We start from the raw sequence: 144,179 nt of genomic DNA, 5'->3' as shown, positions 1-144,179 counted from the left end.
ATCGCCTAAGGCCGCACTGATTGCGAGACGAAAGATCTAGCCCCATGACACTAGTACACGGTCGTGTGGCGTCAACAATCCAATTTTAGCTTTCACCAGTCGCTGTTTTCTCAGGATTTCGTTATACACCTAGTTAGTTCTGATGCTAACACCAGAGATGTAAATCCAACACCTAAAAATGACATTCAACTTAACAAATTAACAGACAAAATAAAAAATGCCCTTCTCTTTCCAAATCATTCAACCTAAAGTCACAAAACATTCGATCTTTGCAACCTAAGTTATCACATACTAGCCCCTATTTTGGGTGTTCGACAACTTACCCTTAACGGCAAAGTATTAAACACACTTACAAAGCTGGAGGAGTATTCATCTCATGATTCACACCTAACCAAACCCTAATTCAATTAAGCAAAAATCCTCACAACGAACCCACACTTACTTCACATAAAACATTTAAGGAAATTAAACAAGGAATACTTACAATTCGAGCATTGAACTAAACTGAAACATTTAATCATGCACAATCCACACGAAAGTAAAATGAAGTGAATTGTCAGCAAAAACAACCCAAAGTCAAAATGGCAGTAAAGTGATAGAACAATAGTTGTTAACCAAACGAGAATAATAGAGACTTACAAAAGTGAACATGAAGGAATTTTGTAGGGAAAATAATTTTAATAATAATATTTTTTAAAGCCACCCATCCCCACTAACTCCCATTAAATCTGATTAGTTATCCTTCTCATATTTTCCCTAGAGTTTAAAACACGAATAATTTACACTTGTGCACAACAAAATTTGAACTTAAGACCCTTGGATAAGCTGAAGCCTTACCACTAAACTAGTAAGCTCATTCTTAATATCACTTGAGCAAAAATAATATATAAGATATAAGTTCAAAAATAGGGATTTAAGCAAAAATTTAAAAGAAAGGATTTGAACCCAGAACCTCGCACACACTACTCACATCTCTCAACCACTAAACTAAATTAATTCACTTGATAAATTTTTTACAATCTTAACTCAAAAATCAGGGCGTGACCAATCTTGATTTCACAAACCCAATTTCTTCTGACCTGATGTTTAGGATGTGATAGATAGTGACTATTATAAAACTTTTGAAAGTTGAGTGACCGAAATGTAATTTTAAACAAGATTTAAGACATTTAATATAGTTTATCCTATTATTTATCCCCAAATGTTGAGAAACCTATGACATTATTACAATTGAAAAAGTCCCTAAATCTAATAATACAATCTCCAAAATAAAAACTCAAAATTTGATTTGGAAAATTTAAATAATATTTGGCTAAAATTTCCAAATTTGTGAAAAAAAAATCAAGAGATAGAGTTGGGGAAGAAATTAAAGACCCGGAAAGCAAAGTCACGACTATTAGATATTTGCAAAATTAGGGTTTTGTGTTGGCCTTACTTAGATTCGAAGGAGAAACAAAACATATGGATGATCGTGATACTTAAATTATATCATTTTTTTAAGTTGATGTTCAAATTTTTTTTGGTCATAACTGGTATTTAAACTATTTTTTAAGTTGGTACTTAAATTATGTCATTTTTCTATTTTAATACCTATATTTTTTTGTCATAAATGGTACTTAAACTATTTTTCTCAAGTTGGTTAGTCAAATTGTTAAGTCTATTTTTTAAAAAAGATAACCAATTAAAATTTACCATGTAGCAAAAAGAAAAACAAAAAAAAATATTTTCTTTATATATATTTAAAATTATTAAAAATCATAAAAATTAAAATAGGAAATCGACTCAACAGGTTCAACCGATTTTTTAGCTTGGCTCAATTGATTTGTATTGGTTCGTGAGTCAACCTGTTCAAGCCCTATCTCTTGACTGATTCTTGGTCTCACCAGTCAATCTGGTCTGGTTTTGAAAACACTGGCTTTGATTGATGAAAGAACTTTTTCGATCCCATTAGGCCGAGCAAGTAGATAGCGAAGTTTGAAAACATAATTAATCACCAGAGTCTCAACATCTGGAGGGCCAATTTCGAGCATTATTGGCATTACCAAATATTATAAAGGAAGAAGAAATTAAATAAATAGGAAATAAAGTGAGAAATAATGTAAAATAAAAGAACAAAAAATAATTAAAAATATTTTTTAAAATATAACATTTTGGTGTAAAATAGGTAGCGAAAGAATAGTTTAGGTACCACTTATGACCAAAAGAAGTTTAGGCACAAACTTGAGAAAGTGAATATTTTTTAGGTACTAATTTGTAGGTTAAGCATTTTTTTAAAATAGAGTTAATGGTTTGAATAATGATACAAACTAGAGAAAAATTAGTTTAGGTACCACTTGTGATAAAAAAAGTTTAAATACTAATATCGGAAGAATAACATAATTTAGATACCAATTTATATGTTAAGCATAATTCAAATGTTAAAATTTCAATTTATCTTTGCTTTGCAAGAACAAATTATTGACAATATTCTGTTCTCATAACCCGAATGTTGTGGGTTTCTCAACATTATTAGATTTATGTGTGGCATATACAATTTCCAAAGTGGATTTTGGGTTTCTTAATCATTTTATAAAAACTAGGATGAAATTGAAATAATTTGTAAATATTGAGGGTTTATTTTTTAAAATTATAACCAAATTGATATAATATGTAAATGTTGAGAGTTAACCATTCTATTATAACAACTTTAAAAATGTTAGTTCATCTCTCCTGAATAGCAATTAAGGAATTAGACCACAAAAATATAAACACGATTAGTTACATGACCAATTTAATTTTTTTATAATTAAATGACAAAAATAAAATTTAAGCATAATTATGTGTACCCATAAATTAAAAGCTACTTTGATACGGGTATTTGGAGTCTCAATATTACAACAAAATCATATCCTTATCAAAGATTCTTTTCTTTTCTTTTCTTTTCTCTTTTGGATACTATCTCTATGAACTTTTTCTTTTTCTTTTTTTGGGATATTCTCTATCAAAGATTTCTTTTTCTTTTGATTAATCTTTATTTTATTTTTGAAGAACTCTATCGAAGAATTGAAACAGTAAAAATGGGAGTAAAATTATGGAGGATAATTGATGAAACAGGACTCCACTAATTTTTAATTAGGTAAAAGACAAAATAATGTTGGTTAAAAACGAAAAACAAAAAAAAAAATTAGATGCTAGTTTTGAAGAGATTGCAAGAAGAAAAGAACCAATGAGGTTGGAAAGAAACATATCGAAAATTGAATTAATTGAGATGGAATTATCTTCATAGCAATTTAACACAACATTCATTCCATCAACTATTCTACACAACACCCCCTCTCTTTTCACCTTCAATCAAGTAGAAAAGCTCATCACAATCAAGTGTACAACTACATAGACTAATAAGACCGGCCAATTGGTAAATTCAAATATCTAAATTCATAAGATAATGTTTGCAAAGTAACTTAATAATTGGATTTGGGTGCAATTGTTTGTAATTATACAATGACATATTTGGGTAACCATTGTAATTGGTAGGTTCCCTTGAATTGGGTATAATTGAAGCATCCCAATTACACTTTCCAATTCTTAGGGGGAGTGTGAGAATTATAGTAACTACACAGTTAATTACACTCAAATCTATTTTTTTTTAAATTAACAAGTTATAAAATTATATTATAAGCATGAACACATATGAGTGGTTGGGATGATTATGGTCAAAATTTTAGAAATCCTAAAAGAATTATATTATAAACTAATTGTGTAATATATGAAGTTATAAAAATTATATTATTTAAATCCTCAAAATTTCAAAATTATGGTCAAAAAGCTTATTATAAAAAATAATTTACATGTTATAAAAGTGTTATAATATATTTATTTATAAAAAGTTAGATTGCGTTTGCTATTCTATTATGTACTAATTTGGTTGATAATCAACGTTTTCATTTTATTGCATATCATAAAAATAATTTACATGTTATAAAAGTGTTATAATATACATATTTATAAAAATTACGGTCAAGTATGGATATAAATTATTTATGTGCCAATGCTATATATTATAAAATATTATACTTATTCATAAAAAATTGTTATAGTTTTTTAATCATAACTTATTTATAAAAAAATAACTTTCTAAAATTATGGCAAAATTTTATATCATTTATAAAAATGTTATGAAAGTTTTGGACAATTTATAAAAATTTTGGCTAAATAAGGTGAATATGTCATTTTTTAAATTTAATTGGTCTTTTCAGCCTTTTTTTTAATTAGGAAAATAGATCGATTTTGGAGAGAGTGTGTGAAAGCGCGCCTAGCTAAACATGCTTTCACACACTTTCTCTCCTCGGATTTTTTAAAGGTTATGGTTTTAGGAATGAAACTGCAAAAGTTTATAGGTAGATTTGAGGGGTTGAGGATACAATAACTCGCCTCAAAACACATACATTTCATATGTCATGCCGGGATAGGACCATTACCTCAGAAACTCATCATATGGAAGTCAAGTTTTGGGGTAACAATGATTGATACGATCACGGGTCGAAGCCTAATCGGAGATCCCAGTCGGTGGTCGTGATTCGGTCACGAGTTCTAGTATAACTTGGGTCGAGTTGACGGTAGTTATGCGGTCACAAGTTCAAGCTTTTTGGATACCTGCAAACGATGCCTTATATATAACATACACAAGATTGAGGCCATAATCATAGGGAAAAACATAGGGCTTTCCGGTGCAATCAACGTAATTTTTTTCTCTATATCAAGGTAGTTGGTATCTTTAACATTTCATTCTTATCCGAAGGCTGACATCAAGGTGGACACAAGAGGCTTTTAAGCAGAGAGCGGATGTTCCAACATAGTCGAGGTTAATGGGTTATGTAATAACTACAATCGTTATCACCTTAAAAAAGGCATCACTTTTACATCACCACAACAATCATTGTCTGCCTGAGAGTCCTTTTGCATCCACAATGGAGAAAAAAATTCCACCGACTATAGTGGGGAGCCCATAATTTTTCCATATGATTATGCCCTCAAACTTTTGTATGGTATTTATAAGGCAACATTTCTAGGTATCCGAAAAGTTTGACATCGTGCATGCGTAACAACCATCAACTAGCTCCCCCGTTATACTCCGATCCATAACCGCAAAATGACCGTCGATTGAGACCTTTACGCGGGCTTCCACCCGTGACCGTACAAAGTAAAATAATCTCGAAACCCGACATCTACAAGATAAGTTTCGGAGGTAATGATACCATCTCGACAGAATATATGAAATGCGTGCGTCTTGGAGCAGTACCGCATCACCAACAACTCAAGAATTCCTCGAACCAAAAATTTTATTAGCGATGGAAATTTTTAACATTGAAATAGGAAAGAAATTGAAGAGAGAGAAATATTGTAAAGTGGAGGGGTGAAGGTTATGATATTTCAGCGATGATGAAGTATGAAGAGGGAGCCCTCTTTTATAGACACGGGGGAAAGGTGAGATTGCAAAGGAAAAAATCTTTGTGGTTGAAAATGCATCGCATGACCAGTGTTTTCATTGAATATCTTCAAAAAATGAGTCAAATCTACAAAAAAAAAATCCCAAGGTCAAGTATTCTTTTTTGTGGACTTTATGAAAATGTTACTGAAAACTCATCCACCTAGGCAAGCTTTCCTGCAAACATGGTAGGAAAACGCACCTAGCTGGACACACTTTTGAATGTGTGCCACAGGATGGTGGCTAACGGTTGCATGTAGGATTTCTATGCACAAATAGTGGTGTCAGCTCATTTTCATCTCTACCGTCATCTTTATCTTCACCTTCATCTTCATCTCCACCCTCGATTTTGTCTTTATCTTCATCTCCATTGCCTTCCTTCGTGCTTGAGTGTGGTGTCGTCCTAACCTTCCATTGTGTGTCCTCCAATCCACGAGAAGGTAGTTTTGCTAATGACCCACCCCGATAAAATAATGATGTGATGAATGTTTGTAACACTATCGACGAATAATTGTACGATGTCGCAAAACCTAAATACATCTATATTAACTCGGGCATCAATACTGACATCGATGACGATATCGGTGACAATATAGCATTGGTATTTGGCTCAACATTTTCATAGAATACTAGGGACAGAGGTACCTTGAAATATTTACTTGTGGGAGAGGTAAAAGTAGGGTGCTGTGGTGGTGCATAATGTGGTGCTTGTGAAAAAAACACAGGGTTAGTGAAATGAATAGCAATAAGTGGAGTGAACCAAGGCATGTCGATGACTCTGAACTAGGGCATGTACACCAAACAGACCGTCGTGTCCAATGAGAAAAAAGGTTCGCAAATAAGTAAGAATTTCATCCTACGATCTCAAATCTCGATGAACTTCTTGTGGTAATCTTGTCAATTCTAGTCATTTTTCCCCCGCATATCCAGCTTGTGCAATGCTTTTATGTCTCACAGTGGCGACAGAGTTTGTTACCTCCACCCTACCTGTTGCATCACTTAATCTGATTCGTACATCTCCATCATCGCGTACACTATCAACACCTTCACATCCCATATACTCCAATTGGCCAAAGATTTTGGCGAAACGCATTCTATGATATCCACCTCGGCGTATTACATCCAATCAAACTGCAGTTCACAATTGTAAATTTTGTTCATTTATTTTACGAATCATTGCGTAATTATTATAGGTTTGAAAAAATAAGTAACTAACATCGGCTTCTGAGCGTTAATCTAACAACAATTGGATCTTTTCGAGCTGCTCGGGAAGTCCTACGTAACTCTACCAATGGTTCCACCTATACAAATGATATGTTAATTAGAATATATAATAAATAAACAACATTTACTATTAGAGGTGTTCATGGGCCGGGCCGGGCCGGGCCGGGTTCGGATTGGGCTTAACTAAAAAATCATGCCCATTTATTGGGCTTGGGCAGGGCCGAGCCCAAAAATGGGCCTAACATTTTGCCCAAGCCCGACCCGGATAAAAATACTAAAACGAGAGCTCGCCCAAATTACCAGTATTAATTTTTATATTATTTTAAATATATATAATACATCAAAATACTAAAAATATCAAAATAAATATTTCCCAACAAATTGAAAATAAATTTTGAAAAATATGTAGACTTAAAAACACTAAGATAATGCAACTTAACAAGAAAATGCTTCTAAAATAATAATAAAAATTAACAAATGCCTTTAAAATGATAAGAAAATTAACAATAAAATAAATTTTATACAATATCCAAACAATAACAACAAAATAATAGCAACATAATAGTAAAATGGTAGCAAAATAGAGAGAAAACAACAAGAAAATAACATTCAAAAATAAAAAAAAAATGCAGATTTTTTTGTCCTTTAGTGAATTCAGGCCGGCCCAAGCCCGGGATAAAAATACCTTACCCGAGGCCCGGCCTATTTTTTAAACGGGCCTTATTTTTTTGTCCAAGCCCATTTTTCGGGCCTATATTTTTTCCCAAACCCTCCCACATTTCGGGCAGGTATTCGGGCCGGGCCGGGCCGGGCTACATGCACACCTCTATTTACTATACAAATTATATATTTATTAACAAATGATTTTTACCTTGTCACAAATGGGAAAATATATAGATTGTTCACTCCAGGACATAGAAATGGTAGTCGCCACCAGGCCCGTGACTGCAGTAAGAGCAGGCAACCGATTAACATCTTGTCCAGTTCTATTGCCCGACATAACTCTCAGCAAACACGGCTAATCCCCAACTTAGCCTTTTGTTTTATTTGAAATCGATTAGGTGTAGTAGCCACCTTATGTGTACCGAATTTTAAGAATTATCGGGCATTGGAATGCCTCCGATTAACCTTAAGATGAATGCTTGAATGTATTGTTCTTTGACGACGTTGGACGCGTCCTTAGGAAGATATTTGAATTGGTTTCCAACCACTTCATATCTATCCGACCACCATAAAATTTATTTGACACCTTCCCCAAAAATACCTCGCAAAGGTCCTCTTTACCGGGAACGACCGCTAACCCCATGGCGACTGATCTATCCACCGATAAACCGAGTTGTAAAGTTATGTCCTTGTGTGTGATTGTACACTTTTCACATGGAAGATGGAAAGTGGGTTTCCATCTTTCCACCAATGCACTGATGAGTGTAGGATCTAGTTTGCAGCCCCTGAACATACACGACACATGCAAGAATCTCGTGTCTTGCAAGTAACCACGAATTTTGGTATCTGTGCTCTTTGACAAGTTATGTATAAAACCCCTTCAAAACACGACCATTCGCCTATGTATATCGACAAAAAAATTAATTTAAAATTTTTAAAAACTAAAATCACTTTAAATTTAACTTAATTGAAAATAACGAAATTTAAAATTTCGTCTTACCATTATTGCTTGAGAGGTGGAAATGTGCTTGTCATCGAAACGAATCAGAGAGGTTTCCACTCATGAAAATTTAATCGAAATGAATAATATATGAAATAATTAAATAAAACTATAATATTTTTAAACAAGCGTATCAGGAAATTTAGAACAAAACTTGAGAGAATTGAGAAAGTTGAGAGTTTAGAAAGAATTAAGAAATTTGGATATGAGTGAAAATAATGAAAAATGGCCTGGTATTTATAGGGAAAAAAATTATTGTTGGGGCCCTTAAAAATTTTTACCGTTGCCAATGTTAAAAAAAATAACCATTAATGGAAAGCGCGCCCAATTGGACACACTTTCACAACTCTCTCCAAAATCGGCTTATTTCCCTATTTTTTTAAAAAAAAAATGGCATATCTTATTTATCCAAACTTTTTCATAAAGGTTATATATTATAAATTTTATGTTATTTTGATTTATTTTACCTATTATAAAATGGGATATAATCTAGTAAAAGTTTTTCTCCAATTTAAGTTTATATAAGTTTTTATAATTAAAACTACGAACTATTTGGACGTTGATGGTCGCTAAACTAATAAAAAAATTCGACTAAGGCAAGTGCACCTATTGAACAGTAGTATAGTTGTGGTGAGACTGGAAATATCGTATTCACAAGGACTAAAAGTACTAGTAATTACTATCTTTTTATTATCTAGCCTAAGAATTAAAGGGAAGTTTTTAAACTAAGACTAATCACTTAATTACGATAGAGGTAAAAGTTAGAAAATACTATTGGAAAACCGATGGAGAAAACAATACGCAAGGAACCTAGACTTCATTTGCTACTTCCAAATTAGACGATTTATTCACTTGACTTAGTCTGTAGAAATCCCTGATTTATGTTAATATCTCTTTTAAGACTAAAAACAACTGACTCTAAGTTGATTAATTGAAATCTCTTTCTAATTAAAACCCCTATTATCGCATTAACTCAATCTATGGATTCCCTTATTAGATTTGACTCTAATCCGGCAGATTTATGTCTTCTTATGTCTAGGATTTCATTCAACTCCACTTAATTACTCTAGATCTACTCTTAAACAGGAATTTTTGCTCCACTGAATAAGCACATTAGACTTGAGTTAATATCCTGAAATATTAAAACAAGAATTAAGAACACATAATTAAGAATAAGAACAAGTATTTATCATATAATTCAAATAGTAATAAGATCTGTCTTAGGTTTCATCTCCCTTAGGTATTTAGGGAGTTTAGTTCATAACAGTAGGGGAAAACATCTCAAAATTGGGAAAACAAAAAAACATGAAGAAACATAAAGAACTTCTAAGGAAATTGAATGGAGATCTTCAATCTTGAAGTAGATCCTACTTCTGAGCTGATTCTAATGGCTGTCTTCGAGTATTCTCTGTGTTCTACTCTATGTCCTTCTTTTGATCCTCTTCTAGGGTGTTTATATAGATTTTGGAATGCCCAAAATAGCCCAAAATTAGCCTTTTCTGAATAGAATTAGACTTGGGCTAAACAGGGACACGACCGTGTGCCACGCCCGTGTGAAGGTGTTCAGGCCGTGAGCAATTCTGACGTGGTTTAATGTCGACATGACCAAGCCACATGGGCGTGTGGCTAGCCCGTGTGTCACACATGGGTTTGTGGATTACCCGTGTGGAAGTGTCCAAGCCGTGTGAAGCACTAAAATAAACCCATTCTGTCCGTTTTTGGCATTTTTCTTGTACTTTTCACTTCCCTATGCTCATCTGGATATAAAACATGAAATTAAAGGATTAGGAGCATCAAATCCACTAAATCTTATAATAAATTATCCAAAATATATCAAGCAGGGGATTAAAATATGTTACTTTTGAGGTTTATCATATGTGAACCTAAATATTATAAGATTGGTGCTAATTATGCAAATAGTAAGAGTTTTCTAGCACCAAATCCTGGGGTATGATACCATTTGAGAGAATGGTGCCAGACACAAGCACATAGATAGCTCACGAACTCTTTAGTTTGAGATATTCAAGGCTTCAAAATGCAATTGAGAATGCTTTTTTTATCTAAAAAAATATTTCCCATATTAGCAATATCAACTTAGTATAGCATAAGAAAAGGTTGAATCGTACTAACATGTTGCATATTTCATAACTTTAATCATAGATGGAATTAAGATGGTCCATACTTCGTAGAGTACATGGAAGAAGGAAATCTTGATAATCTTAATGATGTAAATTCAAATTCGGATGATGATGACCTTGATCAAAGACCAACAAATGATGACAAGGAACATATGTTAAATATTACAAAGGTAATAACCTAACAAATATGCAGTAGAATAATTAGATGAAATTGCATATTATATTTATTTTTCTTGTTATTTTTATTTGTAATCATGTTATCAACTACTTTTTTTAGAATAACATAAGAGATATGATAATTTGATTTAACTTTTTTTACTTAGAAATCATTTTTATTATATTGATATTTTTAAAAATATAGATTATGTAACTTTGTAATTACAATTTGTACTACCAGACATGACTGTACCCTCCTCAATCCGGCCTAGACATTAAGCTCGAATTCGAAATATTACATTGGCCACTAAAATGGCCTAACAGAACTATCGGAGTTTAAAAACAGTTGTTTTAATTTCTGAAGAAAACTTAGCATGTTTCTAAAAAGATTACAATTTAATTTCAAAAGCAAGTTGATCTTAATGATTGATTTATAAAAGTTGGATTCTAGATTTATATATATGTGTATTTTTTCAAACCTCATTTACATAGTCATGTAACAAAAAGGTGATATCTAATCACACTTTTAATAAAAACTAGATTTCATGCATATTTAATTAAAATCCATATTTCAACATCACATAATCGCATGCAGTATAAACTAAAACCTAAGTCCCATGCCACAGTTTAAAATTAAAACAATACAACCTCTAAATAACAAACATTGCAAATAATAAATCTAAAATACTTTTATAAAAAGACAATCTGAGTCGAGACCATCCGAATGCCGAGTCAGTGCCCTAACCTTGCGGGTTATCTAAAAAGATGGAAATTGAAGTAAGGTGAGTTATTGAAGCTCAGCGTAAGTCTTATCACAAGAAAATCAGTGCAAATAGTAGATGTCGCATACAAAATAACAATTCTTAGAACAAATACACCATATAGTGATCCAGAGTATTAGTTTATTAAATCAACACATCAATGTAATAATATCTCAGCATTCACAATTTATGTATGTACATATTCATGAATGACGATGTAGTTTCAAATTATTAAAATAGATCCTATCCAACTCCGCTACACACTATAGTAGTTCCTCAAAACTCCTCCATCCTTACTCCATGTTGTGGATAAACCACTCATCATTGTGGATGAACTACTTATTGTTGTAGATGAACCACTCATCGATGTAGATAAATTGCCATTGGGTTGTAGATGCACAACATATTTGTAGATAAAATTACCACTAGGTTGTGGGTGCACAACATATTTGTAGATAAAACTGTCAGTAAGTTGTGTATGCATAATATATTTGTAGATAAATTGTCACTGGTTTGTGGACAAGCCACCATTAGTTTGTAGATTATTAAACTGTCATTCTGTTTGTAAAAATTATGGGTAAACCATCAATATTTTTAGATAAAAATGTTTGCAGATGAATTGCTAGTACAGTATGGGTAAACCACTCATCGATGTAGATAAACCACTCATCTGTGCAAATAAACTGCTCTTACTTTCTCTATTCATATCATCCCACCCATGCAATGCAATATGGCATGCTTATAACAGATCAATACGGTAGCAATAAACATGCTTATAACAGATCAATACAGTAGCAAAAGTCGTGCTTATCATGTATTCGGTTTAACGATATCAAAAGGCCTAATGAACATTTAATGAGTAATACAAAGGCAGTAAGCATGTATTGTTCACATATCATGCATATAACAATAATAATTTAGTCACTCATATCATAGATTCTAAATATACATATTATCAAGGATTCAATTGAAAGTAATAAAACTATAAAGACAGTTTGGGGACTACACAGGGACTAAACAAAATAATTTACAAATTTCTGGGCAAAATTGTAAAACAAAGGTCACACGGCCGTGTGAGATGCTAAAAGTCGTGTGGCTAAGCCGTGTAACAGACAATGGCCATATGGTAAATGTTAAAATTAATCTACAAGAGAGAGCGCCGTGTGGCAGGCCGTGTGTAAAACAAAGTACCCTAACGTAACAGTGGGAGACCGTGTGACCCTAAACTTACACATGATTTGCCCCAATTCACTTGGTAAAGAACACACACCTTTCACCAAGGGTCCGATCAATATTCCTCACGCCTGATTTTGATCCAATTCACCTATATCCAATCTTTCAAACAACATTTACACACGAATTAATGGTTGATTTCAAGATTTGTCAAGGTCAACAAAAGATTTGACATTATTTAATCGAACGTAAGATTAGCATCGGATAGAAATATTACAAAAACTCAACATCTAAACATCAGAAATGAGATGTACTTACCGATTCTTGGCAAGAACAAGGATGCTATTTGAAGATAACTCTAACACCGTTAAGAAATCAAAGAAATGGGAATTGATCTGAAACGGGAAAGAAAATAATTAATGTTTCAAATGTGAAAAGCTGATGTAAGAATGAGAGAAAAGAGAAGAAAAGATAAAAGAGAAAGAAAAGAAATAGGAGATGAAAATGAGTTTTACTAGGATTTGAAAAAAAGGTAATCCTAGTCAAAATAGGAAAAGATGGAATAAATAGCTAGGGCTTGTAAATCTTAAGGGCATTGTTGAAATTAAAAAGAAATGCATTTAGGGAAAAAATGGTTCAAACTTAAGATCACAAAGGGGGAAAGCTAACTCTTAACCATTATGCCTATGCCTGAAGCCTATCTCTTGTCTAATCTTTATATTTTACTGTATATATTTTACGTGTAGTTTTTACCCTAAGTTGTTGAAAATTAAAGGAAAAGAAATGGAATGGAGGTAGCTCAAACCTAGGACTTCTAGGATAGGGGAGCAACACTTAACCATTGAGGCTTTAGCTAATTTCTTGTCTATCCATTATAATTAACCCCCTATATTTCCGGGCATGACAATGACATATGAAATTACAATGTAATTACACTTTATCAGTCAAACATGTCTAGGGATTACAATTCTTTGTAATTACAACCCTAGTAATTATACTTTTATTTAATTACTCGTGTTGTCCAAACAAACACTAAATAAAAAATTAAAAGATAAAAATTATAAGATTAAACCCAAAAATATCTAAATTCATTATTCATGCTAAAAATTTATTACATGCGTATACGTGTGGAAACCACGTATTTAGAACGCATTGATGCATTTATTAATTATATATAATAAATAATTGAATGTAAGATTTTAAACTAATAATAATAACAACACATATGCAATATGTATTAAATGTTATGTTAGTTGATATGACAAAGTTGGGAAAGAGCATGTTTGGTATTTTGGGTTCAAATCTCATTATAAGCATGGTTATTTTTTGTAGATGTTATGGAAAAAAGATAAAAATACCCTTAAATTAATATTTATTACTTTGTTAAAATGAAAGCGTTTTGGTACTTTAATAACTGAGTTGGGACCTGATTATGGGTGACACCAACTCGGTCACAGTGTTTATATATAGGATAGAAGTAAAATTATATAATTGATAGAGGTAGTAAAGTATGCATAATAAAATTAATATGTATAAATAAATTAAAATAAGACTTTGGTTTAGTGATAAATTTAATGTTTTACTAAAGCGATTGGCGTGGGTTTAAATCTCTCCATATGCATGTAATTTTATTGTCTTTTTTAAATAAAAAGACAAAAATACCTTGAAATAAAATAATTTATTTTAACTACAAAAAGATAATTTCGTGATTTATCTAATTGAATTGGTGTCCTATTAACCTGTGGCACCAACTCAATCATGATCTTATATAATAGTATAGATTAATAAATAAAATTTTAATAATGTAATTAAATTATTTGTACCAATATCAAAACAAGTTTGGATATCAAATATCTAAAGTTTTCAATATGTGAATCCAAAATTAAACTAAATATAGATTAAGTAGTGCTTGATATTATCATCCAAGACTTGAAGGGCAGAAGTTCACATAAATGATCGGACATATGGACGCCAATCTCCTTATCTCTTTATCTTCAACACCATCCACCCTTCTCTCCCTTCCTCTCTTTTATTACTATTATTATTATTATCTTGTAAGAAAGGAACTTGATAGTTCCATCTTTCCTTGTCATGGTGTTTTCATTTTCCTTTCAAAATGTATTCTCTCAACTTAAAGTAGGATAATTCATAAGCGTTAAGAATCAAACCTCACCATTCTCAGACTATCTACTTTCCTAAAAAAGTTTACTAAACTGAGATATATTCTTCATATGTAATAATGTGGAGATGAGTATTAGTCTTTGTAGTTAAACTTCAGATTGGATAATTCAGTAAAGAGGCAATTTAAAATATCTTAGAGTTTGATGGGTCATTTTGGGGGCTCACTTTTGCTGACTATATGTGTCAACCTCAGTTGTTTTCCATATATACTTTCACTAATCAGTGCTACTCTATCTACTACCTTCGCCCAATCAACTCCATACAAATTTCAAAATATAAACCCTTGTCTTTTTATCAATAATTAGAATATCCTTTTTATTACTACATTAAGATTATGCAAATAAACTAAAACATGACACATAAAATATTTATAATAAATTTAAACATTTAATTTTTTTTATATAAATTATACCATAATTGCAAATTATGTACAATATGCCATAATATAAAATACAATATGAATATGGTGAATAATCTTTTAGTTAAGTGAAAAAAGTATTAGGGTGTAAGTATAAAATATTGAGTTCAATCCCAAATAAATTTATTCTCCTTTTTAATTATTGAAAAGAATACAATACCAACATGACATGAACAAATAAATTTCTAAATTAAATTATGACGAAAAATATATAAAACATATCATAAAATCACAAGTCCATAAACATCTCTAAATTCGCATAGAAGGAATGATATAAAAAACACAATATTAACAGGCTGAGAAAAATATCAAAAACAATTTTTATCCATAAAAAAAAAAAAAAAAATTGGCGTGTAAGCCAAAGGAGATAACGATTCCCTTAATTTTTTTTTATTAAGCTGGGCTTTTCATAAAAGAAACAAAGCACAACAAAAGTAACAGAAAAAGTCCCAAAATAAAACGAACCAAGCCCAAACAGAAAGGAAACCTAAAAAAGCCTAAAAGAAAGTCCAATGAAAACAGCTCCCAAACACGCAACAACCAGGATAGCACCGAACAAGAACAAGGAGCTGTTCAGAAAATCCTTTGGAAAGCACTACCCATAGCCAAAGAGTTGCTCCCAAAACCAAACAAAATCATCTATGATAGTGGCTCAAACCCTATTGAAGGAGGCACCATCACTGGAAAAACAAAGATCCCGACACACATAGAGATCCAGAATCCTGTCCGAGAGTCAACGAAAACACCTGCAAACATCAAGAAACCATCGAGACTCCCAAGCTTCCCCCAATAAAACCAGATCCCGACCGCCGCGAAGCTAACCAGCATGAGGTCTCAGGGAGGAGGTCGGCTCCCCCAAACACATACCGCGTCGATCCGTCTCCACGGCCAGAAGAGCGAACTCTGGGATCCCCCCCTTCTTTGAATAACACGGCCCTCACCCCGAAGGCCCTTAGTAGCCAACAGGTGGGCCACAGAGTTTCCCTCATGGGGAACATGCAGGAACCGACACAAATGGAACTGCCCGATCAAGCCCTTGATATAACTGATGTAATAACCGATTCGTCATGATGATGAGAATAAAGTTTACGAGTCACAGTCAGAGAGTCTCCTACAAAGATTACCTCTTGTAAGCCCAATTCGAGACCCAATCGTATAGCATGGTAGCAGGCCAGAGCTTCCGCAGCAAAAGCAGAAGGTATGTGCGTGGTTACTACTGATGTGTAGCCAACTACGGAACCAAGATTATCCCTAATAACAATCCCCGCACAGGTCATCAACGTAGGCGCGTGGAAAGCATCATCAAAGTTCACTTTTAAGCAAGAACCTTCAGGATCAATGCTCAGGTCCAATCAGACGTCCAGGTAGCTTCGCATGCACCGCGTCAAACTCCAACAGGTAAGACCGCACTCTACAGATAATCCCCTGAATTTGAACAATTGCATTTTCATGCACTCGCCTATTCCTGACATGCCAAATTAACCACAGAGTACACACCACTGATCTGGAAACAGAAATGCTATGCACAATAAAATCATATAGCAACCAATCCTGAAAGGAAACATCAGTCAATTCACTAGGCCATGTAACATGCAGCTCTGCCCAAACACGCGATGTCGAAATGTAGTCCCGAAAAATATGTTCCAACGTTTTAGCCGAGGCCATGCACCAAGGGCATAGTGGTGATGCGCGAATCCGCTTGTTGTAAGATTGTAATAGCTAGGAATAAAATTATGAAAAATACGTCACGCTGTTATTTTTATTCTTGCCGAAAGTTGCATCTTCCACAGTTTGTTGTAAATGTCTAATGTTGTAAAGAGCCGTAGCCATTGCACACTGAATAGTCCCACGAAACTCAGTGCCCTACACCATAAAGTCTGCATGAGCAACCCGAGATAGGGGTATACACAACACCTAGTCTGCTAAAGTCCTGCCCAACACACTGGTAAGCCTTTGCGTATCCCACTGTCTCGTAGTTTGATCGATAAAGTCTAAAACAAAGAGGGCCGAGAAAATAACTCCCATGTGTTTTAAATGGCGACCAGGTAAACCCGGGATCCACACATCGTCCAAGACCAAAATACTTGTTCCTACACCCACACACCAATTGAGACCCAATCGCAACAACCCCTTAACAGCCCAAATGCTTTTTCAAAGGTAAGAAAGGTAAGTTTCGAGAGATGCGTTCATAAAATCACAATTGGGATGGTATTTAGCTTTTAGAGCTTGCGCCAATAGTGTGTGAGGGTGTTTAATCAATTGCCAACCCTACATTAATTTTTGCCAAAACATGAAAACCCAAATCACTAGTAGACTTTTGTTAACATAACTTTGACCAGGTACACCAAGAGATCCCTCCTGGCCCAGAACATTTCCAACAAAATCAATTAATAATGCTTTCCAAATCAGAGCAAAAAGAAGCTGGTAACAAATAACAAGACATGACAAATGTAAGGATAGATTATAAGACACTTTTAATGAAGACTTTCTTTCCATTTTGTGACAATGGCCGAATGCACCAACTATCCATTTGGGATCGCAAACAATCCTTCACAACCTAAAAAACCCTCTTCTTATCATGCCCCACCATGTTAAGGAGTCCCAAGTAACGCTCAAGCTCTGTAGAGATCTAACCCCCCCCCCCCAAAAAAAAGTGGCAATTGAATCCATAATAGATCCATCAATGTTTGAACTAAATAGCATAGAAGGCTTTTCGAAATTTACAAACTGTCCTGAAGACCTTTCATACTCCACCAAAATCTATTTCAGAATCAGAGTATCCCCCAACCATGGCCTCTCCAAAAAGAATACAGTTATCTACTAACAATAAATGCGACACCTGAGGTCCACGCTAGCTAATCCGCGCCCCACAGACCAAGTGATCTTGGGTTGTTTGTCGCATCAAAGAAAAGAGTCTCACAAAAAATAAGAAAAAGATATGGACTAAGAGGATCACCCTATCTAAGATCCCGCCTTAGAGAAAACACACGACCCACTTCACCATTCAAAATAACCAAGTATGAAACAGAATGAACACAGTGAAGAAAAAGAACCACTTAACGTCAGCAAAACCCCATTCGCAACATCATGAGTTCCAAAAAGTCCCACTCAACCCGATCGTAAGCCTTGCTCATGTCTAACTTCAAAGCAAAGTGTCATTTCCTCCCTCTCCTCTTTTGATGAAAAGAATTAATAATCTCATAAGCCAGAATAATGTTGTCCGTAATCAGGCAATTGGGAACGAAGGTACTTTAAGCCTTATCTACACACAAATACAAAACTGCTTAAAACCTATTAACCAACACCTTTGAAATGACCTTATACAAGACAACACATAAGCTAATAGGTGGAACTATTGCATGCGAGTAGGAGTGTTAACCTTTAGTATGAGCACTAAGTTTGTGTGGTTGATAACATCTAGGGGCAAACCTTCATTCAAGCATTCCAGACAAAACGCACCAACATCGAGACCAATTATATGCCAATATCACTGATAAAACAAAGTAGGAAACCCATTAGGTCTAATACGTCGTTGAGAGCACCAAAAATATCCTATTCCCTACAAAATAATGAAAAATAACAGTAAAGGGGAAGTAGGGTCGAATCCTCAGGAACCAGATTATACGAGTGCTTGTTTCTCGAATCCTGGGCGGAATCGTGCCCAAGAAAACCTGCGTGATAGAAAAAAATAAAAATAACAGAATTAAAGATTTGATTTGGAAAAAAAAAATCTAAACTTGACTGAAATTGTGATTACAAAAATAATAAAAATAATAAAGAGAGTTAAAGGAAAAGAAATTCTTATTGGTAGATTCCAGCCTCCAGTTGTCTCATTCCTCCTTGGGTTTAATCCTCGGCTTTTAAATAACCCTTCTCAACTCAAGTAAGCCAGTTATAGTGGAAGAGGACGCCTATGACCACCAGCTCCAAAGATTAGACTTACGATTTTTAGGGAACCTGACTCTAGCCAGTAAATCTATGCTAGATCAACGCTTCTCAATGGCGAATCTCACGTCATTTTGTCTCTTTGGCTCACCAACCTCTGATGCAGTAAGTTAACGAACCGACTATGCAATCCTTCCAAAACATACAAAGCGGCCGCCTTTGCATATGCTGAAAAGCTTACTTCTTAAAGGCCATGGATGAGGCGTCGGCCGTAGTGAGAAACGATGAATACTTGGCGAAAAGGCTAAGTACGGATTCTAGGCCTCAAGAACCCTTTCTGGGGAATATTGACAACTTTCGGCTAGATAGGGTTTAGTGGCTCATGATAATGGTGGAAAAGAAAATAAATATAAAGATGGAAAAAGAAATTTTATTGAAAGAAAATATGAAGAAACAAAAGCCTAGACTTTCAGGGGGAGAGTGTTTACAGAAAAAGATGAACACCCCAATAGAGTCACTTTACCCCCTATTTATAGTGCTAGGGAGATAGTCTATTTTAACTTAAATTCTAAAAAGATAAATACATTTAATTAAAGATAATTAAAGATAATTAAAATAAAATCCTAAAATTTAAATAATCCTAATAATTATCTTAATATTAATTATCCTAATAAAATGGAGTCTTATAAAATAAAATCTCTTCTTTTTGCGTTTTTAGTCCTTGTGTCTTCCATGCTCGCACTTTTGGCACAATCTTTTTCCTGTGTCGCATATCAGCCCATTGTGTCTCCAAATTCACACTTTTGTCTCTTAATTTTGCTTTTGCCTCCAAATCAGTCCCTAAAAGATAAAAAGACATAAATAGCTCAAATTAGTAGGACCAAGCCCAGAATAAACACATGTTTAATACATAAAAATACGTTATTCTAGAGCATTATCAAATTCTCCCTACTTAGCCCATGCTTGCCCTCAAGTATGGTTCCTGTCCATTGTGAAAATTAGGTCCTGCCATGAAAGAAATACTACTCCACAGTTTTATAAAAATTAGTCAAAATGCATACGAAAAATAAAGGGAACCCTTAGCTTGATTTAAGTAAAATTTGAAAAAGTGTTCTAATTTTCACACAAAAATTAAAATCGATTTTAGATTATTTCATGAAAAATTAGGTAAATTACCAAACCTATCGAGACACCTTATTTTTTCCTTTTGGTCTCCAAATTTTATTAATGCATCTTTTTTTTTAATATAATGTAATTTCAATTTTATTTATTTACTTTCACTTAGGAATATACTGTACCGTTTGACACGAAGAGAGATGACAACCTAAGCACCCCACCCCGGTTACTCAGCCCAGCACATTCCTAATTTTTATTATTCCTAGGAACATATCAAACCTTTTGACGCGAAGAGAGATGACAACCCAACCACCTCACCCCGGTTACTCAGCCCAACACATTCTTAGAAATTAATTCTGGTTAGCGGAGTTTTACCTAACACGTCACACAACCTTTTGACGCGAAATAGGATGACAACCCAAGCACCCTACCTCGGTTACTCAGCTAGTCACGTCTTAAGCTGCACTCATAACCACGGAAACATTATTATTATTAAATGAAATTTTAATTTTGGAGGACTTAGGAAAAACAAACAAGTGTCAAAAATAAGTTTCAGTAACCATCTTAATAGTCATGAACATATTTTAAACATGTAATTGTATTAAGTGCCCTCTTGTATTTAGACTTAATCAAATTTACCAAAATCAAGATAGGGTTAACTTCATTAGTCATAATTATTTAAACTAAAAGAAATAAAACAGTGGAGATGAAATCTATCAAGCAAAATCATAATTAACTCAGTAGATAAAAATCATGCATGTGGGTCAAACAGTGGGCAAAGTCATAGTCAAATTCTTGGTTATGAAAAGAGGGAGAATGTCCTTAAAAATAAATATGACAGCATCAGCAATAAAAACAGTAGCAACAAAGAAAACAACATGTTTAACGACAGAAATAATTAAGAATACCTCCCCCCTACTTAAAGTACATTGTAACACCCCAAACCCGGCCTAGACGATATGACCGGATCTGATGCGCCACATCGAAGTGTTCAAAACATTCCGTATTACTTAATTTGGAAAAAAACTTAGTTGGTGTTGAAAAAGGTACTTTTAAAAGTAGGTTAAAATGAACGGAAGCTGTGCACCAGGTAGGAAACCAGGAAGAAGAGGAGGTGAGTCCGTCGGACTGCTTAAGTACCAAGCTCCCTTCGGATCCAATCCTAGACATGCACACCGCCATTGCCACACTTTAATCATCTCGTATAATTTTTGTGAAAACCGTGTGATTATGCCCATCTTAAGAAAATGATTAAGGTTGAAAAACGTTTGCTTAAAATATTTATTCTATTGGAAAACATTTACTTTGTGGAAACTTTGTGCGTCATCGTGATCTTTTAAAACAAGTAGTTTTATAAAAGCGAACCCTAGTGCTAACCAGTTTAATAATCCCCAAAATAAAATTAATAAAAAGAGCGGCCTTATTACAACTTCAAGCACAATAAAAATAATCCAAATTAAATGCTAAACTTATTTAAAATCGGCAATCAAGCTTCATGGCCACTCTGAATCCCTTGACTCAAGTCCACCAACTAGGGCTCACCGCAAGGATGGAAGAGGAAGGGTGAGTTTGGGAAAACTCAGTGTATATAGAAACCCATCCAAAGCCCAAATCAGCTCGAGCCCATTGGGCCTAAGCCCTATACAGATAACAGTCCACAGTAGAACAAAGCCCTTTTCAGAGTACAGTAGCAAGGCCTTAGCCTTTTTTAACATAACAGTATGGCCCATAGGCCCAGTTCAGTAACATATGTAACAATATCAGTAATGAATGCAAGCCCAACTAGGGAGACTACTCAACCCACCAACCGCTACACAGTCCCCGTACCAGCCCTACACTCCATGTGGGGAATATCTCAACCCACCCAACCCTACACTCACAGCGATTGAACAGCAGCACTCAAATATCAATCAGTTGAGGCAAAGCCTCCAGTACGTGGATGAACCACATTCAGTACTTCCTCCATCAATACCCCAATCCCATGTAACAGATATTAATAAATGCATATCATGTAAAATACAGTATTAATCAATCATGCAGTTTAGCCAATATACCCTAGGGGTATTTCGGTAATTATGCTCTTTAGGGGTAATTTCGTACTTACACAACTACACACGTTATTCCAGTAATTCTTAACAATCTTATGCAATTTGATTCTCCCATCTAACTGACAGGCTACTTTGCCCACCTCTTGCCCATATTGGGCCGTAAGCCCATTGGGCCTAGTTTTGGCCCATCGAGGCCCTTTTTCCGAAGTACGTTAAAATGTCACACAAACTTACTTACCACTTTGCGGTGCTAGATCTAACAATTACTCTATGTCTTGAGAGCATTTGCATACTCACAAGCCTATGAAATGCCAGAATTTCGGTATTTCGGTTTTTTGCCGAATTGAACTAAGAAAAGGTGTTCGGTACACACTTTGTTTCATGACGATCGCCATCTTGAGATCTCTTTCGATATCCTACAATTGATTAGCACAGTGCTTATTTACAAACTATAATCACTAAATTCCAAAACTTACTCACCCATGATCGAACCATGTCCCTAAAAGCTTTTGAAACGTTACCTTTTTGCCAAAATCGATAGCTAGCTCCGAATCCGATTGTTCCAATGATTCACGCTTTCAATCCAACACTTAAGAAGGCACTAACCACCAAAAGAAAACAACTGTTAAAAACCCTTAGAGCCACATTCCCAAATCGACAGCCTCCCTAATTTTAGGGACTTCGGCTTTTCTTAACTTTGCAAAATAAGAACAGATCTGAGATGATAAGTACTTACCCCTTACTCCTACTTGATTTCCTCGCAATCTAGTGCAGATTTATCTATCAAACGACGGTAGAACTCGATTCCCCAAAGTCTTGAAGTTTCAGCTATAAGCCCCCAAATCTATGGTTTTTCGGCTTTTGTGTGATGAAGAAGATGATAATGTGGGGCTATAACCTTGAAGTAGAATTGCTGTCAGGTATCTAGGATTAAGAAAAGATAATTGTAAATTAATAAAAATAAAAGAACATAGGAAAAACTTGGCTTTGAAGAAATCGGCACAAGCAGTGATCACAGGTTTTCGGCTTTTATGGATTCGGCAAAAGTATTGATGAATAGCAGGTATGATGAATAGTTTTGAAGAAGAAAAATAGAAGAAGAAGAATAGGGGAGGTGGTAGTTTCGGCTAGAGAGGAAAAAGAGAGGAAAAACAACCCTAAGGTGTTAAAGCAGAAGAAAAACGGAACCACTCAATACCCTAAGTGCTGAAATACTAACATCATAACCCCCGCCGCTTTTCCCTCTTGGTTCCCATAATTGACCAACTCTAGCCTTATCCAAATCCTTAAATCTCTCCCTTATCCCTCCTTAATCCAAGCATTTAAACTGATCCAACTCTCCTCTAGCAGAATCCACCTGAACTCCAACACTTACCCCTCCTGCACTAAAAAAAATAAACGCCTCTATTTGCCAACACAGGGAATCGATCACTTGCCTTCCCAAAGCTCCACACGCCACTTTTCTAGGAGCCTAGTGGCGTCACTTAGCCACTTTACCAGAGGCTCTTTTGTGATGCAATTTACCCACAACTCTACTTAAGGGCCACTTAGCCAGAACCCCTAACTCCTAAGTCTAAAATTCCAAAAATTCAACTGGTTTTGGCCAACTCATGGGCCTTCCATAAGCCCATTTACTTACTCAAAATATTAATTTCACATCCAAATACAATAATTTAAAGTCTTTATAAAATATTGAAAACCACGAATAAATCCGAAAAATCAGGATATTACAACTCTACCCTCCTTAAAGAAATTTCGACCTCGAAATTTTACCTTATCGAAACAGATTGAGGTCTTGTTGACGATAGCCTCCTCGGTCTCCCAAGTAGCTTCTTCTTTGCCATGGTTTCTCCAAAGTACTTTCACTAGTGGGCCGATTTCCTTCTCAACATCTTGACGTCACGATCAAGTATTTGCACATGTTCCTCTTGAAAGTTAAATCTAACTGTACCTCGATTTACACGAATCGGTATGATATGAGTTGGGTCGATTGATACCGCTTGACATGGATACATGAAAAACGTCGTGGATCGATGCGATTCGTGGTAACTCTAGGCGATAAGCCTTTGGTCCAACCCGCTTAACAATTCGATAAGGCCCAATAAACCGTGGGCTCAACTTACCCTTCTTACCCAATCTCAAAATTTTCTTCCAAGGGGAAACCTTCAAGAAAACCATATCCCCAACAGTGAACTCAATTTCTTTGCGCTTCAGATCCGCATACGACTTCTGTCTATCCGATGCCGCTTTTAATCGTTCCCTTATCAGCCTAACCTTGCTATCAGTGTCTGCCACCAATTCGGTCCAAGCACTCGTCGTTCCCCCAACTCTGTCCAACACGTCGGCGTACGACATCTTCGCCCATAGAGCGCTTCATATGGTGCCATCGAATACTTGCTTGATAGTGTTATTATAAGCAAACTCCGCTAATGGCAAGTAGTCCTCCCAACTTCCACGAAAATCAATGATACAACCTCTCAACATATCTTCCGAACACGAATAACCCTTTCGATCGTCCATCATGCGTGGGTGAAAAGATGCTAAAATCAATCGTGTACCCAACGCTTCTTGCGACTTACGCGAACCGGATGTAAACCTAGGGTCTCGATCGAAATTATTGACACGGCACCCCATGCGATCGCACTACCTCGCCACATATAACTTGGCCAACTTTTGCAGTGAGTAGTCGGTACGAACAGGTATGAAATGAGCAAATTTTGTTAACCTATCCACAACTACCCACACCGAATCTTTCTTGGTGGGTGTCAAAGGTAACTCACTCACAAAGTCCATTGTTACTCTTTCCCACTTCCATAGTGGAATTTTCACAGGTTGCAGTAATCCCGATGGCAATTGGTGCTCTGCCTTAACCTGCTGGCACGTCAGACATTTCCTAACAAATTCAGTCACCTCTCGTTTTAATCCGGGCCACCAGTACATCTCTCGCAAGTCTTGGTATAACTTATTCCCTCCAGGATGCATGGCACAGAGTCCACCATAAGCCTCCTTTAGAATTAACTGCCTCAATTCAGGGTCCTTTAGAATTAACTTATAATTTTTTTTAAATATTTTCGGACCCGATCCACAGCCGAGTTATTGCAACCAGGCTCTGATACCACTAAATGTAACACCTCAAACCCGGCCTAGACGATATGATCGGATCTGATGCGTCACATCGAAGCGTTCAAAACATTCCGTATTACTTAGTTTGGAAAAAAACTTAGTTGGTGTTGAAAAAGGTACTTTTAAAAGTAGGTTAAAGTGAACGGAAGCTGTGCACCAGGTAGGAAACCAGGAAGAAGAGGAGGTGAGTCCATCGGACTGCTTAAGTACCAAGCTCCCTTCGGATCCAATCCTAGACATGCACACCGCCATTGTCACACTTTAATCATCTCGTATAATTTTTGCGAAAACCATGTGATTATGCCCATCTTAAGAAAATGATTAAGGTTGAAAACGTTTGCTTAAAATATTTATTCTCTTGGAAAACATTTACTTTGCGGAAACTTTGTGCGTCATCGTGATCTTTTAAAAACAAGTAGTTTTTATAAAACGAACCCTAGTGCTAACCAGTTTAATAATCCCCAAAATAAAATTAATAAAAAGAGCGGCCTTATTACAACTTCAAGCACAATAAAAATAATCCAAATTAAATGCTAAACTTATTTAAAATCGGCAATCAAGCTTCATGGCCACTCTGAATCCTTGACTCCAAGTCCACCAACTAGGGCTCACCTGCAAGGATGGAAGAGGAAGGGTGAGTTTGGGCAAACTCGGTGTATCTGAAACCCATCCAAAGCCCAAATCAGCTCGAGCCCATTGGGCCTAAGCCCTATCTGATATATGATCCACAAGAGAACAAAGCCCTTTTCAAAATACGATAGCAAGGCCTTAGCCCTTTTAACATAACAAGATGGCCCATAGGCCCAGTTCGATAACATATGTAACAATATCAAGAATGAATGCAAGCCCAACTAGGAGACTACTCAACCCACTAACCGCTACACAGCCCCCGTACCAGCCCTACACTCCATGTGGGGAATATCTCAACCCACCCAACCCTACACTCCACAGATTAAAAGAACAGCACTCAAATATCGATCGATTCAGTAAAGCCTCCGATGCGTGGATGAACCACATTCAGTACTTCCTCCATCAATACCCCAATCCCATGCAACATATATTAATAAATGCATATCATGTAAAATATAGTATTAATCAATCATGCAGTTTAGCCAATATAAACCCTAGGGGTATTTCGGTAATTATGCTCTTTAGGGGTAATTTCGTACTTACGCAACTACACACGTTATTCCAGTAATTCTTAACAATCTTATGCAATTTGATTCTCCCATTTAACTGACAGGCTACTTTGCCCACCTCTTGCCCATATTGGGCCGTAAGCCCATTGGGCCTAGTTTTGGCCCATCGAGGCCCTTTTTCCGAAGTACGCTAAAATGTCACACAAACTTACTTACCACTTTGCGATGCTAGATCTAACAATTACTCTATGTCTTGAGAGCATTCGCATACTCACAAGCCTATGAAATGCTGGAATTTCGACATTTCGACTTTTTTTGAATTGAACTAAGAAAAGGTGTTCAGACACACACATTTCATGACGATCGCTCTTGAGATCTCTTTCGATATCCTACAATTGATTAGCACAGTGCTTATTTACAAACTATAATCACTAAATTCTAAAACTTACTCACCCATGATCGAACCATGTCCCTAAAAGCTTTTGAAACGTTACCTTTTTGCCAAAATCGATAGCTAGCTCTGAATCCGATTGTTCCAATGATTCACGCTTTCAATCCAACACTTAAGAAGGCACTAACCACTGAAAGAAAACAACCGTTAAAAACCCTTAGAGCCACATGCCCAAATCGACAGCCTCCCTAATTTTAGGGACTTCGGCTTTTCTTAACTTTGTAAAATAAGAACAGATCTGAGATGATAAGTACTTACCCCTTACTCCTACTTGATTTCCTCGCAAACTAGTGCAAATTTATCTATCAAACGACGGTAGAACTCGATTCCCCAAAGTCTTGAAGTTTCGGCTATAAGCCCCCAAATCTATGGTTTTTCGGCTTTTGTGTGATGAAGAAAATGATAATGTGGGGCTATAACCTTGAAGTAGAATTGCTGTCAGGTATCTAGGATTAAGAAAAGATATTGTAAATTAATAAAAATAAAAGAGCATAGGAAAAACCTGGCTTTGAAGAAATCGGCACAAGCAGTGATCACAGATTTTCGGCTTTTATGGATTCGGCAAAAGTATTGATGAATAGCAGGTATGATGAATAGTTTTGAAGAAGAAAAATAGAAGAAGAAGAATAGGGGAGGTGGTAATTTCGGCTAGAGAGGAAAAAGAGAGGAAAAACAACCCTAAGGTGTTAAAGCAGAAGAAAAACGGCACCACTCAATACCCTAAGTGCCGAAATACTAACATCATAACCCCCGCCGCTTTTTCCTCTTGGTTCCCATAATTGGCCAACTCCTAGCCTCATCCAAATCCCTTAAATCTCTCCCCTTATCCCTCCTTAATCCAAGCATTTAAACTGATCCAACTCTCCTCTAGCAGAATCCACCTGAACTCCAACACTTACCCCTCCTGCACTAAAAAAAATAAATGCCTCTATTTGCCAACACAGGGAATCGATCCCTTGCCTTCCCAAAGCTCCACACGCCACTTTTCTAGGAGCCTAGTGGCGTGACTTAGCCACTTTACCAGAGGCTCTTTTGTGATGCAATTTACCCACAACTCTACTTAAGGGTCACTTAGCCAGAACCCCTAACTCCTAAGTCTAAGATTCCAAAAATTCAACTGGTTTTGGCCAACTCATGGGCCTTCCATAAGCCCATTTACTTACTCAAAATATTAATTTCACATCCAAATACAATAATTTAAAGTCTTTATAAAATATTGAAAACCACGAATAAATCCGAAAAATCAGGATGTTACACATATTGTCCTCGATGTGGAATGAAATAAATAAATGGATGGAAAGCGGACAATGGAAATGAGTTCGGCTAGTTGCTGGCCAAAAGTGTCGAGCCGTGCCTCGATACGCTCAAGGCGTTGTTCAATGGTCATTGAAGGTTGGGCTTGAGTAGGTGTGTTGTCATGATTTCACCGTCGAAAGATTCGTTCAATTGGTACAGCGCGAATGCCTGGAAGGACAAAACGGAAGGAGGACTAAGTACCAAGAAGTAGCCCCATCGAGTCGAGACATCGAGCATCCAAAGGATCGGCCTGACAAGCAACATGTAATTCTGAAATAGGAGCGTTAGTACCATGCAGAGAAAATAACAGTTTCGTAACAAAAGAACCCAAAATTAGAGGCCGCTTTGCATTTATAACATGCTCGAATTGAAGTGCATACCAATAGCCCAAGTTTACCGGACGACCGATATACATTCACCATAACAAAAATAATTCCATCTTCGAGATGGTAGCCAGAGCATCTCGTCGGCCTGAAAAATTATAGGCCAAATAACGGTGTATGTAACATAAGACAGGGTTACGAAACCATAAATCCTTTGAGGTTTTCGGGTTGTATGTGGATTTGACATTATCAGTCAATAAAGCAAAGGCCTCGTCTGCGTCAAAATCTGCAGGAAAAGTACATAGGCTGTTTTCATAATCGTTGGTCATAGAATAGTCCTTAGTCACAAAAGATAGTGCAATATTAAAATCAGTAATGGACAAACGATGCAAGGTACCAAGTAATCGAAACCGAACCACACTAGGTGTATCTAATGAAATAATACTGTGTCGCTGAAAATGAAATGTGGAGTAAAATTCCAATACCAATTCATAATATGCACAGTGAACAATATCAAAATTTCCAGTCCAACCAACATTGCGAAAATAATTGGTAGCATCAGGTCCAATACGTAAAGCATCCAAAACAGGCAATGATAAACACTTGTAAGGTACGAGTTGTTTATGGCGTAAATGGTCATACCTGTTCCGGCTAGTAGTAGTATCGAAGATTAAGTTACCGTGTAAATGGCACTCAGGTGGTAGAACAGATGTACGAGACTGGTAGGTTCGTCCACGAGTAGGCAACGGTTGCTGGTTATGGTGACTCTCGACGCTACCAGAGCGTTCAACATTTTCAGAGGTGTCGATGGTGTCAGTGGTAGAGCCCGTGGCCGCCGTTGTTGGATGGGCTAAAAGGCGTAGTGGTCGTCGTCAATGTCAATGTTGAGTTTGTTTAGATTCACTAGAGGAATTGGTGCTCGGCGGTGTGGTTTGGGCTGTCGGCCGTAGTGGTCGACGTAGGTGCCGTCGTTAAGAAAACGTTGGCGTCTCTATTCGCACCGGTAGTGGAAGGAAAAGAATGGGCTCGGTAATGAAAGGAGTTGGTGGCGGGGATGGTAACAGCACCGGCGTCGCGTGAATCAGAGAAAGGGAAGTCGATTCATTGTATGCAAAAGAAAAAGGCCGCGGTACTGCAGCATGCGTCATGGCATAGGACGGCTCGGTCGGCATTGCGCGAAGCGAAGATGGTGACGTGACTTAGGCAAAATTGGACGACGACGTGGAAGAAACGGGAGGTGAGGAGGAGGCACCGTGCGTCAAAAAAGAAGAAGAGAAAGAGAATGAGGTAGCGTCACTCAAGTCGATGGCTTGAGGAGTGGAGAAGCGGCACCGGCGGTGGTTCAAGGTGAATAAGGGCTCGGTGGCTGGTGGTGGGCGGTAATCGATGATGAGAGGGTTTGAGGGGATGGGTTCGGCGGCTAGGGGGAGTTTGGTGAAAAAGAATAGGTTTTGGGGTTTTTAGGTGGCTGAAGGGTGGTGTTTGACTGCAGGAGTAGGGCTGTTTGGTTGCTAGTTTTACGTTATCTAGGGCTGGAAGGTGCTATTCCAAGCTGGAACAGGGATGGTAATATAGGCTGGAGTAGGACTGTTTGGTTGCAGGTTTAAGGCTTTCCTTCTTTTTGCATTCTACTTCCATCTCGGTTCACCTATTTAAAAGAAGAAAAAATTTTTATTAATTAAAACAAAATAAATAAATAATAAATAAATTAAAATAAAACAAAATAAACTAAAATAAAATGAAATAGGAAAAGAGATAGAAAAAATAAATAAATAAAAATTGAGTTGCCTCCCAACAAGCGCTTGTTTAACGTCATTAGCTCGACGCCTTGAATGGTTTTATAGTGGTTCTAACTGAATTTTTTCGACCGTGTGGGCCTAAAAATTCTCGTAAAATGGCTTCAGTCGTTGGCCGTTGACTATAAACTACTTTCTTGATTTTTCGCTCTCTATTTCAACCGCACCATGTGTGAATACTTCAGTCACAATAAAAGGTCCTTGCCACCGAGATCGAAGCTTACCTGGGAATTGCTTTAATACAGATTTATAAAGTAAGACTTTTTGCCCTACCGAAAAATGCTTCTGTGCTAATTTCCTATCATGAAATAGCTTTGTTTTGTCTTTATAAATTCGAGCATTCTCGTAGGCATCATTGCGAATTTCCTCCAACTCTTGAATGTCCAATTTTCTTGCCTTTCCTGCGAGCTCTAACTCCATGTTACATTGTCGAATAGCCCAATAAGCTTTATGCTCCAGTTCTATTGGCAGATGACACGCTTTGCAAAAAATAAGTCGATACGGAGTCATGCCAATTGGTCCCTTACACACTGTCCGATAGGCCCAAAGCGCGTCATTGAGCCGAAGACTCCAACCCTTACGGTTGGGTCGAACCTTTTTTCCAAAATGGTCTTGATCTCCCTGTTCGAAATTTCTGCTAGACCGTTTGTTTGGGGATGGTAGGTTGTTGCTGTACGATGATGAATTCCATATTTTGATGATAGTGCCTCCATGACCTTGTTGCAAAAGTGGGTACCACGATCACTGATCAAAGCTTGAGGTGTGCCAAACCTAAAAAAAATAGTTCATTTTAGAAACTCCACGATAGTTTTAGCATTATCATTACGAGTAGGCTTTTCTTCTATCCACTTAGAAATATAGTCTACTGCAAGAAGTATATATACGTTTTCAAACAAAGAAATAAAGGGGCCTATAAAATCGATGCCCCATACATCAAAAATCTCACATACATGAATCGGGGATAGGGGCATTTGATTTCTTTTAGTGATGTTACCTGTATGTTGGCATTTATCGCAAGACTTACAGAAGTTATATGCGTCGCGAAAAATTGTGGGCCAATATAGCCCACAATCTAATACCTTTTGAGCTGTCCGTTTAGGGCCGAAGTGACCTCCACAAGCTTTTGTATGACAAAAAGTAAGGATAGAGGTTATCTCGGTTTCTGGAACACATCGTCTTATTATCTGATCTGAATAGTGTTTCCACAAGTATGAGTCGTCCCAAATGTAATATCGAGCTTCTCGTCTAAGCTTGTCCTTCACGGAACGTGCTAACTCAGTGGGTAACAAACCTGTGGTTAAAAGGTAAACTATATCTGCATACCATGGATAGTGAGCCTCGGTCGAAAATAAGCCTTCATCAGGGAACTCATCCTTGATAGGAACATCATCAAATGGAGTTTTTATTCTACTCAAGTGGTCAGCCACCGGGTTTTCACACCCCTTCTTGTCACGAATCTCAATGTCAAATTCTTGGAGCAGCAGAATCCATCTAATGAGCCTTGGTTTCGCCTCCTTCTTTGCGATCAAGTACCTAAGAGCTGCATGGTCAGAAAAAATAATTACCTTAGATCCTAGTAAATATGATCGAAATTTATCTAAAACAAATACAATAGCTAAAAGTTCTTTTTCTGTGGTGGTATAGTTGTTCTGTGCAGTGTTTAAGGTTTTGGAGGCATAGCAGATGACATGGGGCTCTTTGTCTATCTTTTGTCCCAGCACGGCTCTCACGCTCCGTTCGCTTGCATCGCATATGATTTCAAAGGGGTAGTTCTAATCTGGTGCTTGTACTATAGGAGCGGTTACCAACTTTTGCTTGAGTGTATCAAAAGCCTCCTTGCATTGTGGGCTGAACTCAAATTTCTTATCTTTCTGCAACAATTCGCACAATGGTTCAGCTATTTTTGAGAAATTCTTTATAAAACGCCTGTAAAATCCTGCATGGCCAAGAAAAGAACGTATCTCTCAAACAGTAGAGGGATATGGCAGAGAATTTATAATGTCAATTTTGGCCTTATAAACCTCAATTCCCTTAGCTGAGACTATATGACCTAGAATCAAACCTTTGTCTACCATAAAATAACATTTTTCATAGTTCAAGACAAGATTAAATTCTATGCACCTGTTCAAAATTATCGTGAGATTTTCAAGGCATTCAGTAAAATAATTCCCATATACGGTAAAATCATCCATAGAAACTTCAATAATTTTTTCCACATATTCAGAAAATATACTCATCATGCATCTCTGGAAGGTAGCTGGTGCGTTGTAAAGTCCAAATGGCATCCTCTTGTACGCAAATGTGCCAAAAGGGCATGTAAAAGTGGTCTTTTGCTGGTCTTCTAGTGCAACAGGGATTTGGAAGAAACCTGAATATCCATCAAGACAACAAAAATGAGTTTTACCAGCTAAACGTTCAAGCATTTAATCTATAAAAGGAAAAGGGAAATGATCTTTTCTAGTATAAGCGTTCAACTTCCTGTAATCGATGCAGACATGCCACCCGTTTTGTACTCGGACTGGTATTAAGTTACCCTCAGCATTTTTCTTTACTGTCACGCTCGTTTTCTTGGGCATGACTTGTACCGAACTTACCCATCTACTGTCAGAAATGGGGAAGATTATGTTAGCATCTAGCAACTTAATTATTTTCTTTTTTACCACCTCCATCATATTCAGGTTTAAACGTCTTTGTGCCTCTCTCATTGGTTTCGTGTTCTCCTCCAAGTAAATCTTATGGATGCATGTCAAAGGGCTTATCCCTCTTAAGTCAGCAATGGTCTGACCAATCACCTCCTTGTGACTCTTTAGTACCTGGATCAAACTTTCTTTTTTGGGTTTAGAGAGTTTATTTGATATTATAATGGGTAAGGTATTACCTTTTCCTAAAAATTCATACTTTAGATGTTCAGGAAGTAGTTTCAGTTCCAACTCCGAGGCCTGCACAATAGAAGGTAAAAGTTTAGTGTCTGATGGAGATAATAATGCATTAACAATTTCATAATCATCAGATAAAAATTCAGATTTGTCTTCATAAATCGACTCAAAAGTCTCATCTACTAATGAGTAGATTATGTCGACAAGATTTACGCTTAAAATTTTGCTTGGATGACTAATGGCGTCATAAACATTAAACTTCACGATCTCCCTATCAAATTCTATCGTAAGAGTTCTGCTTCAAACGTCGATCTTAGTGCTAGCGGTACTAAGGAAAGGTCGGCTCAACAGGAGGTTCGAAGATCCAGTAGTGTTATCCTCCTCTATCTTTATCACATAAAAATTTACAGGGAAAATAAGTTCGTTAACTTTTACCAATACGTCCTCAAGGACTCCTTCGGGGTGCATAACAGACTTGTCTGCCAACTAAATTATAACACCTGTTTTCGTCAGAAAACTCACGTTAAGTGATTCATAAATAGAATAAGGCATAGCATTTATGGAGGCCCCTAAATCACATATGGCCTTCTTGATCCCCAAATGGCCTATTTTGCATGTTATAACGAACATACCCCTATCTTTACATTTTGCAGACATTTTTCGCTGTAACACTGCGGATATATTCTCACCAACACTTACATTTTCATTACTTGTTAGTTTTCATTTTTTGGTGCAAAGCTCTTTAAGGAACTTGGCATACCGCGGAATTTGTCTGATGGCATCCAACAGTGGTAGATTGATCTCGACATTCCTGAATGTTTTGAGGATCTCCTTGTTTTCCTTATTTTTTCGACACTGATTTAATCGTCCTGGGAATAGAGGTTGGATTTTCGGCAGTAGGGGTTTCGCTGGACCTGTTCATCATTTTCGGGTTTTTCTTGGGCACTTTCTTGGCCAAGATTTCTGCTAGGAATTGGTTTCAGTACCTTTCCACTTCGCAGCGTCACTGCATTAGCATTTTGCCTCGGGTTTGGTTCTATTTGTGATGGCAGCTTCCCTTGAGAACTCATCTTTTCAATTGATGTGGTCAATTCTCTTATAGACGCTTCAGTTTTCTATTGAAAATTAAACATGTTAGCAGCTAATTTATTGACCAAAGTTTCTATAGAATTACCTGAATCTCGTGGCTATTGTGGAACTCGGTTCTGGTATGGTTGGTTGTATTGTGGGTTGGCCCCATAACTTAAGTTAGGATGATCCCTCCATCCTGGGTTATAGATATTAGTGTAAGGGTCATATCGCCTTTGTAGTGGCCCAGGAAAATTTCCCACAGCATCTAAATAAGCCATAGTATCATCATTCAAACTGGGACATGCATCAGTTGTATGTTCAAGGGTAGCACATATTCCGCATAACCGGGCTGTCTTTGCTTTTTCTGCAACAAGAGAATTCAAAATATTAACAATTCTATCCACTTTATCTTCTAAGGTCAAATTACTTAGCTGATGAACCCTTCTAGGGGGTTCAGGGTTGGCTCAGAATTGCTGAGAATTTGTAGCAATTGTAGAGATTAAGTCTCTTGCTTATTGTGGAGTCATGTTGACTAACGCTCCTCCACTCGCGGCATCTACCATATTCATCTCCATGGGTTTTAGGCTTTCATAAAAATACTGGAGCAAAGACTGTTCCGTTATACCGTGCTGTGGGCAACTTGCACACAATTTCTTAAATCGCTCCTAATAGTTGTACAGAGTCTCTGTGTCTTTTTGCCTTATGCCCACGATTTCTCTTCTTAACTCGACTGTACGCGATGCTGGAAAAAACCTGTTGAGAAATAAACGAGACAGAGCAGCCCAAGTCGTTACAGATCCAGGAGGTAAATAAAATAACCATTTCCTAGCAGAATCTGCTAAGGAAAAAGGGAAAGCGCGCAGTTTAATTTGATCCTCAGTTACCCCCTGAGGTTTCATACTAAGGCAAACCATATGGAATTCTTTCAAATGCTTGTAGGGATTTTCGTTCTGTAACCCCCGAAAAGTTGGCAGTAGCTAGATCAAGCCTGACTTTAATTCAAAATCAATATTCATAGTAGGATACGCGATGCATAGTGGCGGTTGTTCTGTCGGTGCTTCGGCCAATTGCCGAATTATCTGAGCCATAGGTTGAAGTGCTAAATTAGGGTTTTCGTCAACCCTAGTGTTAAGCACTTCTTCTGAGGAATCGACTTCTACTTTTTCACCTTCAAAAGTTTGAGTAGGGTTTTCGTTAACCCTAGACTCTGCTTCGTCGTCGATTCTGATTTCTGGTGGTGGATTACTTTGAGTCTCAACCACTGCTGACTGCTTTTTCCTTAGCTTTGTTTCCTTGTGATTGGCTCTCGCAGTCTTTTCAATCTCTGAATCAAACACAAGAGTTCCTGGAGTAGATCTGGTCATAAGAAACAAAAAATAAGATTAGTACGTTACCAGTCCCCGGCAACGGCGCCAAAATTTGATGCGTCGTTGAGAGCACTAAAAATATCCTATTCCCTACAAAATAATGAAAAATAACAGTAAAGGGGAAGTAGGGTCGAATCCTCAGGGACCGAATTATACGAGTTCTTATTTCTCGAAATCCTAGGCGGAATCGTGCCCAAGAAAATCTGCGTGACAAAAAAAATAAAAATAACAGAATTAAAGATTTGATTTGGAAAAAAAATGAAAAAACAAGAGCTAAAGTTGACGAAAATTGTGATTACAAAAATAATAAAAATAATAAAGAGAGTTAAAGGAAAAGAAATTCTTATTGGTAGATTCCAGCCTCCAGTTGTCTCATTCCGCCTTGGGTTCAATCCTCAGCTTTTAAATAACCCTTCTCAACTCAAGTAAGCCAGTTATAGTGGAAGAGGACGCCTACGACCACCAGCTCCAAAGATTAGACTTACGATTTTTAGAGAACCTGACTCTATCCAGTAATCTATGCTAGATCAATGCTTCTCAATGGCGAATCCCACGCCATTTTGTCTCTTTGGCTCACCAACCTCTGACGCAGTAAGTTAACGAACCGACTATGCAATCCTTCCAAAACATACAAAGCGGCCGCCTTTGCATATGCTGAAAAGCTTAATTCTTAATGGCCATGGATAGAAGTGTCAGCCCATAATGCAGAGAAACGATGAATACTTGGCGAGAAGGCTAAGTATGGATTCTAGGCCTCAAGAACCCTTTCTGGGGAATATTGACAACTTTCGGCTAGATAGGGTTTAGTGGCTCATGATAATGGTGGAAAAGAAAATAAATATAAAGATGGAAAAGGAAGTTTTATTGAAAGAAATATGAAGAAACAAAAGCCTAGACTTTCAGGGGGAGAGTATTTACAGAAAAAGATGAACACCCTAATAGAGTCACTTCACCCCCTATTTATAGTGCTATTGAGAGTCTATTTTAACTTAAATTCTAAAAAGATAAATACATTTAATTAAAGATAATTAAAGATAATTAAAATAAAATCTTAAAATTTAAATAATCCTAATAATTATCTTAATATTAATTATCCTAATAAAATGGAGTCTTATAAAATAAAATCTCTTCTTTCTGCGTTTTTAGTCCTTGTGTCTTCCATGCTCGTACTTTTGGCACAATCTTTTTCCTATGTCACATATCAGCCCATTGTGTCTCCAAATTCGCACTTTTGTCCCTTAATTTTTCTTTTGCCCCCAAATCAGTCCTTAAAAGATAAAAAGACATAAATAGCTCAAATAAGTAGGACCAAGCCCAGAATAAACACATGATTAACACATAAAAATACGTTATTCTAGAGAATTATCAAGGTCCCGAAGACTTCGTTGGACCCATTGATTTTAAAGTCAAGGAAATCTCCTCCAATGTGAACTGAGCTCTAAGAGCAAAATTCATAACCGGGGTGATATAAGCCCCAACCCCTTCCAAAATACGACTTGGGTCCTCAATCCTTTGAAAGGAAAATAAGTGTTCAAAGTAAGTAGTAGTCCCGTCGAACAACTCTGCCTTGTCTTTAACCAAGCGACCATCATCCTGTATCAGACAACTAACCCGGTTGAGTCGTTTCTGTTGACTAGTCGATCTATGAAAGAACCATGTATTATTGTCACCCATTTTCAACAAATCCACCCTACCTTTCTGTTCCCAATACAATTCATCCTTATCAATTTCCTAATTTAGGTCAAGTTTTGCAGTCAAAAGATCCAAAATATTCTCGTCATCTCTGTCCTCCAAATTATAGGTCATGACACTGTAATAGAAATGATTGAGTTGGCCACTCTTACCATTATAAAGGTCAGCCATCCATCGCTGCAAACCTTGGCTCAATATAGCCAAAAGTTGCTAGACACTATCCACACAACCCGTCCAAAGATAACAAATCTTTGATTTGCAAGTGTCCTCTAAAACCCACCAAGCCTTAAACCAGAAAGAACTCACAATGGGACGGTAGGAATAGATAGTATCAATTGAAAGATGCTAGTGGTCCGAAAAAGTATGTGGCAAATACTGTAGAGAGAAAGTCGAAAAACGAGCCTACCACGCAAACTCTGCAACCTTTTATCCAAATGCTCTCGAATGTTGTTTGTCGAAAGTTTTTACACTCCCACGTAAACCAAGGTCCTTCAAACCCGAGATCATCCAAGAAACAATCAGATAAGACACCGTAGGACATGCGGTTTTCATCATGCAAAGCACCTCTAATCTTCTCAAAAGAGTACAATATTTTGTTAAAATCATAGCACACCAACCAAGCCAAGCTCTAATCATGCCTGAGAGACTGAAGTGTATCCCAAGCTACAGACCAATGTCTTAAATCAGGAGAACCATAGAAACCTGTAAAATGCCAGTATGCATCCGTAGCAGTCTCCCTAACATTCACATCAATATGGAACCGTGAAAAACTTCGTAAATCCACTAGAACATTCACCCGCCAACTTAAATTAAGACCCCATCGCGTACTCTCCATCAACATCTTAATACCATGTATGAACCCACATCAACGTCACACCCGAACCATATGATTACAATCTAATTTCTTCTTTATGAAGAAAACGATGTGAGGATTGTACGAACACAACATATGCTAAAGCCTAGGAATAGCCCGTAGATTCCTCAACCCACGGACATTCCAACAAAAAAACCTCATAGCTGTCTGTCAGACTGCTTATTGGCGGCCACCGATATATTCAAATGACAAGTAGTAGATCACCTATCTCCAGCCCTTGGTAAATTTAAACCCTCAGAAAAATACCCAGAGGAACAACCAAGTCGTTGTCTCTTTTTGATATCAATCCTTGTCAAATAAGCATTTTCTGACTCGTGGATCATATGAACTTGATCATGCACACTCGAAAGACTCCTTGAAGCCCTTAACACAATCCCGTCTAAATTCACCTCCAAAACAGAATGAAGACCCCTGAGAAACGGAACCAGTAGGGTATTTAGCAAACCCACAGTCTTAGAGGTACCCGAAAGATCTGTCTTATGAGAAACGTCAGGATTTCCTTTTTACAACTAAATGATGTCCATAATAGTGGCTCAATATCCCACCGCTCTCAGAGAAATATCCCATCCCATATCATTTGCAGTGACTTCCTTTGCCAAGTGAATGGCGCAGAAACTGTCACCATAGCCCAGTCAACTACACAAGAAACAGAACAGTGTAAGCTTTTCGTAGCGAAATTGAACATAAACAAATTCCCTAGAGAAAAGTTGAATCTTCTTCTAGCGCTTCAAAGGGCCCGAATATCAACTCTGACCCGAATCCGCAAGAATGGAACAACTCCGTGAACAGCCTGTTTGACATCATACTCTTCAAAAAACCCAACAAAATTCCCCAATGCCTGAGCAACAGCTTTCGAAAATAGTCCAGGTGGTAGATTGTGAACCTGCACCCAAAAGTTGGAGTAGATCAAAGGTACCAATAGAGGGTCCTCACAAGGGCTCAAGCAATGAAAGACCAAAATATGGTTGTTAAAAGTCCAATGTGCTCCTTTAACAACCCGATCAAAATTGACACGATTAAAGAAACGAAAGAGAAATCGTTTCTCCCCTAAGTTAGTAATTTGTATTCCTCCCAAATGATGCCACAAATTCGTTTGAGTATTGCGCATAGCAGGGAAATGTGTCACACTAGCAGTAGCAAAACGACCCACAAAACAAAATTCATACAAAGAATGCCGACCAGTGGAAAGCCCTAGGAGATGAATCACATCCTCCTTAGCCTCCGCAGCCAGATTATCTTCCATTGTCCTACCAAAACCAAGGCCAATTGCCCCCATAGAACCCACTTAATCCCCAAACTATCAACAATTACCGAAAATAGTAACTAGAAACAGCACGAGAAAGAACGCCACAAGAACCCGTGTGCAAACAAATTAGACAATTACGTGTAAAAAACGAAAAACCGTAAAAACTTCAAAAAATTTTAGTGCTCTAATTTTTATAGTTTATTTTTTGTTAACTTTTTTTAACGATCCAAGTGTCAAGAACGCTGGGCGTAAACCTTGTTTTAATGAAAAGAAAATAATACTTTTTAGAATTTTGCTCAGTACCTATTTTGAAGATATTTTTTTGTATTATTTATGTTTGTTTTATGGTTCATGTTAAGAGTTCATAATTGCTTTTCTCAATAATGTCATCTCCAAGCTTTGAACCTGCATATTCCTTTTTGGGAGTTAATTTGAAGATATTTTGTGAAAATAAGATTAAAATTTTAAATATTATATTTATATTTATATTTATGTATGTAAAAATATAAAAATGTGTATGACACGTAGTATAAACGATAAATAAATCACTACAAACTAATGCATAAATGCCATGTAATCTCAAAAAAAAAGAAGGACAAATTGATAATAATTGCAACACTGGAATAATTAAGAAACAAATTAAAGATGTATCAACTTGATCAAATTGTTAAAATTTGCATCCTAGCCTCACATCATCAAATCAACATGACGATGAACATTGATTAACCAAGAAAAAACTACCAAAAGTCTTAAGAGACCCACCGTATCAGTGATGCACAAAAGGCCAAGTCTCAGATGGCCTATCATTCTCCTCATTATCTCGAATCTATCACCATTACTATGATATATTACAAAGTTTTAACTTTGATATATATATATATATATATATATATATATATATATATATTTGTAATTAAAAAATTATGTATTGAATTATATACGAGAAATTATAGTATTTTTATTATTTCAAATATTTTTACAAAATAATATTTATAAATAAAATAAAATTATTCAATAATGTAATAAAATTATTATAAACTGTAGTTTTAGATTATAGCTTAAGGGAAAAATGATCTTACTTCGTGATCAAAATATGTTTGAATAATGATTTAATTAAAAATCCAAATAGTTTTGATGAAAAATTAACTAGTATTGTAATCAAGTTCACTTATGCAAGAAATAATTGTATAAATAAATTTTTTCTTTTAAAATACTTAAAATTGAATATAAAAAACACCAAAGCGTCAAATAGTTTGTAGTAAGAAAGCAAAGATTTAACCTTAGCGTAATGATATATTTCTTTTAATTAAAAAAGATTATAAGTAATAAAAGGAAATGTGTAATTTCTTGCAATTTCAGTGCATAATTGGAATATAAATTTTATAGTTTTAGAGTGAGTTTGATAAGCTAAAATTTTAAATGTTGAAAATTTAAGTATTAAATTTTACTGTTACATTTGTTAAGTGTTGAATTTATATTAAAAATTATTTGGTAAATTAGTAAATATAAATATTGAATATAATTATGTTGTTTGATAAAAGTAAATACATATCTTTAAAAAATATTTATTTCTTACTTTTAATCTTATTAATATAATATTTTATATTATTTTAAATAATTCTTGAAAGATAAATATGGTACTCTGAATAACTCTTTTTTAAAGTAAAAGTAATAATTTATTTCAAATTTTTAATAAAATAAAATAAATTTAATAATTTCTACATTAAAATAATAAACTATCAAAATATAATTTTAAATCAATACTTTTATTTACTCAAAATCAAATTACTTCTTAATAATCACATATTTATTCAAATAAAGAATTTAAACAATAAACTATGCTCTTCATCAATCAATTAATGAAAAAATATCTTCAATTAGTTTTACCAAAAAAAAATAATGCAACAAAGGAAAAAAAGAGGCAAACTAATAGCACTTTTACATCATTTTAACATGTAAATTATGTTAACCATCAAATTTAATTATATTTATAATAAATTTAAAATTTCATACCATTTTATTGTAACTAAAATCCATCAAAACTGTCGATTGAGTCTTAATTGATTGGCATGAGCATTGTTATTAGTGCAGGAGGATGTGAGTTGAATGCATTAAAACACATTATCATTTTATTTATGGTTGGGAAAGAACTACGGTAGTTTTAGACATTATGTCCAAAAGAGCATATATAAAATTGCCAAAATCAAAATTTGTCTATATTTTGCAATATTTATCTTAAAAAATAAGATAAAAAATTTAATATAGATGTTTTTAAAACAATTTATTTCAATATTTTAAGCTAGTAAAATTTATATAAAAAATTAAAATTTTTCTTAGTATTTATAATAATTTATCTTTAAGGCTTTTATTGGATAAGAAAAAGTGATAATATAGTTTTTTTAATTTTTAATTTTAATTATTTACAAATTAGATAAAAGATTTAATCTGGTTTCTTTTGAACAATTCATTCTGATATTTTGAATAACTTGTGTTAATAGTAAAATTTAAGAGAATAACAAATTTAGTAGGATAAGATAAATTTTAAATTATTAAATTTAGATTTTTTAAAGATCTATTTTAATATTTTTAACAGTATATTTTAAACAATTAAATTTATCTCAAAACTCTAAAACATTTTCTTAGTTTAACATAATAGTAATTTTTAAAAAATCAAACAAATATAGGGTAACTTAATTTTAAGATAAAATATTTATTTAAATATTAGCTTTGATTATTTTTTTTGAAAGAAACTGGGTTGTATTGATAAGAATAAACCAATTAAAATCATTAGACAATCGGCCTAATGAATGGACCTCCAGACTATGCAAAATAAAATAAAACATAAATGAGATAACCCAGCAGTTATGAGTTGTTTTTCTAGAAATTTCCCTAATAATATCTTCATTTTCATTTACAGCTCTCGGAGAAGAACAAAAGACTGGCAACCCAAGTAATTTTCTCCTTTAACATAGAGACTGTTGGTATGCTTCACCCCCATCCCCGATCGACCTCTGCTTCAGTGACTCTCGCAACCACTGGATCGTGAGTAAGGTAAGTATTTCCCGCCATTCTTAAAGCTTTCGATGCTAGGTCATGTGCTTTAGCATTTGCTCATCTTCTTACATAATGGAATCGAATCTCATGGAAAAACTTGCATAGTTCCTGAATGTCTTGGATGTATGCGTATAGTACCGACTTATCTTTGTTCTTGTTCTGGACTTTTTTGATCACCGTCAAGGAATCCCCTTCGATGACAACACTCTGTAATCCCAGATCCCTTCCCAAGAGAACTGCCTGTAAACATGCAACGGCCTCAGCTGCAAACCCCGTAAGTATATTCTCATGGGTTGTGGTTTTAGTGACTAAAGTTTCCCCTTTCCAATTTCTGACTATGAGTCCCGAACATAATTTCTTTATTTTGAGATCTACTGCTGCATCAAAATTGATTTTACAGATACCTTGGTCCGGTGGCCTCCATTCTGCAGTTATCAGGCTAAAGGCAAGCTTACCTTGTTTAACGTTGTTGAGATCATGTAAGTATTTTGAAACAAATCGTGCTGTCTCTGCTCTTGACATTTTTTTGCCTTAATGAATCCATTTATTTCTGGCCAACCAGATAGCCCAGATGGTATACAGAAAAGAACGACAGATATCCATACTGCTATTTGAAACAATCCAGGTAAACCACTCCATAAATTCCAGATCTACTAGGTTTACAGGCCAAATAAAGTTTAAGCTATTCCATGTTTCTTTTGAAACAGTGCAGTCACGAAATACGTGGTTCCTGTTCTCCACTTCTTGTTTACACCTCGGACAAACATCATCAGTAATGAGCCTTTTAGTTCGTAGATTTGATTTTAAAGTGGCTCTCCATGCTGTAATTTTTAACTTTGAAGGGAGGTCACTTTTCCACAAGTTTTTGTAGCATTTCCTGTTTTCACTTGGGTTGTATCCATTATTATTGATGGAATTGCCATGTAAAAGTAATCTATACCCACTTCTGACTGTGTATTCGCCTGTCGGTTCGCCTCTCCAAGCCAGAAAGTCATCCTGTGGCAAACGAGCAAGCGAGATTTGGAGGATTCGCTGGGCATCTACTTCAGAGAAGGTACCTTTAATCAATTCAGTTTTCCAAGACCTATTTGTGCAATCAATGAGGTCCGCTACTTTCAACAAATCGGGATTACTCACTATTTTTTTAATAAGTAGATGTTCATCATCCTGAGCCCATACATCCTCCTCGATATTGATATTCCAGCCCGTTCCCACCCTCCAACAGAGTCCTGACTGCAACAGGCCTTTTGCAGCCCATATACTTTTCTAGGTATATGCAGGTAAATGTCCTAACTCTGAGTTTAGAAAGTCAGTATTCGGATAATATTTGGCCTTTAACGTTTGTGCTAAAAGAGAATTGGGATTTTCAACTAATCTCCAACCCTGCTTAGCCAGAAGGGCCAAATTAAACTTTGCAAAATCATGAAAACCAAGACCGCGAAATTCCTTCAATTCGCATAAATTGGTCCATGAACACCAATGAATCCCCCTTTTCCCGTACCCCTTCTGCCACCAGAATTTGGCAATTATTTTCTCCATATCATCGCATACAGACTTCGGTAATAAAAAACAACCCATTGTATAAGTAGGAATAGCTTGTAACACTGTTTTAATGAAAACCTCTTTGCCCCATTGTGATAATAAGCGAGAACTCCAACAATCAATTTTTACTTTAAGACGATCTTTTAGGTGTTGAAAAGCTAACTTTTTGCTCCTACCCACCATACTTGGCAAGCCCAGATATTTCTCTGCGTTATTCGTCCATTTCACCTCCAATCTACTTGAGATAGCTGAACAAATTACTTCAATTGTGTTGGAGCTAAAATAGACTGGACTTTCCATAATTAACGCATTTGTCCCGAGCATTTTTCATATTCTTTTAAGATTTTTCCAAAAATCCTGGTACCTTCTTCGGTTGCTTCTCCAAACAAAACAAAGTCATCCGCAAAAAAAAATGAGTAATTTGGGGGCCTCATCGACTCGTCTTTATTTCTCACAACAATCCTTCTGCGCTTGCAAGTTTTAATAATGTAGATAGTCCCTCACTGTAAATAAGAAACAGAAAAGGACTCAAAGGATCCCCTTGACGTAATCCTCTCCCTGGCATAAAAATCTCCCCCGACTTCCCATTCAACTCAACCGAGTACGTAACCATACTGATGCATCTCATAATGAGCTGAATCCAAGACCCATTAAACCCCATTTTTGCCATCATTTGTTGTAAGAAACCCCACTCCACCCGATCATACGTTTTACTCATATCAATCTTAAGAGCCATAAGACCCCTTTTTCCCATCCTTTTGTTCTTCATAGATTGTAGAATTTCATATGCCAGAAGAACATTATCAGTAATTAATCTTCTCGGTACAAAAGAACTCTGAGCCGGATCTATACAATAATCCAAAACTTTCTGTAGCCTGTTTGCTATAGATTTTGAAATTATTTTATAAAAGACCGAGCAAAGGCTAATTGTTCTAAATTCAGATGGGTTTTTTGGATGAGGATTCTTAGGTAGTAGTACGATATTCATATGGTTTAATAGATCAAAAGTTTTACCATGATTAAGAACTTCCAAAAAAAATCACTTACCTCCCTCCTTACAATATGCCAGAATTTTTGAAAAAAAATTACCGAAAAACCATCAGGTCCAGACCCTTTTGTCGGCCCCATACTGTTAATTGCTTCAAGAATTTCCTTCTCTTTAAAATGGCAGTCAGCACTTGATTCATGCTATCGGTGATAGTGCAACGAAAACCTGAGAGTAAGTGACTTGTATTACCAACACCTTTAGATTCGAATAGCTTCATAAAATAGTTCCTGGTTATGACTTCTATATCTTATTCTTCAGTACGGAGGATACCTTTGTTATCTTCCATCTCTCGTATTCTATTTGTTCTACGTCTTTGGGACGTTAGACTCTGGAAAAAGGCCGTATTCTTATCCCCTTGGCTTAACCAATTCAAATCTCGCCCTCTACTCCCAGTACATCTCCTCCTTCTCCATCTCTCAATTTAATTCAAGCTTTACATCAATGATCTCGGCAATGATATCATTATCTCTATTCTTCTTGTCAAGTTCAACCAGTCTTTCCCTTAGAATATTCGATTTTCTTTCACGATCCCCTTTGATAGTCTTAGCCTATTTTTGTAAGCTCAAACGACTATTTTCAAATTTTTCCAAAACGTTACCAGATTGCCTCTGCCACGCGTCCTTTATGATTTCTTCACACGATGGCTCAGTGACCCACCAAGATTCAAATTTAAAACAACTACCTCCAATGCTTTGTACATTCGGCATAGTCATAATGAAAACTGGGCAGTGATTAGAGAAAGAATGTGAAAAATGTTGAACTTCATACTCAGGAAACAAATTCAGCCACTCTTGAGTCGCGACCTCCCTGTCCAAACGCTCTCTGATATTTGTATCAGCAAAATTACCCCTCTCCCAAGTAAACTCTTTTCCTTTGAAACCCATATCAGCCAGACCACAAACTTCTAGAGTTGACCGAAATGCCTCCATTTGTTTCTCATCTTTTGTTCGTCCAAATGTGCATACATAATTTCGTTGAAATCACCACATACGCACTATCGTAGATGGCTGTTATTCTTCAATCTGCGTAGTAGATTCTATGACTCATGTTTATTTGATTGATTTGGGTTACCATAAAACCCAGTGAAACGCCATTTGTGCAAACTATTTTCCTCATTAATCTCCACATCAAAGTGATTTTGTGAGTAGTTATAAACTTGAACTAAATTGTTACCATTCCATGCAAGGCTTAAACCACCACTTGCTGAGATATCCATTCCATTTTGAAATCCTCACCGCTTCCATAACCGTTCCATTCTAATGCTGTCTAACTTTGTCTCTATCAAGAAGACCATTTGGGGTTTATGAAGCTTCAACATGTGATGAAGCCTTCTAGTCGCCCGAGAATTCCCCAATCTTCGGACGTTCCAGCTTAGGATTTTCATTGATCTCTGTCAGCTGGCCATTTGCCAGCCGCCGATGTAATTTGTGAAATTGCAGCACTACCTTCCTTAATAATCAGAGACTCATCTACTACTTCTTTTCCTCCCGAATTCCCATAATTTAATTTTTCTTTTTTAGTCGAAGCTTCGACATTCAAGTCTGAGACTCTCACCATCTCTGGGTCAAATTTTCGTTTTCCGCTCATATACTCCCCTATGATGGAATCTTCTTCCTCCCTGCTGGATAGATGCCTCCAGCTCATCTTCCTGTAGCCCAATTGAGAAGCTTCAATTAGCCTGTTTGATCCCACTGATAAGTGGCTAATTTTAGGCTCAACTTCATTACTAAACCTGCTTGTACTCCTACTCTCCAACACTTCTGTGGGCCCCATTTGTACTAAATTTTCTATTTGACCAGCTTCTAGGTTGCGGTAAGTTTTGTCTGTTTGTGCCTCCCTTTTTATAGCCAAATTTTTAAGCGAGATTTCCTCATCATTATCCCTTAAAATTATTTCCCCTTTTTTAGACGATATCTGTAGCGAATTCCCTCATCATTATCCCTTAAAATTATTTCCCTTTTTTTAGATGATATCTGTAGCGAATTCCACTCAACTATATCTCTAAAACATTCCTGCAATTTCTCCGCTTCCTAATCATAGAGTCCTGTTGCACGACATCTACTTTCTCCGGCCGAAGATTCAAGTCTGACGTTACCGGTGATAACTTCGTCTCTTTGTTCGCCACTTCCTCCCCCGTGTAAAAACACTGATGCATTGACTTTTTTGTTATGGAGCCAAAAATTAGACTTTCTTTCCCGACTATGGACGATTCTGCTTTAAGAGCTAACGAGAAAAGATAGTCCCTTTTAGCTGTATGAGATTCTCCCTTTTGAGTTTCCAAACATTCTTTGACCCCATGTCCTATCCTTCCACAACCAAAGCAAAAAGTTGGGAGATTTTCGTATTTGAAAGGTAACCAGGATTTCCTTTTTCCGCACAAAGAAACAAAGATACCTCTTCTTAACTGTTTTTGGATATTCAAGTTCACACGAATGCGACAGAATTCTCCCTTTATCTCTGCCGGGTTACTCCCCCAAAAGTAGACTTAATAGCATGCATCAAATCTTTCTTGTCACATTCTGGCGGACATAGACCAACTTTTAACCAGAAAGGGGAAAAAATTAGTTACATCTTGCTACGCTCCACGGGTTGAGACAATCTGTTGAAGATGATTAATTGTTTTCGGAAAAACCATGGCTGTCCCTCCAGAATCTGTTCTAAGTCTTCTTCATCTTCAAAAGAAATTGTAAATAAATTCTGCCCCACTATGAGAATCTTAAACTTTTTTTTTGTTTTCCAGATACTCCGTAATTGCGCACGCAGACTATCTGAGTTGTATGATTTTCTCGTCCAAACAGTACAAAGCAGCGTCAGATTTTCACTTGGAGTAACTAAAGAACTTTTCACTGTTAATTGAATTAACTCTTCTTCAAGGAGATTAATCTCGTTTCGATCATCAATCTTTCCAGAGTCACCGCTCGTCTTCATCCCAACTACAGTATTCACTATTTCTTCGGGAAACCTAAGAGAGCACTCTTGACTCAAAAATATATTATTATAATATGAACTTCTGTTTTAACTAGCTTTGATTATTTTTAAATTGTAATTAACATGAGGTTATCTATTATTATTTAATGACATGTGGGTATCTTACATGTTCTAATTCGGTAACGTTAATGGCTATTACGTAAGTTTTAAAAGTTGGATGGCCAAAATATAATCTTGACCAAAATTTAAAGATAGCGAGTGTAGTTTATCTTTTTTTTCTTTTAATATTTCATATGGGTTAGTTGGCGGGTTATAAATGATTAAAAAATTTTAAAACAAATTTTTTATATTTTAGAGTTAAGAGTAAATTCACAGATTTTGTAAATTTTGAGGCCAAAGTCATTAAAAATTTCAAAATTATAACTAAAATGGCAAAATTTGTAAGCGTTGAAAATTAAATTTGTTAAAATTTTAACATAATTTTTAATATATTTAAGATTCTTTTTAATTGTTAGAATTATTGTTAAGAAAAATTTTAAAAATAAAATGATATTTTAACAATAATTCAGGAATCAAATTAGTAATTAGCTATTTAAATGAGTATTCTATGTCATCATTTAACAGATAAAAATTTAGTGAAAAGGTTAATTTGCTTATTCGAAATGTAAAAAGTTAATTTATTTATTTTTCAATACATAAATTAAAATGTTATCTGTTTTTAAATACAAGAAAGCTACTAAGTATACGAGAACTATCACGTGAGTGTTAATAAAATTTTAACAACCTAAATTTGAATAATGAGATGAAAGAAAAAGAAAAAAAGAATTGAGAGGAAAATGATAAAATTGATAAATATGCATATTATTAAAATGAAAGAAGGTTGGAACCCGATCCAAGCCCAATCAACATTAGGTTCCAATGACGGATCTAAATCAACAAACCGTACCGACTTTCTCTCTCCTTTACAATGAGCGCAAATCCCTAAGTTTTGCCTTCATTTTCTGGAACTGAATAACTTTCGTAATTTTTGGCGCATCAGTTTCACACTTTTGAATAGGCAAAATAAATTGCTGCAATGGCCGCCATCGAAACCCTAGCCTTTACTCCCCGTCAGCTTCCGTCTAATCCCCTCCGGTTCTCTTCTACCGTTTCCGTCAACCTCAACCCCAGATTCTCCGGCTCCCGTTCAAGGTCCATTTCTCTTGTTGGCTCCACTTCTCGCGTCCGTACGCTCAGATGCACTTCTCTTTCATCATCTCCTTCCATAGGTACTATTACTTTCCCTTCAATCTCAATCTCAAAAAAATAAAATAAAATAAAATAAAATAAAATAAATGATTTTTGAATGATTCTGTTTTTGTTCATGGAAGCATACAGTAGACAAAGATGTCATTTTCCTTTCAATTTAGATTAAAATTACTAATTTCAAACTCCCCCCCCCCAATAGTTCAACTTATTGCCTCTTCACCTTCTTCAGTGAAAGTAATGTATATGAACTTTTAAAGAAAAAAGTTTTTTTTTCTATGATTTGAATTTTCACCAGTTGATCAGTCAGTGAAATTTCGAGAAGCTTCGAAGAACGGGAATTTAGTTCCTCTTTACCGATGTATATTCTCGGATCACTTGACTCCGGTGATAGCATATAGATGTTTAGTCAAGGAAGATGATAGGGATGCTCCGAGCTTTTTGTTCGAGTCTGTCGAGCCTGGTTTGATGGCTTCCAGTGTTGTAAGTTCCTTCTTCGCGCGCCTGTTATATGTTTATAGGCTATGGTTTAGTAATGTTTATGTTGATGCGTATTTTGGGCTAATTCGTGTTAGGGAAGGTATAGTGTGGTTGGAGCTCAGCCAAGCATTGAAATTGTGGCTAAAGAAAATATGGTTACAATTATGAACCATGCGGAGGGGAGTAAGATAGAGGAGATTGTGGACGATCCAATGATTGTTCCACGGAGAATTATGGAGCAATGGGAGCCCCAACGTATAGATGAGCTTCCAGAAGTATTTTGTGGTGAGTAATTTGGACTTAATAGCTTTAGCTTCAGCTGATGTTCACCATAACCCCTTTTGGTTTTTTGTGTGAAGGTCCTGTCATCAACTTTGTTTTTGGATATTTCTGATCTTGTTTTTTTTTTGTTTTTCTTCTTTTTGTCTTTCCATTTCTATACGTGCTAGTCTATAAAATCACTCTGGAGCCGTACTACTTATTGGCATTTCTGGAAATATTTAGGTGTCACATCAGTTTTTGATGGATAAAATAGAAGAATGGAAGGCTTTTGTTATTGAAGACACCAACTTATGGTGTAATGATACAATGTCTTTGTTCAGGTGGCTGGGTTGGTTATTTCTCATATGACACAGTGCGGTACGTAGAGAAAAAGAAGCTTCCATTCTCTAGTGCTCCCCTCGATGACCGAAACCTTCCAGATGCTCATCTAGGCCTCTATGATGATGTCATTGTATTTGATCATGTTGAGAAGGTATTTTACATTTGTCCTATAGTCTATGTATAATTTCTTTCTTGGTGTGTCTCATTTGTTTTATCGGCAAGGGAGTATGTCTTTAAGTGGCATCTCTTATTTCCTTAAGTGTTTCTCAAATTTATGTCGTGGAATTGTGTATTACTCTATTATATGTCTTTAACTTAGGTCTGTTTCAAAGTCCATTATGATGATGCCTACATTCCTGTGATTTTCACTTCTTTTTCCCCCTTTCGGATGACATTACGCATCTTGATATGCAGTCTTGGTTTAAATTATAGTTGAACTTTATGGATGTTTTTGAGAATAATCTTGGCTTTGATTTATTAACTTGTTGAACACAGAAAGCATTTTTGATTCACTGGGTGCGGTTAGATCAATATTCTTCAGTTGATGAGGCCTATAATGATGGCATGAAACGATTGGAAACTTTAGTATCTAGAGTACATGATATAGATCCGTGAGTGATTGTTTCTTAATGATCCCATACCTTTCTAAACATCTTTTTCTCTCTATAATTTTTTTATTTTGTCAATTTCAGCCCAAAGCTGCCTGCAGGTTCAATCAAGTTGTATACTCGTCTTTTTGGCCCAAAATTGGAGATTTCAAGCATGACAAGTGATGCATACACAGAGGCTGTGTTGCGGGCTAAAGAGCACATTCTGGCTGGTGATATTTTCCAGATTGTATTAAGTCAGCGTTTTGAACGTAGAACATTTGCTGACCCATTTGAAATATACAGAGCCCTCAGGATTGTTAATCCAAGCCCATACATGACATATTTGCAGGTTTTGCCTTCTTATCCTTGTTGGAAATGCTTTGCTTAATTTTGATATTCTAGCTTTTCAACACATTTATCCTTTGATCAGGCTAGAGGGTGTATACTTGTTGCTTCCAGTCCGGAAATTCTTACACGCGTGAAGAAGGTAATTCTTGCAGTATTAAAATGAGTACTTTGACACAATAATATTTTTATGTCCAGTTCCTTTTTGTCTTCTGGTTTGTTAGAGTGAGGTTTCCCATTTCATTGCCCCTCATTCACGATTGGCAAAAGTGTTATAACATTAGATTGCTGTAACTGACATTTATCGCTTTTTATATCTTGTTGACAGGGAAAGATTACTAATCGACCTCTTGCTGGGACCATTAGAAGAGGGAAAACACCTAAAGAAGATTTAATGCTGGAAAAAGAACTTTTGGCTGATGAAAAGCAGTGTGCGGAGCACATTATGCTAGTTGACTTGGGGAGAAATGATGTGGGAAAGGTTAATTTCTCTAAATTTTCATTGAAGTAGTGCAGAAGTTCTAATGTATACTTTACTCAATTTATGGATTTGCAAGATCACATTGGAAAATATATAGAATTTTGCAGCTTTGTTACCAACTTAGAATGTTGAGACAATCATGTTGGCAATATACTCTATTAGAGCTTTGATTATAGTTTCCATTTTATAAACTGGCTGTAAGATTGGACTTATATTTGTGCAGGTTTCCAAGCCAGGATCTGTTAAGGTCGAAAAGCTGATGAATATCGAACGATATTCCCATGTTATGCACATCAGTTCAACGGTATGATTTTTCTTTCTAGAAGTACATATATGGCCTTAACGGAGGAGATGTAAACTTTAAGCTTTCTGCCATTATTGAAGCTGCTTTACAATGCTTATTATGCTGCTGTTCATTGTGAGTAGTGACAATTCTACACCAAATATGCAGGTGACAGGAGAGTTACTTGACGATTTAACTAGCTGGGATGCTTTGCGTGCAGCATTGCCTGTCGGAACTGTTAGTGGGGCCCCAAAGGTTTTCCTTCTCACCGACATATTTCTATTTCTAGTGGTGGTCATAAGCTTTGCTTCATTCTGGTTTACTATTTTCTTACACTGAAATACAGGTAAAAGCAATGGAGTTGATTGATCAATTAGAAGTTACGAGGCGGGGACCATATAGTGGTGGGTTTGGAGGCATTTCATTCTCCGGTGATATGGATATTGCCCTCGCACTGAGAACCATTGTTTTTCCGACAGCGACCCGTTATGACACTATGTATTCATACAAAGACGCGAACAAGCGTCGAGAATGGGTTGCTCACCTGCAAGCCGGGGCTGGCATAGTTGCAGACAGTGTCCCCGCTGAAGAACAGAGAGAATGTGAGAATAAAGCCGCCGCTCTTGCGCGGGCCATCGATCTTGCAGAGTCTTCATTTGTTGATAAATAATGTCTTCTCAATACTTCTAAAATGAAGTGTTTGGCCACTTTATCCCTGGCCGTTGGATTTTTGTATAGAGGGGGGGTTCTCTCTTTAGTATATGCTTTATCCTCGCCCCTAAAACTTTTTATAAATATGGTAAAGTATAAAAATGGTACTAAACTATTAACTTCATTTTATGTTGGTCACTCAAATTACTGAATTTTTTGAAATTAAATATTTTGGTTACTGTTGGATATTTTACGGAAAATTGATGTGGGATTTTGGAAATTGTCACTTAATTTTTTCAATTTTCTACATGGGTAAGATTCATTTTCTTGTAATTGACTCTTTTGTTTTTTTTTTTTTTTAAATTTTATCATCTCTTCGTTTTCTTTTTTCTTCTGTTTTCTTTTTCTTTATTTCATTCCCTTCACCATAGAAACCCAAATTGTCGAACCTTTCTCCAACCGTTGCCGACACTACCGTCCACTGTCAGCCTCTTTATCGTCGTCGAAACTCTCTCTCTTTCTCTCCTATAATATTGTTTATAAATTTTAAAATATTATTTATTTAAATTAGGTCTTATACTAACTATCATATTTTAAAAACAATTTTAAAATATTGTTAATTTAAAATAAGTCTCATAACAATTATCATATTTTTAAATTAAATTTATATATTATTTTGTTTTATATTATAAATGAGATATTATAAATTTATATTAAAAATAATCTACTTTAATTAAATTAATATATAGAATTTTCAAGTGCAATAAGAAAACTAGTAAAAGTATATAAATGAAAAATAAGGATGTTATTTTATTTATTTAAAATTTACTTAGGCATTTAATTTTTACATATGTTTGATAATCCAAAATTAAAACAATTTGATAGAAATTTTTTACAAAAAGTACAGAAAATAATAAGTAAATAAGAGTTACTTATCACTTAATAAATAATATTTTCAATTAACTCAATTTTATTTTATTTTTCAATATCATATTACCCAAAAGTTTAAAATTTATTTTTAGTTTAGAATAAGGTGAAATATGTAAAATTAAGGATAAAATATAAAAATATAATTTTTATAACTTAAAATTTGTATTTATCAAACAATATATTATATATTATAATTAATTATAAGTAATATATTACACATTTTATAACTTAGATTTAATACTTAAAATTTCAACACTAATTTTGTTAGACCTTAATTTTTCAGTTTGTTAAAAAACGTGAATAAACATATTCTAAAATGCTTCATAAGATGCAAGGAATAAGTGAGTTTTCAGATAGATTTATTTTTTGGTATAATGACTTATTTGGTTCATTATTTTTCATAAAAATAAATAATATAACTTTTAATTTAATTTTTTGTTTCTCTTAATCTTTAAATTAACACTTTTTATCAAAACACCTTAAAATAGATGAAAAGACTAGCGTTATTTTGTTAACTTTACTGAAGTTACATTTCACATGTATACCATGCAAAAATTAAATAATTTTTTAAATTATGAAAATGATAGAATATTGTTAAATAAATTTTATACTTGTTAAATACTTTTTAAATTTTTAAATAATATTTATAAACTTTTGAATTTAAAGAATAATTAATTGTTGACATGGTATATATGTGAATGCTATATTAGAGAAGTTAGAATTAATTTTTTCATTTATTTTAAGTGATTTGACAAATGAAATAAATTTTTTATTAAAATGGAGGGCAAATAATCATTGTTTATTTTTTTAAAAATAATTTATAGGTGCCGTTAGATCCATCTTAAAATATATCGAAAAGCTTAATTACTGGTTTTATAGCATAGCAAAAATCGTCATCTCCTAGCTCGTAAGTACAGATCCAAAACGAGTAAGTCCTTGACTCCCTGTCCAATTCTTCTCTCTTAAAACTTTAAAAGCAATGGAGAATCTATGGCGAGCCGCAACGCGTCAAGATCTGAATCCGGAAGACTACAAAGGCGTCGATTTCTAGACCAACCCCGAACAAGCTGGTTGGTTAACAAAACAAGGCGATTACATCAAAACTTGGCGACGCCGGTGGTTTGTTTTGAAGCGAGGCAAGCTGTTATGGTTCAAGGACCCTGGCTCCGTCGCCCGCACCTCCGCTCCACGCGGCGTTGTATCGGTGGACCTTTGCCTTACTGTCAAGGGAGCCGAGGATATCGTCAAAAAGGCCTTCGCTTTCGAGCTATCAACACGAGATTCAACCATGTATTTCGTCGCCGATACGGAGAAGGACAGAGAGGATTGGATCAATTCCATCGGTCGTTCCATCGTCCAACATTCACGATCCGTTACCGATTTCGAGGTGGTCGATTACGATAGCAAGACCCGGTAAATGTGCTCCAAATTTCCCCTCTTTTAATTCTGATGTTTCGTTTTTGTAATATCAATCTGAGCTTGTCTTGTATCAATAAAGTTAGTTGCTTCGGCTTCTTTTTGTGCTTATATTTTGAGTATAATATTTTTTTTTGTTTGTCTTAGCAAAAGTTCTCAAATATGCCTTGTGTTGCATTCACCACTTGGTAAAATAAAACCCATCACTCAACTCCCATTGTTGGCTAAGAATGACTGATTTGTTTATGAAGCTATGCCTCCACATCATTAATTCATGATCCACAACTAAGAAACCATTCCTTCCCAATTATCTATTTCTACAATTCAAAACCCAGAACAATTTGACTGAACATTGTCTTTTATGGAAAAGAAGACCCCATTGTTAGGAAAACACTATGTTACATTTTTGGATTATAAGCAATTAAAGTTTTTGTGACCATAATAACTTCACTAATCTGCTATTTTCCTTTAATTATTAAACACAAAGTAGAGAAACAATGAACCCCATCAACGCCAACAACCCATATTTTCACTCGAAGTTTGGCCTTTTTGTAGTAGGAAGCTCCTTTCTATGGGGGAATAGAGTTTTAATGCTTCATGCTCAAGAAGTCACTTTGTTTTTTCTTCTACCGGAAAATAGTTACTAGTCTGGATAAATTAATATGAGAGTAAACTCAATCCATAAACAAATTACAAGATGGAATCAACAAATGCAAACATTCTTAATGTCAATATGAAAATTCAAGATTCCATTTGGAAGGGTTGTATATGCCTCTTCAAGATGAGAATAAATATACGGTGTTATTGGAAACTTTAGTATATATCTATAACACTATAAAAAAGTAAGACAAATGGCTAGCACATTAGACATGCCTACTCATGTAGCCGATACCTGTCTCTTTGCATTTTACGGTTTTGGGGTAGGAGGGAAAGAGAAAGAAAAGAAGTGGGAAAAACAAAAACAATGGAAAAGAAAGAAATTGGGAATTTTCTACTTTTTTTTTCATGTATTTATAGTATTGTAAATTTTATTATAAATATAAAAAGAAAGTTTGCTACCCTAGCACGTTATTGTCTGTCGTCTCTGGCAAGAGTTCTAGGTTTTTCTGCTGTTTTTTGTTTTCTATTGCTTGAAGTCGGCGCATCTTGCACGTTTGTCTCCTACAGTTGGAAGAAAGATAGCCAAGGTGGAGATCTGCATCTGCATCAATGGAAAATGAATTAACTCAACTGACGATAAATGAAGAAGAAGACGAAGTGATTCAAATACAAACAGATCTGAACAGGGAAAGAACGGGGGAGATTTTTCAACTAGTGGGTTGTTTCCTGACAGCTAGCATAATTCACTTTCCAATAATGAAGAGTACTTTGGTGAATCTGTGACATTCGATTCGGGGTGTTCAGATCTGAAATTGAGGGGAGAAAAGATATTTGTTCCAATTTTTTCACATTATGGATTTGAAAAGGGTTATTAAGGTTTTCCTTGGACCTTTAATAATCATTGCTTTTTTATAATCTGCAATGGGGGGAGGATCCATTACAAGTGCCTTTAGTCACGACACCTTTTTGGGTACAGATTCTTGATGTCCCTATTGGTCTATTTTCTGAGAATTTGGTGATGCAACTGGGGGAAAAAGAATAGAAATTTCATGAGAATTCGAGTTCAAATTGGTGTAAGGCATCCTTTGAAAAGAAAGAAACATATTTTGTTTTGTGGGAGACGTTCATATGTCAGTTTTAAATATGAGAGATTGTCATTATTTTGTTTCTACTGTGGAAGATTGGGACATAGCGGTTCCTTTTATGAAGCAACGATGACACTCGGAGTGGAAGTTGCTGAAATGGGCTAGGATTTATCTTTGCGAGCTCAATCTTGAAGAGCTTTAGCTATGAATAGTATATAGCTACGTGAGGAAGGGGAGGGGAATGTGGGAGGAATTAGTGAAAATAATAAAGGATTAGGGAATGGCCAACAGAAGGCGAAAAATAAAAAGAGATTTAAAAAGATTGTGGATCCAGTTCTTGGTTTTAATTTGGAAGGGAAGACATCAATTTTTGGCCAACGGATGGAAAATGCATTATTAGATCAGGTCCATACTTCGATGAACCATGATCTGAGGATGCAGCATTAATAGGAGAGGAGGGAAAGAAGAGACCTAGAGGGGAAATTGACGACTTACAAGAAAAAGATGAAATTAATAAGGTAATGTCAAGGAACAAGAGAATGGTGGAACTGGATCATTTATTATTGGCGGCTGCTAAAAGGCAAGCCAACTGGGCACAATGAAAATCTTAAGCTAAAATGTCCGTGGTTTGGGGAGCCCACGAACAATTCAAAAACTTCGGCATTCGCTAAAGATTTATAATCCCCAAATAGTTTTCTTTATGGAGACTAAACTTTGTAGAATCAAAATGGAGAGTTCGAAGGAGTTGTGGCTTTGCAACTGGTATCGAAGTTGGATCGAAGGGTACTAGAGGAGGATTGTGTTTGGCATGGCGAAATGATACTAATATCACGCTTCAAAATTTTTCTAAAAGACATATTGATGTGATAGTGGAAGATTCTGAAATTAATGATAAGTGGCGACTTATAGGTTTTTATGGAACCTCGTATGCTCAAGATAGAGAAGACTATAAGCTGTTTTGAAAAATCTCTATCATGATGAAGATATCCCTTGGTTTGTATGTGGAGACTTTAATGAATTATGTATGGGTTTGAAAAAAAGAGAGGTCTGCCTAGAGATGAAAAAAGAATAAAACTATTTCAAAAAATATTAGAGGAATGTCAATTAAATAATGTGGGGTTTTCTAGTAATTGGTTTACATGGGAGAGAGGAAATTTACCAGTGATAAACATACAAGAACGATTGGATAAGGGAGTGGCCAATGTGAAATAGATGTCAATGTTTCTCGAGACAAATATTCAGCATCTGGTCCATTCTTTTTTTGATCATTGCCCTCTTTTAGTTGTCACAAAAAGAGAAGATGAAAGTGGAAAAGGAAATAGTTTTAAATTTGAAGCTTGATGGACATTAGAGGATTCTTTTGTTGATGAAGTCAAACATAAATGGGAAATGACATTAGGGGACTTATTGTAAAAGTTGGAATTCTTAAGAAAAGGCTTGGAAAAATAGGCTGCGCAAATAAGAATGAACAGGAAGAGTAGAAAAAAGTTCTTAGCAGCAAAATTATCAGAACTGGTTGAAGCTGAAAGGATGATAGGAATTTGGCTGAGATGATTGATACAAAGATCCAGCTAAACTTTGAGATTGAAAAGGATGAATATTACTGGGAACAAAGGGCTAGATTGAACTGGTTAAAATTTGGCGATAGAAATACAACTTTTTTTCAGCGCAAGCAACACAGAGGCGGCAGAGAAATCAGATTAATAAGCTACAAAATAGAAGTGGAGGGGAAACGGAAGGCATTTAAGAAATTGAGGGTATTGCACAGGCTTATTTTCAAAATTTATTCACAGTAGGGAATACAGTCATTAATGAACACTTACGGGTATTGATCGTTGTATTTACAAGGAAGATAATAGAAAACTTATAGCGCCGTATACTGGAGAGAAGATTCGAGAGGTATTGTTCGAAATGAGATCTATAAAGGCACTAGGGGAAGATAGATTCCCAGCCTTATTTTATCAACGATGCTGGAATATTATTGGGAAAGATGTCGTTTCTTTTTGTTTACACATTTTGAATGGAGATATAGAGGTTAGTCCAATAAACTCAACACACATTATGTTTATCCCAAAAATCACCAATCTTTCTAATATGACACATTTCCGACCTATTAGCTTATGCAATGTTATTTATAAAATACTGGCAAAGGCTATAGTAAACAGATTTAGATGAGTTATTGATAAATGTATTAATGAAGCACATAGTGCATTTGTGCTAGGAAGATTAATATCAGATAATGTATTGTTAGCCTATGAAATTAAACATTCGCTGAAACAGAAGAGATTGGGGAAAAAGGGTTTCATGGCGGTAAAATTAGGCATGAGTAAGGCTTATGATAGAGTTGAATGGCACTTTGTTAGGGGCATAATGAGTCGAATGAGATTTGCTCAAAAATGGATTGATTCAATTATAAAGTGCATGTCTACTGTCTCTTATTCAACTATTGTTAATGGAAATATTGGAGAAACTTTTTATCAAACCAAGAGACTTCGACAAGGTGATTCCTTGAGTCTGTTTTTATTCCTAATATGTAGAGAGGGTTTATCGTGCCTAATGAGACTAGCAACAAGAGAAGGGCTCTTAAAAGGTGTCAAGGTTAGTAGGAGCGGCCCACAGGTGCCTCATTTATTATTTGCAGATGATTGCATCTTGTTCGAGGAGGCAACAAGAAGGGGAGCTTTCGTAATCAAGGAGATTCTACATGAGTACAAAAAAAGTTCGAGTTAGTGTGTGAACTTTAACAAATCAACTATCCTTTTTAGTAAAAATACATCGGAGGAAGATAGATAATTAGTGGTTAATCAGATGAGAGTTTGAAGCTCAAACGACCCAGAACGGTACTTAGAGTTGCTGAGTATAGTTGGTAGAAGAAAAAATGAATCTTTTCAAGTTTTGAAATATTGACTAAAACAGCGCATTGATAATTGGAGTATCAGATATCTGTCTCAAGGTGGAAAAGAAGTTTTCATTAAGGCTATTTTATAAGCTATATCGACATATTCAATGGCTTGTTTTTTATTACCAAAACCATTATGTGATGAATTAGAAGGCATTATTGCTAATTTTTGGTGGCAAAAGGGATATGGGAAGAAGGGATTTCACTAGTGTTCTTGGAAAAACATATGCTTTTTAAAAGAAAAAGGAGGTTTGGGTTTCCGAAATTTTAGTCAATTTAATATTGCGTTATTAGCCAAGCAGGGCTGGCATCTTTTTAATTATCCAAATTCTCTACTGGCCAGAGTTCTTAAAGCAAAATACTTTTCGCATTCGAATTTTCTAAATGCACAGTTGGGAAATTTACCTTCATTTACCTGGAAGAGTATTTGGGCAGCAAAGGGTCTTCTTCGAGATGGACTTTGTTGGAGAGTTGGAAGAGGAAATGTGATCTTTATATGGAATGATTATTAGATTCCAGAGATTGAAGCAGTTGGTTGGAAAAACAGAGAAGAAAATGATGAACTACAATTAGTCTCGGATCTAATTGATAGCACAAATAAAACATGAAAAACAGAGTTAGTCAGTAATACCTTTCAAACAGAAATTGCCCAAAGAATCTTGCAAATCTCTATTGCAGAAGCTAACCATGAAGATTTTCAAGTGTGGAAAGAAGAACCTTTTAGAGAATATTCAGTACGGAGCGCATATAAACTATTACAATATGCTAACTTAGATCTTAATAGTTACTTAATATAGACCGAAATCAAAGACTTCTATAGAAAACTATGGGATTTACAGCTACCATAAAAAATTACATTAACAATATGACGGATCTCTTAGAACTATATGCCTACACTAGTAAACCTTAGACACAAGCGAGTGACCACTAACGTCAGATGTCCTCGTTGTTGCTTCGGAGAAGAGGATAGCCACCATGTCTTTAAACAATGCCCTACAATCATTGAAGTATGGCAAAACCTTAATCTCTTTTGGGTTACAACTCATATGAATCAAAATATCTGGGAGTGGCTAACCTAGGTTTTTGCAAAAAGTACTAAGGAATAGTGTTGGACTTTTTGCTGCGCTTTATGGTTCATTTGGAGCTCACGGAATCAGTATGTTCATGAAAGAAAAACTATCCCAGATAAGGATCTGTCACAAAAAATCAGAAGATACATAGTAAAACTCGAAGGGGTACGATAAAAAAAGCCTACCTTTAATATTGAAAGAGTTCATAACCAAATAGGGGCGACAATAGGTACAACGATACAGTTTGATGCTGCCTTCAACAAAAGAAATTCTAGATCGGCTTCGGGTTTAGTGGTTTGGGACCAGATGGGTGAGTTAAAAGCCTTAAAGACGACTCTCCATTATAATATCTCATCCCCGTTTGCAGTAGAAGCTCATGCAGAGTTAGATGCCATCAAGTTAGTATTATCAATAGGTTTAACTTCAGCAACAATAATGGGAGACTCGAAAACAGTCATCAAGACATGTCAATCGACAAATATGGACAAATCAGTACTTGGAGCGATTACTAGAGAGATTCAGAGTAAAAGAACTAGTCTTCAAGAGATCACTTTCTAGTTTATCCACAGATCGGAGAATGCTCATGCCCATAAACTAGCAAAACAAGCACTAGAAAAAAGGGAAGAATCATACTTGGTGGGGGAAGCGCTGAACCACATAGATCTGGCTTCGGAAGGAAGATGGAGAAGAAATCCAAACTGAAATCGTTGTGGTAGAAAAATGGAGTAGTCAAATATTGCAGGTACATAGAAAATTTTTTTGGGGAAGAGCTATCTCTGAACAGACGCGGCTGTTGACATGAAAAGATGATAGGATTAAAGGTGGCCAGGCTGTTCGATTTGATTGGGAAATATCAATATGTTTCCTTTTTATTAATTATTTCTTTTTTACCTTCATTATTTTGTTTCTACTTTTATTTATTTCAATAACAGGCTAATTACAAAAGATAAATTGTATGCCCATTTCCGTTTATTTGTTTGTCCAACAGTCCAAGTGGACCTAAGCCCAAAATTTTTGGGTATTAATTTTATGGTTTTTAATAAAAGGCCAGTCAACTCATTCAAAAAAATATTATAAATATTATCATTTTATATATTCACATCATCTTTAAATTTTCTACATTTATTAAAATAGAAATTTAGTTTTTTGAAAATTTGTCATAAGTTTTATTTATTTTTAATTTTTAAATACTACTTAGAGATACATGACAAAAGTTCAATCCTACTTGTGTAGTTAAAACTTTTCACGCTAGTGGTGTACTAAATAATTATTTTTTGTTTCCATAAGTATTTTGAGTTTGGAAGATTTCTCTCCTTTTGTACTTAAATATATAAAAATTATTTTATAATTTTTATAGTTATTCAATTTTCAATTTAAATATTGTATTTGTTAGAATTAAGTGACCCAAATTCTTATTTAAATAAAATACGATGGAAAATAAAATAAAAGTAAAATCCATATAGAACTAGACTTCTTTTATTTTATTTTAGAATAAGGTTTTTAAAACTTATTAAACTCCATCTATTTTATATTGATTAGGATAAGGTGTTTCAATCCTACCAGAATATGGCTTTGCAAGCCTATAAATAGACATAGTCTATTCCTTTTGTATTTGATTCAAATTTTTTGACATAGTGAATTTTCTTCTCCTCTGCCCGTGGTTTTTTCCCGAAAGGGTTTCCACGTAAAATTTGTGTGTTCTTTATTTTATTTATTTTATTTTATTTTATTTTTCACAGTATTCAATTCCAACATTATGTTTGATTGTTTTAAAATGCAAAATGCTTTTTTTGTTTATTTTAAAAAAAGCTGATTAGATTAATTAGTGTTCATATTCGATTCATTTAATTTGTTTTTTTTAGAATAAAGCTGATATTTACTAATGAAAGAAATAATGGCACACGGCTTAAAAACTAACTCCAACATCCAATCAGAATCAGAAGAGAAAAGCATACGAAACAAAACCAAACAAAATTGAAACAGTCAACAAAACCAGATAAAAAGACGCACATAGAAAACAAGCAAAACCATAAATGAGAAAATAAATCGCCTCATGCCAAAACCCAAACGTCACAGAGCAGAGAAAATATCAGCCAAACTTTCTTCCAATCTTGTGAAACCCAAATCTGAGAGGAATAAATGAAGAAACTTGAAAGCTCTGAACATAATCATGGAGATTTGCAAGAACCTTCTCCAAAATCAGAGCATACTCCAAAAACTCACTTATTCTGGAACCAAATCGTCTGATCCATGACAGCCATCTTCTTCATCGATTCAGGAACCCCATCAATCTAGATGCACGAGACTTGCCGTCTTCTTCCTTCCAAAGCAAGAGTGTGAACTGCCTTGATAATCTCCCGAGGAACGAAAATGTAAGAAACACTTTCAAAACTCTTCTCATAGAACGAATATTATGAATAATCGATCTGAGAGTGAATTTATCTTCTGCAGATGTCTTAAGCTTTTTTATTATAGTTAGAAAGTCCCCCTCCAAGATAATTCAACGAAAACCCATGTCAACCACAAAAAAGATAGCCCTTTCACAGGCTCATGCTTCGACCACAAAAGAATCGACCATATTTTCATCAGTGTAATTACTTGCATCAAAGAGAAGCATATTTTCATCAGTGTAATTACTAGCTAAAACTACAGCAATAGAAGTTCTATAGTCCCTTTTAAAAGAAGCATCAAAGTTTATTTTGATAAACCCATTATTAGGTGGTCTCCATAAATTTTCTGTCATTGAACTGGAAAAACTCTTTATATTCTCATGACTTAAACATATCTCTTGATGATATCCTCGGATGAAACTTAAAGTTTCCTGCAATGAGAACTTGACACCTTCATTCACACATTTATTTCTACGGTACCATAATGCCTATAAAGAGATAGATATAATTTGCCTATTATGTTCGTCACCTGCAAGAAATGTATTAACAAAATGACCATAGAGGTCGGTTTTGTTATGTTCGTCACCTATTATGTTTTTTAAATTTTAAACCATAGAGGTCGGTTCCCTACAAAAATTAAGATTCACTTTAAAATTTTTTTTGGACCGATGAAAATAATTTTTTGTTATTTTTGTTGTGAATGTTATTAATGTCAACCTTTTACCTTTTATATTCTTTAACTCTTTACCTTTCATCGCCTTGTAACCCCTTTTCTGTTTATGTAATAGAAAATCAGGAGTCTAATCTCTCTATATATTTATATATATAAAAGTATACTACTTATAATAATGATGGAAAAAAAATAGAAAGGTTTATATAGGTGTGGAAATGATGATTCAAAATAGGTAAATAGGATGCTTATAGTTGTTGGTAAGTGGAATTTGTATGTTTATGTTAGTGTGAATATGGTTTGGTCATGATAAGCATGATTTGGTCATGTTTTGGTTGATATTTGGTGTGGATTATTGATGTTGGGTAAATTGTATCTTTTGATGTATGGTTTTGAGTTTAATTGTAGGTTCTTAAGGGTGCCTAAAGGCATCGTTTGAACCAAATTGGTTGGGCATGGAATGGACAAGTGAATGGAGGTTTTTGACATTTTTGGCAATAAGGTATCGATACCCTAGCTTAGGTATCGATACTTGAAAAATTTTTATTAGTTTTTCAAACAAATAGAATGCCAAAACGGTATCGATACCAGACTAAAATATCGATGCTCTACATCAGGGTACCGATACTTTACAAGGGTATCAATACATTTGATTTTTATTTGATTTTTACAAAAAACAAAGAATCTTAAAACAATATCGATACTTAAATGGGCATCAATACTTCTTAAATAGGTATTGATACCATATGAAAAGTATCGATACCAGTGATTTAAAGAAATAATTTTCAAACATCGAAGCTTAAAATGGTATTGGTACCTACCTAGGGGTATCAATGCTTGTTATGAAATTTTAGAAAATTTGCAAATAAGTCGTATTTCATGGTCGAGTCAACTAAAAAGCTGTTGTAAGCTCGATTGAAGTTTAGATTTAAATGTTTATCATATTTCTTATAAATTTATAATAGCCATGAATGTATCTATAAATTATCTATAGTGTTTTTGATGTTAGTTGTTTCTGCAACGAATGTGACATATTATAACTCAGACTCGACGATCGGCTCAGGTAACAGGTGTTACAATTTTAATCATTGTAACATCATCATATACATATTTTCCAATCATATAAACATTTCATATCCATTCAGTACATCTTATTTGTCCATAATTTCATATATGTACCAAACATTACTATTTAGTTCACTCGAGGCCAAAAGTCACTATGTTCACATCAATACAACAAACAAACAAAATAATACAATACAAATATAACAAGAATTAATATTTTAATTTCCATAGAAACTTACCGAGTAAAAACAACAGCGGACAAAACATCAATGACTAATTTGTAATTTTCCTTTTCCTTGATTATCCCTCGATTGATTCAATTCTTGATCTATATGATAATTCATTTCATTTTTTCCGCTCAAAATACTTAATAACATCCTATTATATCCATATGATAGTTCAATTTTATTTTTTGAATATTCCCAAAATTTTTTCATTTTATTCAATTTAGTCCCTAAAATCGAAATTGCTATAACTTTCACATGTGAGCTTCAATTTCAAAATCGATCTCAATTTCATCCTTCTACAATCGTCTATTCTTAATGATTACATAAATTTAACATCAATTTCCAATTTTATGCACTTTAGTCCCTATGTTCAAAAATTAGCAAATTAACTTTACAAACTTGTCCTTTTTCATATCTAAGCTTAAAATCTAAAAAATTCACACCAATTTCATCAAGTATTCAACAATGGAAAATTTTGAAACCTTTAACAATTTTCCAAATTGGTACACGGGTTAGCTAAATCAAACTATTAAAAACATAAAAATTACAAGTAAAGTGATTGAGATTTCCTATCAAATTTTTGTCAAAAGCTTGAAAGCCTAAGAACATATTTTTATTTCTTTGAAACAATGGGGAAAAAGGTGGACACAAAAATGGTTTTATTTTTATTTTATTCTTAATTGTATACTTAGATTAAAATTAACAAAACTTAATTAATTAAATTAAATCTTAGTTAATCTAATACTAAACTTAATTAACCAAAAGTTAGTGAAACTATACATCATCCTCCACTAACTATCAATACTAAATGGTCCAATTGCTGAATTGATCATTTAACTAATTAAAAATCCATAATGACTAACTTTTACCACTTTTACAACTACATGTTTCATATGATCCTAATAATAAAAGAAATGAGTATGTGATCCCAAGTTAAAGTGGCCTTTGATTCCAAATTTAATGGAATAGGCAACTTTAACAATGGTCTAATTACTTAATTGATCTTTATTTCTTTTATTAAAAATAAAAAAGATCAAAGGCCAAACTTGGGTTGTCGGTACAAATACATTTCTTTTTCAATTTCATCCTCCCATTTTACGCAATGTAATGTTGTTAATGGAGGCAATTTAATTGTTTGAACATTATGTGAAATTTAATGCTATGAAAATTGTCCTATGTAACACCCCTCACCCGTATCCAACGTCAGGATAGGGTTCAAGGTGTTAACAGACTTAAACATTCACAACAACACATAACATATTACCAACCATGCATGACAAACAAGCATATGCACATCACCAATATCAAACATAACATAAATAGCTAGATTTATAAGTCAGAATCATTAGCTCACTAAAGACCAATATATTTGGCCAAATTATAATAACACATGTTATAAAACTAGGTCCCTATACATGCCACTCACTTGATAATTTTAGCATATGTTTTTATACTGTCAAGGTGTTGGCTTGGTAGTGTGATGCTGCCTCCGACGATCTCTAACCCTGAGCTAACTTGACAACACTAAAAGAAATGGAAAGGAGGGGGTGAGCTTTACGCTTAGTAAGCTCGCATGAAATAATAATAAGCAATTTACTAACATGCTTTCCATAGTAAAACTAACGCAATTGTACATTTACACATGTTCTGGTTAAGCTGCTTTCTTGAGTCACAGTCACTAAATCATTTATATCTAGAGTTACAGAACTCCAAATTAAGATCCGTAAATTTTCCCAGAAATTAGACTCATATATCTTTCCACCATAAAATTTTAAGAATTTTTGGTTCATCAAATAAGTACATTTTATTATTAAAAGTTTCCCCTATTTTGCTGTTTGAAAGCTTAGACCTTTCTTCACTAAAATTTATTTATATCATAGTACGAGACTCAGATAATGTTACCGTTTGTTTCTATTAAAAGTATACCCATCAAAGATTCTAGGAATATAAATTATAACCCATAATTATTTTTTAAAAATTTTTAAAAATTTTTCCAAGTAAGAACTAGGGATCTCAAATTCATTCTGATATTGTCTCAAAAAAATTATAATATCACATAATATACACCTCTTTTTCTCCCCATGTTTCTTTTATATGAAAAAAGACTCATTAAGCTTTAATTCCATAATTTATTTGAAATTCAATTCAACTTACACAATTTTTTGTGAATTTTCAAAGTCACACAACTGCTGCTGTCCAACACTATTTTACTACTAAAATTCACTTACATAATTTCACTTAATCCATTTTGTCTTATCGAAGTTCACTCAAATATAGAGCATATTGCTCAAAATTTTCATAAACATATACCTGCACTTATTCATCATATAATCGTGTTCACATGTATTTTTACTTAATCGATTTTCCCGTTGAACTCTTCGGAATAATAACTGATACTCAGTTGCCTGCACATATTTTCACACTTGTAGCCAAAGCTATCTAGTACGCATAGTAGCCTGCACTTAGTACTACACATGTGACCAATTATCCAGTACACGTAGTAGCCTGCACTTAGTACTACACATGTGATCGAAGTTATCGGGTACGCATAGTAGCCTACACTTAGTACTACACATGCGACCAATTATCCGGTACACGTAGTAGCCTGCACTTAGTACTACATACGTGACCTCACAATATATCATTCGTATCGTTTCTATTCCGAAGGCTTAACCGGGAAATTCCTCACTTTCTAACATGTTACAATTTATTCATAGTCCTTTTTCAATTTGCAATTTACAACAAATAATCATTCTATAGGCAGCCACATTTCATATGATAACAAAATATAATAAAATAAAAAGAATCAATAAATTATTTACGTACAAACTTACCTCGGATCCAGAAATGACAATTTACCATTCTAGTCCATAACCTTGTATTTTCCCGATTTAAGCCCAAATCTCGATTTCCTTGATCTATAATATCACATTTAGCCTACTAATTAGTCAAACTATTCATATGGGTCTAAAAATCATATTTTTATAAATTTGCATTTTGACCCCTAAACTTTTGCATATTTTCACTTTTTCCCCAAGGTTCGGAAATTAAAATTCTTCCTATTTTCTTATGTTTTATGACATGCTGATCATTTTTCCCTTCTATGGCAACATCAAATTCTCACTCTAACATGTACTTATGAACATTAGGTATTTTGACCAATTATACCGTTTTACTCGTTTTCACGTAAAATCGCTTAGCAAAAGTTGTTTAACACAATTTCAAGCTTCATATTCTACCATTAAACATCAAAATACATGCATATCATTCATGGGTAAATTTTTAAACATAAATCCTAGCTCAAAATAATGGTAGAAATGAGCAGATCATGTTACCGGGAGTTAAAAAATACATAAAACATTAAAAACGGAGCTCGGAATCACTTACTATTAAGCTTGGAAGCTTGGCCAAACCCTAACTATGTCTGTTCTTGGTACATTCTTCTGTAGCAAGAAGAAAGGGACACATTTGGAGTTTAAAATTTGTCTTTTAATTCATTTTACCCCTAAATGACCAAAATGCCCTTTTTACTATTCTTTCAAAATTTACCCAATCAAGGCCATTTTTATCCAAAAAGTTATACAATGGTTTAATTATCATTTAAGGACATCCCATTTAAAATTTCATAACAATTTGATACCTCTAACATGTAAAGCTCAACTTTTGCATTTTTTACAATTTAGTCCTTTTTACTAAATTGAGTGCCCAAACGTCGAAATTTTCGAACGAAATTTTCATGAAATCATTTTGTGAAATCGTAAACCATAAAAATATAATAAAAATAAAATTTTCCTCATCGGATTTGTGGTCCCGAAACCACTGTTCCGATTAAGCCCAAAATCAGGATGTTACATCCTATATGTCAAAACATTTGCATACATGTTTTGTTGCCACTTTGTGTTTTGATAATATGTATAAATATTTAGTTGTGTCTTCAAGTTTCTTGTGATGGTTACTATGCTATTTCTTTTTATATATGAATAAATTATGGCCAATAGTATATCATGTCCAATAAAAATTGAGCTCCTAAATACATGTGTATGTCACTTCCTAACATAATTTGGCATCTATTCGGGCCATCAAAGAGCAAAAAGTACCATCAAGGGTCCAATATCACTCCATGAGAGTGTGGCCTACATGAGCCCTTATAGCCTTGAAGAATTCTAGATGGATGTAGATAGATTAGTCCACACTTAATCACTTGTATAGAATTTATTACGAGTAGTCGAGTGTTAGGAGAGAGTAGATCTTCATCGTTCATAGTGAACCTTGTAATTTAATCTCCACCATTCATATCTTGGGGATTTGCTTATAAATAGAGACTCCCAACCCTCATTTGTACACACATAAGTCATTTGAGTAATAAGAGCTTCCATCCTTTTAAGATTTGTTGCTCTCTTGTTCACTTTGCCAAGTTTCTTAGGGACGATCCGGAGTAAGATGCTGACTCGAAGGTTTATTTAGGCATACTACCAATCGAGTTTAGATTCTAAACTTAAGGTTGCATGGTTGTTTGGATAAAGCTCTAAGCATGAGACATGTATACAATCAATAAATCTAATTCAGTTCTATAATATCGACTCAAGTGATGTTTTACATACTTTTATTTATTTATTTTAAATTATCACCTATGTATTTCCTTAATCATAATCTTTTGATGCCATGTACATTGTACAAAAATATTTTTAAAGTAAATTATTTTCTCTGTAACATCCTGATTTTCGGGTTTTTCGCGATTCCTGATATTTTAAGTAAATTTCTAAAATTTGGTATGTGATGATGGAATTCATAATTTGGGTATGTAAATGGGCTTATGGAAGGCCCATGAGTTGGCCAAAACCCAGAGAATTTTTAAATTTTGGACTTAGGAGTTAGGGGTTCGGTAGGTTCCTTATATTAAGTTGTGGGTAAAGTGTATCACAAAAAGAGCTTTGGTAAAGTGGCAAGGGTGACGCCACTAAGCTCCTAAAAAGGTGGCGTGTGGGCATAGAGGAAGACCTGGGTTCGATTCCCTGTGTTGGCAAATAAGAGTATTTATTTTTGTGTGCGGGAAGGGTAAGTGTTGGAACTTAAGTGGATTCTGTAAGAGGAGAGTTGGATCAAGTCAAATGCATAAATTAAGGAGGGATAAGGGAGAGATTTTAGGGATGTGATAGGAGATAGAGTTGGTAGAATAAGGGAGATTGGAGAGGGATTTTCGGCAAAGGGGCATTAGGTTAGTAATTTCGGCATTAGGGTCTTAGTTGTGCCGATTTCTTCTTTGGTGTGTAGCCTTTTTCTCTGTTTTCTTTTCCAGCTGAATCTACCTCCTCCTATTCATTTTTCTTCCTTTTTCTTCTTTCAAATCAGCCCACTATTTCCTCCATTCACCATTGTTTCTTTCCTTATCTCTATTTTTGCCAAGTCTTAAAAAGCCGAAATCAGTGAAGATAGGGGGTGCCGATTCTTTGTGACCAGCAACCTTTTTCTTTCTTTTCAATAGTTGGCGTTCGGTTCCTTTACCTTTTAGACATCCCGATTCAAGAGGAGAAAGACTGTGGTAAGTGTTCAAACCCTAAACAATTCCTAGTGTAGCTTTGGCCAAAAGCTGAAACCTCTCTAGTTTAGGGAGGTGGCCGAATGTGGGTATAGGCCTTATGGGGTCTTCTTTTAACATTTTTGTGGTTTATTTAGTAGAGGAGCAGCAAGGTGTAGTGTCGACTTGGAGTAGCTTGGATCGCCGGAGTAGCTAGGCCTAGTCATCAATCGCGACAAAGGTAAGTCGCTTAAGGCCATTATGGATGGTGGTAGAATGTGTAAGTGTTAATATTGGAAAGTTCTTGATTTGGTTCAATTATTGCGAGCTGATCTATTTAACAATTGATTATAGGAGAAATTGCATAGGAGATCTCGTCAAGGAATATCGCAAATCAGGTGTGTAACGAACCCTTTCATAGCTTAAAGCGATAAAATGCCGAAAAGTCAAACGTCAAATTCTGGCATTTCGAGGACTTGTGAGCAAGCGAACGCTCACTAGTTAGTTAGAATCAATGAGACAGTGATCGAGAACGATGGAAACGGTAAGAATGTGATTTTTGGCATTCTTGGTAAGTTGGGCCTCGAGGGGCCAAAGTGGGGCCCATTGGGCTTTCGGGCCCATTTGGGTAAAAATTGGTAGAAAACGGAAATCTGTTATATGGCATGATAAGACTATTAAAACCGTTATGGAATATAGGCTAAATGGGCCTAGATGACGAAATTGGCTAAGTAGGGCCCATTAGGGTTTTAGGCCCAATAACTCGATTTCGCTAAAATGGGCCGTAATCACTGTTTGCACCCATGGATTGTTAGTAATCGTTAATGAACATGGAAACCCTAATTTTGGTAAAATTATGAGATTACCCTTATACCATGAAAATGACCGTTTTGCCCCTAGGTAAAATGACCATTATACCCCTAGGGTTTATGTATGATTTTAATACATGGGATTTTGATAAATATGGTATGTATGAGATGCACATGACATGTATGATATGCACATGATATGCACATGATGTAATCATAACTGCATTGGGTTGGGTTTTTATATGGATGGAGGAAGTGAAAAAGGGCTTATGCCCCAGTTATCAAAAGGGCTTATGCCCCAGTTATCAAAAGGGCTTATGCCCCAGTTATTGAAAGGGCTTTTGCCCCAGTTATTAAAAGAGGCTAGGCCTCAGTTATATGATAAAGCAACTATCTTTGCCGATGGAGAGTATGGCGGGGTGGGTCGAGTTAATCCCACATGGTGTGTTGGTTGGTACGGTGGAGAGTAGCGGATGGTGGGTTGAGTAGTCTCCCAAATGGGTTGCATTCTTTCATTGAAATTATATGTGATATTGAAATGGGCCTAAGGGCCATACCGTTTCTGATAAAGGCTTCGCCCAGTGTTATGGAATATGAAACATGAAAAGGGCTATGGCCCAAGATATGTTGAGATTGGATTTGGGCTTAGACCCAACAGTCATTATTGTTTTTGGGCTCGAAAGGGCTTGTTGCACACTGAGTTTCCAAACTCACCCCCTTTCCTTAACCTTGCAGGTGAGCCTTGATGTGGGGACTTCAAGGAGAGGATTGAGAGGGCACGGTGATCATCTTTGGGCTTTTAAATAAGTGTTGGTTTTCATTTAATTTCCTTTAATTATTATTTATTTTGGGTTGTAATAAGGCCAATTTTAACTTTTCTTTTATTTCTTTTGAATTATTTTAATTTTAATAACTTTAAAAATTGGTTAATAATTATTCAAATGGGCTAGACTTAGGACGTGTTTTCAAAATGATACTTGTTTTCAAAATATCTCAACACCACGATTAATCGATTTATCAAAGACGTCCACTTAAACAAACTTTAAACTCGATATAACAAAGTGTGGCTATGGTTGTGGGCATGTCTAGGATTGGATCCAATTAAAGAGCTTGGTACTTAAGCAGCCTTCATGGCTCACCTCCTCTGTCTCGGATACCTACCTGGTGCCCAGCTTCCATACACTTTGTTAACTCAATAAAATGTATGGTTTTAAAACACTAAAACGGAACGTGGGTTTTCAACTCCAATGTGGCACGTCAGATTCGGCCATAACGTCTGGGCCGGGTTTGGGGTGTTACATTCTCAATAAATGTTTAAAGAGTATTTTTTAAATTACGATAGAAGCTAAAAGTTTTAGTCACAAAATACGGAAGGAACTTCATCAATCATCATTAATTAATGGATATCTTTTTCAAAATCGAGGGAATAAAAAAAATTGTTTTCTTTCTTGTGTCTTATTCAATCAAATGACACGAGAATTTTTTTTAGTTTTGTTATAGAATTATTTCACTCATTTAATAAATTTATTTTAATTTTATAAAAATATCTTAATTAGATATCAATATTTAAAATTTTAATTTTTAAACTTTTGACAATATTTATTTAATAAGATATCGATTTTGGATATTATAAGAGTGTTAAAACTTTTCTTGAGCATAATTAACTCATGGACCTAAATATTATTCACCAAATTTCAAAATATTATTTTAAACTATTATCATACCTAATAAAAAAATGGGTGATGATTATTTTTAATAAGTCTCCTGTTCTAGTAACAACATTGTGTTTCGTAAAAAAATAAAATTCCCACTACTATTTCATTTTAATTGAAAATGGGTGAGGACACCAACAATAAATCTCTTACAACTATCATTGTTGGTCAGATTACATTTGAAAAATTAGTTATTTATTCATTTCTTTAGTAGTTATATAAAGAATGAGTCAGAAATATTTTAAAGATAAGTTTAATTTTTATAGAAAATTACAATTTTTTCTCCCTTTTCTTGATTTTTTATGAAGAAAAAAAATACACGGTGTCACTTGTAGCGTTGAGTTATGTTAACGTAAGAATAGGGCAGACAATGAAGACAAAAAGCAAAGAAAACTAAAGTGCTTGTAAGTTCCAACAATCTTGCAAGATTTCTAGAAGTTAGGAAATCTCACGTTTACCACTTATCTTTGGTGTAAAAATGCAAGGGTAGCCTTGGTTTTTCACTACATCTTCAAAATTCCAGGGCCAACTAGCAATTCTTTTCTCTATAGAAGTTTAAAACTTAAACACTTTCCTTTTTTCTTTTAAACATTTTACACAAAGAAAGATACATTGAGAGAGATTGCCTATGAGGAGATCGAATGCAAGCGACTATTTTGAGTTTGATACAGAAGGGGCCAATGCTGAGTCATTTTATAGACCGTCAAACGCAGAGGTGGTTCTGCAAGATGAGGAAGACCTTATGTGGGAAGCAATCTCTCGATTGCCATCAATGAAACAAGGGCGTTTCGCAATTTTGAAAAGGACTTCGTCGGAGATTGAACATGATACAGAAGGAGGAGAAAGAGAAAGTGGAACTGCAGAGACGATTGATGTGACGAGGCTTGATCGATCTAGAAGAGAACTAGTTGTAAAGAAAGCATTGGCTACCGATGATCAAGATAATTATAAGCTTCTCTCTGCCATTAAAGATCGCCTTGATAGGTAACACGTTTCCGTTGCGATATTACTAATTTTGTTTTTTAATTACGATTTATTCACTTCTTTTTCTTCACAAATCACAAGTTTTAATTTTCGCCATTTAACATTTTAAAACTCGTTTACTTCTTTTTTTGATTTTTAAATTGTGAAAAAAAAGGTATAAAGTAAATTTATGAATAACTAAAAACTAGCAATCTAACTAGTAAGTGTTGATGTAGTGTAAGGCTTACCGTATTTTCAGAGAAAGAATTTAGGTTTAAATTTGGAGACAATATTGCTAGGACGGATAGTAATGAATCGTAAAAATATTAATTTTCATGTAAAATAGACATGAAAAATGTCTTAATTAAAAAATTCCTAAGAATCTAGGGTAGAGAATAAAAAACTTGTTATTGAATAAAACATGCTAGAGTTGGTGGCATTAAATTTTATGGTTCAAAATTTTCTATTAGTCTCTGCATTCTATTTAAAATTTAAATCTAGTCTCTATACTTTCAATTGGTCACTTTTAATTGTTGTACTTTTGGAATTGGTAGTTTTAGTCCATTTATTCTTTGAATTTCGAAAGTTTAGTTTTGAATATAGTAGTAGTTAAGTCTAGTTAAATTTGCAATTAATGATTTACTGTTCATAAAGTTGTATATTTTGTTTATGTTCTCAAATCGAATCATTCTCAATCAACTTAATACTATAAGAAAATTCTCACTCGGCTCTTTAACTAATTTTTCTATCACTTTGATCTTTCTACTTTTTTTCCATCATTCAAGTTAGTCCCTTGACCATTTTCCGTTAGAAAAATCTGGCCTAAATGTTTAAAATAACATGTGGACACTTAATTCTCCTTATTCTAATCCATAAAATGCCATAATGTAATTTTGATTTCTTTTTCTTGGTGTCCCCTTTTCAATCACTTAATCTACTAAATCCAACTCCTTTTCGTCTCTATTAATCATTCCACTTGTAAAACTTCTTCACCTTTCTAGATATCTTCGTCTCTTTTTCTTATCACTATTTCGCCACACATACATACATATATATATATATATATAACACTTCAGTTCACATTCCATCATTGAACTTCATTGAATAAAATGCCAACTATATGCTATACTTCACACTCTTCTCTTATCTTCAAGAAACCACCACACCTAAAGCTACAAGACAAAATATGGGTTCAACAATGTCGAGTTGAGTTTCTTTGTCATTATCAAGAAAACCCAATGCTCCAATCATGGAATTTCCATTGGTTTCTTGGTCCATCGTTGCTATTTTCCTTTCAAATCCTCTACCAAAGACAAAAAAGAAATCAAACCCATTTCTTCCTTGTCTTTCATTATGGTGGAATCCGATGAACTAAGAGATGAAATGCACATCCCAAAAAGTGAAGCAAATGGAGAAAAAAAGGGGGAAAGAGAAAAAATGGACTGGAAAACGGATGAGTCCAAGAGATTCCTAAGGAACCCTTTGATTGAGGCCAAGATATGAAAATATAGGGGATACTTAGTTTTCCTTGGGTTTTTTGGGAAAATTAAACTAGCCAGTTGAAGGAGGAGAAAAAAGGAGCCTAAGGGTGGCCATCGGTCGAAGCTTTGACATCAAAAAGAGGTGGACGAAGTTAGAATAAAATGAGAAAGCTAGATTTCTATGATACAAAAAAATTAATCGATAAAGAGAAGGGAAGAGAAAACATAATATAGAAAGAGAGAAGAGAAACAAATTCCTAAGATTTTCCATGAATGCTTGACTGAAAGCATGACTAGCTCTTAATGGCCAATCAGGGAAGGCAGTTAAAAAGTCATTGCCAAGGTTGTTACTAAAGTTGTTATAACAACCCAGGTGATACCCACCATATCACTTAACCCTTTGCAATCCAAAATGCCCTATATCACTAAAGCCTTTCTATTGCCTAAACTCACCATTTCATTAATACATTATTTAAACAAAAATTAACTAACTTTTAAATTCCATAACAATTGGTTCCTCCTTTAAAGCACCCTTGTGCTAAAAGAATGAAACATTTTTTCTAGCTCTACCAAATTCTCCCACATGGCATCTTCTGGAAAGGCATTGGTCCATTCAATCAAAACTTCAGTTACTGCCTAGTTGCTTTTCGATTATGTAAGCTTTTATCCATAGTGGCTACACTTGACATGCTAGCAAGGTAATGCAAATATATGAGAGGACTGTAAGACCCCTTGCTCGACCTAGTTGTCGAGTCCAAGCTACAAAATGCCGTTGTCGGAGTAATCATAGATAAATACGATGTAAATATTTTATTTAAACATAAATCATTAAAAATATGATACACACTCAAAATCGAGTCTTAATCGAGCTTTTAAAAGTTCTAAAGTTGACCCGAGCAAGTAGAATGACTAATTTGTAAACTTTTCAAAATTTGAGAACAGGTATCGATACCCATATCAGGTACTGATACCATTTTTATCTTTGATGTTCCAAAAATTAAGATAAATCAAATGTTATCGGTACCAAACTAATGGTACCAATACTTCTCTCTAGGTACTAATACATTATCTTGGTATCGATACCATTTTCATATTCTGCTACTTTTTGTTAAAACAAAACAAGATCAAATGTACCGATACCCTTGTAAAGTATCAGTACCCTGATATAGAGTATCAATACTTTAGTTTGGTATCGATACTATTTTGAGGTTAGAAGTTTGGAAAATTTAGGAAAAATGCTAAATACCAATACCTTTATATAGGGTATCGATACTTTAGTGCTAGAATGTCAAAATCATACATTTTGGTCATTTTTTCATGCTCAAATCAACTCAAACTCAAATGGTGCTTAAAAGCACATGTCAAACCGGCACAATACCAAGTCAAAACATGTATACATCATATAATCACCTAACCAAAACATTTCAAACTTGAAAAATTCACAAATCATTCACAAATTGCACACCGCACATCATGTTCTAACTCAAATGTTTTGAATAAGCCAAAATGATAAAATATAGTACTAAACCATACAATCAACTCAAACAACATGTACTTAGCTTAATCATGCATTTAGCCTTTTCATGCCTTTCTTATTCCATGCATTTCTATTTACCAAATACTATCCATACAACTAGCCATCAATCAAGCAATTTACCAACTTGTAACTATGACAAAATCAAATTCATTTATTCATATATGGTACTAAACCATACAATCAACTCAAACAACATGTACTTAGCTTAACCGTGCATCTAGCCTTTTCATGCCTTTCTTATTCCATGCATTTCCATTCACCAAATACTATCCATACAACTAGCCATCAATCAAGCAATTTGCCAACTTGTAACTATAACAAAATCAAATTCATTTATTCATATATACCATATTAATTCCATATTACAAATCACATATACATATTCCATAATTTTAGCTAACATTAAGAGACACCTATATACATGCCACATAATCGCACGTAAAACATTCAAAAGGCTATTGAAAAGACAACTGGATAGTGTGAGTTCTGAACTGATCTAATCGATACGTTCTGCAAATGAACAAACTATAGAGAAAAGAAAAAACAACAGATTAAACAATTTCTATGCTTAGTAAGTTTATAAGCATAAAAATTAACTTACCTTACTTTACAATTGTATATAACATATTATTCAATTTGACAAATAGGACCTAAACATGGTAATAAAAATTCACAAGGTGAGCTTTCATACAATTATGTCATATAATGAATCAACATGTAACATTCTGTTTCACTATAAATCAACAGTCCAATGTCATTTTTCATAATTAATCCAACTCATTACTAGATGCTTATCAAGCTCAATCCGTTTCAATATCATTTCTCGATATATATGACCTTTTAGCTTGATGAACTTAGTAAATAAAATCGAATACACGGGTAACTACACCACACCAAAGAGCACCGTAGTGCTAAACAAATGGAAATAAAGTGCTAAACAGAGGGAATCGAAGTGCTAAACCTATACAAGCACGCAACTATCCCTATTCACATGCCAACTGTATCTTAATCTTTACTACGTTCATACGGGCACCACTTTGTACATATATGATCAATTATTTAAAATTTAGTTCATGTCTCACCTTTTTGTACCATTTTGTAAACAGTTCCCTTTATAATGAAATAGTCATGCATTTATAATTCAATTACATTTCAAGTTAAGTACAATAACATCATATGAACTTACCTGAAAAAATCAGCAATTAACAAGATGTCGAAGACTAATCCACTAATTTGCCTTTTTTGCTATTATCTAGGTTTGGTCCAAATCCCAATCTATATGATAATTCATTTCAATTTATCAATATCAAACATTTTACTGACATTCCATGGTATGCATGAACCTATTTATTTTTTTATGAAACCCCTAAAGTTTTGCATTTAATTCAATTTAGTCTTTAAAACTTAAATAGTCATAACTTTCAAAATAGAGCTACGATTTTGAAATTGATCTCAATCACATCCTTCCATCACTTTCTTCTATCTATTAACATAGAAATTTCATCCCACTATTTATTAATTTTACACTTTATTCCTTTATGACAAAACTGACAAATTCATTTTACAAAATAGTCCTTTTTCACTTCTAAGCATAAAATCTAACAATTTGGTACCAAAAGCTTTAAGAAATCATCAATGGAAACTTTTGAAAAATTTAACAGTTTTATAAATTGGTACATGGGTTAGTTAAATCAAGCTCCCAAGACTTTAAAAATATGAAATTTACAAGAAATAGACTTATAATCACTTACCAACTGAAGAATAAAAGCTTGAAACTCAAACCCCTTTATTTCTTAGCTATGGACAGTCAAAGAAGAGAAAAAAAATGAAAAGATGATGATAAGTGTCATCTTTTTCTTTTATTTTAGCTTATATACCATGTTTAACTTTAATTAATTAAACTGATTAAACTTAATTAAACCATAATCACCATTAGCTTAAGATAGTGGATTTTAACATCATTATCCACTAACTATCATAAGAAATGGGTACAATTACTCAATTGGTCTTTTAACTACATAAAAATCCACAATAATTAACTTTTATCGCTTTTACGATTTAGTCATTGTACCTTAATTAACTATAAATTTAATAAAATTATTAGACCCCAATTCAATATACTACTAAATTAGACTCGTAAATATGAAAAAATAATATTTGCAGTCTCGATAACCAAAATTGGGGTTTTGAAACCACCATTTTCGACACCACTAAAAAATGAGCTGCTATAAGAACTTTGCCCATAGAAAAGCCTCATAAGGTGAAGTTCTAATTGTTGAATGGCGTGAAGTGTTGTACCACCATTTAGCCAAAGCCAGTCATAACATAAATTTCCTCGGTTTCTCACTAGACATTCACGTCAAATACCCCTCTAGACATCTGTTCAACACCTCTATTTGCCCATCAATTTCAGAGTGGTAAGTTATAGAAAGCTTCAATTTAGTGCCCAACCTTTTAAATAACTTTTACTAGAAAGTAGAAACAAAATCTTGTCCTTATTAGACAAAATTGATTTTGGAGCCCCATGGAGTTTGTAGATGTTATTGAGGTATTCCTAAGCTATTATGACTATTGTAAATGGGTGTGAGAGGGCCACAAAATGACCATACTTGGTCAATGTGTCAACCACCACCAGGATGGTGTCCTTGCCTTTTGAATTAGAAAGGCCCGCTATGAAGTCCACATTGAATTTTGCCTATGTTCGATTAGGAATTGGTAGTGGCTATAGCAACCTAGGTTTAGTAGCATTATCACTTTTACACTTCTAACACACCTTACACTCTTTCACCCATTACTTCACTTCATTTTTCATGCCCTTCTAATACACAAGATGGATAAATGAATTCTTGTAATATGAACTCCTAAATGACCTCCCGATGCACTACTATGAAAATATTCAGAAAGTTATTTCATCAACTTACCATTTACCCCTATTGTAATCTTACCTTTTCTTCTAATGTACTTACCGTCATAAGAGTATTTTTGGTGCAAAGTAAGATTCAATTATATGTTAGATTGAATCCTTTGTAACTTAGAATCAATTTTTCATGAAATTTGAACTTTGAAAAACAATTCAGACAACAATGAACTGCCACTCATTTGGTTTTGATGCAAAAAAGACTCCATTAGCTTCCTTGACAAATTACCATCCACAATATTATGCACCCCTTTCCTATACGCAATTTTATAATTGTATCCCAACATTTTGGCCACCCATTTTTGTTGGAATGAAGTGATAGGTTTCTTTTCAGATCTCAAGCTTTGACGGTATGTTCTAATATTAAAATATGTACCAACTAGGTAAGCACTCCATTTCTTGACTGCCATGAGAACTGTCAACATCTCATTGTCATAAATGAATAAGGATTGATTCTTGATATCAAAAGCCTTAATTAAAAAAGCAACAGGCCTCCCTCCTTGGTGTAAAACAACCCCTACACCATGCCACAAACATCTATTTCAATACAAAATTCAGATTTAAATTCAAGAAGTACAAGGATAGGAGCAAAACAAACTATCTTATTCAATTGTTGAAAAGCTTGAGTGGCTTGCTAATTGAATTTCCACTTATTTTTCCTAAGAAGATCAGTAAGAGGCTTGACTAACACTTCATAATGTTTGAAAAATCTTCTGTAATACACAAAAAATCGCAAGAACCCTTTCAACTCCTTGATAGACTAAGGCACAAGCCAATTGGCCACACAATCCACCTTAGAAGTGTCCATAGCCACACCCCCTTGAAAATGACATGCCCCAAGCATTCCATCTTATAGGCTGTAAACCTATATTTGCTCATTTTGGTATAAAGCTAGTGCTGCCTAAACAAAGTAAAGACCTCCTTTAAATGAAGTAAATGATTAGACTATATAGCTAAATAAACAATAATTTCATAAAAAAGACAACTTGAAATTCTTAACAAAGGCTTGAAAACAACATTTATAAGAGCTTGAAAGATGGAAGGACTATTAGTGAGGCCAAAAGGCATCACAAAGAACTCATAGTGACCCTTATGAGTTTTAAATGTAGTCTTGTAGATATCTGGTTCACATATCTTGGTTTGATGGTACCCTGACCTCAAATTTAGCTTGGAAAAGTAAGTGGCAACCCAACTCATATAGGAGCTCCTTAATCATAGGTGTGGGAAACTTATCATTAATTGTGAGTTGATTTAACTATTTGTAGTCAACATACAACCTTCAAGAGCCATCATTCTTATTGACAATCACAACTGGGGAAGAAAAAGTACTGTTACTAGCCCTAATGGTCTAGCCTTATAACATTTCCATTATCTTCCTCTCAATTTCATTTTTTGTATAGCAGGGTATCTATAGGCTCCACTTTCATAACCTTTTGTTCACCTTTCAAAGGAATCTTGTGATCTTGCAATCGAGTAGTAGGCAAACTTGTTGGTTGCTTGAACACATCATTAAATTGATCCAATAAAGCCTTTAAATTTACTTGAAAGGAAGGAGTAGAAATAGTCAAAGTGGCCTAATCTTTGGTAGCCATGACTATTAATAAAAGGTCCCAATTAATTTCCCATAAAAGAAAAAGACACCTCATAACTTTTTTCCCATGCAAGAGATGGATAGCTCAGGCACAATCCTTTGCAATATATAGACTTTCCCTTAATGAAGGTACTGTATGGTTAAGGTGGCAAAATCCCACACTATGGGCACTAATGATAACATCCACTAAATACCAATGACTGTATCACATCCCTTGAAAGGAAGGGCCATAAAATCAGTAAGAAAATGAGCCATTTCTACCTACCAAGCTATATTCCTACATAGGCCACTAGTGGACACTGTCCTTCTATAACACCCCTAACTCAGTCTAGGAGTTTCGGTTAAGCTGAAGGGGTTACATTTTGATAACCGAAGTGATCCTGTAAAGCTATTCTTTTGCTTGAGTTAATTTTGTATAAAAATAACTCTTTTTGTTTGTAGGAAAAACATTCATTAATTTAAACTGGTTTTACTTAGCAATTTGATTACAATATTATTAATATGGAGTTTTGAAAAATGATTAAGGTTTTCAAGGAAAAGATTTATCAAAACTTGTATTTTGTAAAGCAAAACATTTAAAGTAATGGTTTTTTAAACCGAAAAGCATACAAATATCAAATTATTAGCTAAGTATCATGCCTCAGAATAAATAAGTTAAACAACTTCACCCTATATATAAAAGCAAGAAATAATTAATAATTACAACCTCGAAAATAAAACAATTAAAGAAAACTTTAATAAAAACTTTAAAATAATAATAACGAAAAAAGAATTGCTAATCTGAGGCTCCTCTGATGCCTTTTCGAGTCCTAATTTTCTATGCTTCCTGAGAGGAAAAGAAAGGGGGAATGAGCTTACAACGGCTCTGTATGAGATTAATCTTAAACCATTATATATAATTAATCAAATAGTACAATATTTATTTCATAGCATAATAGCATATTAAACATAATGTAAGAAACATATAGTAAATCAATGCATATACATAATATATTTATGATGCAATTCACATACAAATTTCCCACCAGTCCATCCTAATCGCCCTCGAGCATCGCTCGACACACTAAAAACACATATAAAAAAATGACCATCCCAGATTTATTTTACGGTGATGGTGGTCGTTCCCTTGTCATCTATGACGATGACCTTTACTACAATAATTTACCATCTCAATTGCTCAATTTTTGTGGCTTTTTACTACAATAAACTATCATCCCAATAGACCCAGTTTATTGGTTTATTAACCTACCATCTCGACTTATCTGTTTTGGATGACATTGCCGCCTACTTCGTGTAGTATTGACTTTCGGTGTGGAGTTAAATTGACATTGTCTCCTACGGAACTCATCTGTTCTTCGTACCCAATTTCATGTAATTATGCACATATACTCATCATATCATACTTGTTATCAATATTTGATGCTATGCTTATTTAGTACATTTATTGTCACATACTATCATTATTCAACATGCTATTATGTATTTATTCATAACTATATTCACATATAATCATATAATTTGTGCGAGTAGAAACAAACAGTGTCACATGTACAAAATTTTTATGTGAACTATCAATCCTAATTATCTAGCACATATACAGGCTCGCATATAAGCTCGTATGTACCAAGGGTTCACACAACATATAGTCTTACATGTAACAGGTTTGCATGTAATAAAATAACTCACATGTAATCATATGACTTCGTATGTAATAAACTACAGGTTCACATGTAACAACATATAGGTTTGCATATATTAACATATAAGTAGTAGTTCGCATGTAATAATAGATGCATGTAATATTCTACAGGTCCGTATGTAACAACAATTAGGGTTTGCACATGATAATCTATAGGTTCACATGTTTATTATAAGAGCTCGCATACTAATTCCTATATAATTTTGCATAAGGGTTCGCAATAGGGGGTTAGCCTATAGGGCTTCAAATGCAAGGGTGGTTTGTAAAGGGTTCGTAGAGGTTCTCCTACAAACTACTCTTTTTCTAACACTACAATTAATCATACATAATTATTTAATTTTAGATCCCACATCTGATTTGAAGATACAAAAACCTTAATTTGGAAGCAGAGGTTGAAGATCCACTTGAGGGAGAGAGATGATTTTTAAAACTATGACTCATTTTTCTTTGAAAATTAATTTGGAAATAAAAGAGCTTGAGGATGTTTTTCTTGAAATTTTCTAGGTAAATATTCTAGGGTTTGATTCAAATTGGCTATTTATAAAACTATTTTCCCTAATTGAAATAGGTTTTAAGAGTTTATGTAGAATTAGGACTATTTTAAATTAAGGACTAAATTTTTAAAAAATGGTTTTTGGCTGGGCTAATTTTTAAATTCGACACTTTTATGAGGTAAAAATAGGAAAATAAAATATTTTGGTTGAATGTAAACAAGGGGTTTCGTTTCAAACTTAAAATTTATGGGTAAGCTAAGGTTAAGGCTTTATTACTGAACTGGCAGGCTCATTCTTGCTAATTTTTTTTAACAGAAATAATTTTTAAGGCATTCTAACTCTCTTAACTTATGCTTTAAAAGGAAAGAAAATAATAATTCTAAAACTACATTTTATTCTTATTTCTTCTAAGCCCATTTTTGGGTATGACACCTTCCATCTATTGCAGTCGCTCTGAGTTTAAACTGTTGCAAAAAAGAGAAAAAAAAAGAAAAGGCTTATAACCAAGGCTCCATCAATAAAATTCTGTCTACTACCAGAGTTCACTAAAACCACTACCCTTTTATTACCAAACTGAGCAGTGAAGCTCATCATGTTGGGTCTTTGAGACATAACATGAAGGTAGAGTACATATGAATTAGTTAGGTTGGGTCTAGTTGGACTTCTTCCAAATGCTTTTGACATTTCAAGAATTCTTCTTTATCCTTTGTAGGAGTAGGATCTAGCAAGATCTGGTACAACTGGGACTTGGTGCACTTATGTCCGGGAACATACTTGGCATTGCACCAAAAACACAGGCCTTTCTTTTTTCTTTCCTCAATCTCATTGGGAGCAAGGGCGAAGCCAAGGGGGATGGCATGGGCCCCGGCCCCCGTAAAATGTAAAATTGCATTTTAGGCCTTGGAAATTTTTTAAGGATACCGGTAGGAAAGTTTGAGGGCTTTAGGAAAGATATAGGAGTATGAAAAAGAGTAGATGTGCGAATAGGAAAACTTGGCATAGGGAGAAGGCATTTCATTTGGGTATTTGGAAAGAATGTTTTCTACTTATCGAGCTAGTAAGAACCCTTCAACCAGATACTTAGGTTTAAGCAAACGTAGATATTGACCAATCTCAGGTTTCAAGTTACTCAAAAAAATGCTAAGGGCATAAGCCTCTGAGAGTTGTAATTGGTTTAAAAGACTTACAAAGGAGTCATGATAGCTATCAAAAAACCCATTTTTCTTCAAAGAGAATGGATCAGCCTTGGGATCCTAGAAGACCTTTGAACCAAATAGGTCCCTTAAGCTTTGAAAATATATATCCCAGTTGAGCAAGTGGAAGAACCCACCTTGCTGTTAAGTGTAAAAAAGGTTCCAGTCTAATGCCTTTCCTTCTAGATGCAACATGATTGTATACCTTAATTGTTTTAGGGACCCTTTCTCCCTCTAAATATTACTCCATCTAAATATTACTCCATCTTGGCCCACTATCCTCAGAAGTCAGTCCCATCAAATTTAGGACAATCGAGCTCGCAAGGACGAGATCAAACCTCCATTGAACCATATTGAATTGAACCTGAAATAGCATTGTCCAAGTAAACTACAGGAACAATAATAGTAGGAACTTTAGGTGGAAAACCTAGAGGAGCATCCCCAAGTATTCCTTTACCCTTATCCTTTGCAACACGAAACCAACAATAGGATCAAATTTTCCCAAGCATTGTTCAAAAAGATGCTTCATCTCATTCTTGGGTTCAACACGAAAATAATCTTGAAAACTTGCCAAACGAGCCTCTAATTTCTTGTCCATATCAATCTGTAACTTGGAGATTTCCTATTTTAGTTGCCCCACCTTTTCTTGAGTACCCGTGGTAACATTATCACCCACTAAGAGAGAACAACAGACTTTTATACCCTTGATACGGAAAATTAATTTATAGAGAGAAGAGAAGAGAATAAAATAGAGAAAGAGAGAACATAAAGAAATTCCTTAGATTTTTCTTGAATGATTGACTAAAAGCATGAATGGCTCTTAATGTCCAACTAGGGCAAGCAGTTACAAAGTCATTCCCAAAGTCATTACTAAATCTGTTTTAACAACCTAGGTGATCTGCACCGTGTCACTTAACTTCCTTACAATCCAAAATGCCTCGTATCATTAAAGCCTTTCTATTGCCTAAACGCGTCGTTTAATTAATGTGTTATTTAAACAGAAATTAACTAACTTTTAAGTTCTGTAACATTTTACTTGAGGTTTGAGTTAACCCAAGAAAGAAAAAAAGAAAAAGGAGAAAGATGACGTCTTGTGATTGGTCGGAGGAAAGAAAATGGTGGTGCGCGAAGATGGTGTTCGTGTAACACCTATGGTTTCACTTTGGCCAAAAAAGTTGGATTTTTTTTAATGAAAGAAGAGAAATTAATAAAGAAAAAAAATGGAAATGTTTTATTATTAATAAAAATAAATTGAAATCAAATGTTGGCATTTGAGTCATTAAAACAACTTGAATTAGTTGACCATGTGTATAGATTTGATCGGGTTAAACGACCACAAAAAAAAATTTAACCAAAACGGTCAAGGGGCTAACTTAAGTGACAAAATAAAAGAAGAGGGGGTAAACTAACAAAAAATAGTAAAAAAAAGGCTAAATTTAGAATTTCCTTATAGTACAATGGTCAAAAATGATATTAAGCCTTCTTTATCATTATACTTTTTGAAATTTGAAATTTTAATTTAGATGCAAACCATAGTTGCTAATCCGTTAACTAGCTTTTTGTGAGTAACACGTGGAAAAAAAATAAATTATGTGAAAATATGTTTGACATATCAAACTTTGAAAATATTATAATGAAATTCAAAAATATTGTTTGGTTAGGATTGGAATTTAAAATTCAAAAATACAAGAACTAAAATGACTAGATTAAAGTATAGAGATTAAACCCAAACTTACGTATAATACAAAAACTAAAAGTTGAATTTAACCAATTATATAAAAGATATTTATACTAGTTTTGTCTATAATTATCCAAAACTTAATAATGATTTTAATTAGAATAAAAAGGTGTAAGAGAATGAAATCTTGGGAATTTTAAGTTTTTAAGTTTGAGTTTATCTATGTAAGTTAACCTTTAGATTTATTATGGTTGTAGTTAATTTAATTTGAGTGTAGTCATGTATAGAATTAATTATTCAATTCAATACTTATAATGATTGATTTTTTATTAGAACTATTAATATAATTGTAAGTTCAAAATAATTATAAAAAAACATTTTTATACTAAATACTAAATTTCAATATTATTATTCGATATATAGGTAATTAGATATAAATTTAGTGTGTAAATTTTTGCAGAGTTGGATTGGAGGTGCCAAAGGTTGAAGTAAGGTTTCAGAACTTAAACATCGAAGCCAACGCTCATATTGGGTCAAGAGCTTTACCTAATTTACTCAATGTTACTCGCGACTTCTTCGAGGTTAGTAACTTACGTATCTTTCTTGTTGTTCATCTTTTTTTGTTAGTATGATGGATGGATATTCATTGATATTATATTAATAACCACAATAATGTTGTTTTACAGCGTATCCTAATAGGATTGAGCATTTTGCGTCCTAATAAATGTCGGTTACACATATTGAAAGACATCAGTGGTATTGTTAAGCCAGGAAGGTAAAGACTCACTACTTGCATGTGTTTTAATGTATAAACCATTTAATATAAAAGCTTGGTAGTGGTTGGAGATTAGTAATTTGTTGTTTAGGATGACGTTGCTTTTAGGACCACCAGGATCGGGCAAATCCACCTTGCTTTTAGCTCTTGCTGGGAAACTTGACTACAAATCTTTGAAGGTAAGTATCAATCTTCGAGCAAATCACATGCTTGTTACTGTTATTTTCACGAATCACTCGGTATCGCCTTTCAACTTGCTTTTCTCCTTATACAAAAAGTTTTATTTTACGCTTTGCAGGTCAGTGGTGATATTACATACAATGGCACAAACCTCAATGAATTCTATGTAAGAAGGACTTCAGCATACATTAGCCAAACAGATAACCACTTACCAGAGCTAACTGTTCGAGAAACATTTGATTTCGCTGCTAGGTGTCAAGGTGCAAGTGAGGGCATGGCAGGTTTGTCTACTTCCAATATCGGCAAATATTAGATTTTTGTTAAAAGCAGTCTAAAATATATTTTTGTGCTAAATTAATTCAAATATTATGATATTAATTTGGTAGCATGAAGTTTACACCTTTAGGAAAGAATAATTAATGTAGCAATTTTAAACAGTGTTTACAAGTACTATTTGATAGAAGAACCCACAAACATTCTATTTATATCTAGTTTAGGTAGTTAACGTGCACCCATTGGAACATAATTTTTGTTCACTGATTCCATCTGGCTTCACCCCTTTCTAAGATTGTGTTTTACACCCCTTCGACGTTAAAATATCTTCCAAGACTTTATATTTTTTTGTATATTTAGAATTTTATTAATATATTTTTATTTCAAGAAATTTAATTATTTTATATTTTAATTAAAAAAAATTACAATTCCAATTATTCAAATATTTATAATTATTCTATTAAATTAAACTTTCTTTTTTGGCTACATGAAAGTTTAAACATGAGGGTTTACTCAAATAGAGACATTTGCATGCCCATCATGTGGGCTGTCACAAGTTCATGTCAAGGTCCACTCCAGCTACTCCCATCACTCTATCATTGACTCTAAAAAGGTTGAGTCAAAACATATTCAATTACATCCAAGTAGAGTAGAGTACTCCAAAACTTTACTATAGTAGGACACTAAGTGGCGATGGGCCCACGTCTAAACTCTCTCTTTACAAATCCTTTCTTTCTCCAAAGAGTGCAAGATTCTGGAATCATGACAAAGACCTTGTCTAAGAAAAACCCAACTCTACAACCCTCTTAAAACCTAGACTAGGAGCTCTCAGAATCATTGTGTGAACCGTTCTTATAACTTACTATGCAACATCTTGCATCAACAATTACCTTCATCTGTGAGAAGAGAACAAGAAATATGTCTTTATTGAATGAAAACAACCTAATTGTGAAAAACCTAAGGAAATTTAACTAAGCTTCAACAACAATATAACCCTTCTATATCATTTCAAGCAACATACCAACAAAAAGCTACATGTCGAGGATATCAAACCAGGGTACTCCAATGTGGTTACTAGTGATCTTGTTTGGCGACACAGATTCTTAGCCTTTTTAGATCAACCGGCCAGAGGTCCCACGATTCTTTTTTGCAATAATCAAGCGGCTTTGGATATTGCCGCCAATTTGGTTTTTCATGAGTGCCTTGCATCCCCTATGACTTCAATTATGAACAACACCTCACAATAATATTGCCCACTATTCCTTCCACAACACTATCCAAGTTATAAAGATCAACTGCCAGCCCCACGACACTACCAGGGATACTAAGAACCAACACCACCACTACTTGCGACAAAAGATCTTGTAGTCCAAAATTCCACCCTAAATTGCCAAAAATATTCTAAGATGCAAGGTCAGCTGAAAATCATCCTCATCCAATTCGAGTAAAAGTAATAAATAAACAATGAAATGCCAACTCATCCAAGAGCTTTAACTTGGCCAAACCATTTGACATTTGAGAGAAAATCTCATATAGCAAATTGACCACATCCCGACGTGCGTGTGGTGGGGCCTATAAAACTGCAATTAAATATAAAATTGAAGTGCAGTATCTGCAAGTATATATGTCAAATTGTAATATAGTTAAAGTGTTACAACAGAACATTGTGAAGTATTGCGAGGATCGTACCTAAGGAAGGTCTGCCTAAACTAAATTGAAAATTAACACACTACTAGGTCTAAATAATACTTACGTACTAATTATATTATGACAAGAAAATAATAACAAGATGATTTATCAAAGAACATACAAATAATTACTAAAATGAAATAATTGAATTTCAATCAAGTTAAGTAGATAGAAGATTAACTCGCATCTGTATTCATGATTAACTTCAGATTTAGGTTTTTAACGACTTAGCTAATGCTTAACCTAATTAATACCTTTTAGCCTATAACTAGATTAATTTATCAATTCAAACTACTTATTGTTCAATCTAATACTTAAACCAGGTTAGGTTAAGTTGGTGTTAAGTAGATTATCCTTTCGGCCTCATCTACCTAGGTTTCTTCCTAAGGTCATCAATCATAGAGTTTAATCTCGCTTAACCTATTCGAACTAAGGGCCAATTCTGCATTGCTTTTCAAAAGCACTTCTGGAAGAAAAGCTGTGCAGAATAAGCTGTTTTTAGCTGAAATTTTTAGCTTTTCCTCTCCCAAAAGCACTTTTAGTGCTTAATTACTTTTTCACCCCTCCAATAACATAGTACTTCCCTTTTTTTTTTCTTGGTACTTAATTACAAATATGTTAAAATCATTAATTAAAAATAAAATTATTTTTTAAAATACTAATTACAAATATTTAATAGTTATATTTAAATATTTAAAATATATTTTATATATTCTAATTAAATTTTATAAATAATTAATATTTATTGCTTAAAATATTTAAAATTTATATTTTATATATTAAAATATTAACAAGAAGTTATATAATTTTTATATTCTTACTAAAATATAATAATATTAACTAATTTAAATATTATTTAAATATATATTTGTTACTTGATAATAACATGTCTAAAATGGACATTTTATTTCTCAAAAGCACTTTTTGACAGTAATGCTAAACACTCAAATTTTAAACCAAAATTTTCAAAAGCACTTTTCCACAACACTTTTCAAAAGCATTGCCAAACTAGCTCTAAGTTGTGGTAAATCTCAACCCTTAGCCAATCATTCCTATTTCTGCTTGTCAATCTTCCTAGGGTTCTTAGTTCATTGTCATACCAGATGCATTTTTCACTAATCGAATTTTGCACATTCAGAATAAATGTAAAAACTAGAGAAGGGATAAGAGAAATCTAGATCGGTGAGTATTTATTGAAGCTTGATTGTTAAGGCCCTTGAATGAATGTTGATCTTGATTTGATTGAACTAGAAACAAAAATAAACAAGTAAAATTGCTAAAAGAACTGAAACTGAACTTTATTTGAAATAACAAATTGTTTAAACAAAAAAACTAAATTGAAACCCTAATTCTAAGAATAAAAACAATTAATTGCTGAAGAGAACCCCTTTAATAAGGTTTTAAGAGCTTAATATTTATAATCTTAGGGTTTGATGATCAAATTAGGTCAAGTTACAAACTCTATAACATGCTAATTATCATTGTGTGGACGAAAATACCTTTAGTTGTAAGTTGGGCCTCCTCGGACTAGTGTCACGACATCCTAGGGCTGTTGTAGCGACATTGGACATCGATTGCAACCCCTCTGTTAGTGCAAATATTTGGTGAGGAAAATATTAAACACATGAACGAAACACAAACAAAAACTCGAACAAGAAACGAAGCAATAGGATAATGTTCCAAGGTGTGTATCAAGCAACTATCTTTAAGGTTCTATTCGCCCTCACCTACACTCAGTGTGCAAATAAGTTTCAAGCAAATGAGCCTTGAGGATACAATGAAGCCCAATGACTATTTGAGTTTTGCATTAATGAAAAAAGTCCACTAAGCACTGAGTAGAGTATAATAAGAAAATCAATTTATATAAAGAATTTCTGCAGTATTTATTTATAAAACAATCTAATAATAGTAGAAGATAGAGGAAGGATAGAAAGAAATTTTGAGAAATTGTTGGCATTTTTTCCAAATGAAATCTCACTCTTATTTATAGGAATTTTCATGTCTCTTTATAAAGACATCTTTCAATAGGTGTCTTTTCTGAATAATCACATCTTTTAAAGATGCATAATTATTCATTAATATCTCTTAATTAAACATAACTATTCAAGTAATATTGTTTGAATAGTTATAGTTCTTTGTAAAAAATCAAGTGATATAACTATTGACCAATAACCAAAATATATAAGTTTTGATTAATTATACCATTTCATTTATAGTTATTGGAATACTATAAATATTTGAAAATGTTTCAACACCTTCTTGGTTTGAAGTTGGATGTCGCGACATTAAATGGTTGTTGTCGCTACATCGAAGGCTGAATGATCCCCCTCTAGGTTTGAAGTTTGTTATCGCGACATTGGGTAGTTGTTGCCGCAACACCGATAGTTGGATGTTCCCCTTTGAGCTTCGAAGTTGGATGTTGTGACATTTTATTTGAATGTTTTGACAGCCAGGGCAATCCACTGGCTCATCGACCTAAAATGTTTTCTTGCACACTTAACCAACAAGTTAGTTTCCTCCTTAGGTCCAGATTGGCTTAATAGGACATTAAACACACTAAAAAAAATCATTTTATTTAATTCAAATGTGAAAGTACTAAGCCTATAAATTTAAATAAAAAGATAACAAATTGCTCGATTACAAGCTCATTAAGTTTTTAATAGAGCTTAATTTGCCACAACAAATTGTGGTAGATAAAAAATACACCCCGAAGTAATAAGACATAGCTTCCTCGATCCTTGGTTGACATTGAAATCAAAATAGAGTAGCCAAAGATGAAGAATATTAGCCACTAGTGATCCTCTCTCAAAGGTAGAATGCCCTTATTATGGAACAACTAGAATATTTAAGAAAGAAGCTAAGCAACCTCTATAGAACAAGGTCGAAGAAGATGTAATAGGCATCTTATTTAAATGACCCCCCTGCTCCTAAGGTCACTAGCAAGATAATGCCTACAACTTTTGGCACTCGGAGGATCACCTAGTTTAGGAAAATAACCACATGGAAATTTTTGGGTTCCTCAGATGCACTCAAATGTAGATTCTTCCCCATAACCCTTAGGTAACAGAGTAGAACCTATCTTACCATCTTTCTAGGAACCATTTGTATTTTTTGAACAAGCATAGCTATTTTTCAACCACTTTCCAATAAACCCAATTTCAAAGTCCAGCCGGTCTTATTTCCCTCTAATAACAATCTAATGAACTACCTTGATACTAAATATGCTACTTCAACGTTACTTAGATAACCAAGATGTTAACCAATAAATTTGCCATGTTATTATTCATCTGTAGAATAAGCCATGATAACCTTTAGTATGCTCTACCTGACGACAAACTTGAGAGGCTATATAACCTCTATGAAAGAGTAAGCAACTATACTAAGACAAAAGAAATGTGAATGTTTAACTTTGTCACCTTGAATAGTGAACAATACAAATGAAGCCCTAACCTCGGGGTAACTTGGGAGGCAACACTTCTTATGATCCCCTAAGAATACAAAGAAAGGCTCTATAGGGCATTCATTGATGAAAACTTCCAAAGGAGAAGAGGAGCCCCATAAGACGATTTTGATACCTATACCCCTTTGAATGCCTCGCCAGCTTAGATCTTGAGCAAGGTAGAAAGATAGGGGAGCTTTGAGTCTTCAATTAATGGCACTTAATAATCTATCTCATCTAATAGTCAATTTAAGGATCTTAATGGGGATAAACATCAAATCTCATCTAATAGTCAATTTAAGGATCTTAATGGATATAAACATCAAGGTATAAATACCTGAGTTAGTGAATAACTAACAAGTGTCTAAAAAATACCTAAGTTAGTGTATATTTTATAGGCATAAGCTAAATCATTAATCATCATTCTCATTCATCTCCACCCCCTAAATAGGTTGTATCTTATAGGTAGCCCTAACAGTTGGTGTATATCTTAGTTTGGTTGTTAATTATTCGATTAGATTGCTAAAATCCAACCAACATCTTGTCACACACTCTCTTAATATTTTTATTAACCTAACTATTACTTATTAATTTGTAATTACAAATTAAATAGTTAATCTTATCAACATTTAAACTAACCACTTAAATTACTAAGCCATTAACTTACAATTCCCCAATCAATAGGAAATATTAATTCATCTGGAAATTCAAAACAAATACATGATTAATAATGATAGATAAACTTGCAAAAGAGATAAGAAATATTGTTCCCATGAAACTTAATTCTCTTCAATACCAAATCCGAGAATTGATTGAAATCCACAAGCAAATCTAAGCAATTACTCTTAAAACAAGGAATATGTAAAGAAAAGTAAAAACAATTATGGCTACTATTGTAATGCTCTCTCTCTCTCTCTTAACTATAATAAACTAGGTATATAAATGTGTTGCATAATGATTTTTAGGATTAAGAGTTGTTCTAGATATGGAAAGAACAAAATTGGCTTTGTAAAACCAAAGCAAAATTAAGAGAATATTAACCTAAAAGTTTTATGATTGGGCATTGTAGCACTCATGTCTCTTTGTATTTTTTGCTTCCTCTTCTTTTGTTCGATCATTGTGCTAATCTACACCCAAAAATCTCTAATAAAAAGGCTTTCTAATTTTCATAAAAATCATATAAAAACTTGTTAAAAAAAGAAGTAGTAAAATAACTATAAAAACATTGAAACTAGAATTTATGTGATTTATGAAACGAAAATGAAAAACAAACTAAAGTGCCATATAATTATGCAAATTCGCCAAAGAAACAAACTAAATGGAAACAAAAAGAAGATTATGATATGATCATGATGAGAAATCATTAGAGGTTATACTAGTATATAGTGATAACACAGATGATGTATTGCACTGAAAGGTTAATTGAATAGGGAGAACATTATATTTGATTTCGCTGAACAGTTCATAGAGGTGAAGGTATCCATCACCCTCCTAATTACTATGGGTGATTGAAGGCATACCACAACAGTAATTGTAAAATTTCTTTTCATGGACCAGCCATCAACATATCCCTTTTTTGGTTAACGACTAATACAAAAGGCCAAGTTACTTCTAGTGACCATTTTCATGAAGATAATATTCCTAACCCTAACTAAACTGGGGTATATGCAATCTAAACAAAAAATGGTGAGATAGTTCCACATTACTTTTGTCCAATTAACTTAATGAAGACAAAGATCACTAACATAATATTTTTGGAAAATGACAAAGAAAGAAGCCAGGAGAAAATGATATTAGAAACCTAGGTAAACATAATTACTAAGAGCATGATGAGCTTGGGAAGTTTGGGTGTTTAGGGTTAGATAAACCAATTTAAAGGGTAGATAGAAGATTTATAGCTCTACCATAACGACCCAAGAGAGTAACTCAAATCTATCCTACCTTTCCCAAGAACAAGAAATGCATCCTAAATGGCTTGCTTAGAGAGAATGTTGATGTGTTTATATGATCAAAAAAAAATATCATGTTGGAAATTTTGAGTGGAGAGGATAGATCCGGAGACAATATTGAATTAAATAGTATACTTCGAGGTGCGGGTGATGCTTTTCAAAGAGAACTATTTGCCCCCACATAAAGTTGCTAGAGGGTTAAGATAAAGTTCCTCCCGGGATACAATGAACTTTTGAATTTCCTTTGATTAGTAAAATCGAGGAATTCCCTAACTTTTACTCTAATTTCTGAAAAATAGAATTGATTGTAATATCTTTGTGAGCAACATAGACCCTCTATTTATATACACTCAATGGACACTATTTTGAAGAGTCACAACCCTTTACATCTAATTTCCATGGGATATGTTTTTCTAGGAATTATGACTAATGGAAATCAAATGTATCCATTGAATAAATCATCACTTTCTAATAAGTGCTCATGAATAATAATGAATTTGAAATCTACAATTTCCAACATGTCAAATATTGACACGTAGTCATTACACACTCTTCAAATGTCAACCTTGAAGTCAAATAAAAGAAGCGTAGGATTTCACAAAAATAATCTAAGCGGTCAAAGAGTGGTGTGAAAACTCTTAGCAATTGATTTCATCAATGGTGGTATACCTGAGTGGCTTTCTAATGTGCTAATGGTGATAAAGGATAATGGGAAGTTGTGCATGTGTATGCATTTTATTAATTTTAACAAGGCTTTCCCAAAAGGTAGATTCCTAGTCCTAATAATTGATAACTAGTTGATGCATCAATAAGACACAAATATTTAAGTTTCATAGGTGTGTTCCTAAACTATAACCAAATCCTATTGGCTTTAGAAGATTAAGAGAAGAAAACTTTTATCAAAGAGGATGGGCTATTTTGTTACAAGGTAATGTTTTTCGACTTGGAAAAAATATATTTATATGATGAAAACTCATCAATAACTAATTAGGTTGAAAATAAATAAACCTTGAGTTACATTTGAGAAGAGAATTGCACAACCCAAGGTAAAAGAATAAGGCAAGATGTGCATACCCTTTTCCAAATAAATATCATAAAAAATAGATAAACCATTCATATCTTATGCCGATAACCATCCATCATACATTCATAATAATTATGAACATATTAAGTTAACATTAGATCTATTTAATCAACTTGGAAATTTCAAAATTTCTCAAATTTAATTTAAATAAAGAAAATTGTAATATATTAGACTTGACCAAAATTAAATTACTTTGATTAAAACAAATTTTTGGTTAAGTCTTAACTCGATTGGCATGGGCATTGTTGCCAATGCGGGAGGATGTGTGTTCAAATGCGCTGAAGTGTATTATCCTTTTATTTATGGGTTGGGGAGGTACTGTGGATAGCTCCAGGCATTGTTTCAAAAAAAAACATTTATGATCAAAACCTATAATAAGATTGTTAAAAAACAAATTTAATTTTGAATTGTAATCTAAAAAAGTATTTTCGATAACTACCAATTTTTCAAATCAACATGGATTTCAATTTTTTTAAAACTAATAGATTCCATAACTTTTATTTATAAATTCATTAAATAAAGATAAAATTTAAATTAAATTCTTAACATTTAATATTTCATAAAATTCTAACCTTAATTTATTTTTTAAACTTTATAAAAATTAAACTTCTAACTATTAGATGTTTAAGCCAATTGAGTCTTAACTCGATTGGTACGGGCATTACTGTCAGTACAGGAGGACGTGGGTTTGAGTACGTTGAAGCGCATTATCCTCCTATTTACGGGTTGTGGAGGGCTATAGGTAGCTCTAGGCATTGTGTTAAAAAGAGCAAATATGATTAGAACATATAATTAGATTGTTCAATAAAACACTATTAGGTGTTTAATTTTTTTGCATTTTTTCATGTAATATCTATTTTTCCGGAGAAAGTTACAATGTTATGTTATATCCAAGACATTCTACTTTAAGCATTTGTCATGGTAGACCCATTTCGTGATCAATAAGAGTATAACACTCAACATATTAAACAAGTCGATGCCACAAGTCTAAGGTTTATTTACACTACTAATACATGAGATTATTTCCAAAAAATACGTGAGTGAAATATCAAATGGAACTCTCATAGCAAGTCATTTTGAGTATACTTATTCTTGTAACAAGCACTTACGTATTGTCCCCAAAGTATCCTATCTTTCAACTTATGAGTTTAGTTATATGTATTACATTCATGGAGGTTTAACAGATGCCGACCTTTAAGCATTTTTATGTCATGTTTTGACAATACAATGGCCAAGAACGATATTGGCAGCACAACTTTAATGCATAGGGATCTCATAATTATAACTTTTTACATTTCACTTATAAAGCCTTATGTATTCCATCAATTTACATAAGTGCTAAACTTCATTAAAAGACATTTTACTCATTGAAAAAGAAATATCTCAGTTTTTTAAAATTACTAAAAATAAAATGTTTACTACCAAATAGTAGTTAGTGATTACAAGCACACTCAACTCTCCAACTCTCCTAAAACCTACACTAATGGCTCTTAGCACCATCATGTGAACTGCCTTTAATCTCCTCCACCATATCTTTCATAAACAATGATTATGCTTTGCTTCTAACTTTTGTTTTTTTTACTACTTCTTTTTAATACTAAATATATACTTCCAGGGTGTATGAAGGAATTAACCAAACTAGAAACAGAAAATAATATACGCCCAGCTCCGGAGATTGATGCTTTCATGAAGGTCAGTTTTTTTAAAAGAAGAAAAAAGTTATGAGAATTATCGATGCAATTGTTCTCATCATCATCATCATCATCATCATCATCATCATCATCATCATCATTGTTATTATTATTATTATTATTATTATTATTATTATTATTATTATTATTTACAAACTTGTTTCTTTTACTTAATTTTGCATAGGCATCATCTGTCGGGGGTAAAAAGCATAGCATTTCAACAGATTATATCTTAAAAGTGCTTGGCCTTGACGTATGTTCAGAAACTGTCGTCGGAAGTGACATGCAAAGAGGTGTCTCCGGTGGACAAAGAAAAAGAGTTACTACAGGTGTCTCTTTTGATACAATTTTTTCATCATTGAATTTTGCCAATTAAGATTCTTATCGCTTGCATTATCCACATTTGATGTTATATACAAAGTTACATTTCTATACTTAAACCTTGGAAGCATGAGATTGTTTTTAATATCTTATAATGCAATATTAATTAATTAAAAAAATAAAGACTTTACTTAGGGTTATCATTTGACTTTTAGTTTAGACAAATTATGGTATTGTCCCTGTGCAGGAGAAATGATTGTTGGGCCGAGAAAAACTCTTTTTATGGATGAAATATCCACTGGACTTGATAGTTCTACAACATTCCAAATTGTAAAATGTGTGAAAAATTGTGTTCATCTAATGGAAGGAACTGTACTCATGGGTCTACTACAACCTGCACCGGAGACATATGAGCTATTTGACAATATAATGTTGTTATCTGAGGGATATATGGTGTATCAAGGCCCTCGAGAAGATGTTTTGGAATTCTTTGAGTCATTAGGATTCAAATTGCCACCGCGTAAGGGTGTTGCAGATTTTCTTCAAGAGGTATTCATTTCTCCATAGCTACATTTATGGTTAGATATTCTTTAGGTACTTCCCTAACTAGTTGTTGTTGTTAGGTGACCTCTAAAAAAGATCAAGCTCAATACTGGGCTGATCCATCGAAGCCATATGAGTTTATTCATGTTTCAAAAATGGCAGATGCATTTAAAAATTCTAGATTTGGAAGGTCTCTAGAGTCAACACTTAATGTTCCATATGATAAATCTCGGATCCATCCTTCAGCTTTGTCCAAAACAAAATATGCTGCATCAAAATGGGAACTTTTAAAATCGTGCTTTGCACGAGAAAAACTACTGATCACTCGGCATCGTTTCCTTTACATCTTCAGGACATGCCAGGTATGCTTTAGGTTGCTTCCACTTTTGCACTTATTATGTTCACCTTTGAATTTTACATCATAATGTGACATTGATTCTTAACCATCATTGTTTCACTCCAACCAATTCATAGTGAAATTGTTTAATTACTACTAAATTTTGTCACAAGAGAAAATCATGTTATTAGAATTTCTAATGAACAACTAGCTTTTGTTGAAAGGGTTCCAACAACCCAGGAATAAGAACAAAAGTTGAACTCTATTAGTTATTTTCCTTTGTACGCTTCTCAATGCTAAGTTACTAAATCATTGGTTCACGAATAACTCTTGGACAAAATGTAAGAAAATATGTTGTTTAGTTATCAACCTTATTGGCAACTCCTATTTTTCTCTAAGTACCAATTTTACTCAAATTTTTTGTCTTGAATCTTGAAAGTGATGGGTATATGATAAAAGGTAGATAAATTTAGGTGTTTCTATTTCTTAACCTAATTTAATGTTGAAGGTATAAACCATATGACCACCACATGAAAATTTAGAATTACCACAATTTTTTATGCTATACCTAAATTACTCAAAACCTCATTCTTTGAAGTAGAAAAAATTATACACTCATATGCATTCAAATTCATGTTCTCTAAGTTATCGCAACAATAATGGTGCTGGAATAAATTATTAATAGAGGAATGTAAGACCAATAAAACTATAGCTTCAAACAATGTAACATCTTTGATGTTTATTAAGAAAAATGGCGAAATCAATTATTAATGAAGGTGAAATAAAGTATAAATTATTTTGATCAATGACAGTGCATCAAACATGGCTAATAAAATTTTGTAGAAAGTATGGCAAGATAGTTGACATTTTCATCATTAGGAATAAAAAATTGATAATGGGTTAAGGTTTGTTTTTTCTTACTATTGCTAAAGCATATTAGGCAATTTGTGGTTTCAATAGAGACAAATTCTTTAGTAAATTGTCAATGGTAAATCTTGCCAGATTTAATCCTAGGTAGAGCTTTTGCAGAAGTACTTATATGGTGACACAGTAGTCGCCTTTGTAAAGGAAATGGTAGGAGTAAAAGTAGTGGTTAAGGTTATTGACGGCACAATCCATATTGATAAGAGATTGAAGCGGAGAAAGTAAAAGAAGGATTGAATTCAAGTTGTTTGACTCGAAAAGGAATGATTTGGATCTGATCTGAAAAGAAGAAATAAACAAATTTAGTAATAAAGAAATAAAAAATAGTAAAAGAAGAAATTTGGAAATAAAAAATAAATATAAGAAATAAATAAGAAATAGAAATTTAGATGAACGAGTAAATCGATGGATATGTTGGATAGAAGGATAAATATCCAATTGAACCCTTTAAGATATAAATCCCAACAAACTCAATTAATCCTTGGCAATTTGAAGGGTGAAGAATGAATTCCCACGACTCCTTGAAGAAAATCGAGAAGAAAACTACTAAAAATCATAAGAAAGAAATCTTGCACAAAGAAATAAACTCCCAGAGTTGAAAGCTTTATTAACGAAAACAATTATCTGCTTAATGAACAATGAAGAAGCCTTTATATAGGCTAACTAAGTACATCCAGATAAAAATCTGAAGTATACTAAAACTCTAATTAATCTAAATAAGAAGTATTTTTAATCTAAACTTTCTTGTTTGACTAAGAAACATAAAACTCCTAAACAATTTAAAATACTTAAACAATATCCAAAATTCGTAATAAATAAATAATAAATAAAATATTTGGCTCATATATAATAAAAAATTAAGCCTAGAAACTGAACCTAGTATGATTTAAACTCGAATTAAAAGCCCAAAACTCATAATTTTCGTTATAATCCCATCCAAAAAATTCTACTCCCGCAGTCTTCATTAAAGCAGTCATAACTTAAGCTCCCAAACTCAAAATAAAGTGATTTAAAGTGCATTTTGAAGCTAAGAGATAGATCTTTGAACACCATGAAGACATCTCAATGCAAAATACCTAAATCCCATAGAAAAAGTCGTTACAAATCTGTTGATTTCTCAAACTTAAAAATTGGCAGCTTCGGTGAATGAAATTTAATAAATTTCACCTCATCCGTGCATGTGTATCACATATGGATGATATGGAGCACAACATAGAGAATGTTTCAAATGACTTGAATAAATTAAATGAATGGACTCAATGCAAGAAGATCCAATAATTAACATTTGTAGAGGCTTTTTTAACCTTTCATCTCGCAATTCGTCCGGCCTTAGGTGATTTCTTTGCTCTGAATGCGCCTCAGTCACCGAAAATATCGTAGAAGGCACCGAAAATATAAAAAAAGCAACTCAATACAAAAGAAGGCTCAAAAGAACATAATAGCCACAAAAAAGTAATACACGCCAAGTGTTTGAGTAGATGCTCTTAATATATTCTTTCACTCAAAGAATACAAAACAATACATTTCAATGGATGATCTAAAATAAGGGGGAGGCTCTCTATGTATAGTTGAGCTCCCTCAAATCCAAAGATATAGCTAGTTTTACATTGACATACGAGATTGAGCCTATCTACATTTAAGGGATTTACACAATCTCAAAGATTACAAAACCAAATCCTATCAGATTAAAAATTACTTTTTGTAACACCCCAAACCCGGCCTAGAAGTTAAGACCAAATCTGGAGGAGTTACATCAATACGTCGAAAATTGATTTAATGATTATCTAAAAACATTCAAAATTTTACTTAATTCATGGAAGAAAAATATTTTTGGAGTTTAACGTTGGAAACCAAAATCCGTTTTGTTGATTTGAGTGATTTTGTAGTTATGTGTTAAAAATTATTAACTACTAACAAATTTAGCAAAAACTAAGACGAGCTCAGAAGCAGATTTCAAACCCAAAAGATCAGGAACATTTTTGCATTATAGAAAAACAATCCAAGTTCCCACATGCCATCTGGTCCTAAGTTAGAGACTTACCTGAAGACACAAAGATAAACCAAGGGTGAGCTATAGAACCCAGTGTATAACCAACATCAATTACAATTAACAAAACGTAATACATAAATTAGAGTAACATGGAGAATATGATAACGACTATAAGAACAAAATGAAATAAAGTAGGTATCCCAGAGATTTCCAGAATGTAAATATAACAAAACAATACACATCAACCAGAGCAAGACAAAGCAGAACATAACAGAGCATGTATGTTTATGTAGATGCAATATTTTTCAAACAGATCAGAATGTAGATTTATCATAAAATGTCCTACCTAACTCCGCCACACACCAAATAGAGTTCTCCTAAGACTCGTCTAGCCAGATCACACCAACAGATAACTATGGACAATGACACCATAATATTTGCAGTTAAAAATTGTCTGAACAGATATATGTGGTCAAACCACTATATTATAGTCAAGCCACCAGAGCGAAATTGTGGATAAACCACCAGATAATGCAAATAATTAAACTACCAGAAACTTCCTCCTTTCACATCAACCCGAGTCTCATGCAGTGTATCATGGCATGTATATACAGAATCAGAGTGATGAGAATGTAAATCATGATATCATTTAATAACAAAATCAGTAGACATGGGAGCCCATGTTTTGGAAGACAAACTGATCAAACCTCAACAGATCATATCAAATTTTCCATGAAGTCACATGCACAGTTATAAATTAGAACCAGTAACAAGGAATTTAACATATGCAAATATCGTATGTTCTTCATCAATAGAGTAACGTAAAGGGTTATAAATCAAAACTGGTAATAATCAATCCAACATTTTCAGATATCGTATATTCTTCATCAATAGAATAATATAAAGGTTTATAAATTAGAATCAGTAACAATCAATCCAACATTTTCAAATATCGCATATTCTTCATCAACAGAATAGCGCAGAGGTGTACCAACAAACTTAACAGAATACAAATCATACTTGGGTAATTCATACATTATAAAATAGCACATTACGTTCTGATAGTTCCTACGTACTTAAGTTCAACATAGCAGACACACATATCGTTCCCAAGTTGTTCATCGTCAGATTATCAGATATCAAGTTATATAGTCTAATTCAAATCGTATGGGCCCTACGACAGGCTTGCGTTCATTGTGAACAACGCTTGTGGCCTGAGGGCCAAGTTCCAAATATTACTTCACATGCCCGTGAGGTTTTACATGGCCTGGAGAATTGGCCTGTGTGACTCCACAAGGTCTAACACATGCCCGTGTGCTTGCCCATATGTCCCACACGGCTTGACACACGCCCGTGTCATTTGCCCTTGTGATCCTAATTTGTAAATAGTGAGGTACACGGCCTGGACACATGCCTATGTCATTGGCCCGTGTGAACCCTGCACAATTCATAACCATAGATAGTCTGGTTTTTTGTGAATAGTAAGTTATACGGCCTACCACACGACCGTATGAAGTCGACAATCAATTTTTTGATGCCTAAACTCAAAACAAAAGTGGGGTTATCGGTACCCACCTGATATGGATTTGAAGGAGAAGCAACAAGGTTGAGTTTCTATCCCTAAACGAAAAATGATTGTCCAGCAAATGATTAACTCATAGTCAAATCGCTAAAAACTAACAGTCCAAAATTGAAATTACGTCGAAGAACCTTCGACACCAAAACTTTAAATCGAACTTACCAGCCAATGAATTAAACTATGAGGAGAAGACAGAACCCATACTGAATTAGTGTAACGTAACATAGCAAAAAAAAAGGAAGTTTAAAGAGAAGAAATCATAATTAAGAAAAATTGAAGAAAAAAGGGGGAACGAAGGAAACATAAATGGGAAAATGTAAGTGCCTAGGAGGTTTTTTGGAATTTAATTACTCAACCAAAAATAACTACCATGCCAAGTAATATAAAAACAAAACATTCCCTATTGCTTTTGTTGAGATTCGAACACAAGGCCAAAGAGTATACATAAGCTTAACCATTGAACTAGCCAGCTAATTCTTGACATCAATTGACTGAATTTGACTAATAAACCAATGTTCAAAAGTAAGGGTTTTAGGAAAATAACAAAATTTCAAGAAATAAGATTTGAACCTAGAACCTCACACACATGCCCAGAACACTTAACCACTGAACCAGATCAATTTTCTTGTCATACATTTCAAAATCTTAATTCAAACCCAGAACTTAACTAACATGTGTTTCACTAACTCACTTTCTTCTAACTCAGTTTTTGAGATGTTACAGTTTCCCTATTTACCGAGGTAGCCTTAATTTCCTATAATTGCCTCACTAGACCACCAAAGCTTCATTGAACTGTGCTTTGTCACCTGTTCTTCGAATCGGGCTAGTTCACATGGGTCAAATAAGCCCCATTTAATAGATTAACCTTCATGGGATGCTCTTTGTGCAATGATCACAGAATTTAAACCGCAGACCGTGACATCTTCACCCACCTGTTATCGCAACGTCCTCACAATGGCACTAGTTTGATTCACCATCGAACTTTCTCGTCGCCTTGGCTGTTTCCCTACTAGTCTCACAATTGGGTAGTCTCGCCCTTCGAAAAATTTGCCTCAACTTTTGTCGTCTCCTAGCTCGAACCATTCCACTCGTTGGTACATCTCGTTCGCAAGAGCCCACTACTATTAATTTCCTACATTGTAATTTAATTCGATTAGGATTAACTTGATCCACACAACTAGGCTTCAGTATGCCCACATTGAACACTAGGTTAATCTTGAGTTTTCTTACCAACTCTGGTTTGTAAGTTCCTCGGCTTCCCTACTTCAACACTCTGAAAGGACCCTTGTGTCCATGCCAAGCCAACAAGTCAGAATGAAAAACACTACCAAAGTGTTTGAGATGTACCTATCTCGTTGCATTTACTCGAATTGTCTGCCCATTTTGTATCACCACTTTATCCTCAAATTTTATGTACAACTCACCTCTCTCTTATCTAGTGGCCCCTCTGATGGCTCAACAAGCTTCATATCGGTTTACTATGCCTCTACCATTTCCAAGAAGGACTCTGTAGCACTTCGCTCTACCAAGTCGATGTTCCTCCCATATGAAACATCCTTTACTAGCTGGATTGACGACAGTACCTTAGATCCACTCCTCATAGTTCAACTCGCCGGTACAAGCCATTGTGGTTGTTGAGTATCCAAGATACACATAAAATCGAAAAAAGGAATGAACATGGAATTAACTCAGTCAAGGAAGTTCAAGCCAAGCACAAAATTGTAATCATCTAGGTCAATTACATAAAATCGTCCTTACCTTTCCATTCACCAATTTGTAGCTAAACTTCTTATGCTACTCCCACAGTTGGGACCTCTTTGGAATTCACCGTCTTGATCTTCTTGGTCGATTTGCTAATCGAGAGACCAAGTTTACCCATTGCTTTCTTCGATATACATAAGTCTGATGCTCTTGTGTCAACAAGAGCACTCCTCTTCCTGCCTGTGATATCAATGTCCACAAACATCAACCCTTTCTACTTGCAATCTGTTGGAAAATCAGATTTAGAAAACGCAATAGAAAATAAATTTAGGGAAAAAATCAGAGTTTTAAAGAAAATTTCCAAACCAAGAACTTGGTTGTAATATCTAAAGTAATAAACACTTAACCAAAATTGTACTTTTTTTATTCGTCTAAGATGAACACTTCGACCGTGTAGTCTTCTTTGTTATCCTCAAGTTCACTTCTACCGAGTGTGGGCTCGCTTCAAATTAGAAAAATTTTCACAAAAATTAACAGTGGGGTAATTTCACAATTTCTTTCAACTTTGGCCAAGTTGAAAATAAGAAAAATATCTCTAGAAATTTTCTAAAATAATTTCTTTAGAGAATTTTCTCTCTACAACTTTCTCTTAAATTCAAGTATGTAAAAAATAATGATCCAAGACTCTTTTTATATAGGGAGAGTTTAAAGAGGTCAACTATAATTAAACTTAATTACTTTAATATTATGATAATCATTTTAATATTAAATTAATAAAATAATATTAATATAAAATTAAATTAAATTTAATATTAAATCTATTAAAATAATATTATTTTTGAAATAGTTAATCTAAAATCAAATTCTCTAGTAGAGTCCCAGTAGGAGTGTAATTCTTTATTGCTCAACCACCAAACACCCACCGTCGTCGACCATTTTTCATCCACAGGAATGTCGCCATCGCAGTTGAACATCCTATACCGGTCCAATCGCCGAGCTTGAGTAACACGGTGGTACACCACTGTCTCATCAACAACATAACATAAAACATCTCATTAACATGCGATTATAAAAAAAATGACATTTGATCATTTATAAATATTCTAAGTCATGAATACCGTAAGCAACATTAAATTATGCTAAACATACATCAGACAAGCTTATAACAAGATTTAAACATGCTTTTAAACCACTTAACAAAAATTTTGAATAAATCACATAGGTATTGATACTGTAACAAATGTATCGGTATTTCTCTTAAAGGGTATAAATACCGATTGAAAAATCAATACCAAATCAGTATTTTGTATCTTGTTTAAAAATCAAAGTCTCGAGAATTATTGGTACCTTTATTAAAGTATTGATTATTTTACCTCAAGTGTCGATACTCATGGTAAAGTATCGATACAAATTATAATACTAACTTCTTGCACATCAAAATATAATAGAGATATAGTTTTTTTATAACCCGAATATTGATACCTTTGCTTTAGACCACAAAAATATAACACATCTAAGCATTTAATCTATTCCAACAAATATCTAATCAACATGCATCATTTACCTCTTTAAACCAATGTCAAAACGACTAAAATAATAGTTCAAAACATCAAAAATATGCCTGAGCAAGAATCAACATACCAAGGTCCAAGCCTATAATTCTTAGGAACAATTAAGCTATAAAATATCAAAAATATCATGGCAATGTCATGCAACATTTCTATCACATTGCCTTTATTTCCCCAAATCATAAACAAATAAATAAACACCTACGAATAATGTAAAGGTCTCGCTTGGATCACTCCCTTGGAACCACACTACTCACATCGGAATACAACTAATCTGCAATGGTTTAAAAAGAAGTGGGTGAGCTTAAACAAGCTCAATGAATGTCAAAGTAACCACGTTCAGAACCATATTCTAACCAAGCCAAAATAACATATTCACGTTTCATTAAATCATAAACTAACATATACTCCTATATGCAATTACACTCCACTCGTTTGTATATGTAATTCATTTAACAATAATTCATCAAGACTAAACAACGGATAAATTCTTTAATTATTTCATAGGTTTAGCTGATATTTTCTCATGCATTCACAAGTTAAATAGAAACGACCCAACCCACAATTACATATACAATTTACTAGGAGAACATACTACCATTTTCATGAAATTTAAATAAACTCATTTAACGTATTATTCACATGTTTATGCATCCATCTCACATCGTATTATCACAATATATAAGATCACATTTAAATGATAATTTGACACTTGAGGCTATGAAACATGACAGTGGGCCTTGTCACCACACATCGGATACACGGATCTCCAACACACCAATTAACTCATAGAGTCAAACATATACCAAGAAGTGAAGTATAAAGTTAACACTCTCCAACACTCAAACATGTCCCATTGAATGGAGCTTAGCTCATATTCCCTTATCTCTCCAACCTGTCCTGGGACTTCAATGCTCAAAAACACAATACATATAAGTGAGTACTCACAATGCTTTGGCATGTCAACTATATCCAACGGTTTCAAGATATCACAAGGCCAAAATATCCACAATTACACATTTTTAATTACTGATTTAATGCACATCATCTTTGTTCATATCCATCAATTTACATCACAACTTGTACACAATGCATGCTTATTGAATTCACATTTACTTGCACTTTAAATGTCACAACAATGCTCAGTGAGCCATTACATATCTGACCACTTATGTGTGTATTAAAATCAGTACATCATATATCACATACAAGATTCTCACATATTACTTTCCATAATAATATTACATTCCACAATTCAACACATATATACTTACCAAAATTACTCTCTCTTTCGCTACATATTTGCATTATTAGCATATTATTATCATTTTCATTTGGAATGTATATCATCCCCACAACACAATTCACAATAGTCATTACACATGTCTCTTATCACAATATCGCATTATAATATCAATGCACAATTATTCACATAATCACATAATTGCCAAAATAAAGTAAGAGAAATAGAAAGCTTACACTCGAAACTTAGGATAAGGGTTTAGGTTATTCCTAAGCTCTCAAATAACGCTATGAATCGTGTTTACAAGTAGTGATTCCAAACACTCATCGATCATGCTTCCACCTAATTGCTGAAAGCTTAAACTAGTTTTTCCTTGTCTTTTGCCTTACACGTAGACGGCTCCAACGATTTTGATGCTTCACACATAGTAACCACACAAATACACCATCAATTAGCAACCAAAGATTCACCTAAACAAACCAAAAACGCAAGCCTAAGCTATATTCTCTTGTAATTGAAACCTTTGACATAACAAACTTGAATTTCAATTATCTTGGTTTATACTTAATCTTTTTGCCTAAAATTGATTCCGTTCATCTAATTATTCACCTATAACTAATTATCAACCTTTAAACTACTCAAAACTATCCAATTCATGGTATCAAAATTTTTTACATGTTTATGGCAATTTTCACAAAAATTCATTAAAACGTTGGAAATCTTCAACGATATAACTAACTTTACATCGACAACTGAGATCGAATCTATCTACATTTAAAGAATTTACACAATCTCAAAGATTACAAAATAAAATCCTATCAGATTACAAATATTTTAAGATTAATTTTCCTATTTATCGAGGTAGCTCTAATTTCTCATAATTGTCTCATTGTGCCACCAAAGCATCAAGTAGCTAGGCTTTGTCACTTGTTTTTCGAACCGGGTCAAATGAGCCTCATTTAATAGATTAACCTTCATGGGATGCTCTTTGTGTGATGGTCATAGGCTTTGAACTGTGAACCTTGACATTAGTATAATGAATTGTCATGGAGAGATGATAAAAAGAATGATTAAAATAGACCCTAAAAAATAAGTGCGATGGGAAAGTGGTGATAATGAAAATAATAGATGATTAAGTGAAAGCTATAATGGTTGTTTGGATTGTTTAAAGAAAGATGCAAAGAAAATTAAAACAACAGGCTTAAATTTAAAATAAAAAATAAAAAAAGCCCCCCGAATGAAACATCTGATTCTTTATTTGTAACCCTTCAAAGTAATGAAAGGGAGGTTATTAAGAAAGTAGGTGAACGTGGAGTAAATAATGGATAGTAGAAGAAAAGGAGGTTATTGAACGTGGATAGTGGGGGAGAGTTATCTAGGTGGTCAGTACAATGACAGTTACATAAGAGGAAGCACAGTTTGTTCTATGAGGAGAGGGCAGGAAGCACTTATTTTATAGAGAAAGGTTGAGAAGCAACTTCTTAATAGTGTTCATATATGAGCTTCCAAGCTAAGTGAGCCAAACCAAAAATCTTGCCAATCTTCTTAAGCTTAGACTCACAACTTTTTCCAATATGAAAGTTGTTCCCAAGATTATCTTCACAGCTTTCCGAAGATGAAGGTTGATCCCAAGTAGAGTTGTCAACAAATGCTGCCTAAGAATTGCACGCTTAAGAAGTTCTCTTGCAAGGAATGTTGCTCCCTTGCAGTACTGTTGTCAGGATCTTTAGTACCCAAAAACAAGTGTCTCAGGTAACCTCAAATAGTAGAAGCGATACTGGATGGGATGGTGCAATACCCTTTTTGTGATTAGCAAAATCGAAACTAACTCGGATGATTCGAGAGTTGAGGGGATATATTCTTGAGAAGAATCTTCAAAAAAAATGGTCTTGCTTTACTGTAATGAGGTGCAAACTTCAAAAGTTGTTGATTCTTTCAACGATTCATAGCAATTTGTTTTAAGGAAGGTGTTTAAGAAAATTGTACGTTGGTCTGAAAACATTAAAGTTAAAAGTAGGATTCCTTGGATATCCTCTTATGATATTCCTATTAGCACTTGGAGAATCCAAGCATTCACAAACATTGTCTAGAAGTTTGGAGAATTTATAAGAGCTGACACAGGTACTAGATACTTGGATTCTTTTGTCAGAGGTAACATTTAAATCGTCACTAATAGAAAGTCAAGGATTGGTGAAGTGATAAGGCTACAATGTGAAAACTTGATTCATGAGGTCAAAATCATCAAGGTGGAGCCAGTAGTTATGGTTCGGTAAAGTTAGTAAATATCATTAAGGTAAGGTAGCCTTGAATCATACGAGGAAAATAGCATACCTAAGTTTATCAGGAAGGAGGGGGAAGATGGTCAGTCAAATCGAGAGTTTGAATATATTGAAGATAAGTCGAAAACTATGCGAAAAGGCATGTGATTGCGACACATTTACTGTTATGGAGGAATGTAAATGATGATAGCATTACTGATAATTACGTTCATGGCTTAAAAGATTAAAAGAAAAAAAAATTCGATATATTATGGATAAGTTTTATTGGCTGACTTGATCCTTTATACAAGTGGGGCCTAAGAAAATTGGCGAAAAAGCATTTAGGCTTTGCTGATAGTATGGATGGTAAGTTTGTTAATCAAATGGTTAAGATTCATAATCATTTTCTTAATTTTTAGTTGAATCATTCCTCACTCTTTTTCGTCCTATATACGAAGCAGAGCCTAAAGCACGATCCTGCAACCTTATTTGGCTTGTAATCCAGCTGATGATGGTGTAAGTTTTGTATTGAATATTCAAGATAAGTTTTGTATTGAATATTCAAGATGAATTATGCTAGAATTAGCCCTTTGTTGAGCAATTGAATCAGACTGGTTTAAATGTAGTAGGTTCAGTGATTCCATATTATGGAGCTGACAAAAATTGGTTGGATGAGGAGGCTATAGATTCTTCAGATCCTGTTTACAATGGTTTAAAGGAGATAACCCATATTAATAATTATAGAGGAGTGGTGACGGGGAAAAGAAATAGGAGAAAGCCAATCAGGTATATAAAGGAAATCGACAAAGATTTTAAAAGTTAGAAAGCAATTGAATGTCTAAAGGCATGAAGGGAAAAAAAAGGACCAGAAAGTGTGAGAAGATTTGATTAAGGCACTATAAGATACTATTAATGAAAACAAAAGAAAATTTTAAGGAACGAAGTAGAAGATTCATTGGCAATTGGAGAAAGGTGGGCTTGCCATCTCAAGGGATGAAAACGAAGTGGTTGAAGAATTGATGGCTATTAATATCAAAATATGGCGTGGAGGGGGTTATGGTCGATTCATCCTATCTGGAGGGAGAGTCGTAGCATTTGAGTGATAGAGAAGGTTATGAAGGAGAAGAAGCTTGAGAAGAAGATTGCACAGTTGGAGTTAGGAGAGGGCAATGATTTAGTCTCCTAGCTTTAGGGTCGCGAGGGGTATTTGTACGAGTTTAGCTTAACTCGTCATATGTTGTCATTTAATAGATTTGTTAGTCTCTTTTGTGATTCATTAAGTAGCAGATTGACAATTCATTTGAGATAATAGGAGACATGAGTGACAAGTGATAAATATTTTATGTAAAGATGTGATTTTAGGTTTATACAAAGTTTATTTTTCAGTTGATGACACAAGCATGTTTCATCATTATTTTATTGTTTATTATTTGGTATTATTTGGGTTTGGTGTGGCTTTTAATAGTTGTGTTATGCTTTTGGAGATGGTGCTGCTGCGGCCATCATTTTTTTTTTCTTTTTGGCATTTATTTTTCTAGTTTCATGACTTTTTTTTTTGGTGATTTTTTAATTAAAAACCTTTTTATTTGCTGAGAAAAAAAATCTATGATTTGAGGAACAATCTATGATTTGAGGATACATGAGTTGAGAATGGTTAGGATGTGAATTTTCATGGAAAATATTTTTAGTATTTTTTATGTTTGTTTTGTCTTCTTTTTTTTTTTTTTCAATAATGAACTTAGAATTACCAAAGTATCTGATAGAGAGAATTTTTACCGTTTCATCTTTTCTTCGCTTGACTGCTATCACGTAAGAACTTAGGACAATGATATTTTTATATAATCTTTTACTTTGAAGTTTAATTTTGCTCGTGGTTTTCACTTTTGAATCTACAAATAACACGTTTAAGGTGGCATTTGTGGCATTTGTGACGAGCACACTATTTTTCCGAACAAGACTACATCCTAGAGATGAGAATGATGGCAACCTCTACCTCTCATGCCTTTACTTCGGGGTGGTGCATTTGATGTTTAATGGATTTACTGAGCTACCCCTTATGATATTTCGACTCCCAGTGTTTTACAAACAACGAGATAATCTATTTCATCCTCCATGGGTATGGTCTATCGTCAGTTGGATTATACGTGTACCTTACTCTGTTTTTGAGGCTGTAGTATGGTCTTGTGTTTCGTACTTCACCGTTGGTTTTGCCCCTTCTGCTGGGAGGTATCTCCTCTTTCACTCTCTCCCATTAGGCTTTTACTATCAGGAATATTTTTTCTAACTACTTGTTTTTGGACTCAGATTTTTCCGCTTCCTGTTATTAAAATTTGTAGTACACCAAATGTCAATTGGTCTATTTCGAACCGTGGCTGCTCTTGCTCGAGATATAGTCGTCGCCAATACCTTCGGCTCAGCTGCACTTTTAATTGTAATGTTAATGGGTGGATTTCTTATGCCTAAAGGTATGCCGTGAGATAATTCACTTGTGAATAGAAGATAAAAATGTTATTGATGTTCATTGATTTATTCATTTTTCAGACCAGATTAAGCCATGGTGGGTTTGGGCTACATGGCTATCACCGTTACAGTATGCGCAAAGAGCAATATCTGTTAATGAATTCACAGCCACGAGGTGGAAAAAGGTGCATTAATCAACTTGCTTGCATCAATTTTCTGTTTATTGATAATGATCGATATGCTTGACATGTAATTGTGGAGACATTTTTCAGATATCTGCTACTGGAAACAATACAGTTGGATACAATGTGCTTCATTCACATGCTCTACCTTCTGCTGGATATTGGTATTGGCTTGGAGTTGGTGTGTTAATAGGTTATACCCTGCTTTTCAACATCATTGTGACTCTGGCCCTAGCCTACCTGAATCGTAGGTTATCCTTTTACTTATTAAATTAATTCCCAACTCTTTATTATGTACGTATTTCAAGATTCTCTTGTATCCGTTTTTTTTTTCTCTTCTCGATAGCTTTAGGTAAAGCCCCGGTAATTGTACCTGATGACGCTGAAAGTAGTGATGGTTAGTCATCTTTGATATATGCAACATCATTTTTTTTATAGATATATAGGACTTCTGTGCCTCTTTTAAAGGATTCTTCTGATAATTCTTCCACAAAATTCAAAAAAAAAAATCTTTGCAGCTGAAAACGTAGAGTTGGAATCGGCTTCTCCATCTGCTCAGGGCAGTAGTAAGAGGGGAATGATTCTTCCATTTGAACCATTAGCAATGACTTTTCATAATCTCAATTACTTTGTGGATATGCCTGCGGTATGATTCTCTCGTGGATTTGTTATTGCAGTTGTGTATACCATCCATTTCAATTTCCCTGTTTTCCTTTTATCCAATATCTCAGGAAATGAGTGCACAAGGCATACCTGAAACGAGATTGCAGCTCCTCTCAAATGTTAGTGGAGTATTCACTCCAGGTGTTCTTACGGCCTTAGTCGGGTCCAGCGGAGCGGGAAAGACTACATTGATGGACGTGCTTTCCGGAAGGAAAACCGGTGGATACATTGAAGGGGATATTAAGATATCAGGATACCCAAAGGTACAGGAAACATTTGCCAGAATTTCAGGATATGTTGAGCAAAATGATATACATTCTCCTCAAGTCACAGTTGAGGAGTCTCTCTGGTTTTCCTCCAGTCTTCGTCTTCCCAAAGAAATTAGCAAAGACCAGAAAATTGTGAGCTGCATAATCCTTTCAGCAATTTATATTTGTTTTGTATTTAGTCTAGTTTCACTTCACTGCATTTCTCATATTCTTTTTTTGCACACTTACCTACAGGAGTTTGTTGAAGAAGTGATGCGTTTGGTAGAGCTTGATACACTAAGGAATGCTATAGTTGGTTTACCAGGTAGCAGTGGCTTATCGACAGAGCAAAGAAAACGTTTAACTATTGCGGTGGAGCTTGTTGCAAATCCTTCCATTATATTCATGGATGAGCCTACATCTGGACTTGATGCACGGGCTGCAGCAATTGTGATGAGAACTGTTCGTAATACTGTTGACACTGGAAGAACTGTAGTGTGCACTATTCATCAACCCAGTATTGACATTTTTGAAGCATTCGACGAGGTTTATCTGAGTATAATGTTTTAAATGCCATTGCGATAGCTAGGTTAAGAAGCTTAAATAATACTTTGCTTTTCATCTAAGTTTGCCTATAAATTTTCATATCTAGCTGCTGCTATTGAAACGAGGAGGTCGGGTTATATATGGAGGGAAACTTGGAGTGCGCTCGCAGATTTTGATTGACTATTTCCAGGTGACTTTACTATCATTATTTTCAGGTTTTTGAATTTAAATAGTACTTAGCATGCAAGTTTGAGACCAAGCAAGACTATAACTGCAATGCACCAAGGAAACTGAATGCATTCACATTCCTTTGGACCTTTATTTAGGTATTTACGAGATTTCAGCATATTCGCTAATGATCAGAATGGTATTTACATTTTAATATTTCTTTTCTTTAATGTAGAGCATTGATGGCATTCCCTCTATTCCTGATGGATACAACCCGGCAACCTGGATGCTTGAGGTTACAAACCCTGCAGTAGAGCAGAGAACTGATAGAGACTTTGCAGATATATACCAAAATTCTGAACAATATAGGTAATTACTGTGATGTCATGTTACTAGTGGGTTTAACTTGCTTTCGACCACCATGATTAAACATTTTGATATACTCATTACAGGGAAGTGGAAGGTTCCATTACACGTTTGAGTGTTCCACCACCAGATTCACAACCTTTAAAGTTTTCTTCCATCTATTCACAAGACCAACTGTCTCAGTTTCTGATTTGCCTCAAGAAGCAAACTCTTGTGTACTGGAGAAGTCCACGTTATAACTTGGTGAGACTGGTTTTCACAATGGTGTGCGCACTAATATATGGCTCCGTCTTTTGGGATGTTGGTAACCAAAGGCAAGTAATTTTGGTTATTTCATGTTTCTGTGTACCAAAATCGTTGTCCATATTTTGGACCTCCATTTTCGTGGTAATAGTTGAAATTTTGTCTGCCATTGTTTTACAAACTGAATACAATAAATCTTTGGTGTATATATTGTTTCTGCAGGCATACAACTAAAGGTTTGTTTATGGTTATGGGTGCCCTTTATTCCTCATGCATATTTCTTGGGGTCAATAATGCTTCCTCAGTACAGCCAATTGTATCCATCGAAAGAACAGTATTCTATAGAGAGAGAGCAGCAGGATTTTATGCTCCAATTTCTTATGCTGCGGCCCAGGTAATTGGCGCGATCCTGAAGGAAATTTGGTTCAGTATATAGTTTATTTTGACCTTAAAATGCAGGTCTAACACATGCTGCTCCAATTCTTTTGTGGAACAGGGTCTTGTGGAGCTCCCATACATTCTTGTTCAAACAATTTTGTTTGGAGTCATCACATATTTCATGATTAATTTTGAAAGAACAGCCAGTAAGATATCTTATTTACCTTTAACAACCCCATTTTATGCTATTTATTTTAAGTCAAATTGTCTTTCAAATACAACAAGAAACAAACATGAATTTTCTTTTGATAAATATATATTTGGATCAAATTTATTTCATGAATCCAATATCTGATCATACCAAGTAGTAATTACAAGAAAATTTTGTGAACCTGCTCCAATAAATGCAACTTTGCTTATATGAATCTTTTTGTTATATTATGCAGGAAAATTTTTTCTTTATCTTCTCTTCATGTTTCTTACCTTCACATATTTCACCTTTTATGGTTTGATGGCTGTTGGTCTCACACCTTCTCAGCATACGGCATCAGTCCTCTCTTCTGCCTTTTACTCTTTATGGAATCTCCACTCTGGTTTTCTTGTCCCAAAGCCAGTACGTAGTGCATATTCTACTGTCGATATCTTACTGAAAAAGTGATAGTAAAATTTCTAGTTGATTATTGTTTACCATTTTGTGCAGAGAATTCCAGGATGGTGGATCTGGTTCTATTACATTTGTCCTGTTGCATGGAGCTTAAAGGGTATTATCAGCTCTCAGCTTGGCGATGTCGAAACCATGATTGTTGAACCAACATTTAAAGGCACTGTGAAGGAGTATGTATCAACGTCCTTCGGTATTGATGTTGGGATGATGGGGCCTACAGTGGCAGTCTTACTCGGCTTTTGCATTTTATTTTTCAGCGTCTTCACTTTATCAATAAAATTTCTCAACTTCCAAAAAAGATAGAGCAATGAATTACAGAGCTATGGTCTACAGTTTAAGTGGGACAAAGCAAAATAGATGCATTAAAAGCAAGTATCATTCCCGACATTCCTTAATGACATCTATTTAAAGGGACATTAACCTACCAACTCACCCAACCACTCGGTACAACATAGGGCAAAAAGAGAAGACACTTAACCCAAAACAGTTTAGCTTCTTCTTAATGTTGCTACCGCCACAGGAGTTACTTGAGTTTGTGAATTTTGTAAACTTACTGCCATCTTGATTATCTAATCTTATATTTATCATTTTTATATATAAAAGCAATATGCTCTAGTTTTCATTACATTACTAAATTTCTTATTTAAATTTTTATTATTATTTATAAGCTTTATCATATATTTTAATTTTACTAAAATATTTAGTTAATTAAATTTAATTATAAGAAAACTTATCATGCTTATAAACAAGAAATCTAACTCAACTACAAAATTTTTATTAAGTGAATTTATATAATAATAAAATTTTAAAATTTATATTATAATTTATTTATATTTAAATTATCATCTCTCCATTAACAAAAAGAAAAATTATATTAACTTAGATTTAAATAATAATTTTAATTATTTATATAATAGATAACTTTATATTTTATACATGAAACTTTATAAATATATTAATTATATATTACCTAGGAAGCATTATGGTCAAATTTTCAATATTAAGGGAAAAATAAAATTAAATAGTGAAGAGTTTAAATTACAATATATCAATTTTTATAGTTTGTACAAATATTTTAATAATGATAAAAATTGTTTTATTATTTTGAATAATATAGTGTTGTATTAATTATATGAAATAAAATTATATTCTACAATGAATATAATAAAAATGTTTCAATTATTATTTAAATTTTTGTATTATTATAATATTTAAAGAGAAATTATTTAATATACTATTAGTGGAGTTTTTAGAATTAATATATTTTAATTATATTCAAAAGTTTTAATAACACATTTTACTTTATACTAATTATAGAAATTAAAACACATTATTAAAAAGAATTTAAAAATTAAATGTATAAAATCACATTCAATGTCCCAACATTTAGTTTTTAAAAGTAATAAATTTTTGAAGTGTAATTTACAAAACAAATATTAAAATTTTATACTTGTAAAATTATTAAAAAAACTTTGTTTGTAGTATAAACAAGTATTAGAAAACTGCTAAATAGCATTATATTTTTAAATATTTTATTAAAATTTTAAACAAATATTAAAGGAACATTTTCTTTATATTTTAATACAGTTAATATTTGATACATTAACAATATATCTTTTTATTTATAAACAACCTTAAAAATTATCATGTGTCTTTTTTAATATTTTATTATACTTCTATAGAAAACTTGTCAACTCTTAACTTGCGGAGGAACCTAGAAATTTTACTAGAAGTGTACGAATATTATTCATTTTCATATTACAAAATACTTGTTTTAGACAAAAAATAACATTAATAATTACTTTCTTAAATTTGAAATAATGCAAGTCCAAACTTTAGAGATAATATTATTAAAGGAACAACCACAAATCTTAAACATAAATTATAGAACGAATATAAAAGATACCAAAAACAAGCTAGTGACTAAACTAAATTAAATAAAATGTTTAAAACTTATTAATTACATATTTCAAAATTTTAAATTTTATTTGTTCGCAAATAAGTCGTTTAATATTATTTGAAAATTTTATAAAATATATATTCGAAATTTTTATTTCTCTTTAACTTCATAATATTTTTTTGATAAAAATATTATGACTTAATTGATATGTTAATACTTATTAGGTATAATGACTTATTTGGGTTTTCAACTTAAGAAAAAAAAGAGTTACTTTAGCCTTCTATTTAATTTTTCGTCTCTTTAACTCTTAAATTTGCCTCTCTTTTTTTTTATCAAATCACTCCAAAATGAATTCAAAAATTAGCAGATGTTAACTTTGCTGACGTGGAAGTCCACGTGTAATCATATTATCAATTAATTAATTTTTTAAATTCAAAAAATTCCAAAAAAATATAGAAAGATTTTAAAAGTTTTTAAAAAATATATAAAACAAATTTTATTTTTAATAATTTTTAGGTTTTAAAGATTTTATAATGTTATTTAAAAAAATTAAAAATTATAATTTTCTATATTTTTGAATTCTTTTTATTTTTGAATTTTTAAAGAAAATTAATTAATTACTAATGTAGTATACACATGGACTATCACATGTGTGTCACGTTTTAAAGTTAACACCTCTAACTTTTTTATCTATTTTGAGGTGATTTGATAAAAATTAGAAGTTCGAGAATTAAGAGAGACGAAAAATTAAATAAACGACTAAAATAATTTTTTTATAAAATTAAAGGATCAAATAAGTTATTATATTTAATTATTAAGGTAGAATTGCAAAAAAGAAAAACCTTAACGTGGGCTTTTGATTTTATGACCTTAACCTTATTTTTATTCACACCTTCAACATGATGATTTTTTCAAAAATTATCTTAATTTTAACAGTAAATGTAAATTAACTGTCAATCAAGCACCGATCAACAAAATAAGCCGGCCACTGTGACATCATAGAAGACATTATCTAAGAATTTTTTTTCATTTCGTTTCATCTTTTTTCTTCTTCTCCCTTCTTATCTTCCTCCACTCCTCTTTCTCATCTAAAAAAAACTAAAACCGAAAACCCATCTTTACTCCATGGATATCAGTTTCATTTAATTTATTTTTTTTTAATTTCTCGAGCTTTTATGGTTCAAAAATGGCAGACAAAGCTAAAACTGAAAACCTATCTTTACTCCATGGGTATCAATTTCTTTTCTTTGTTTTTTCTTTTTTTTTTAATTTCTCGAGCTTTTACAATTCAAAAATGGCGAACAAAGCTAAAATCGAAAACCCATCTTTACTCCATGGAAAATACAAGCTTGGTCGTATGTTGGGTCAAGGAAACTTCGCCAAAGTCTACCATGCGAATAACCTTCAAACAGGGAAGAATGTCGCCATGAAAGTGGTGGGCAAAGAGAAAGTGATCCAAGTCGAAATAAAATTCAGCAGCTGAAATAGAAACTACTCCTGCATTTTGAATACTTTCAATCAAACACCTAAAGTCATTGAATTGACTTTCTTCTCCAGCATGCTCTTGGGTGAAAGACAATTCTTCATCAACTGTAGGGAATATTACATTGTCCTCTACAATAGTTCAAAATAGAGCAATCCAATCATCAATTTCCTGCTTAAAATATAAGCAAACAAGTATACAACAAAACTAGCAATCCACCTTTGCCCTGGCAGGATCTTTTATTTATTTATTTTTATTTTTTTGAGATGGGAGCTGAATCTCGGAGGTTAATATCCAATCTTTTAGACCCGAACTCGAAAACCCGAATCACCATCTCCAAAATCATGGAATCATCTTGGTTCAGAAAATCAATCCCCAAGACAAAAACAACTAAAGAAGAAATAGAATTTGAAGCTTTGAATAGGGAGAACTCTTCTAAACCCGAGACCTTAAATGCATTCCACATAATTTCATTGTCGGAAGGCTTCGATTTATCTCCGTTGTTCAAAGAGAAAAAAAAGGGAAGAGAAAGAGGAGTTGAGGAAGAGAGGAAGGGAGGAAGTTATAGGGAAGATAAAGAGGAGTTGAGGAAGGGAAAGGAAGAAAGAAGATGGAAACAAAATGATAAAAAAAAAAAAATGACATCATCTATGACGTCACATATGTTTAATTAGTTGATTGACACTTGATAGACGGTCAATTCATATTTACTATTAAAATTAGACTGATTTTTTAAAAAATCATAACGTTGAAGGTATTAATAAAAAAAAGATTAATGACACAAAATTAAAAACCCCCAAACATTAAGGGTTTATTTTGCAATTATGTTAATTATTAAATACACTCAACTTAAGTATTACATGTAGAGGTGTTCATGGGTTGGATCGGGTTTAGCCTAGGTCTAAACATTATATTAATACCCTTTATGCTTACCAAGTTTGGCCTGACCCAAAATATGGGCGTAAAATTTTGCCTAAGTTTGTCTATTTTTGTAAATAGTTAACTCAAGCTCATTTTAGGCTCGTCAATAATATTTTTAAATTAATATATATTTATATTATTTTAATTTAATATTTAATAATTTAATATTTTTTATTAAAACTTTATAAATAATTATCTTTTAACTTTTTTAATGTTTATATTATAACAATATTATATGTTAATAGAGATTTAAATTTTAAGTGTTATAAATTACATAATATATAAAAATATCATATTATAAATTATTATAAACTTAAAATGGATTAGGTCAAGTTAAGCTTGGGCTTCAGATATTCAAACTCAAATTTAGGTCAAATCTTACACAGGTCTAAAAATTTTGTCCAAACTTATTTTTCAAGTTTAATATTTTTACTAAAACCTTCTAAAATTTCAAGCGATCTTTTGAATTTGAGCCAGTAACTCGATGTATGAATCAATCTAACTGCATTGAATAAGAAACGAGATGTATTTATATCCAAGATTAAAAAAGAATCCTTAAAAAGTTCTTAGTTAATTTATAGGAATGTTTGACTAAATTGAAGTTATTAAATTTTGGATTCACGAAAAAAATATTGCATCAAGGAAGCAATTTACCACTAAATGTAACACTCTTATACCCGGTTCGACTCAAAGAACCTGATATAAGCATATTACATTTGGTGCCAAAGTGATTTTGGCTAATCACTAATATATTTGAACATTTAAAAAAAAAATTAAGTTTTCATAACTTATATTTTTGTCCCTATTACTTGGAACACATTTGATCTTCCTAAGTAATTTTGAAATATACCCTCTTGGCACTTGGAGATGTGATGAGATGGATGCTCACAACCTCAATTACAACTCTTCAAAATCACTGTACCTAATCTGTGCACAGAAAACAAAACCGTACGCTGAGTAAAAACTCAGTGGTATTTCTATAATCCGAATATTTAAAGACAAGGCAAAAAATAGGCACAATTAAATTATAAGGACATATTAATGTCTAGTATCATGACTATCATTTTTTTTTTATTAAACAATATCCTAATTCACACAATTGCTATATAAATGGTTATTCACATATCAAACCATATTTATTCATACAATGACATTAGTCATGCAATACTCAATTCATGAATACATAATTATATACCATACTCAATTTTCATCACTTACTATATAATAGCTTTCCATAATTTGCTCACATATCAATTAAACAATGGCACTATCCATTCCATATTCAATTCAGAAGTATATAACTCATGTATTTCATGTATTTACAACATATTTCACATTCTATTTTCGATTCACTATATCAATTTCATTTCTTATACCAAGTCATTTCAATATCAATTATAAAATTTTATTATATGTTTACCCCTATTAACATGACTCAGACTCGGATGAATACACGGATCCAACCAACACACTAGTTTGACACCCAGTGCCTCATTGCATAATTCAAAGTAATTATTTGACACCTAGTGTCTCATTGGCTAAACCGAAGTAAATTGGCACCCAGTGCCTCATCGAATTAATTCGAAGTAGTAAATTGACACCCTGTGACTCATCGACTCGAAGTCGAAGAAATATTTGAACTCTTTCAATCCTTTGGCATGCTATCTATATCCGACTCAGCCCGATACAATTAATAGGGTTTAATTTCACATTTCAAATATAATCAATATCCAATACTGGTTTTTCATATAATCACATAATTACACATATAATCATTTCAATACAAAAATCAATGTATTCAATATATATATCTACCAATTCAATTCACTCAATCAATTATCAAAATATCAATTATGTACCTCAACACTTACCATATACATTAAATAAAAATTACAACAATTAATAACTAGTTTCGGACTATAGAAATACAAACCGAAAATTCCGAACTATTCTTCGTCGACATTATCTTTTTCCTTTTTAGTCTAGGATTTCGGTACGACATTAGCTACGAAATTAAAACAATTAAAATTCATTAATACAATATAATTCAATCTCATATTTAATATTTCAATTTTTACTCAATATTTGCCTAAATTTCAATTTAATCCCTAAATCGAGACTAACTTTATTTCTTCACATTTAATCTTATATTTTCATACAAATTCTACTTTAAACTAAATTTAAATCCCCATTTTCACTTAAATACCTAAATTTTGAATTTTCACAATTTAGTCCCTAATACTCAAAATTTACAATTTATTTTACAATTCAATCCTTTTCATTTCTAACTTAAAATCTATTAATTTAGTTCCTAATACTAAAATTATTCAACATAGACAACACTTGAAAACTCAATAATTTTAGACAACACTTAAAAACTCAATAATTTCTAAAATTTCGAGTATAAGTCGGGTAGTATTTAACACCAGGATTCTAAAAACATAAAAATTACTAGAAAAAGTGACTAAATTGACTAACCAATTGAACTTGGAAACTTTTAAACCCTTGGCCGTGGCTTCCTTCTTTCTCTTTTCTTTTTCTTTCTATGTCGTTTAACCTTCTATCTTTCTTTTTGTTTCTTTTATTTATTATATTTTCTTATTATAATATATAATATTATAATATTATATCTTAATTATATATGATATAATATATATACTTAATAATTAAGATAAAATATTATAATATTATAATATATTTATTTTAACTTTAAGTTTTATAAATATTTATCTTATGCCGCCTCATTTATAAGCAATGACATAATTTCTTATTTAGTTCTTTTAATTTTTCTTTAATCTATAATTCAACTTTCACCCTTTATGCAATTTAGTCCTTATAACTAATTACTCTTAATTCATGCAAATTCACCTAACCAAAACCTAATTAACCACACAACCAGCTTCATAAATATTTTTAATAAATATTTATGAGTTTGATTGATGAAAATGGAGTCCCAAAAATGCACTTTCTAACACTCGTGACTATCGAGTCATTACAATTCTCCCCCTAAATAAATTTCGTCCCCAAAATTTACCTAAAAAGAGGTGGGGGTAATGGTATCTTATAGTTTCTTCCAGTTCCCAAGTCGTTTCCTCAACACTATGATTACACCATAATACTTTCACTAACAAAACTCACTTTTTACGCAACTCCTTCACCTCACGTGCCAAAATCTCAACTGGTTTTTCCTCGTATGACAAATCAGGTTGAATCTCAATATCTTCCGTCAAAATAACATGAGATCTGTAACGCCTCAAAATATTTGTTTATGTTTCTGTAATTGTTTAACACAAATCTGTATCTACTTCAGTGGTTAAGTGTTCTAGGTGTGTGTGAAAGGTCCCAAGTTCAAGGCTTTACTTTAGCAAATTTTGGCTATTTTTGGATCTAAGCTCTACCTTTGGTTTTTGGGCTTATATTAAATTGTTCGTTAATTCATATCAGAATAAGCCTACTGGTTTGAGTGGTAAGGGAGTTGGTGTGTTAGAGGTCTTGTGCTCGAGTCCCTGTATGAGTATGGGTACTAAGTTTTTGCTCAGTTGACTTGGAGAGTCTCGGTTGAGCTAGGATTCTAAGAAGTGGGTGTTAGTGGGAGAGAGGGGAGTAATTTGAGGGATATAGGGATAATTGTTAATTAATTTTATTTTTATTATTTTTATTTTATTTTTTTTTTCAAATTCCCCAAAACTCTTCCAGCTTTTGTCGTCTGTTTTCCCCTTTTCTCTCTCTGTCGATTTTTCCTTGTAATATCCCGAATTAGGGCCTAATCGAAATAGTGATTTCGTGACCATAAATACGAGATAGAAATAATTATTTTATAATTATTTTGAGGTTTATGATATGATTGCATGATTGTGTGAAAATTTCGTGATGAAATTCTATCCCATAAAGTGCTTAAGTTGAGATTAGGGACTAAATCGAATAATTTGCAAAACTTGCATTCTAGAAGTTTTTAGTATGAAATTGCTTTGGAATATTAATGAGGAGGTCTTAAATAGCAATTTTACCAATTTCTAAGTTTATGGACAAAAATTTGGACGGATGGAATTTTTGAAAGTTTAGTAAGGAAGGGTATTTTGGTCATTTTGATATTAAATGAAATAAAATGGGAAAAATAACACAAAAATGGTCATCTTCTCCATAAGTTGCTGCCAAATTTTGCTCTCTCCATCACTAGGGTTTCTTCAACTTTCAAGCTTCATAGTAAGTGATTTCAAGCCCCGTTTTTAATGATTTTTATGTTTTTGAAATCCCGGTAGCTCGATTTAGCTTATGCTAGCAATAATTCAACCTAGGGTTCATAATTGGAAAAATATCCATAGGTAAAATTTGTGTATTTTGGTGTTTTATTATAAAATAAGAGGTTTTAAATTATGTTAGACAACTTGTGCTACTCGGTTTTAAGTGAAAACGAGTAAAAGGGCTTAATCGGTAAAAATACATAATAGTCATAATTACATGTTAGAGTCAGAATTTGATGTTGCTATAGAAGGGAAAAATGATCAGCATGTCATAAAACATAAGAAAATAGGATGAAGTATAATTTACGAGATTTGGGGTAAAAGTGTAAATATGTGAAAGTTTAGGGGCAAAATTGTAATTTTTCCAAAATATGATTTTGGGTTGATTTGAATAATATGAGTCCTAATTAGGCTATATTTGAAATGATAGAGTAAGGAAAATCAAAATTCGGGCTAAAATCGACAAAATACCAAGTTATGGACAAAATGGTAAAAATGACCATTTTCGCATACGAGGTAAGTTCATGTGTAAATGTAGTAACATAATTGTCATTTTAAGTAATTTAATTTAATTTATATGATATGATGATTAATATCATGAAATATTATGCTTTGTGGTTATTATTGAGAAATATGCAAATTATGTGTGCTACTTGTTAAATAAGAATTGCTACTGAGTATCAGTTATTATTCCGAAGAGTTAAACGGAAAAATCGATTAAGTAAAAATACATGTGAACATGATTATATGATGAATAAGAGCAGGCTACTATGCGTACCTGATAACTTCGATCATGTGTGTAGTACTAAGTGCAGGCTACTACGTTATGGGATAATTGGTCGCATGTGTAGTACTAAGTGCGAGCTACTATCGTGCGGATAGCTTGGCTACATATGTAGCACTTATGTGCAAACTTTCCATGTATCCGAATTATATTCCGAATGTGTTCAACGGGTAAAATTCTAGTGAAATGGAAGAATTCTCGAGATGAAAGTGACTAGTTGGTAAGTGTTGTGGAATGAATACTTTGTACAGGAATGTACTTAACCCTCGGGTTGAGACTTCAATATAACAATAATATGATATGAATGCTTTGGTGATATTATGCAAATGTGGACTTCGTATTATTGCATGGTTATGTTACTTGCTATTTACATGTGAACTTACTAAGAATTCATGCTTACTCCCTCCCTTCCATTCATTGTAGTTTTGACAAGCCGTCTTGGAGAACAGGACGGTTGGAGGCACACTCACACTATCAACGGACCATCTCGGTAAAGTGGCTTGCATATTTTGGAAATATGGCATGTATAGCATTATAATCCTTTTGTGTAGATAATCTTATGATATGGTGAATGAGTGATGTGGAAATGCTTGTTGATGATTAGCTATTGGAATGTCTAATCAAAATTTATATTTAGTGTTATGTATACTTAATGTATTACCTATTCCATGGAAAACCATAAAATGGTGAAATTGGCTATAAAACAGTGTCATACAGCAGCAGTTATGTAAATTTGAAAAATCATTAAAAATAGTAGAAATGGAATTAAATGATGAATAAGTTATGGAATCGAAGCTTGATGAGTCTATTTTCATATAGAAGAAATGAAACAGTAAATGAGTTATATTTTATGAGATATTTAAATTTTAGTGGAATAGGGTCAGAGCGATCTCTGAATCCCCTGTTCTGACTTTAAAAATTCACCATAAATTGTACAAAAACACTTAGGAGTTTTTCCTCTCATGAATGAAATCCTTATTGAGTCTAGTTTTATGAGAAATAAATGGAAAATCATTGATACTCTTTACAGGGATATATTTGATTCGTAATACACAGGGGTCAAAGTAGTCGAACCTTGAAATAGGGGAGAATTTAACTAATAATCTGTACTAATTGGCCCTACCAAAAATTATAGAAAAAAATTAGTAGATAGATATATGAGTCTAGTTTTAGGGAAAATTTACGGAATTGGATTTTGAGTTTTGTAACTCGAGATATGAATTTTTAAGCGACTATGATGCAGTTAGCCAGCTTGTCTGGAAATTTTAAGATAAATTGTTTGAGCTGTTTAATTAATGAATTAAGTCCGTTAACACCTCATGCTCGACTCCGGCGATGGTCTCGGGTACGGGGGCGATACGTTCCTTGCCTCTTTCCCTTCTTTTCGATTTACCAAAATACCACTAAATGTAACGCCCCCACGCCCGAGACCGTCGCCGGAGTCGAGTATGAGGTGTTACTAAGCTTAATTTAACATATTTAGAACTTTGGATTATTTATTTCTACATTCACAGCTTTTAAGCTACTTGCATCACAGTCACAAGAAAAATCATATCTTGAGTTACGAAACTTGAAATCAAGATCCGTAAATTTTCTCTAAATCTAGACTCATATACCTATCTACTAATTTTTTTCTAGAATTTTTGGTTGGGCCAATTAGTACAGTTTATTAGTTAAAGTTACCCCTATTTTAGGACTTGACTGGTCTGACCTCTATTTACTACGAACCACATTTCTCTCTGTAAAAAATCCATATGACTATGAGGTTTATTTCTCCTGAAACTAGACTCAATAAGGATTCTGACAATATAAAATACACTACCTAATTATATCTTTACAATTTATGGTGAATTTATAAAGTTGGAACAGGGGATTCAGAAACTGCTATGACCCTGTTTCACTAAAATTCAAATATCTTGTAACATATAATTCCCTTACCTGCTTCATTTATTTCATGTTAAACTAGACATAATAAGCTTCAATTTGATATGTATTCCATCACCAAGTTCAATTTCTATGATTTTTAGTAAATTTTTAAACTCGCATCAGTGTTGCTGCAGTATTCTGTTTATGGCAAATTTCATCCCTTTTATGAGTTTTTATGCACTAAATATCTTAATAGTTTTCCTTAACATCAAGCATAATCTACACTAACCATTTTCATAATTTATCATTATCAAGCATTTCCTCAACCATTCCACAACCATACCATAAGATCATTTACACAAAATAGGTATATTGCTATACATGCCATACTTAAATTTACAAGCCATTTACCAAAAGTCTTTTGGATAGTGTGGTGAGCCTTGACCTATCCCGACTCCTGAGCTGGCTTGTCCAAAACTACAATGAATAAGAAGGAGGGAGTAAGCATAAATGCTTAGTAAGTTCATATGCAAATAATAAGTAACTTAACAAACAGTCATACCAATCAACATTAGCATGTATCACTAAAACACATATCACATTTTAATCATTTTCATCATCTTATTATCTTATCGTGGTTGTATCAATACTCAACCCGAGGGTTAAATACATACCTGTCCAAAATATCCATTTCACATCACTTACCAATACGTCTCTTTACATCTCGAATATTCCTCCATTTGAGTAGAACTTTACCCGTTGAACATTTGAATATAATTTGGATACGGATAAATTGCACATAAGTGCCACATATTCAATCAAGCAATCATGTAACCCGCCCATAGCGAACTCGGACTCAACTCAACGAGCTCGAGGCGTTCGCATCCATAAGTGAACTCGGACTCAACTCAACGAGTTCGGATGCCTAGTTACATCTCACGAACTCGGACTCAACTCAACGAGTTCGGACATTCGCATCCATAAGTGAACTCGGACTCAACTCAACGAGTTCGGATGCTCAACCATCCTAGTGACATGTCACTTGTATCCTAATCTATTCCTAAGGTTCAAACGGGCTTTTCCTCGAACACTTATCCTTGCCGTCTTAGTAGAATGCAAAATCAATACTCGGTAACAATTATATTTAACAAGTAGTTCACATAATTTACATATTATTTGAAATTAACCACAAAGCATACATTTCATAATAAAATTCAGCATAACATATAATTAACATCAATAACTTAAAAATAACCATTATGCTACATTATTTACACATGAACTTACCTTGTTACCAAAATACAAAGATTTTGCAATTTAGTCTACAATCTTTTCTTTTCCACGATTGAGGTCGATTCCACGTCTTTCTTGATCTAAAATAACATATTTAGCTTATTTAATACTCACATTATCAAATTAATCCTTAACTCAAAATTTGGCAAAATTATAATTTTACCCCTAAACTTTTGCATATTTACATTTTTGCCCCTAGGCTCGGGATTAAACTTTATTCCTTATTCTTATGTTTTACAACATGCTGATCACTTTTCTCTTCTATGGCAACATCAAATTCTCACTCTAACATGTACTTGTGACTATTAGGTATTTTTACCGATTAAGCCCTTTTACTCGTTTTTACTTAAAATCGAGTAGTACAAGTTGTCTAACATAATTTAAAACTTCATATTCTATCATAAAACATCAAAATACACAAATTTCACCTATGGGTATTTTTCCAAATATAAACCCTAGGTTAAATTATTGCTAACATAAGCTTTATCGAGTTCAGGGATCTCAAAAAGTAAAAATCATTAAAAGCAGGGCTTGGAATAACTTACTATGGAGCTTGGAAGCTTGAAAAACCCTAGCTATGGAGAACCCTTGAAATTTCGGCCTAATGAAGAAGATGGACAAAAGCGGCTTTTAATTTTGTTTTAATTCATTTTAATAACTAAATGACCAAAATACCCTTACTACTAAACTTTCCAAAAATTCCTTCCATGTCCTAACTTTGTCCATGAACTTAAAATCGGTCAAATTTCTATCTAAGACCTCCTCATTAATATTCCAAAACAATTTCATACTAAAAACTTCTAGAATGCAAGTTTTGCAACTTATTCGATTTAATCCCTACTTTCAATTTAAGCACTTTAGGCATAGAATTTCATCACGAAATTTTCACACAATCATGCAATCATATCATAAACCTCAAAATAATTATAAAATAATTATTTCTATCTCGGATTTATGGTCACGAAACCACTATTCCGATTAGGCCCTAAATCGGGATATTACAACTCTCCCCCCTTTAAGGATTTTCGTCCTCGAAAATCTTACCGGTAAACAGATGTGGCTATTGATTTCTCATAGTTTCTTCGGATTCCCATGTAGCTTCTTCTACTCCATGCCTTTGCCACAACACCTTCACAAGTGCAACATTTTTATTCCTTAGTTGTTTGACCTCTCGAGCTAAAATCTTAATCGGTTCTTCTTCGTAGGTCATATCTGGTTGTAGTTCAATTTCTATCGGTGAAACTACATGTGAAGGATCTGAACGATACCGATGTAACATGGATACGTGGAACACATCATGAATCTTCTCTAATTCAGGTGGTAATGCTAGCCGATATGCTACCGGTCCAACTTTTTCAATTACTTCATACGGCCCAACAAAACGCGGACTTAATTTGCCCTTCCGTCCAAATCTAAGGACTTTCTTCCACGAGTCACCTTTAAAAATACTTTATCACCAACTTGAAATTCAATGTCCTTTCGCTTTAGGTGCGCATAAGATTTACGTCTATCTCAAGCGACTTTCAAACAATCTCGAATTATCTTCACTTTTCTTGATTTCTTTTATTAGATCAACTCCATAAATCTGATTTTCCTTGAGTTCGGTCCAATACAATGGCGTTAAACCTTGACGACCATATAATGCTTCATAAGGTGCCATTTTCAAGCTCGTCGATAACTATTATTGTAAGCAAATTCCACCAACAAGAAGTATCTTTCCCAATTTCCTTGAAATTCCAATACACAACATCTAAGCATATCTTCAAGAATCTGAATTATTCTTTTGGCTCGCAAATCTTGATCATTTTTCTGAGTTTCAGAAATCTCTTGTAAAAACATCGGTCTTGCTCTTAACTCTGCTAGAATCGAACCGTCATCTGACATTTTCAACTGAGTGTTCATAACTCTCAAAGCAAACAACAACTTTCTACTTAAAGCATCAGCAACCACATTCGCTTTTCTCGGATGATAATCAATAACAAGCTCATAATTTTTCAATAACTCCAACCATCTTCGCTGTCTCAAATTCAAGTCTTTTTGTGACATCAAGTATTTAAGACTTTTGTGATTGGTATATACTCGGCACTTTTCACCATACAAATAATGTCGCCAAATCTTCAAAGCAAACACCACTGCAGACCAATTCCAAATCGTGAGTAGGATAATTCCTCTCATGAGGTTTTAAGCGCCTCAAGCATAAGCCACCACTTTTCCTTCTTGCATGAGTACACACCCAAACCATTTAGAAAAGCATCACTATACACCACAAATTCTTTACCTAATTCGGGTTGTACCAACACTTTGGTGCTTGATTAATAACTTTTCAATTCTTCAAAACTCTGTTGACATTCTTCCGTCCATTCAAATTTAACATCCTTTCGAAGTAGTCTAGTCATAGGAGCAGTAATTATAGAAAATCCATTTACAAATCGCCGATAATACCTAGCTAGCCCCAAGAAACTTCTAACTTCAGTTATGTTTTTCGGTGGTTTCCAATCAACAATGGCTGAAATTTTACTAGGATCAACCCGTATACCATCACCTGAAACAATATGACCCAAAAATCCAACTTCCCGGAGCCAAAATTCACTTTTACTAAACTTAGCATACAGCTGCTTATCTCTCAAAGTTTGCAAAACTATCCTCAAATGCTTAGCATGCTCTGTCTCATCTTTTGAATAAATTAAAATATCATCTATAAACACCACAACAAATCTGTCCAAGTATGGCCGAAATATGCGATTCATTAAATCCATAAACACAGCAAGAGCATTTGTCAACCCGAATGGCATAACTAAAAATTCATAATGACCGTACCTTGTTCTAAAAGCAGTTTTAGGCACATCCGACTCCTTTACCCGCAGTTGGTAATACCGGATCTCAAGTCAATCTTTGAAAACCATGTCGCTCATTTTAGTGATCAAACAAATCATCAATTCTTGGCAAGCGGATACTTGTTTTTGATTGTCACCTTGTTTAACTACGATAATCAACACACAACCTCATAGAACCATCCTTCTTTTCACAAATAACACGGAGCACCCCAAGGTGAAAAACTTCGGTCTCACAAAACCTTTACTAGATCAACTCTTGCAAGCTGCGACTTTAATTCCTTCAACTCTGCTGGTGCCATTCTATACGGAGCAATCGAAATAGGAGCTATTCCCGGTATCAAATCAATACCAAATTCTACTTCCCTAACTGAAGGCAAACCCGACAATTCTTTTGGAAATCGTCCAAATTCACACACAACCCAAGACTTGATTCAACTTTCTTTTCAACTTCTTTTGTATTAATTACATACGCCAAATAAGCTTCATAACCCTTTCTCAGATATCTTTGAGCCGACATTGAAGAAATCACACTAGGAAATGCCTTTGATTTATCTGATTCAACCCGCAGAGTTTCACCATTTTCACACTTTAATTCTATAACCTTTTCTTTGCAATTTATTTTAGCATCATGCAATGTCAACCAATCCATACCCAAAATAACATCAAACTCATCAAGCGGCAACAACATCAAGTCGGCGAAAGTAATGATCCCGAATCATTAAAGGACATTTCTTACATACTTTATCGACGATCACACATTTGCCTAACGGATTCGACACTCGATCATAAATTACGTGTTCTCAACAGGTATATTCATACTAGACACCAATTTCATGCACACATATGAATGAGTAGAACCGGGATCAATCAAAGCAATAACATTAACATTATAGAGAAAATGTACGGTAATCACATCGGTGAGGAAGCATCTTCACGCGCTTTAATAGCATAAGTTCTAGCCGAGCCCTTCCTTGAGTCTAACAGGTGCATCCTCGGCTACATTCTTCTCGCTTGTTTCACTTCCACTTTTCTGGATACCTTCCCTCGAGTCGCACCACTAGCTTTTACATTCGAAATTTTTCTTTCTCGGCTCTCTCTAGGCGGTCTCTAATAAAATGATCCGGAGAACCACATCGAAAACATTCATTTGCTCTGCACGGACCAAAATAATTTCTACCACACACGGCTTTTCGGGTTTAACAAATCTCGAGTTCCCTACACTTTAGCTAAGATATTACGAGATTTAGGACCCATATTTTGCTTCTTATAATTCCCATATAATTGTCCAGTGAAGCTTGGGAACGAGGATTCATATTCCTTGACTTTCTAGGTTCTTTGTGAAAATGAACTACTCATCGGTCTTTTCTTCCAATTTCTAGTCTCGGCCTCTACCTTTTCTTTTCTTTAAGTAGTTCTTGACCTTCCAAGCTCGATCAACCAGATACTACCATTTCTTTTAGTTCAAGGATCCCGACAAATACTTTAATGTCTTCGTTGAGCCCGTCTTCAAATCGTCGGCACATCTTGGCTTCAGAGGAACATATTCCACGCATACTTACTCAATCGAACCAACTTTCTTTCATATTCGAGGCTGTCATATTACCTTGCTTCAGCTCAAGAAACTCTTTACATTTCTGATCAATAAACCTTTCACTAATATATTTCTTCCGAAACTCTTCTTGAAAGAATTCCCAGGTTACCCTCTCTTTTGGTACCACCGAAATCAAAGTCTTCCACCAATTATAGGCTGAATCTCTCAACAAAGATGTAGCACATTTCAAACATTCTTCAGGTGTACAAGATAATTCATCAAATACCCGGATAGAATTTTCAAGCCAGAACTCTGCTTTCTCTGCATCATCATGAATATTTGCTCTAAATTCTTCAGCCCCTTGTTTACGAATTCTGTACATATCATTACAATCATATAATTCAGTCCAACAATTTAACATAGATAAGTTCATTTCATTATAATCCTTTATCTCATAAAAATTATATATCATTAACATTTATCAACATTCAACGTCCAAATCAAGACAAGGACATTTTCACTCGTATCATAATATTATGACCTTTATTCATACCTCTACTACTTTCTATTTATTTCGTTCATCTTATCAAGTAAGCCACATACACTACATCATATGAGCATTAAGCAAATATGAATATTTATCACAACATGAACTTTCATCTCACATATTATCACATATGTATCATAAACTTTTATTCATACTTTTACGAACCGAGACTTATCATAATCATAACTTTACTCAAATACCTTCACATAACATTGAACATGGTCGTACATTTCGGTTGGAGAGTACCTGTCTAAATAAGGCGATACTCATACAGCGTCGGAAGACATCACACTATCACAAATCAGTGGCATGTATAGCTAAACTTTTACACATGCTCGGTTAGTCCGAGAACAGACAAACCTGCTCTGATACCACTAAATGTAACGCCCCGTACCTGAGACCATTGCCGGAGTCGAACACGAGGTGTTAATAGACTTAATTCATTACTTAAACAGCTCATACAATTCATTTTAAAATTTCCAGACAAGCTGGATAACTGCATCACAGTCACTTTAAAAATCATATCTAGAGTTCCGAAACTCGAAATCCAATTCTGTAAATTTTTCCTGAAACTAGACTCATATATCTATCTACTAGTTTTTTTCTAGAATTTTTGGTCGGCCCAATTAGTACAGTTTATTAGTTAAAGTCTCCCCTGTTTCAGGGTTTGACTACTCTGACCTCTGTGTATTATGAATCAGATATCTCCCTCTACAAAGCTTCAATGACTATGCCGTTTGTCTCTAATAAAACTAGACTCAAACAGGAATCTGTACATATAAAGAATGACTTCTAATTATCTTTGTAAAATTTATGGTGAATTTACAAAGTCAGAACAGGGGATCCAGAAATCGCTCTGGCCCTGTTTCACAAAAATTTAAACATCTCATAAAATATAACTCATATACCTGTTTTGTTCCATCCATATGAAAATAGACTCATAATTATTCAATTCCATATATTATTCATCATCTAATTGTATCTCTACTATTTTTAGTGATTTTTCAAACTCACGTCACTGGTGCTGTCTGAATCTATTTTATGGTAAATTTTACCTATTTCATGGTTTCCATGGATTAGCTAGCAATTTAGCATACATAACACCAAATATGATCATGATTAGCCATTCCAATGGCTAATCATTACCAAGCATTCCATACCACTCAATAACCATATCATAAGACCATATGTACAAAATGATTATAATGCTATACATGCCATACTCAAAATATACAAGCCATTATGCCAAGATGGTATACGGATAGTGTGAGCGAGCCTCGACCGTTCCCAATTTCGAGCTGGCTTGTCAAAACTACAAGGAATGAAAAGGAGGAGTAAGCATAAATGCTTAATAAGTTCACATGCAAATAGCAAGTAACATAACCATATAAGCAAACATAAAACATCATTTGCATAATCATCACCAAGACATTCATATCACATTTTCATTTATCATCTTACCATATTGTTGTTATATCGATTTTTCAACCCGAGGGTTAAGTACATACCTGTTCAAAGTATCCATTTCACAACACTTACCAATACGTCCCTTTCATCTTGAGTTTTCCTCCATTTCAGTAGAACTTTACCCGTTGAACACATCGGAATATAATTTGGATACATGGAAAGTTTGCACATAAGTGCCACATATGTAGCCAAGCTACCATGTAACCCGCCCATAAGCGAACTCGGACTCAAATCAACGAGCTCGGGCGTTCGCATCCATAAGTGAACTCAGACTCAACTCAACGAGCTCGGATGCCTATTTACATCTCTCGAACTCGGACTCAACTCAACGAGTTCGAACATTTGCATCCATAAGTGAACTCGGACTCAACTCAACGAGTTCGGATGCCCAAATATCCTAGTGATATGTCACTTGTATCCTAATCTATTCCTAAGGTTCAAACGGGCTTTTTTCCTCGATCTCACATCTTTGCCGTCTTCCACGGAATATCGGAACCGATACTCGGTGATAGTTCATACTCATCAAGTAATTCACATAATTACATATTATTCAACAATAACCACAAAACATAACGTTTCATGATAATAATAAGCATCATATCATATAAACAACATTAAATTCCTTAAAACAACAATTATGTTACTACATATACACATGAACTTACCTCGTATCGAAAATGGCTACTTTTACCATTTAGTCCACAACTTAGTATTTTCCCCATTTTAGCCAATTTGGTTTTCCTTGCTCTATCATTTAAAATATAGTCTAATTAGGACTCACATTATTCAAATTGACCCAAAATCATATTTTGGAAAAATTACAATTTGCCCCTAAACTTTTGCATATTTACACTTTTGCCCTAGGCTCGGGAATTAAACTTTATTCCTTATTCTTATGTTTTATAACATTCTGATCATTTTTCCTTCTATGGCAACATCAAATTCTCACTCTAACATGTACTTATGACTATTAGGTATTTTTCTGGATTAAGCCCTTTTGCTCGTTTTCACTTAAAACCGAGTAGCACAAGTTGTCTAACATAATTTAAAACCTCATATTCTATCATAAAACACCAAAATACACAAATTTCACCTATGGGTATTTTTCCAAATATGAACCCTAGGTTGAATTATTGCTAGCATAAGCTTAATTGAGCTCTAGGGACTCAAAAAACGTAAAAATCATTAAAAACGGGGCTTGGAATCACTTACTATGGAGCTTGGAAGCTTGAAACAAACCCTAGCTATGGAGAACCCTTGAAATTTCGGCCTAATGAAGAAGATGGACAAAAATTGGCTTTTAATTTTATTTTTAATTCATTTTAATAACTAAATGACCAAAATACCCTTACTACTAAACTTTCCAAAAATTCCTTCCATGTCCTAATTTTGTCCATGAACTTAAAATTGGTCAAATTTCTATTTAATACCTCCTCATTAATATTCCAAAAACAATTTCATACTAAAAACTTCTAGAATGCAAGTTTTGCAACTTATTCGATTTAGTCCCTACTTTCAATTTAAGCACTTTAGGCATAGAATTTCATCACGAAATTTTCACACAATCATGCAATCATATCATAGACCTTAAAATAATCATAAAATAATTATTTCTATCTCGAATTTTGTGGTCACGAAACCACTATTCCGACTAGGCCCAAAATCAGGATATTACAACTCTCCCCCTTGAGGATTTTCGTCCCAGAAAATCTTACCGAAAAAGTGGTCTTCACTTTTAATCTCATATTCGGTGCCGAAGAACTTGTACTTAGACTGTACCTCCATTACATCTTTTCAATTTCTCATATGATCTAAAAGCTTACAGTCTCAACTCTCAACTGTTCTTAAACTTTCAACCCTTCTCAGTTTCCCATGATATCATGACATAAAACCGGATCTCAAATTGATTTAATGGAGAATGGAATTCCAAAAATCCAACAATCAAAGAGACACGAAATTCCATGAATCGATGAGTAGGAATTCATTCAATCTGAGATATGATTTATAGATCTCGCCAAACATTTAACAATAGGATACATCACATTTTCCTCTTTCCGCCATAGAAATAATTACGATATGGCCTCAAGAATAATCCTTCTCATTTCCATCCCAATATCAACAACGACAAGGATAATTTTGATAGATCCCAATGCTCGGCTTTAACCCCTTTAACAACTCCGATTTTATGTAACATCGGATGCTCTAAACTATCACATTACCTCAGTGTCTTGAAATACATTACAATTCATACAACAGTACATTACTGAAAGTCAGGAAGTCTTTTCTCAATGTAGACTAGTCTAGTTCAGACGCTTCAGTTACCAATATTCTCATCTATCCGAACTCTGTCAACATGTAATAAACTTTTCAGCTTTCACAATATGGAAACCTTATCATTCGTAGGGACTTAAACTAATACCCAACTCTTTTCTAATAAATATACACTTCTCGTTCAAACTATTTACTCTTTTATCCGTACAAAATGAAATTCTATTATCAGACTTGGGAAAAATAATCCTGACATAATTGTCACATGAAATCTTTCAAATAAATAATTTACCATACCGACTGAAACTCGCGCTTTTATCACCTATGCCTTTACTGATGTCAAATCCTTACACAGAAATTAGAAAAAATCCCAATACTAAAATCACCACATTACTAAGATCAAATTAGAAGTATAGTCATATTTGATATGATTATCACGAGCTGAAGAATGCACTTCGAACATGAGTCATAATTGACAAATTATGGAACAAAGATAACAAGGAAACCGAATAAAGAAATCCAAGATAGAGAAATCCAGAATAAAGAAATCCAGAATAAAGAAACCCAAGATACGATACTATCTTGGGAGAATCGAAAACCAAACTCATAGAGAAAATACGAGAATACCAGATAATTCTTCAAAGAAAGAAAGTCCAGAAGAAAACATCATTTAATCCCATGAAATCAAATATAACAAGATCAATATATCTTCCCATACATATATATCGGATGAAGCATCAAGTAGAAGAAAGCAGAATCATAATATCATACGTATTCTCTCATCAATTCTTATAAGACGAAATGAAATAGAATACCCGATGAAATAGAGGAATATAAATTATAAACCGGTCGGACTACCAATGCTTTCATCCAACACGAATTAGAAGACATTCCCATATAACAAGAATTTCTTGAAGATCAATAGCCATAGAAATATTTACGAGAATGGGTAAACACATAGAACATCTCAAAAGAGACGCTAAATCTGTCTAGTCATAAGCTGTCACACTCGGATAGTTCACATTTCAATTATCATTTCCCCAACTAGTTTTGCCGTCACAAATTTCATATTAAACCATTCACTAAAGAAGGCCAATTCTGAATAAATTTGATTTACACTTTTCTCGACCTTGCACTGAGTAATTCGGTTTACCAAGGAGAATTCCTTTTCTAAGCGGGACGATTGCATAACTCCAATAATCTTTACGTCAATCCGATACTTTCTTGGCTCTGACTTTACTTATCAGCTCATTTTCAATCTCTAATCATACTTATAATTATTCTATCATTGTACTCTTTGAGATGTTCTATGTGTTTACCCGTTCTCAGAAATATTTCTATGGCTATTGATCTTCGAAGAAATTCTTGTTATATGGGAATGTCTTCTAATTCGTGTTGGATGAAAGCATTGGTAGTCCGATGGTTTATAATTTATATTGCTCTATTTCATCGGGTATTCTATTTCATTTCGTCTTATAAGAATTGATGAGAGAATACGTATGATATTATGATTCTGTTTCTTCTACTTGATGCTTCATCTGATATATATGTATGGGAAGATATATTGATCTTGTTATATTTGATTTCATGGGATTAAATGATGTTTTCTTCGGACTTTCTTTCTTTGAAGAATTATCGGGTATTCGTATTTTCTCTATGAGTTTGGTTTTCGATTCTCGGCATAGTATCGTATCTTGGGTTTCTTTATTCTGGATTTCTCTATCTTGGATTTCTTTATTTGGTTTCCTTGTTATCTTTGTTCCATAATTTGTCAATTATGACTCGTGTTCGAAGTGCATTCTTTAGCTCGTGATAATCATATCAGATATGACTATACTTCTAATTTGATCTTAGTAATGTGGTGATTTTAGTATTGGGATTTTTTAATTTTCGTGTAAGGATTTGACATCGATAAAGGCATAGGTGATAAAAGCGAGTTTGATCGGTATGGTAAATTATTTATTTGAAAGATTTCATGTGACAATTATGTCAGGATTATTTTTCCCAAGTCTGATAATAGAATTTCATTTTATACGGATAAAAGAGTAAATAGTTTGAATGAGAAGTGTATATTTATTAGAAAAGAGTTGGATATTAGTTTAAGTCACTACGAATGATAAGGTTTCCATCTTGTGAAAGCTGAAAAGTTTATTACATGTTGACAGAGTTCGGATAGATGAGAATATTGGTAACTGAAGCATCTGAACTAGACTAGTCTACATTGAGAAAAGACTTCCTGACTTTCAGTAATGTACTGTTGTATGAATTGTGATGTGTTTCAAGATAGTAAGGTAATGTGATAGTTTAGAGCATCCGATGTTACATAAAATCGGAGTTGTTAAAGGGGTTAAAGCCGAGCATTGGGTCTATCAAAATTATCCTTGTCAGTGTTGATATTGGGATGGAAATGAGAAGGATTATTCTTGAGGCCATATCAGAATTATTTCTATGGCGGAAAGAGGAAAATGTGATGTATCCTATTGTTAAATGTTTGGCGAGATCTATAAATCATATCAGTATTGAATGAATTCCTACTCATCGATTCATGGAATTTCGGTCTCTTTGATTGTTGGATTTTTGGAATCCGGTCTCCATTAAATCAAGTTGAGATCCGAGTTTTATGTCATGATATCATGGGAAACTGAGAAGGGTTGAAAGTTTAAGAACAGTTGAGAGTTGAGACTGTAAGCTTTTAGATCATATGAGAAATTGAATAGATGTAATGGAGGTACAGTCTAAGTACAAGTTCTTCGGCACCGAATATGAGATTAAAAGTGAAGACCACTTTTCTGGTAAGATTTTCAGGGACGAAAATCCCTGAAGGGGGGGAGAGTTGTAATATCCTGATTTTGGGCCTAGTCGGAATAGTGGTTTCGTGACCATAAAATTCGAGATAGAAATAATTATTTTATGATTATTTTAAGGTCTATGATATGATTGCATGATTGTGTGAAAATTTCGTGATGAAATTCTATGCCTAAAGTGCTTAAATTGAAAGTAGGGACTAAATCGAATAAGTTGCAAAACTTGCATTCTAGAAGTTTTAGTATGAAATTGTTTTTGGAATATTAATGAGGAGGTATTAAATAGCAATTTGACCAATTTTAAGTTCATGGACAAAATTAGGACATGGAAGGAATTTTTGGAAAGTTTAGTAGTAAGGGTATTTTGGTCATTTAGTTATTAAAATGAATTAAAAATAAAATTAAAAGCCAATTTTGTCCATCTTCTTCATTAGGCCGAAATTTCAAGGGTTCTCCATAGCTAGGGTTTGTTTCAAGCTTCCAAGCTCCATAGTAAGTGATTCCAAGCCCCGGTTTTAATGATTTTTACGTTTTTGGAGTCCCGGTAGCTCAATTAAGCTTATGCTAGCAATAATTCAACCTAGGGTTCATATTTGGAAAAATACCCATAGGTGAAATTTGTGTATTTTGGTGTTTTATGATAGAATATGAGGTTTTAAATTATGTTAGACAACTTGTGCTACTCGGTTTTAAGTGAAAACGAGCAAAGGGCTTAATCGGTAAAAATACCTAATAGTCATAAGTACATGTTAGAGTGAGAATTTGATGTTGCCATAGAAGGGAAAAATGATCAGCATGTTATAAAACATAAGAATAAGGAATAAAGTTTAATTCCCGAGCCTAGGGGCAAAAGTGTAAATATGCAAAAGTTTAGGGCAAATTGTAATTTTCCAAAATATGATTTTGGGTCAATTTGAATAATGTGAGTCCTAATTAGACTATATTTTAAATGATAGAGCAAGGAAAAGCTGAAATTCGGGCTAAAATGGGAAAATACCAAGTTGTGGACGAAATGGTAAAAGTAGCCATTTTAGCATACGAGGTAAGTTCATGTGTAAATGTAGTAACATAATTGTTGTTTTAAGGAATTTAATGTTGTTTATATGATATGATGCTTATTATTATCATGAAACGTTATGTTTTGTGGTTATTGTTGAATAATATGTAATTATGTGAATTACTTGATGAGTATGAACTATCACCGAGTATCGATTCCGATATTCCGTGGAAGACGGCAAAGATGTGAGATCGAGGAAAAAAGCCCGTTTGAACCTTAAGAATAGATTAGGATACAAGTGACATATCACTGGGATATTTGGGCATCCGAACTCGTTGAGTTGAGTTCGAGTTCACTTATGGATGCAAATGTTCGAACTCGTTGAGTTGAGTCCGAGTTCGAGAGATGTAACTAGGCATCCAAGGTCGTTGAGTTGAGTCCGAGTTCACTTATGGATGCGAAGGCCCGAGCTCGTTGAGTTGAGTCCGAGTTCGCTTATGGGCGGGTTACATGGTAGCTTGGCTACATATGTGGCACTTATGTGCAAACTTTCCATGTATCCGAATTATATTCCGATGTGTTCAACGGGTAAAGTTCTACTGAAATGGAGGAATACTCAAGATGAAAGGGACGTATTGTTTTGACAAGCCAGCTCGGAATCGGGAACGGTCGGAGGCTCGCTCACACTATCCGTATACCATCTTGGCATAATGGCTTGTATATTTTGAGTATGGCATGTATAGCATTATAATCATTTTGTATATATGGTCTTATGATATGGTTATTGAGTGGTATGGAAATGCTTGGTAATGATTAGCCATTGGAATGGCTAATCATGATCATATTTGGTGTTATGTATGCTAAATTGCTAGCTAATCCATGGAAACCATGAAATAGGTAAAATTTACCATAAAATAGATTCAGACAGCACCAGTGACGTGAGTTTGAAAAATCACTAAAAATAGTAGAGATACAATTAGATGATGAATAATATATGGAATTGAATAATTATGAGTCTATTTTCATATGGATGGAACAAAATAGGTATATGAGTTATATTTTATGAGATGTTTAAATTTTTGTGAAACAGGGCCAGAGCGATTTCTGGATCCCCTGTTTTGACTTTGTAAATTCACCATAAATTTTACAAAGATAATTAGAAGTCATGCTTTATATGTACAGATTCCTGTTTGAGTCTAGTTTTATTAGAGACAAACGGCATAGTCATTGAAGCTCTTTAGAGGGAGATATCTGATTCGTAATACACAGAGGTCAGAGTAGTCGAACCCTGAAACAGGGGAGACTTTAACTAATAAACTGTACTAATTGGCCTAACCAAAAATTCTAGAAAAAAACTAGTAGATAGATATATGAGTCTAGTTTCAGGAAAAATTTACGGAATTGGATTTCGAGTTTCGGAACTCTAGATATGATTTTTAAAGCGACTGTGATGCAGTTAGCCAGCTTGTCTGGAAATTTTAAAATGAATTGTATGAGCTGTTTAAGTAATGAATTAAGTCTATTAACACCTCGTGTTCGACTCCGGAAATGGTCTCGGGTACGGGGCGTTCGATTGCGCCCGTTCGGTAAGTAACTGTTTTATTATTACCTTTTGTTTTGTGGTTAGTCTTCTAAAAGGGGGTTGTTTGGTTCTTCATTTAGGGGAAGATCGAGATTCTGTTGGTGACCCTACAGCGATTTAAGCGTTAAGGGTTCGTTCCGTCACTAGAAAGTATGCGGATACATTGTTGGATGTAGTGAGTTTTTGTTGTAGTTTAGTTCCGTTAAGTTTTCGAAGAGGATACTAAAATTGGGCTTTTGGATACGTTATTTTTAGGGTTCAAAAGGCTTAGGAGTAGTTTCACATTAAACCGATAATAGGTGTGTACCCGAAACACAGAAAAATGAGACTCGACGAAAGCCAAAAAACCCCACTATTGACGCCACACGGCCGTGTGGTAAGCCGTACGCGATGACACGACCGCGTGATCAACGAAAGCAAGGCCGTGTGCAAGACATGATCGTGTGATGGCCGAAGTGTGACCGTGTGAACTACACGAGCTAGGCCAAATTAGGCATGTGGGCCCACACAAGCACGCCACACGGGTGTGTGGTATCTGTGCCAGGCCGTGTGATCTGCATGAGTGAGGCCAATCTGGGCGTATGGGCCCACACGGGCATGTGGGCCCATTTATTTTGAATTTTTTCCTAGGGTTGTACGGATCATCCCAAACGACTGTCGGTCTACTGTAGGGGCGATAAGGGCTAATTAAACCCTAATCTGTATGAACTGTCTGTTTGATAGTTTGTCCTGATTAGAATTCTGATGCATATCTACTTGCACTATTATATGTTATTTGTATATGATCATAAGCATGTGAGCATGTTAGATTATTTTTTTGTACTTGTATATTTCTGTATCTGATACTGGGGTTGGGATGATGTATATTGGAGGATGTGTTCTGAAAGACAATTTACGCATATTATCTGGCAGCATGGCTACATTATATCTATTATGTGTCGCATCGGTACTATATGTTGTGTAGGGATGGGTAGGTGTTTTAAACCCCACATGGTGTGTAGGGATGGTGGAAGATGGTGTGTAGAGGATGGGGTTAGGATTCTGATTCTGATTTGTATATCTGTATCTGTAATGGGCTTAGGCCTAAATCTGTATCTGACCGATTTTGTTTTACTATATGTGTGTGCATGCTTAATACTGTGGGGTTACACACTGAGTTTATGTAAACTCAATCCTTTTTATTTGATCTGTACATGTAATCCATAGAGTTAGGCAGATAGCTGTAGCGGAAGACTCGACGATGACCACCTATTACGTACTATTTCCGATTTGGTTTTACTTTAAAATTTTGATTCCTTCCTGGGTATTTTTTTTTTGTAAAATGTGGACTTTTCAGATTGTTGTTTTAATTTGGGTTTGACTGCGTATTATGCTTTTAATGTTGCCAAACTCGACAAAAACTTAGATTTTACCAAAAACAAAGACTGTACAAAAATATCGAATGATTTTTCCTAAACTTAACAATTTTATAAGCTTCTGTTAAAAGGAGGTACATCTGAAGACACTTCGGCTAATTAAATGAACGTT

General features: G+C 33.9%; 2 protein-coding genes, 2 long non-coding RNA genes and 2 pseudogenes across 7 annotated transcripts; 5 read left to right on the top strand and 1 right to left on the bottom strand.

Annotated features, from left to right (window-relative positions):
- Positions 1-15,434: 15,434 nt before the first annotated feature.
- On the top strand, positions 15,435-16,952 carry LOC108483490 (uncharacterized). Its single transcript, XR_001871094.2, has 3 exons — positions 15,435-16,376; positions 16,451-16,576; positions 16,667-16,952. It is a non-coding gene; the product is annotated as an uncharacterized LOC108483490 (long non-coding RNA).
- Positions 16,953-30,484: 13,532 nt separating this feature from the next.
- Positions 30,485-39,511, bottom strand: LOC128295442 (uncharacterized; annotated as a pseudogene).
- Positions 39,512-47,003: 7,492 nt separating this feature from the next.
- On the top strand, positions 47,004-48,228 carry LOC108451668 (uncharacterized). The gene is made up of 2 exons (XR_001866289.2): positions 47,004-47,477; positions 47,866-48,228. It is a non-coding gene; the product is annotated as an uncharacterized LOC108451668 (long non-coding RNA).
- Positions 48,229-48,930: 702 nt separating this feature from the next.
- On the top strand, positions 48,931-52,991 carry LOC108451655 (anthranilate synthase alpha subunit 2, chloroplastic-like). Of its 3 annotated transcripts, XM_017749323.2 has the most exons (11): positions 48,931-49,321; positions 49,597-49,781; positions 49,874-50,063; positions 50,381-50,532; positions 50,877-50,992; positions 51,074-51,320; positions 51,402-51,458; positions 51,645-51,797; positions 52,021-52,101; positions 52,249-52,335; positions 52,427-52,991. In XM_017749323.2, the coding sequence occupies exons 1-11, from the start codon at positions 49,129-49,131 to the stop codon at positions 52,748-52,750; spliced, it is 1,785 nt and encodes a 594-aa protein (XP_017604812.1). In that variant the 5' UTR covers positions 48,931-49,128; the 3' UTR covers positions 52,751-52,991. The 3 variants fall into 3 exon arrangements, with proteins under 3 accessions (XP_017604812.1, XP_052886555.1, XP_017604817.1); XM_017749328.2 differs by lacking the exon at positions 48,931-49,321 and having other exon boundaries at positions 49,649-49,781; positions 49,879-50,063; XM_053030595.1 differs by lacking the exons at positions 49,597-49,781; positions 49,874-50,063.
- A 1,507-nt stretch (positions 52,992-54,498) lies between these two features.
- On the top strand, positions 54,499-55,229 carry LOC108453907 (pleckstrin homology domain-containing protein 1-like; annotated as a pseudogene).
- Positions 55,230-73,544: 18,315 nt separating this feature from the next.
- Positions 73,545-116,540, top strand: LOC108481313 (ABC transporter G family member 31-like). Of its 2 annotated transcripts, XM_053030575.1 has the most exons (24): positions 73,545-74,103; positions 87,133-87,253; positions 87,359-87,447; positions 87,539-87,626; positions 87,746-87,908; positions 97,677-97,753; positions 97,937-98,081; positions 98,321-98,622; positions 98,697-98,978; positions 112,126-112,442; positions 112,521-112,681; positions 112,758-112,861; positions 112,949-113,105; positions 113,205-113,255; positions 113,377-113,504; positions 113,590-113,922; positions 114,025-114,315; positions 114,422-114,505; positions 114,719-114,852; positions 114,936-115,163; positions 115,315-115,486; positions 115,589-115,676; positions 115,917-116,083; positions 116,171-116,534. In XM_053030575.1, the coding sequence occupies exons 1-24, from the start codon at positions 73,748-73,750 to the stop codon at positions 116,435-116,437; spliced, it is 4,305 nt and encodes a 1,434-aa protein (XP_052886535.1). In that variant the 5' UTR covers positions 73,545-73,747; the 3' UTR covers positions 116,438-116,534. The 2 variants fall into 2 exon arrangements, with proteins under 2 accessions (XP_052886535.1, XP_052886534.1); XM_053030574.1 differs by lacking the exon at positions 113,205-113,255 and having other exon boundaries at positions 112,949-113,109; positions 113,327-113,504; positions 116,171-116,540.
- The last annotated feature ends 27,639 nt before the right edge of the window (positions 116,541-144,179 follow it).

The sequence above is a fragment of the Gossypium arboreum genome, chromosome 7, assembly GCF_025698485.1.
Source record: "Gossypium arboreum isolate Shixiya-1 chromosome 7, ASM2569848v2, whole genome shotgun sequence".
Taxonomy (NCBI): Eukaryota; Viridiplantae; Streptophyta; class Magnoliopsida; order Malvales; family Malvaceae; genus Gossypium; species Gossypium arboreum.
This window is presented reverse-complemented; position numbering and strand designations above follow the sequence as displayed.

Bases quoted from the DNA above. Each gene is read 5' to 3' on its own strand.
- LOC108451655 (XM_017749323.2), top strand. From the start codon at position 49,129: ATGGCCGCCATCGAAACCCTAGCCTTTACTCCCCGTCAGCTTCCGTCT. The intron at 49,782-49,873 runs GTAAGTTCCTTC...AATTCGTGTTAG, and splicing joins GTTTGATGGCTTCCAGTGTT to GGAAGGTATAGTGTGGTTGG. The intron at 52,336-52,426 runs GTTTTCCTTCTC...ACTGAAATACAG, and splicing joins CTGTTAGTGGGGCCCCAAAG to GTAAAAGCAATGGAGTTGAT.
- LOC108481313 (XM_053030574.1), top strand. From the start codon at position 73,748: ATGAGGAGATCGAATGCAAGCGACTATTTTGAGTTTGATACAGAAGGG. The intron at 98,623-98,696 runs GTATTCATTTCT...TGTTGTTGTTAG, and splicing joins TTGCAGATTTTCTTCAAGAG to GTGACCTCTAAAAAAGATCA. The intron at 112,443-112,520 runs GTATCTCCTCTT...TTTTGGACTCAG, and splicing joins TTTGCCCCTTCTGCTGGGAG to ATTTTTCCGCTTCCTGTTAT.